Raw genomic sequence first — 144179 nt, 5'->3', positions numbered from 1 at the left:
ACCATCAGGTGGCCCATATGCTCGTCCGCCAACCAATGCCATAAAATAAAAAATAAATAAATAAAATAAAATAATTTATTTACTTGTATCGGTAACTTTTAAAACAGTAATAAGTAACATTACTATAATTTTACTATATCTAGATATTTGTTATCTCGTCGGAATCTCTGTTGTGGCCCCTCTCATGAGGAGGCCCCAGGACAGTTACCCCGGTTGCCCTCCCCCAAATCCGGCCCTGGGAGTCAGGATCAACGTTCTGTTGTTTTTACTATTACCATTTCATAATCGTTTGGTTCTTCGATTATCTGTGGAGAGAATATATTATATTGGAAACCATAGGATAAACTTTCACGTAAATAAAAAAAAGGTTAAGTTAAAATAGTTTTTATATATAATTTAATTTTTTATTTCATAAAAAATAAATGGTGTAAGTAGAATAGAATTAAATAAGTACTTATGTGTAGGCCGACGGGCAAATGGGTCACCTGATGGTATGTGATCACCACTATCACAAAATAAGAATTACTAACCATTCCTTACCACCAATGCGCCACCAACCTTGGGAGCCAAGATGTTATCTCCCTTGTGCCTGTAGTAACACTGTCACGCTTATGCACATAAAAAAATATGACATAAAAAACGACTACTGGCTTAAAAAAGAAAATTCAGACCTGAGAAAAACCTGCAACCAATTTTTAATACGAGAAAGAGAGAAATAGTTAGTCTATCTCTCTCTTTCTCTCTTTACGATAATATGTACAATTTATTACCTCAATAGATTTCATCGTAGGCCAGCAGTAGGACAAGTGTTACAGCGTTATATTTTTAAGAAAATAATATGTCCGCCGTACGTAAATACAATCACATTTTTGTATTTTATATTTTATGACCAAAGTGCCATTATTTTGTAACTGTTCACGATTATTAAGAAATAGCAGAAAACTAAAAATAAATAACATTTTTTATATTATAATTCAATTCATATTTTCTAATATAAAATGTTATGATGATATTATTTACATGTACATAGTATGATTCGAAGCTGAAGAGTTTATTTGTTTGATAACTATAGAGTCATTCAGCCTATTTTTTGACAAAGGTGTGGTCTATTAAATATTTTTATGCTATTTTTTTAATATGTAAAATAAAATGATTAACTTAATTTTACCAAATTCTTTTGGTGAAACATCTATCCATCGTAGTATTTTTAAAAGAAATATAATATCAATGTCTTTTTTATAATTGATTTTGATCTTTTTAAACTGGATAAGAGTATTTAAAGAAGTGCATACCAAAAATCAAAATCAAAATATACTTTATTCAAGTAGGCTTTTACAAGCAATCAAATTAATGGCACGATAAAAACAATTCGTAACTGTGTTTCTGACTTGTATAATACAACCAACTCTAAAGCCTCTATAGTAAAGTACAAAACATAAACAGCTTAAAGGTCATTTTATGTACCACTGACTTAAGCTGTTATGGTTTTATTCTCTAAAATAATACATACAAACTACGTTAATGTATATACTTACGAAAATTCCAAAAAAGTGATCCCATCAATTTCAATGTGTGCCTTAATATCTTGTTTTCCAATGTTACAACTTTTAAAATGAACCCAGCAATGCTGAGAGCAATTGTTATTAAATTGAAAATAAATGCATACCACACGAACATATTTATGATAATGGTGTTCGACTGCAAAAGAAAGTACATATAAATATGTATGAGTGTGTGCGTGCATGCGTGCGTTTTTACGTGTGTGTGCGTGTGTGGGTGTAAATACTCTGACTAACCTATTAAAAAGTTGTCGTATTGTAAAGTATAGCCTATTCCAAACAAACACTTAACTACTTATTTAAAATTTAATATTACTTTCAAAGTTTGGACAGAAGTCTTATCTAGCTGGCGACCAATGATATATCGTCAATTTGCTGTCAAATATTGTTTATTTGGCTTTTGTCCTCTTGCTGTTAATGAAAAGAGTTTTCTAAGTTCTGCATTTACTTGTTATAGTAAATTGTGGAGCAAAACCCATACAGCACCTTTACCACATGACAATCATTGCCAACCCTATTTGAAACCCGTTGACGCCACATTTTGACAGATGATACATGACATGACATGACACATAACATGACACATGACATGACATGACATATGATATATGAGACATTTGTATATGGCCTTTTGGCTTAAAAATATATGTATACTGAACGGTGAATGATAGGGCTTGTGTCATTCTTAAAATCAAATCTATTAACTTCATCAAAATCCTTACCTACATATAATAAATTATAGTTCTATAAACACGTTGGTCCAGTGACTTAGCTTATATCGTTGCAGATTCTAAGGTCTAAACTCTTGAAGATTCAAACCTCATGATGTTGGTTCTAGACCTGAATTATTTCCAGTGGTGACGGATTGTTTATCCTATCAGATTTTAGGAATGTCAGAATTTGTGTAGTTGAGTAATCTCATCCTCATTCAAAGTTATCATCATATATGTCATCGTGGTCATCATCAACTTACCATCAGCACACCTATCAATAGGATGCCACAGGCTAGCATCAGAAAAGCAGCACTACATGCATAAATCAACTTGCTGTAGTAGAAAATTGAACTATCTTTATCAGTAAATATATCCCCTATCATTTTATCCGCCATCTGTAATTGTAGAGCAGCCCAGATCTAAAATTAAGAGTATAATGTTATCAATACTAAAATGAAAAAAAGATTAATAAACTATTTTAAATTCAAGTAAACGTAACAAGGTGTAAACGTCATTTCTCACTGGCTTGTAAAAAGTCGTAACACAATCTAAAGATTTACCTAAATCAATTTGAATTTTGAATTATATTTACTTGATATAAAATGTCTTGACTTTATTCCAAATTTAGACCAAGATGATTCTCACCAAAGTGATCATTGCTATAACAATGGCAGCAGTCTTCAACGGCACACAGCCACAGCACTTTGCCTTGTATCCGATACCGTCAAGAGGCGAACGACCTATCTTCTTCATATCAAGAGAACCTTCTATCGAATACGGGCATTGGCAAATGTTCAAGCTTATATAATAGATATAATAGATTAATTAATCTTTGATTAAAATGCATTAGTAAATAAGTCATATTTTACACATGATTATAAAGATGATTCAAAAGTTGGAGTTGATAAGTGGATTTTATGACAGGATTTATATAAATTAATTTTAATTAATTAAGATGACTGTCATATCAGTTTCGTATAGGCTTTTCTTGGTATTCATTACAAGATAGTCATCTTATAATATTTACATTTAAATTAATCCTGTGAATCATACTTGAATAAGAACATATATTGATTGAGAGATAAAATTAGCGAAATGGGACTTTTTATAGCGTTGATTAGCAAATGGGCCACCTTATGATAAGTAGTTGCCACAAACCAGAGACATTGACACCGTAAAAAAAAACACTCGTTACTTCGATAATGCGCCACCTATCTGGGGAACTGAGATGTTATGACCCTTGTGCCTGTAGTTACACTGGTTGCTTGGTTTTGGTTTATTGCTTGAAGGAAGAATATAGGTAGCCAATGTGTTTGATTACAGGATCAGATTATTGTGATACGTGATCGATTCTAGTTTCTGGTAATGTGTGCACTTTGTTGTATGGCAGGGATTGGGATACTCTACTAACTAGTTTTTAAAATATATTCAATATTTAAAAAAATAAAACCGTTCGTTAATGTTATAACAAAAAACTAACATTTTTAAAATACACATTTCTTTTTATGGTTTGACATGAAACCAACATGTCTTGCAAACACTCAATTCACGATTATCAGTAAAAGTTTCGCATTTTTAAGACGGCGACAGCAATATATAAAACTTGTTATTATTTTGTATGAATATCAAATGTCAAATCTAACAGATTTGATATTAAAGTACAAGGCGTTAAAGGTTCTTCTAAAGAAGGTTTTAATGTTTTAATTTATTGTGGACTCTTAAAATTAATAATCTGTTTTAAAAAAGTATTCATGGTTGCAACAACTTCTCTCAAGAACTAGAACTGCCAGTCCTATTTGAATAGTTTATTCAGAGACTTTATAGGCTGTATAACTTTACGCTACGACCATATGGGGTGGAGCAGTAACCATAAATGTCATCTAATCTTGCAAACTTTAATTATTTATTTGTTCAGACAGAGCTCTGCGTTGCGAAATGCTTGTGTGCATAATTATATAATATATATAAAGATACACATTTATACGATATTTCTATTTTTTTACATCCGTATGGACTAAGGAAACTACAACACTAATTGAAATTTTCATCTCTTAATTGACTCCCACCTTAGCCTATGTATTTGACAATGATAATATTGACATTTGGCTCACGTGGTGATCTTTTCAGCCAATTTGGTAGGTAATTTTAGTAACGTTTATGATATCGGACACTGTATGGAGACAAATAAATATTCAAATATGGTAACTATAAAAAAAAGGAATGACTTTATGCCAGTCTGGGTAGGTACCACCCACTCATCATATAAACTAATACCAAATAGTAATTTATACTATTGTTGTGTTTCGGTTTGAAGGATGAGGGATCCAGTGTAACTACAGGCTCAAGGGACATAACATCTCAGTTCCCAAGGTTGGTGGAGCAATGGTTAAGTAAGAAATGTCAAATTTCATCCAGTACCAATGATTGGGCTTTGGTGACCAATAATATTAGATGGTCCAGTTGCTAGTCTGTAACTCTATGCTATAGAAAAATAAAAAAAATGAGGTGAAGTCGCGAGGCAACACCACTAGTCTTATAAGTAGGTAAGTTTTGGCAAGACGATGATAATACTGAAACAGTTCATATTACAAAGGAATCTTCATAATTATTCAAAAACCAATTTAACTTTTCCTCGAGCTGATTTTCACCAATTTATATTTAATCTCATTTTCTTAAAGAAATTATTAATTTTATTTCTTGTATTTGTTATAAGATTTTATTTTCAAGTTATCCTTCATTATTTTTTCTGAACAAGATTCAAGCCTGTTACTTGTAATCTCCCCTGACTTGCTGGCAGGAATATGTCATGAAAAATAAAACACTCAAGTAGAAGCGGTACTATAATACCGATACTTACATATTATGAAAAGGAAAAAATTGTTTTTATTTTTATGTCAAAAGTTGGCAAACGAGCAGGAGGCTCACCTGATGGAAAGTGACTACCACCGCCCATGGACATCTGCAACACCGGGGGTCTTGCAGGTGCGTTGCCGGCCTTTCAGGAAAGAGTACGCTCTTTTCGTGAAGATGTAAGCTGTTGAGTGTTGAGAGGATGGCTGGTTTGTAAGAGTGGTTGTGCGAGGCAGAAAATGTCTTAAAATCGCGCTGTTATGGATTTTCGGACATCTAGACATTAGACATCTATGTTTTTGTATTTAAGGCATAAACTCAGGAACCACTTACGAATTCTAAAAAAAAAAATACTTTTAGAAAGGTACATTATTCCTGAGTACTATATAGAACATGGATTATATTTATACCATTCCATTTTCTTTATCAATATATCGCACCTGTGCAAAGGGTCGCTGGTATATTATAAAAAGGTCAACAACACAAATTAATTCTCATTTTTATTGACTTTTTTTCGATTATTTAAATGCTTCTGATTTAATTTGTATATACATTATACGAGATTTAGTATAGTCGTGTTTCAGTTTGAAGGGAAAGTGAGCCAGGATTACTATACATACAAAATATAATATCCTAGTTATCCTTAGTTCCCAAAGTTGCCTTGCCTATGTAGTAGCTGTGCTGACCACTTACCATTAGGTGGCACATTTGTCCGTCTACCTATTCTGTAAAAAATAAGTCATAAGCTCCTAATAAAACTGAAACTATAATGAGGTATTTTAAGCTTGTAGTATTTTAAAGTAGTTGTTAAACGCCTAGAGTTCTCATAAAAGTGTAGTGTTCGCTAAACATGGGTGTTTAAATATGCCGGAAGCGCGAATGCTACGTATTAGCGGTATAGAAAGATGTCATACACTGACGCCACTTGATGTGAGAGCACACTTGACCTGCATATGATAGGGCTGGTTACGAATTTTGATGGAATTTTCACTCAGTAACTCACTATTAAGAAAAAAAAATTAGAAATATTAAAAGAATATTTAATTAATCAAACGCAGTAAGTTATATTTGAATAAGATACTTTCGAAACGGTGGTGTGAACTGTATCATGACGATTCAAAATTGCTTCTACGAGGACTTTTATAATATTTGAATAAAGTATATTTGATTTACATTTTGACTGATCACATGGTCATCTCAACCCGGTTTTAAGGATGAGTAAGACTAACTACGAGGCGCAAGGGACATAACCTCTTAGGTATCAAGGTTGGCGGCGAGATCTTGCATAATCCATGGTATTAGTTATGGATTCGTGGAATAATGCCGTTTTGAATGTCGTCGAAGTTGTTATATACCAAGAACAGTTTATAAAGCATAATATAGTAGAAGTTTAAGCTTTACAAATCCTTACTTCTTCATTGATTGGAATAGGGTATGATTACACTCCAATGCAAAAGCACACACACTCAAGGAGCGAACACACACAATAGTCAAGCCTGTACACACTACCAACATCTAACAGTACATACATATCTACTAAGAAATGTTTATATATCATTATCTTTTATAGAACAGCATGTAAATATCTCACTGATGGGCTAAGACCTCCTTTTTTAGCAGAAGGGTTGGAATCTATTCTACAAAGCTGTTCTAATGCGGGTTGGTGGATACGCATATGACAGAATTTCAAATAAGTTCATGAAAATTTAGTGGTGCTTGCTTGGATTTGAGCCCGCCGTCACCGGTTAAGATGCTCCATGTACCCTGCCTCCGCATCCGGCTCTGCTACCATCTTCAGGTTACCGGTCCACCTAGCAGAAGGGCGATTGCCTAAGCGGTCTCCACTTTAGGACTCGCTCCAACGGCCAACGGCCATCGGTCCTTTGATATATGTGACCAGCTGGTTGCCGCTTCAGTTTTGCTAATCCTGCAAGCTATGTTGGGAAGTGTCCATGCTTGAGTTTATTTCGAGCCTTACTTTTTTTTAGAATACCTTCTTGTTAAGATTTTTTGGGAGATTTGCCAAGTTCCTAAATAAATATGTAATGAAGATTTACCCCAACCAGATCTTGTCATCGCTGCTTTGGTAAATATCGAATCCCAATCCTCTAGGTCGTGGAATAATCAGGAGAATCAGATCAGATTTATCTCAGGTAAATCACGAATCTCTTAAGATTATATCCAATAATCCTACGGCTTATAGATATGTCAAATTTAAATCTACATTTATAATTAGTAAGATTATAACTTAAAACCGACACGATTGGATCTTATTACGGTAATAAATTAAAATTCATGCCTCTGAAGCGATTGTTGGACGATTTCCAGGACGATAAAAGAACATTCGGATAATTTAGAGGGCATTGTAATGTCGTAGGGTATTCATGGCATATCAGATATGAACTTTAACTTTTCTCTATCACTCTGTTTTCTTTCTCCCTCTGGTATTCACTGAGGTTTCCAGTTGAGTGTATTAATACACTTTTTATTAAACGTTTGATAATATAATTGTTGTTTGGAAATACAATTTCATAGTACGTTATTAAAATGTGAGGTTAATAAAAATGTAAAAATGTTTAATACAAAATATTTAATACCTATAATTATTTTGTGTGAAAATATTTGTATAAATATACGGAACTATATCTTAAATAATGAGCATATTTTTAAAGCATAGCAGATTTCTAAATAAATGGTTGTAGTCTTTAACTTAAACTTTGCCAAATCAAACATTTGTTTTTTGTCCTAAGAGATGTTTGGGATTGTTACATTAACCGCTCTGAAGTTACAATCGATTTTGCGCTTTGGAAACGTCAAATCCGTATTATTTCTAACAATATAATAATAATAATAATAATCCTTTACAAGCAAGTAAATAAATTCATTTGTCATAATAAATAATATCACATATTAAAAGTAACATTAAATATTAATAAAATAAATTAACTAATTTAAATGAAGGAATTAAGCGTATGCAAGTTTATGGTATTAAAGGTACATGTTTTCTTATAAATAATAGAACTGTTACGTGGTTATAAATAAACTAATTGATATTTCTTAAAACAATTTGTAATTAATTGAACTTTACCCGAGTATCGCTGTGTGTATAAAAATAACATCAATATTTTTAACGTTACAAGATTGCCTTTTAAGTTATATTTTGAAGGCTTTATCACACTTAAGTATTAATAATATATACTCGTCTACATACAATATATAGGTTCTTTATAAACCTAAGCTCAAATTGGGTATTACAACTTACGATATATTTTCACTGCGCGGAAATTGAGAATGCGCTTGTGGGATATTTTACGTGGAAATAAAAATAAACGTTCTGTATAAAATTGTATACATGGAATATCGTATGAAAGTAATTGTTAAATTTTCTACGAAAGCCATTAAAAAAATACAGCTTATTTAACGGTTAGGTCTAAATTAAGGCTGTATGATAAAATACCGTTATCTATTCCAACGAGAAAAAAAAAATTTTTAAAATCACGGGCTTTAGAATTTCTCATGCTTTGTGGTTGTGGCAGCCCTGCTGTTTTGTATCGAGAAGTATTGACGAGACGCTTTGTTTTCTTAAGCTTATCAGCCCTTAAAATAGATCAACGATCTATCCTCTTGAAAAACATATAGGCACCTAGTGTAAAATATCGGGATATGAGAATCAATAGGATAACTTATTTGATGTGATAGATATGCTGACTTGCAAAGGCGTCACCCGATAAGTGCTAACGAGATGTTAACTATTCCTTACATTACACCAATACGCCACCAGTCTTGAGAGCTAAGATGTTATGTCCCTTGTGCCTGTAGTTACTCTGCCTCATTCGACTTTCAAATCGGAACACAACTATACTGAGTATTGTTGATTGGCGGTGTAATATCAAAGTAATTTAATCAAGTTAAAGTTCTTTATTTGAAAAAGTATTTACAGTGCATAAAATTTGGAGTCTAAGCTGTTGGCTGTTCGGGAATTCCTTGGTCTGAAGCCAATACACGCTGTAAAATCACCCTTACAATAAAAATGCATTGTCGTTAGAACTGAACTAACACGTAAAATTTCAACTCCGTAGGAAGTGGTTTTAATACAGCTTGCAAGATTTGATATAAATAAACTAACACTGCAAGTTACATTAAAGTAAAAATGAATTAACCTAACAGCAGTAATTAGTACTGTTATGTTCCGGTTTGAAGGGTGAGTGAGCCAGTATAATCACAGGCCCAAGGGTTATAACGTCTTAGTTCCCGAGGTTGGTGGCGTATATATGATGTGAGGAATAGTTAATATTTCTTACAGCGCCTTATTCTATGGGCTGTGATGACCACTTACCATCAATGGGCCCGTATGCTCGTCCGCCAACCAATGTAATAAAAAAACAAAAAAATATATATATTAAAAATAAGCTTAAATCATTTTATATCATCATATATCATCGTGAATAACAGAAAGATACAGAGAGGAAGATAATGAGATGGACAGTTCTGGAAGTTTGGAGGACATAACGCTTTTTCTTTACGTGAGGATTTTCAGTTTACTCTACTGTAAGGCATATAAAAGAACTTCGTTACAGAATGTTTTGTTTTATAAATATATAACTTGACTAAACAAAAAAACATCGCAAGTTGAATAAAAAGTATCAAATATATTATATTTTTTACCCAAATATTGAACTAGAACGAAATGTTCCGCAGATGCGAACCACGGATACCCCATTATATCGACGAATCGGAGTGCACTCGACAAATTCGAGCGTTCGATAAAATATTCGAAGTGCCGACTCTCATAACGCTGCTGTTAAACCAGATGTATATTAAAATTAAATTGGGAATATTATTACGTTGCTCCTGTGATTTCTGTATAAATAAGTCAAGGGTCAACGGCCTCTAAAAAATAAAAAATAAATCTTGACAATTCGTCTTTAACATTCTAGACCAATGAGAAGACGAAGTGGCTTACAATTTGAAATCAATTGACCGCCATTTGTCTTCTCATTGGTCCATTGATTCATGTCTCAATAAGAGGCCGATAAAGGTTTTAAGATAAAAAATAAAACGTCATACTACACACTTGGATCTATTGATATTAGTGTTAGGGCTTTGTGCAAGTTTGGGTGTGCAAATTGATATTAGTGTTTCAAGAAAATGATGTGTATCCTACACATCATTTTCTACCGCTAAATAATATTAATTAGTACTGTCGTGTCGGCTTGAAGGGTGACTGAGGCTATGTAACTACAAGCAAAAGGGACCTAACATCTTAGTTCCCAAAATTGGTGGTTTGATTTGAGGTACAATTAATATTTCATATAGTACCAATCAATGAGCTGTCGTGACCACATCAATTATATGAAAAACATAAAATAAATAAATAAAACACACGCATTAGAAACAATTGCTGTTTTAATGCTTACACTATTGCACTAAAGTCCACCTGTGAAGGAAATGTATTCCTGACGATGTCACCTGAAATAGCGAACAATTTACCATAAAAAATAATCTTCTATCACCCTTTAATATACCATCTATTTTTCTCCTGTTACCTAATAAATACATACTAAAAATCTGTTCAGTTGAAATAACATTTTAAAGGTGCATTTAAATATAATGGCAACTGTATATTTTTTAGCTTATCACTCATAATAGCCTAGATGTCCGAAAATCCACAACAGAGCGATTTTTATGACATTTTCTGCCTGGCCAAACCACTCTGTGGAAACAGCATTCGCCGGCGGTTTTTCTGAACCGATACGACTTGGGAACCTTCAAGAAAATAGCGTACTCCTTCCTGAAAGGCCGGCAACGCACCTGCAAGCCCCCCCGGTGTTGCAGATGTCCATGGGCGGTGGTAGTTACTTTCCATCAGGTGAGCCTCCTGCTCGTTTGCCACCTATAGATAAAAAAAAATAGCCTACAAGGTATATAAGGATAAAACCTGTTTATTTTTGTACTGTAACTTATAATAGCTGTGACCAACACAAGGAACGCATCTTTATCAGCCGAAATTCAATAAGAAGTTAATCTGTATGCAATGTGAGTGTTTGTCGTGGTGTGAGTAAAACGCCACGAGGCGATACATTTATCTTCCGAGCGCTCTGGGCGAAACCCTCGGGCACTTTTATTTACATATGCCCTACAAGAACGATCGCTTTATCGTATTCTAAGTACTTAGAAGGTACTTAGAAGATAAAAAGGGCTCCTTTAAGAGTATTGTACTGAGCGTTTCGTTTTCGCACATTACGATTTTTTGATAGTTGTTTAAAACCGAATAATTATTATGGAAAGAGCGATTAAAATAAAATAAAATTCGATTATTTATTTTAAATTATAAAGCAATGACTTTCGAAGGACTTGAATATTTTTTTAAAACGATTTATCATTGCATATCATTGTTATATTAATTTTATTTACTAATATGTAATATATTATTTGTTCATTTACGAAATAAAGCGGTAAGTGTGACTCGGACTCGCGCAAACAGGGTTCCGTACCACTTGACAGATTGACACTAATGTTACCACTAATTCACAGTTTCGTTTGTTTTTTTCTATACTTGTAGTACAAGATTAATTATTCTAAATGCGACATAAACGGTCATAATATATTTTGATTACGTAGACTTAGAGATTTGATTTGACAGATAGACAGATAGACGGAAAATGAAGTGATCTTATAACGGTTCCTGTTTCCCTATCGAGGCATGGAACCCTAATAAATACGAAAAGAGTTAGTTAGCACAGTTTGATACATTAGCAGCCTGTAAATTTCCCACTGCTGGGCTCCTCTCCCTTTGAGGAGAATGTTTGGAGCATATTCCACCACGTTGCTCCAATGCGGGTTGGTGGAATACACATGTGGCAGAATTTCGTTGAAATTAGACACATGCAGGTTTCCTCACGACGTTTTCCTTCGTTTGATACACTATTTAGTTCGATACATTATTATAAAATATGTAACTAATTGTATTAACAATAAAATTACACTTAAATAGTTTTTTTTTTTAAATATTATTTGTTAACATAAGAATTATTAACATTAAGTGCTTAAATATATACAAATATGATTTAAAAACAGTTACTGTATAAATCTTGACCACTTAAATTATATTAAATAGGTAAGAAGAACTGATATAAAAAAGGAAAACAAAATTCAAAAGTAACAGTGCTAGTAGTTACATGACTAATCAGTAGGATTATTCTGAAGGAACAAATTTAAATGAACCGGAGATCATGATCACACGATCGTGGAATGTCTAGAAGGTGCGAGTGTATTAAGGACATTGACTACGAGAATTATACATTCTGCATTTGTTTAATTTGTTTGTATGTAATTTTATGTAGATTGGTGTGTGTGAGGAGTCCATATGAGTAGGAACCATAAACTTATCAGATTTTCTCGCATACCAATACTTAGTAACATTGTGTTCTGGTTTGAAGGTTATGTGAGCCAGTGTAATTACAGGCACAAGTGACATAACATCTTAGTTCCCAAGGTTGACGGCGCATTGTCGTTGTCGTAACTTGTAGTAACTTTATTATTTTTAACAGCGGCCATGTCTATTTTATGGATGGTGATGATCACTTACCATCAGGTGGCCCATTTGCTCGTCAGCAATCTATTTTACGAAAACATACAATAGAGTTGGCTAATTAGTTCTAAATCTACTTTTTACAACACAACCATTTTATTAGCTCCCAACAATTTTCAATATTACATGTAGCGGGATACAATAAAGTGTACTATATTACACTAATATAATAAAGACGAAATTAATCTGTCTGTCTGTTTGTTGCTCTTTCATGGCCAAGCAACAAAGCCGAATTTAATGAAATTTGGTATGACGGAAGCTTGAACTCCTTAGAGTATCCTTCCTTAGAAAGACTTTAGAAGAGAAGGAAAGATAGGCTTTTAATGCCTAACACCTGAATACCAACCCCTAAAACACAAAACCACGGGCGTCAACTAGTATTAAATAATCGCTACTAGCGTAGCCTACTACGTCATCTGCCATTAAATATAATGTATGTTAGCCGCAACTAGGGTTACATTTATTATATTAAATTTCGGATACCTTAAATAAAGGCTGAGCATGAGTAAATTATGAAACTTGAATGAATTAGTCAAACTTCGTATCAAAATTGTAATCATATTAAAATATAAGCTTTTGTTTGGTATCAAAATGTTCTCAATCATATTATAAAAACTTTTTGAATTAGAACTCTTTTGGTAAATTTTTGTTGAAAAGTACAACGTTTTGTTTTAAAGCGAAACGCTTTCAAAGGTTCAGCTTTTGTCGTGTATAATTATTGCAAGCGATATTTAGAACGCATACTTCCTAAACGCACCCGTAAACGTCAAACGTGGCCGCCCGTTGAACTATCATGTCATTGAATTTCATGGATTTAATATCGAAATATCACGATTATACGTATTTTGTCGACTGAAATATCATTCTTTTTTAACGATCTATAATTGTAGACTTGCAAGAAGTAGTTAATATAGATATAAATACTACATACATATGACACGGCAAAAAATATACTGAATAAAAATAATAAATGGTTTTATGTTCCAATATGTTTGATACAATTTGTCTCATCTGTCTTTGTATGTTCTGTTACAAGGAATTTTGACAGTTTCTTTTTCTTAATAGACTGGTACACTGGCAAATGAGCCACCTGATGGCAATTGGTAATCACTAACCTAAACAATGGGAACTTTAAAAGTAAGACAGTGTGATTACAGGCACCAGGGACATAGCATCTCAATTACCAAGGTTGCTGACGCATTGGTTACGTACGAAATGGTTACAATTTCTTACCACGCCACTTACCATAACGTGACCCATTTGCAGAATCTAAGAAACCCATAAAAATATTTTTAAACCCAAATTTACCCGAACGAATGAATCACCCACTCCTCAATTTAATCGGACTTACAACCAAACATCAACGATACTTCCAAAAGTCGAAATAGTAACGTTTAGTTAAAATATAATTTTAGATATGAAAGTGTAAACGTGGCTTCATATCGTGACCCCATAACGTGTGCAAAACACATGTTTCAATAGTTTGTTGAGCTTTCAAACTTTATGAAATGGATTTTAATCCAATCACCGTATACAAACCGCTGCGGTCCAACCGGGGCTTATTATGTAACTACGATGAAATATTACTTCATACTTTACCTACTTTAATATATTACTCGTTTATATGTCGCTGTATATATTTGAGTTCCGCCGGAGCGACTTCGCAAACTACACTGACGTAATTTGGTCATAAAATATATTAAAGAACTAGAGCTGCCCGTCTCGACGTCCTAAGTGTGAAATTAGAATATTATCACGGACTATTTTTTAAACTATGAGACATAACGATTTTCCAATTGATGAATTCGTCCGTACCGTAATGCATTGTAACACGCCCTTCGTATTTTTTTTTTTATGGCATAGGTTGGCGGACGAGCACATGGGCCACCTGATGGTAAGTGGTCACCACCGCCCATAGACAAAGGCGCTGTAAGAAGTATTAACCATTCCTTACATCACCTATGCGCCACCAACCTTGGGAACCAAGATGTTAGGTCCCTTGTGCCTGTGATTACACTGGCTCACTCACCCTTCTAACCGGAACACAACAATACAGTGTACTGTTATTTGGCGGTAGAATATCTGATGAGTGGTGAGATATGGAACATATTAAAATTCTAATTGTTAATATTTCTAAAAATAAAGTTCACATTAATAACTTATAATGAAATGAATTACGATGAAATTTATTTACATAAGTTTTATTAAAATTACGGTCTTAACTATGTACAAATTAAAATTAAAACTAGTTAGTGTACAAATCATGGAAACTAAAACTTTTAACTAAAATAATGTGATATTTTTATATAGGTAAGTGTTGGTGATGTTTTTATTTACCCTTCCAATTAAGCGTAAAGCTTGAGCTAAGAATGGGGATGAAATTAGCACAAGGGTTCGATTTTCATTACATTAAAATAGATTTTACTGAAGAGGTAACGGATACACGGATAGAGTCGGGAGAAACTATTAGTTCTAAATAAATAATTATTAAATATATATGTAGATATATAGCAAGATACTATATCTACGACATCGTATTCGCCTATATACATCGGGTTCACCCGTACGGAGTCGGATTTCAATACGAATTATATATTTCTTGTATTAAAAATAAACTTGAAAACCGATCGCTTTGCCACCTAGTCAATCCAACTTATAACATAATTTCATAAATACACAAAACACCACTGGTTCAATTAGACCCTGACCCACTGCTTCTGCTACCGTTGAGGACAAAACCGGGCACGGAGGGAGACCTCGAGGCCAGTACCCAGCTTGACCTTCGCCAAGAAGGAAGAACACACACACACAAAAAATTTCATCAAAATTGATCTAGCTGGTAGCAGCACGTCTTCACTTTGTCTGGGCGAATTGAGAATTTTATTTACTTTCCAATCTTAGTACCACCTACCGTGTCCAATCTAAACCCTACATACACAAAAAAAAAGCTATTGATATCATTCAAGAGGGTAACTACTGAGTTTATTACATGTAGCTGGTTTTCATTTAATTTAATACTAACATGACGACTCAAAAGTGTTTTTATGAGCCTACTGAAATAGTATTTTGATTTTTATTCCAACTCGTTTAGGCGGAAATCTGTTGCATGAACACGTACAGAGAATATGTCCTTATATAAATATAAATAAATAAATATTGGACAACATCATATACATTACTCTGATCCCAATGTAAGTAGATAAAGCATATATGATAAGGATAGGTGTAGAGGACCTCTATTGAAAAGGTCTATTGAGTGACCAATTGTTATTAGTAGTAGAATTTTCATGTAACCATGTAAATATTAGTTTTTTTTAATGCTTTAGGTGATGGAAAGTAACTCTGAGTTGACATCTGCACCAGATGACTAGAAGATGAGGTAGTGCCTCAGAATTAAATTATTTATTGCAAACATTACATTACTTACATGTTAATGTAAATTTCCCACTGCTGGGCTAAGGCCTCCTCTCCCTTCGAGGAGAAGGTATGAAGCATATTCCATCACGCTGCTCTAATGAGGGTTGGTGGAATACACATGTGGCAGAATTTCGTTGAAATTAGACACATGCAGGTTTTCTTACGATGTTTTCCTTCACCGCCGAGCACGAGATGAATTATAAGCACAAATTAAGCACATGAAAATTCAGTGGTGCTCGCCTAGGCTTGAACCCGAAATCATCGCTTAAGATGCTCGTGTTCTAACCACTGGGCCATCTCGACTCTTTTTTATTATCAAAATATATCAAAAGGCCACTAATATGCTATCAAGACATTATATAAAACAATTAACTTCACTGAAATTTTATATTTAATTATAATTGGTAATTAGATGTTATATTTAAACTTTGGTTGTAATGAAAGCTTATTTTTTAATTAGAATTTCTTTGAAATTTTAAAAGGATCCTCATATAACTAGACTATGTTTTATTACTGAATTAATAGAAGCGGTTTATTTTAAAGATTCATTTCACTTCAATTACAATTTTCTTGATAACATTTTTAATTAAGTTACATGAAACGGCAAGTCATCTGTTACTCTTTTTTTTTTAATTAATGCTTATCTCTTTTTCTATCTATCTCTATCTTTTGATTTATCTCTGTATTTCTAGATATCATGATAATTAATAATTTTATTTGTACTCTAATTATGTAACATCACGTGAATCTTCAGCGATGATTCTGAGTTCAAACCCGGGGCAAACGCCATTCATTTGCTAAATTTAAACGGAAACATTGTAGGAACCCTGCATGGGTTGGATAAATGTACCACGTGTATGAATGTAACCAACCAGCATCGGATCGTGGTGGAGCGTGCTGGAGGAAGCTTCAACCTTTTCCTCAAAAGGGAAAAGAGGCCTATGCCCAGCTGTGGGACGTTAACAGGCAACTACTTTACATTGAACATTTCGTTCCCTTATAATGTTATTCTTTATATTTATGACTTAGTAATTTGTGATTAGTGCTTTTATATTCTTTATAATATTAAAAAAATTGAATTATGGAATGATGTCCTCGTGGCCGATTTCTACAAGGGCGGCCGATTTCAAGAAAACTGGCCAAATCAGAGAACATATTACAGTGCACAAATATGTGCGTAAACACAGGCGCACTCTCTATTCCCTAACTCTCATAATCAGATGGGAGAGCCATTCCGACACGACCGGTAAGATTGGAATTGGGAATAATAATAGGGAATAATAAATGAAGATAAATTAATGGAAATGGAGTTGAAATTTTAAAAACATCTCGTAGTTACATAAGCATACAAACATTTAAACATACACAGTTACAAAGAGATAATTTGCTAAAACTGTAAACAGTCCTTGCCTTTGCCAGAGTCGGATAGTAATACTTCAGTTTGCCAATTTTCGATAACCTTTATTAAACTGTATTAAATTTTTATACTGAAAATTTGTATGAATGGCCTGGTTTCTGAATCGCGCTATTGTTTGGTTCGACCAAAAACATATATAGTCTCTAAAACTTTGTGTGTTGTTGCAATTACGACGTAGTGGTAGTAAGAATGCCAGAACTACGTAAGTGGATTTTTGAATCGTGCGTGTACAAATTTTGACAAGTTCCATCCTTATAAATCAAAAATCAAAATATACTTTATTCAAGTAAGCTTTTACAAACACTTTTGAATCGTAATTTTTGAAACTATACGGAATGAAGATTCTACCGAGAAGAACCGGCAAGAAACTCAATAGTTACTCTTTTTCAACATTTCTTATACAAAGTTAAGTTAGTTAAATACAATTATATACGTATATAATACATATATCCTGCCTGGAAGTCAACAAGTATTAGCTCCACGCTTTTTTATCATCTACATAATCTTGTATAGAATAGTATGCTTTTTTATTAATGTATTTTTTTACAAATGATTTGAATTTATGATTCGGCAAAGTTAAATATATCTGCGGATTTTTATTATAGAAACGGATACCTTGCCTTAAGAAGGATTTATTGACTTTGCGGAGTCAGCAGCTTGGCGTTATACGCCAAGTCCTTACGTCACGTGCACATACAATGATTATCACTGATTTTATCAAAGTGCAGTATAGTGCAGATTATACCATTAAAGCGTAGTTAATTTGTCTTCGTAGTATCAATCGGTATTCTCGCCTGTATCGCAGTTGATTGATAGGAAAAAGTAGTTCAAAGTTACGTAACAGCCTCTCGATAAGTTTGCGTCGCGCTGCAGTGCAACCATTAGATAATTACTTAGAGTTTTAACCGCAGTCGTTTATACAGTTTAGACGTTGATTGTACAAAGCCAGACCAATAAGCTGTTTGTCAAATGTAATTGCAACTTTGTACAAATTGAAAATGCGAGTAGGAGTAAATACGTCTGTGAAGTGTATTTTCAGTTCACGTTGTAATTGGGGAACTGCCTCGTTACTCTAGTGACTTGGTTTTAAGTCTGTGAATTTCTGGGAGCTGAGTTTTATCCCCGAGTTGGGTCAATCGTTTTCGATATTTTCAGTCAAAAAATTCTCAGTAGCGGTTCGGTATTTTGCATTTAATGGTGCTTATCTCGTTAATTGGGAATGATATAAAGTCTGTACCTAAATGTTGACCCTGCACATTACTCTAACTGAAAAGCATGAGATAATGAGGTGTTTTAAAGTAAAATTAAAACAAAAAAATAATAATAGTAAGTAAGTCTGTAAATGTGCAAGTGCTGGGCAAACATTTTTTGAGGAGGTGGGTTGGAGCTTATTACATCACGCTGGTTCGATGCAGCACCGCGCGCGTAAATTTCCTGTCGATGTTTTCCTTCACCGTTGGTTGAATGAATTATAATACAACGTAAAGACATAAAAAAATTGTGGTACTTACCCGGAATGGAACTCTGAATCATCGGTTAAATTTAAATTCTTGTAAACACTAAAATTAGTACAAATTAAGTACATTAGGCCTCAAAGGTGTTGTGGTGCTTGTTTTGGATTTAAATTCTAGAATCTTAGTTATTAAAGATTTAAAAAAGTATAGCTGAAATTATTGTTTTTTGTACTCAGTAAATCGTTTAGACATTTTTACAACCACATCCAGTGAGATTGCAGAGACCTGGATGTTTGCTAATGGATTTTCTTAGTCTTTAGAAAGATTTTTTCAATCACCTTTGAGGCAGACAAGAACAAATGGTTTCGTACCCTTTTTTTACAAAACAGTAAAAACTAATTTAATCCCAATCGATACGTTTTAATCTGAGCTTTTTTCCCTATTGATGTTAAACACTAGCAAATTATGGATATTTTATGATTGTCACTTGTACGTTATAAGAATTCGTTTTGTTTTTCGTTTCTTGGTCATGTATGTCAATACAGCGTGACTTGTTTTTTTATTTGTGTGAAATAATGATTTCCTTCATATTCCCCAATTATCATTACACATCGATCGTCTCGTGTTCCTCAAGTTTGTAAAAAGCGCTTAATTTTTTTTTTTTTTTAATTTTCATTAAGATTAATTATATTATCAAAAGGAAAGATTCGACGATATTTTTGATACCCAGTAAAAATTTTAAAAATATTTTTACTGTATATTTTTGCGGAATTAACAAATACCTTTTTTTCACATTTTACGCACACAAGCAAGCCAGCACGTAGGCATGTAGGCACGTATGACACCCACCCATGCACGCACGTACGTCATGCAGCATGGACGCTTTTTATTTTGTTTGATTGCAATGAAAAGCTTCAAAAGAATCTCAATTTGATTTTAAAAGAAAACATCAGATTTAGTTTAAATTAATACAATTGTGATTTTAGTGTATTCGACAAATTTGTGTGACGTGTGTAACGACCGCTTCATGCAGTATCAATTAGTGTAATTAATTTTGTTTTGTTTCAGGTTTAACTACATTAATTGAATCTCATGATCACAATCATGTATTTTATTTAAATATACTCTTACTATTTTACAAGATTAAGTTAAACTTATATTTTGACGACCTCCGTGGTCGAGGTCACGGATTCGATTCCCGGCCGAGTCGATTTAGAAAAAGTTCATAAGTCTTCTCGAATTATTATTTATCTGTAGCATGGAAATCATTGAAATCTAACTCCACGATAGTGTTCCACTATTGATTAATTTTATCTTAGTTGATATAATGTTAGCGTTTTTTTATGTATATAGTAGGACACCAACGTCCAGAGACATTGGCGCTGATTAAAATATTGACCATTTCTTACATCGCCAATGAGCCGCCAACTGCATTGGTGCATTGGCTAATTGGCCATTTGTTCGTCCAACTATTTTCTTTATGAAACATAAAAAACATCTTGAAGAACAAAGCGGTAATGTCTCTTGTGCCTTCTTTGGGTCACTAATCATTGAAACCAGATGACAGTATTGCTTTTTGTATTGCTGTTTGATTTGATGAGAGATTTTACCTACCCTAACAGACTTGCATAGCTTATAAGGTAATTAAGTTTTATGTAATATAGTTTTCTTCGTCTCCTAAGTGTACTTTTACGGTCTTTATTTTTACTGGTGGTGGTAGATTTTTGACAATCAATAAGCAAGTGTAAACATTTCTATATTGAATAAAGATTTTTGACTTTGACTTTGACTGTTATACTACAAAAACACATTATGGTAAACTAAATAAGCCTGCACGAGTTTTGTTCGATAAATTTTAATTTTTAACTTTATCATAAGATTACATAAATTAAATTGTTTGTTAAAAAAAAAACTTTAATTAATAAAGCACATAATAATAATAAATAAATATTGGACAACATCACATACATTCCTCTGATCCCAATGTAAGTAGCTAAAGCACTTGTGTTTTGGAAAATCAGTAGTAACGACGGTACCACCAACAACCAGACCCAAGACAACATAGAAAACTAATGATCTTTTTCTAAATCGACTCGGCCGGGAATCGGACCCGGGACCTCGGAGTGGCGTACCCATGTAAACCGGTGTACATACTAATCGACCACGGAGGATTATTCATAACAAGATTATATACAAAAGTTAGAAAATAGTAACTTCTGTTTTTTTGCATAATAAAATAATTTATTTCTGTTCAAAATGAATTAGTTACTTCTGAATCAAATTATAATACGAATCGGCAAGATAAGAAATAATATTCTTGATAAGATATTAATAATTGAAATTACTTTATTAGGAATATTATATTAATAATTATGAAATATTGGATCGAAGGTTTTTTTTTATATATATATCTTAGATTAAAAAACAAAAGGCAGATAGGAGCATACGAAACATTAAAGTGAAGCAACAAAAGTGAATACAAAAATCAAAAGCGAATATGAATGGATCATGCCAAAACGGTTAAACGGATCTGAATGGCATTGGCACAGAGATAGATTATAATCTGGAATAGCAGATAGGTTACTTTTTGTCCCCAAAAGAATAAAAGAAGTCTCCTCATCTATTTAAAAAAAAGATTTAGAGCGTATTCCTCCAAAAACCAAACTGGTTATGGGCAGAATTTCACCCGACCCAGGTTGATTTATCGGATAACAAACAGTGATTCGTTTATAATTTTTGCTTTTATATGAAGCATGTATCTATAGACTATTAAAATGACTCCCTGATGAATAGTAGTCACCAACCTCTACAGACACTTTAATAAATATTAACCATTCCTTACATCACCAATACGGCATCAACGTTGGGAAACATATTGCCCTTGTTTCTGTATAAAAGAGCCAGGATGGTCCAGTGGTTAGAATGATTTCGGGCTCAAACCCAGGCAAGCACCACTAAATTTTCATATGCTTAATTTGTGTTTATAATTTATCTCGTACTCGGCGGCGAAGACACATCGCGAGAAAACCTGCATGTGTCTAATTTCAATGAAATTCTGCCCTATGTGTACCGGCCACCAACCCGCAATGGAGCAGCGAGGTGGAATGTGCTCCACACCTTCTCCTCAAAGGGAGAGAAGTCCTTCAGTGGGATATTTACAGGCTGCTTCTGTATCACACTGGCTTACCAACACTCCTAAGAGGAACACAAAATAAACATAAATTAAATATATTTGAATTAATTCACTGTTGTTATATATAATAACTTTGTCTTTTGTGAGGTAAAAAATACAGAATTACAATAGATATATTTGTAATTATTGTAAAATTATATAAGTTTTTTTTTATTTATGAGTTGAGATTCTTTTGAGTTCTTTCAATATTCTACTTCTCCATATAGACTTTAACCACAGCGAATATCACATTCATCCAAGCCTACTATATGTTCAAACGGGTACAAATATTAAGAAGATATAAATATAATAAAATACGTGAATACTATATCTCCATGGCTACAAATTAAACGGTCCTGTAATAAAATTAATAATGTAGTAACAAGTTAAAATATTTATTTATTTATAAAACTCGCCAATAACGCATAAAATAGCTGGTTTCATTCCGAAACATGAATAAAAAAATATGTTTAGTTAATAAAGTTATGTTTCATTTAATATTTCGGCGAAAATATTTTTTTTTTTTTTTTTTTTTTTTTTATGTCATAAGGTGGCAAACGAGCAGGAGGCTCACCTGATGGAAAGTGACTACCACCGCCCATGGACATCTGCAACACCGGGGGGCTTGCAGGTGCGTTGCCGGCCTTTCAGGAAAGAGTACGCTCTTTTCTTGAAGGTTCCCAAGTCGTATCGGTTCGGAAAAACCGCCGGCGAAAGCTGGTTCCACAGAGTGGTTGTGCGAGGCAGAAAATGTCTTAAAAATCGCGCTGTTGTGGATTTTCGGACATCTAGGTGGTGCGGGTGATATTTGGAATTTTGACGAGATGTCCGAAGGTGAAATTCAGCAGCCGGGATTAATTCGAACAATTCCTCGGAACATTCCCCGTGATAAATTCTGTAGAAGATGCAGAGCGATCCAACATCTCTACGCAAAGCCAAAGGATCAAGCAGATCGGAAAGGGCTTGATCGTCGATAATTCGAGCCGCTCTACGTTGGATACGGTCAAATGGAAGGAGCTGGTACTGGGGAGCACCCGCCCAGAGGTGAGAGCAGTATTCCATGTGAGGCCGAATTTGCGCCTTGTATAGTCTTAGACGATGGGCCGACGTGAAATACTGTCTTGCCTTGCTGAGCACACCAAGCTTTTTTGATGCCAATTTGGCTTTGCCTTCCAATTGACCGCGGAACTGAACGAGACTCGAAATATCAACGCCAAGTATTCCGATACTAGCTGTAGCGGCTAACGGAATGTTCTCGAATCGTGGAGATACGACAAATGGTGTTTTTTTAGCAGTTAACGCGCAAACTTGCGTCTTTTTGGGGTTGAAGTGAACTAGGTTTAGCCGACCCCAGTTCGAGACTTTGTTTAACGAAGACTCGATTTCAGATACAAGTTTGTTCCGGTTTTCTTCGACGTTTTCCCGAGAAATATTAGCACGGCCGGTGTATGAGGTGTCTACGGTGCTGTCGTCTGCATAGCAATGAATGTTACTGATTTGCAACAAGTCATTGATATGCAGAAGAAACAGAGTGGGTGATAGAACGCAGCCTTGTGGAACACCAGCATTGACGAATTTTAAGTCAGAGCATGCACCGTCGACAACGACCTTGATGCTCCGATCTGCCAAAAAACTGGTAATCCAATTGCATAATTTTCCGGGAAGCCCATAGGAAGGAAGCTTCGAAAGAAGCGCTTTGTGCCACACGCGATCGAAGGCCTTCGCTATGTCCAGACTGGCTGCTAATGCCTCCCCTTTGCTCTCAACTGCTTCCGCCCATCTATGAGTAAGGTAAACTAGAAGATCACCGGCTGAGCGACCCCGACGGAAACCGTACTGGCGGTCGCTAATCAGCTGGTACTCCTCTAGGTACCGCAGGAGCTGGCAGTTTATAATGGACTCCATTACCTTGGAGAACAAGGAGGTGATGGCTATAGGCCTATAATTGGACGGGTCTGAGCGGTTGCCCTTTTTAGGGATCGGATGCACCAAAGCAGTCTTCCAGGAGTTCGGGACGACGCCGAATGCATAGGATTGCCGGAAAAGACGCGTTAAGACCGGCGCCAACTCGGGAGCACAAGTCCGTAGCACGATTGGAGGGATGCCATCGGGTCCACTCGACTTATGAATATCCAAGGAAAGAAGTGCTTTACGAACTGCACTTTGCCGGAATTTAACCTCCGGCATCGTGGTATCACACCGCGGGATTGTTGGTGGTGACTTTCCTCGGTCATCCAGAGTCGAGTTCGCTGCGAAGAGAGAGCCTAAAAGATCAGCCTTCTCCTTCGCTGTATGGGCCAATGACTCACCGTCCTTGTGCAGAGATGGTAAGGAAGGCTGACAGAAATTCCCTAAGACAGCCTTGGCGAGAGACCAGAACGCACGTGTTCCTGAAGGGAGGCGCACCAGTCTCTCGCCAATTCTGCCAATGTACTCCGTCTTCGCCTTAGCAATCACGTTTTTGAAGGACCTAGAGGCAGAGTTATATTCCTTTCTGATTGCGCTGGTATTTACATCACGAGACGCTGATGCGTTAGCCCAGTCTTGGTAGCGTTCCCATTTTCTGCGTGAAGCCGTTTTGCAGAAACGACCAAACCAGGGCTGGGACTTGCCACCGATGGGGACCGCAGAATACGGAATGAATAGTTCCATACCCTGAAGTACCACATCGGCAACAGAGTCAGCAACAACACTCGGATCATCCGGCGAGAAACAAACCTGCCCCCATGGGTAGGATGCAAAGAAGGACCGCATCCCATCCCAATCTGCTGACCTGTAGTGCCACACTCGGCGGCAGCCCACGAAACGAGGTCGTGAGTAACGCGCAACCGGCACTGTACTTCGGACGAGACAGTGGTCCGACGAGCCCAGAGGGGGTTCGACGATAACCTGGTAGCCATCCGGATGGGAAGTCAGCAGAAGGTCCAACAGGGAAGGTGTATGATCCTCCACGTCTGGTATTCGCGTTGGCGAGGGGACTAGTTGTGTCAAATCATATGCTAAAGCGAAGTCGAGAACAGATCTACCCGCATGATCGGTAGTGCGCGATCCAAGCCATTCGGCATGGTGGGCATTAAAATCGCCAAGAATAACGATCTCTGCGGATGGGATCTGCTGCAGTACGGAATCTGTAGCCATTTGGACGTGCTCAACCAGTCGGTCGGTTTCGGCATTACCGCTATGGGACCTATAAAGGCAAGCGTAGATTCGCGGATGGTCGTCACAATCTACACGCAGCCAGATAATTGATAGGTCCTGTCCTTCAAGGCTGCCGAGGCGTCGAGAGCAGATATCATCTCTGACGTAAACGCACACCCCAGCTCGTGGTACAAAGGAATGTTCCAATTTATACCCGGGGTAGGAAAGAAAAGTCGTATCGGCAGGAGAAGATATCTGAGTCTCGGTAAGAAAGAGCAAGGCCGGCTTCGCCGTCTCAAGGTGAAAGTGGACGGCGTTCAAGTTCGAGTTGAGTCCCCTTATGTTGCAGAAGTCCACAGTGAGGGTGGTAGGGGTTGCCTTATGATGCCTGCTCCGCTTGCCCCGAACAGTGGCGAGCGCAAAATTGCCCCCCCCAGAATTCGGAGGGCAGCCTGGGCATCCCTGCTCAGGTGGTGTATGTCCTGAGCATGGATGCCCAGAGAGGGATTCTCCACCGCAGTCGCTGATGGTACCCTCCTGGGGTAATGTAACCAAATTCTGCACAACCATCATGTTTAAGGGGGGGGGGGGGGGGTAGCGGGCCTCCGGGACTCTCACATACCAGACGAAACGCGGTAACATAGCTACCACTTCACGCCGATTTTAAGTGAGAGAGTGGTACTTCCCCGGGCGTGCCGGCCCATTCGGCTGCAACCCGAAGGTATGCAGTGTGGCACTACCACTTACAAATGCCAGTATTTTATTCCGGACGAAAGATACACATTCCATATTTAAAAAAATATATATCAGAAATTTAAAAACTACAGATACAAATGTGATTTTGTTCAGAATTCCGATAGAACGCTACTTTTGATGCGAGAGTCTATCATCAAAAACGAATACAGTGAACGATCTAGCATAATAAACTTTTTTTTTTTTTAATTAGACAAAAGTAGACGTTTTTTATTGACGGTATGTCATTGTGTCCATCTAAGTAGCATCAATTTTAAATTAAAAAAAAAATACTTTATTCAAGTAGGCTCTTGTGAGCACTTTAAATACATTTTACATGGTTAAATTTAATTTAAAGCTTCCATCGGCTCGGATTGTAGTTTTTTTTATAGCATTGGTTGGCGGACGAGCATATACGGACACTCATTGACAAAGCCGCTGTAAGAAGTATTAACCATTCCTTACATCACCTATGCGCCACCAACCTTGGGAACTAAGATGTTATGTCCCTTGTGCATTTGACTACACTGGCTCACTCACCCTTCTAGCCGGAACACAACAATACAGAGTACTGTTATTTGGCGGTAGAATATCTGATGAGCGTGTGTGTCCTTACGTCTGTGGGGCTATTACGGTTAGAGCAACTGTTGCTATCAAGTATTTGTTGCGGATTGCCCCACTGGTATAATGTTTTTCACTGTTTCCATCAAAATAATAAATATCATTAGGGATATAAATAATATTGTTTTAAAACATCCCAAATAGAGTCTCGTGCTCTCGAGATTGTAAATCGCCTGAACCGCTCTTTGGATCAACGAATATAGTTTATATGTCAGCAGCATTACCCCTAAGCCAGAGTCGAGATGGCCCAGTGGTTAGAACGCGTGCATCTTAACCGATGATTTCTACTTACTCTTAAAGTGACTTTATGCGTTACATCAATACGTACGTTTTTATGACGTCAGAATAGTTAAAAACAATTTATTTCTGACGTTTAAACATGGGTTAAGACGAATTCAATACGTAGTTTATTTACAAGCTTTATTTAATAGATATATTATAACAAGTATGTATCAATGTAACCCTGTAACGCATGCTTCGTCTGCACTGTGACCTCCAATATGTAGTGAATTGTATTTAGGATGGGAATCATTAGCCAATCATTGTCAATACGTAAAACACGTGGATGGAAGCTTACTGAAATTTTAATGACATGCGAATGTGAATGTGAGGCAATTGATCCAATTTCAATGAGTTGTCAATTGAAAAACAAATAAAGTTTTTTTTTTATAGAATGGATAAATAAACTAGCCAGGTATGTTTATCAATTGGTATTTCTTTTCACCTCACAATTTTTACGGTAATTATAGTATTGTTTATAATTTTTTAATTAAAGCAGATTTTTTTACTTTTTTAAATTTTTTCAAACTTACTGCACCATAAGGCTCGTGCAGGCTTGCAGCGCACAGAACCTGCGCCGAACAAACTTACCGCAACCAGCCAGTCCCGTAGCAAGTCCTGTGGAGTGCGCACGTCTGTACTCGCCTTAACCCGCCATTACGAATTACAGATATTTAAAAAAGTACTTTTCGCGCGAACTGGAAAGTGAAAAATTAGTTACAGTGTCAGTTGGATTGATTTTAATGTGTTTTGGGTTTTATTTAGAAGGAACTTTGTATCATCTTCTTAACGTAAGTAACTATTAATGTTAATTTAAAATTATATTTTTATAAATTTAATTTTGATATTTTTGGAATTGTTTAGTGAAATATTTTTACTTTTAATTATTAATAAAATTAAATATTTTAAAGTTTATTTTTTTAATAAAATCCCATGACAGGTACAGTTGTTGCTCGTAAAACATAAAAAAAAAACATCATTAGTCAATGATGTTTTTTTTTTACAATTACATTTAAAAAATATATATATTTTATAAAATAATAATTATTTATTATTTAAAATAATAAGAACGAATGTAATATTTTTATTTGAAAAAAAAACGTCGTCGACTTCAAATTCTATATTATTGATTCTATTCAAATGTAACATTCCAAATTTAAAATTTTCATAATATATTATTTATATTATATTTATAACATAATTTTTATAAAAGAAGGTTAGTATTTAATAGTAATAATAATATTTCTTTTCACGCACGCTACGTCTTCATAAAACGTTAATAAAGATTTACAACCACTAACGATGTTATTATTAGGCTGTTTATGGTCATTTATGATACTTTATTACGTTGCTAATATGTACTGCAATTTCAGGTAACATACAAAGAAAGTGTTAATAGGAATAATGATGAAAAATGTTGCTCGTTTATTTTAATTTAACGCAAAGGTTCTCCTTTGTTCTTCCTTTCGAAGAAAATAAATCTATTTAAAAATATACATATTAAAGGGGGTGTTTGATCAAAACGAAGTTCATTATTTATTAAATTTACGATTTAGATTTTTTTTGACGTCATCGTTGAATAATTTTTTTTTTTATATATGTATTTTGGCAGCCTAGCAAAGCGCCTATTGAGAAGTGGTCACCACTGGCCATAGCAATTGGGACTGTAAGAAATACTAACCATCCTTTATATCGCGATCATCCCTTAGGAATAATTATGTTATATCCCTTGTGCCTTTAATTACACTGGCAGAGTTAATATTTTTTTTTAAATGTCGTTTCCTAATTTTTTGCCTTTAGTGTTGTAACATTAGACAAAATAAAAGGATTTAAAAGATGTATATTTAATGAGCTGTTAAAGACTCAATAAGAAATTCTAACTATACATAACTTCCCCGTTTAACAATGGATTAAATCATCTTTATTTTAATAGTAAAATAACAAACGACACAGGACATCACGATAGTTGAATGGATTTATTATTACAATGTTTATTTAAGATAAAAGTTGAATGTAAATTTGTATTATCAACGGCGTAAGGTAAACTCCGTCATGTTATTTAAGACTTTCTTAGAACATAAACAAACTATCTCGATTTTATATATATCATTGGTGCATTGTTAGGAAATACACAAAACTAAAAAAAAATAAGTTAAATAATAGGATCATTTAACAATATAATAATCGTACTATATTTCTATAATAATAGATATATGGCTTATATAATATAGTGTATAAAGAACAAGGTTGAAAAAATGTACAAGAAATAAACGGATCGATTAAGGAGTCGTATGTGTAAAATGTTACTGTCAAAATCACAATTTAAATGTCACTCGTACCTTCACGAACTTCAAAGGCATGTGTTTTTTTAGTATTCGTTAGAAACGGATGCTCGTAAATCAAATCCCATGGGACGAACGAAGGTGGATTCGATTTGAGTGGATTGTTCTTTCAGAGTAACTATAACGTCTTCAAACATGAAATTCGACAGGTTGATTTTTTATCTGTGGGAGTTCGTATTCTTCTTACACCTTTAGAAATAAATTTTGATAAAGTTACTCCCACGAGGGCGAAATAGGTTGATATTTGGCTTCAGGATTAAATTAGGTTTAATAAAAATATTTGGTAGAATGACAAAACAAAAATAAATGATTTTATTTCATGTCAAACATAATATATTTGCACGTTTTTGGGATAAGACCGACTCGTAAGCCGTCATAACCCCTCTCCATGAGTGCGTATGTGCGTAACATATATATTACGTTGCTATATGTTATAAAAATAATATAAGCAATAATCAAACTTTCAATACTTATCATCGACTTTGTTGCTTCGTAACTGTTGGGCGTTTGACGCCTCAGTTTTTTTACAATATTTTAGTTTCGTATTTTCTCATAAATTGTTTCATTATTGTTTAGGAATAAAAAAATATGCCATTTAACGATTTATACCTTGAATTGACACGAAATACATTGATATATTATATTATATAACAGTTAATTCTAGAAGAGTTTTTAGTGTGTTTTTTGTAATTAAATTATTCAGCGTTAATTAATTTATTGATCGAGCATAAACAAAAATCGCTTAATATTTTATTAGGGAGGGTTATGTCAATAGAGATAAAAGAGATAATAGATAACAGTAAAGTTTCAGAGACTATAAATTACAACGCTTGATTTTGAATTTTCACTATATGCTATTGAGTACACCTAAAATTTTTAATGTTACCTTAGCCATTAAGGCAGCCTAGCTCAAAGAGTAAGCCTCGCTATTCGAGAGCAATGGCGTCTTAAATACAATGTTTCAGGACAAACTGTATGTACGAAATTATACGCTTACTTTTCATACACGGTTTCCCATTTTAAAATTTTACCAAAAGTTGTGAAGTTATATTAAAGAGGCGCTTTGTGGCAAAAATTACACTAGGAAATTAGTTGGAAAAGAGAGCTAAATGTATTACTTATATATGTGTTGACTAGTCAAAGATTGGTTGTATTTATTGTATTTTGTATTTAAGGTAAATTTATTTTATTAAATTTATTTAATTTATTTTTTACTATTAAACTCGTATTACGCGGAAGTATAACTTTTATCGCGTGTTCATCGTATACCCAAAGTATATTGGATTATCTTTGGACAATGTCTGTGATGATGTATCCGCATCGGAACACGACGGAAATCAGTCAGCAGTGGTACATTTAAAGGCTGTTATTTTCTGCTTGACATCCATATAGTTTTAATTTGGTAATTGATTATTAGCTCCCTGCAGAGTTGAATTTTTGAACAGAACTCAGTATTGGATATATGTTCTGTATGTGTTTGCGTTACGTTTGTTTGGTGGCGCAGCGAACTATTTTCACCCGACAATTATTATTTCACTCTGACGAATTCGAGACGGGCAGTTCGTATTAATATATTTTTTTAATTATTTAAAAATATTATTTAAAAATATTCTATACATATAATATAGTATATGACTAAACACATTACAATGATTCTAATTCATATAATTTAGTGTTCATAGAGTATAGTTATCAAGGAGATTTTATGAGAAGACGAATTAAGATGCAAATGACTTTACACGCTATTCAAGAGTTTTGGGGAGTTTATTATAGACTTTTACTGGGGTATAGGGGCTTAGGCAAACCTGTCCGGATAGGTACCACTCATCGTATATTCTACCGCCAAACAGCAGTACTTAGTATTTTAGTGTTCCTGTTCGAAGTGTAATTACAGACATAAGAGACATAACATCTCTGTTGTCAATGTTATGAGCACATTGGCGATTTAAGGTATGCTTGTTTTTTTTTTTGTTTTTTTATGGCATTGGTTGGCGAACGAGCATATGGGCCACCTGATGGTAAGTGGTCACCACCGCCCATAGACAAAGGCGCTGTAAGAAATATTAACCATTACTTACATCACCTATGCGCCACCAACCATGGGGATTAAGATGTTATGTCCCTTGTGCCTGTGATTACACTGGCTCACTCACCCTTCTAACCGGAACACAACAATACAGTGTACTGTTATTTGGCGGTAGAATATCTGATGAGTGGGTGGTGGTTGTGGTGCTTAAAATTTCGTAGTGGTGACTACTTACCAGCATTTTCACAGGTGTAGAATTTAAACCTTGTACTTCGAGATCTATAGTCTTATAACCTAGACAACAGAGACAGTAACAACGAAGTAGTAACAGATATATATTGAACGATATAAATATATCTGGTGTTATTGCGGTATCATATAAAACTCTTTACTGCCTCATTTGTCTAGCTTTCCTATACGGCCGCAAATAAAAATCCATTAAAAAAAAAACGGTTTTTCCGTCAGATAATTCTCAGTAACAGCTCGGAATTTGGAAGTTGGAAGTGTCAGTTCCATCACGTCCCTTCATGTTGGTACTGAGCCTGGCACCATTGCAGTCGTCTCGGATTTGCCGTTGGATTATGAGCGGGAAGATAATAGTAAATTTGTAGACTATTTGAGTGCTCTATAATACGTTTGACTTGGTTGCCTAGTCTCTTAAGAATGGACGCCGGGGCTGAAATCGGACAGGAGGTCATCATCTTTACCAATTATAAGATATTATATTGTTTAAATCCAATTACGTGCGATTTATATTCTTTAAAAAGTAAAACGAAACTCACCAGATAACACGAAAGTGAAAAATCTGAATGTGATATGCACGTATCAAAATGGCGTATCATTATAAGTCGGTTGTCAAGATTTTCTCTTACAAAATATTAAGAAATTTTACAGAATCGCACTGTTGGTAATAATACAAATATTTCTTGATTAAACTTTAGTTGTAAATGCAATCACAGTATTTTCTTAAACTTTATATCACTTCATTAACAGCGGAAAAAAATTAATCAAGAGAATAAAACTTTTACGATTTAATCTCATTTTGTTACTTTTATGATTTCATTTCACGATGATTATTTTTACTGCTAAGTTATTTGATACTGATTTGTTATCTAAATAAGAACGGAGACTACTCGACGGTCTTTAAGTAACAATGCTCTAATTGAAATAAATCATGAAATATCTGTTGATATTCTATCCAAGTTTAATAATTATGTTAAAAAATACTGTATTGAGTGTACTGCTACACTGTTTATGTTTAAGACAGCGTTGCAATACTATCGATAGCTTGACTATAGTTTGACTATCGATAGTTGACTTCGAAAACTATTCAGGATATCGATAGTAATATCGATATTATCGTTTTGATCAATACTATTGATACTATCGATAGTATCGATAGCTCTTCGTAAGCAATACTATTGGTAGCAACGATACTATTTATACTATCGATAGTATCGATAGCTCTTCGTAAGCAATACTATTGGTAGCAACGATACTATTTATACTATCGATAGTATCGATAGTTTTGGACTATCGATAGTTTAGGTTAAAAGTAATGATTTTTGCAATACTATTGATAGACTATCAATACTATCGCTAGCACCTTAACTATCGATAGTATATCGATAGTGGACTATCGATATAAAACACTAGCTTAAGACTATTTAATTATACACATACAAACACACGAATAAAGCATCTCGATAGTGCTTTCTCTTCTAGCTTGCATTTTATAAACTAGGTACTATTTTTTGGGTGAAATCTTAATACAACGGAAATGAAATAAACCTTTCCTCGTTATACTATAATGTATTATTTTATGATATATTTATAATCCGTTTAATAAAACAGCTTCCCGGTATCTTTTTAGAACCTTTTGATCGGGTTTTCTGAAAGAATTAGCTAATTAGTCACAAGAACGCCTCTCGTACAGATAAATATCTAAACATACTTTAATATAAAAAATACAAATTAAAGATAAGACACAACAAAGGCACGGACAAACGTCTTTGGATATATCTACAAAAATAACAATAAAAAGAAAAAAAATTTATACCCTTTTTCTTGTGTGTGTTTTTTTATGATATACGTAGGCGCCAGTTGATGGTAAGTGATCACCACAGTCCATAGACAATGTCGCTGTAAGAAATATTAACCATTCTTTACATCACCAATGCGCCACCAACCTTGGAAACTAAGATGTTATGTCCTTTGTGTCTGTAGTTAGGCTCACTCACCCTTCAAACCGGAACACAACAATACTGAGTACTTTAATGCTTGGCGGTAGAATATTTCTTGAGTGGGTTGTACCTACCCAGACGGGCTTGCACCAAGCCCGAAGTAAAGTGTTATACAATAAATTAAACATAGATAACAATAACTAGGTACTACACTATTTAATGTATTTACAAATACCAAGTGCGACTGGTAAGTGATAGACGGATGTAGTCGCGAGGGCTTAACGGGTTAATTTACTAAATTCAAGGTCACGGCGTCTCTCATATTAGATATACTCGTACAAACGCGATAGATAAGATTATTACGGTTGGAATTGTATTAAAACATCGTAGTTATCGTAACTTGTAGGTTTACACGAGTAAATTATACTCGTAGTTGAACATTTGTTGGTTAAAAATTAGTTTAAAACGAATATGAATGTACACGTTTTGACGGTTCAATTAAAATTGGTTATTTTTGTCGTTTTGTATAAAAACATCGGGTTTCGGTGTGTGTTCAGCGTGGGAGGTAGGGGCCGCAGGGCTAATGTGAAAACATTCTAAATGTAATAATATGTATATATAAGAGTATATACGAAGATATATACATTTTCTGACCAAAAAAAAAAATCCCGCTGAATCCCATTTTTTTTCGACGGTTCTTTTCAAATCTGATGTGTTTTTATCCGAACTGTACATATTAGATCCGAACATATACTATTATACATATATGTCACCCAATAGAAATTTATGGAACAATAATTGTTTTTGCCAGGAGTATAATATTTACTAAACTTAAACAAAGAACTACCAGTAAAATAAATATATTCAACTTTATCACGTGACGATGACGTCATTACGTAAAGTGTAATTGTTATGACGTAGTGTAACGATGACTGAAAAATAAATATTAAAACGCGACGCCGCTGAGCGCGGCTTATGAATGAATGTTAACAGAATCGTATACAATAAAACCGAGTGCGGGGATAATGGTTTTGGACGTCGGTTAAAACCGGGTTACGTATGGGTAGCTGCCTCAACTAGAATCTCGTTCATACAGATCCCAAAGACTTGAATTCAAATTCTGGGTTAGACCACTAAAAGGCTACTTAGATTTTCGGTTTTCGTTCACAATCGAGATAAGTACGTCAAGATTGAACTGTTAAAGTTTTCCCCTAGTTTGATTGTAAGGGTAAGGGAATGGGGAGGTAACCTGTGCTTGAAAATACCTTTTGCACTGTAATGTTCTGCGAGAATCGGTAGTACTTAAGGTTAGACTTGGAACGCCTGGAAAATATTCAGAAAGATACCGAGGTGACCCAGCGCTTTGATTGTTTCCAAATGGCACGCACCACTGAATTATTAGGTGCTTACTTTGTGTTTATAATTCATCTCGTGCTTGGTAACAAAGGAAAATATCATGAGAAAATCTCTACGTGTGGAATGAAAATCTGCTAATGTGTATCTGCGAACAGTATTAAAGCAGAACAGTGGACTACAGTCGATCTTCTCAAAAGGAGAGAAGAGCTTAGCCAGCAGTGCGGTATTTGGAGGATATTATGTCTACAAACTCAACTTAGGGCATGTCCAGCCAAGTGGGTCGATGACCCGAAGGACAAGGTGGTCGCGTAAACGCGAGAAGCTTAAGGTTGTGGTTTCTGATTACGATTGGCTAAATTATAAAACGTCAATTTTTAAGCGACAATATATAATACTATTATACTGATTTAATTTTTTTTTAATCTATTTTAAAAATTAAATTAAAATAGATAGTAGAAGCAACTCCATATATTTCTAACACAAAGATCAAACAATAATAGAACCACGAGAAAGTCATTAATAAATTAGAAGTGCTCTACATGTAAATATAAAATAAACAAAGTTTGTTTTGTCACAGGAAGTGACTTACTAAAATAATGTTGGGCTTCGATACAACACGTGCTTGGCATTTAGAAGGGTTGTTCTAGTTCTATAATATAAACAATGCATATTTTTATTTGAAGTTATTATGTGATTTATTTAACTGAACATTGGGTTAAATGCTATGATATTCTATCTGACTGTCATCAATGGCTCTCAAATTATTGTGAAAGAAGATACGAGTTGTACGGGAGTAAGAGAGATAGCTATCTTAAGCACAACTGGGCTTCAAATGATTGGTTGGCAAACGTTTGAAGATGAATGACAGTACAGACTTTAAGGTATCTTTGGGTTTAGACTGTACGCTTCATGTCGTATCTCCCTCTACAATGTATATAACGGAGATAAGTGAGGATCTCGTTATCAGATTCGTAATTAGATGGATGAGACATAGTAACAAACTCAAATAATATTTTACTCTTTTAAAATCGTTTATACTGATTTTATATTTTTGATAATTTATTTATTTTTCAATGACGGCAGTCAACATGACTGACGCCAATGTCATGGTGATATTTATCTAATTCGGAAAAAAAACAATGTATTCAGAGAGTTTCGTAGCATTGTATGAATGGATAAATTTATATGAAAAACTAGCTGACATAATATTTGCACGCGAAATTTATAAAACACTAATTTCCAACCTCCGTTTTAACCCCTTGATTGTAGTTTCGTAAACTCCGTTCTTAGGGGATTTCTACACCCTAATAGAAATCTACCGGCCAAATTTCAAAGGTTTTATAGTTTCTGAGAATTCGTGATTGGTTAGTGAGTGGTATTTCGCTTTTATTACGTTTAATCTAACTGTTCCTCTAGATTCGTTCTAAAGAAAATTCCGCAGATCTTAACTTAGTGCTAGTTTATAGGTGTGTCTAATAAATCAAGTCGGACGTCTGGCAGGAACGCCAGAACATTAAAATATCATCGGGATGGTACGCTGACTAGACAAAATTTTCACTGCGCAAGCAACTAATATAAATTGTCGTCATAACAGTCTATCCACAGTACTATCTCACAAAAGGGTCGGTGTACTCAAACATCTGCATAGTAACTCGTGTAAAGCAAATATTTGAACATATAGATATCATTTGTTTCCTAGGCGTTATGGATATTTATCTTTCATGATGGACTGAGATGGCCTAGTGGTTAGAACGCGTGCATCTTAACCGATTATTGCGGGTTCTAAATCAGGCAAGTATTACTGAATGTTTCTGTTTTTAATTTATCTCGTGCTCGGCGATAAGGGACAGTATCGTGAAAAAACTTGCATGCGTCTAATTTCAACGAAATGAATGTGATGTGTAAGTAGCGTGTTGGAATAAGCTCTAAAACTTATCCTCAAAGGGAGGGCAGGCCTTAGTCCAGCAATGGAAAATTTACAGGCTGTTACTCTACTTTAGCGGGTATGGAATTTAAACCAAGTACCAACAAAACCAAGCTTTTCATTCAAGGAATACTTTGTAGAAGCTGGGAGTTTGAATGTTAACGACTACACTACACTACAATACTACACACTGCGCCACTGGTAGTTACAACGTATGCGTGTCTAAAATTATTATAAATTTGTTCAAAGTAACATCAAGTTAATTTCCCACAGCTGGGCAGAGGCTTAAGAAGAAGATTTAGAGGTTAGTTCTACTCGCTGCATACTACGTATAAGTAAAACTTGATATGAACAGTAATAAATTATAAAGTAAGCACCTTAGTAATAATGGATTTATGGGGCGTCGTGTGATCGGCAAGAATCGGCGGCTTTGATCAGGCGATCGTTCAATCTTCTTCGGAATATGTATGAAACTTTATTTTATAGAAATAAAGAAGCAAAACACACAAAGCTAGTCTTGCCATTAATGGTTTCTTCTGTACACGTGTGACTGAACTCTGACTGACTTATTGACTTTTTACTTGGTGGTAGGGCTTTGTACAGCCCGCCTGGCTAGGTACCACAAATTCATCAGATATTCTACCGCTAAACAACAGTATTAAGTATTGTTGTGTTCCGGTTTGCAGGGTGAGTGAGCCAGTGCAACTACAGGCACAAGGGACACCAACCTTGGGAACTGAGATGTTATTCCTTGGGATTGTAGTTTTACTGGCTCACTCACCCTTCAAACCGGAACATAACAATACTTAGTATTACTGTTTGGCGGTCTGCCTAACCGGCTGGACCGCCTTTGATTTTTATTTGTGTTTGTTTGAGTGGGTCCATTGGTGGTTTAGATTACACACAGTATCAGGCGCTGCTATCAGATACGAGCGCTTTTTTTTATTATTCGATGTATATTTTTGCATCAATCAGAACTACTGACACTTGATATGGAAATTCGATGGTTGTTCAATAGTTTCAGAACATATTTGTTACAAATTTATAGCCAATATTATCTCAACATTGGCGAGAAAGGGATTTGTAGATCTCCAAGATGTCCCCGAATCCTTTATGTACACATACACAAACATATTATAATATCTCCGGGAAAGCTTAAATGAACCCAGTAGGGCAACGAAAAAACTTACTACGTTATCAGAGGCAAAAAAAGTACACGGGCACATCCGCCCTTCCTTCTTACACGCAGAAGAAACCGCAGGCGAAAACTAGTATTAAATATCTTAATATATGTTTATATCAACTATTAGAAGCAGTTTACGAATTAACTTTACACGTCTCTTTAGACAATTCTAAATTCAAAAAAATAAAGAATAAAAATTGTTTTTCGTTTCTTCACACTTTTTTTTTTATTTCACGCAAGTCACAGGCAAAGATCACGAAGATATCAAATTAATTTATTAATATGTGAAGGCGCTTTTCTCGTATCAGAGAATCATGTTGAACGTACGATAGCTATTAATCACGCCACGATTCTAGAACGAAAGCAAAAAGTAAATGATATAAATGATTAACGGATAATGTTTCTTTAACGTGATATTATGTCTGGAGATAACTCTTACAATTTACAGATTGAATTATGTAACAATAAATACGCCAGTATATATAACATTATGAATAGAACTTAATTCAAGTCCGAATAAAAAAATGTCCACACCTTTGTTTCGTACATTTTATATAGTTGTCCCCTGCGATTTCACTCTAGTTTTATCGGTTTTTATCGGTTGGTTGTCAGGTGTTAGACTTAAAATTTAAAGTAATTATTAAATTTGATTCAGTGGTTCGGGGTCATAGATCGACAGACAGTTATTTTCGCATTCATAATGTTACTATAGGCCAACAGTTTTTGTACCTTTTCATTTTGTGTTTAAATTTAAATATACATAGTTTCGTTTCTAGTGGCTAAATTTAGGACCGCTAAGGATCCTGAGGTTCTGGGTTCAAATCCGATTAAAAAGTTAAAAGGTTACCGTTGAAAATTTCTCTGCAACAGCCCGGAGCCTGGAAGATAAAAGTGTATACTCGGAAAACACGCAAATCCCTTGTCATGCGCCTGAACTCTTTTCGGTCCCATCGGATTATGAGAGCGAGGGTATACCAAACATACCTTTTAGACACATGCAGGTTTTCTCAGGATGTTCTCTTTCACCACCGAGCACGAGATGAATTCTAAACATATTAAGCACATTAAATTTCTGTGGAGGGCTTGAATCCGCAATCATCGGTTAAGATGAACACGTTCTAAGCACTAAGCCATCTCGGCTCAAGCAATCAAACTTACTATTTTTATTAGGTAGTATGACAAGATTATAGTATTATTATATTATTTTTAAACAATAGTAATTTTAAATGCGAAATAATTCTGTACATAAATGTAAATTGAAAATCATCTCAGTAAAATTCATTTTTAAACGCGTGCCAAGAAGTTCTTGTACTATATGTTAGAATCTCAAGGGATCATCCTTAGAACTAAATAAGTTTTCAAGTTCCCAAACAGATCGATTACCTAACAGAGCATCAATCATGTAATGGTAAATTATGCGATACTTCGGAGCCAACATTACATCACATAACGCCTACGGTTTTTCTTACTAACGTCACTCATCATATTAACATTTTTTTTAATATAATTGATGATAAAATATACACAACATGAGATGCAACAGACGGTCTTATTAATAAAGCAGTTGTCTCTGTCTAACTAATCTAATTATAAATCAAAAATTAAAAACAGTTTTTTTTTTCTCAATTGCGCTCTTTCAGCAACTTCTGAATCGTTATGATACAAAATTTAAATGGACACATAAACAATAAATATAAATACCTACCGAACGTAGATTTATGTAGGAAAAATAAGCAAAAAACGTTACTCTGTTTCATCAACTAACATAAGTTTTTTTTCTAGTATAGTCTAGTAGGTAGGTAGGTGGAAGAGCAAATGGGCCCCCTGATGGTAAGTAATCACCACCGCCCATAGATCTTATATCCCTTTGCCTCTAGTTAGACTGGTTCACTAACACTACAAAACCACAACAGTACTAAGTATTGCTATTTTGCGGTAGAATACAATATAAGTGGGCAGTACCTACCGAGGTTTGCACGAAGCCCTACCAAGTGAAAGTATGTTCATGTGTCATCTCTATAATCTTGTATTTGGTAGCGTGCCTTGTTTAGTAATGAGATTTAAATTGAATAATTGGCAAATCAAAAGGAATAATAACGAACACTGGTCGTTGATAAAATTATATAGCCGCACGTGTAGTGGCGACATAAGCCGAGGATATTTTTTAATATATTTTTTACATTTTCAAACTCAAAAACCCAATACGCATGTTCGGCTTGTTGGTAGAACAGAGAACTAAAAAGTATTTGTGTCTACACTGGATTAGCTCAGCAGTATTAGAAAACTCCTGTATAATAAGGTCTATAGCAATATTTGTAATAATATATATATATATATATATATATATATATATATATATTATTGCAAATGTTTACGGAACCCTTCGAGATAGAGCAAAATAATGTACCACAGTATTGTACACCTTAAAATGGTCTTCAAAAAAGCAATGTATATGTCTATCTCTCTCTTAGGGATAACCCACCGCAACCATTTTTTATCCTCTACTTTATACGGAAATAACGGTTTATTTTCGAAGCGATTTTTTTCAATACAGCATTAATCCTTAACCAAATAAGTAACCTAAACTCACTGTGCACTTAATATAGATCAATATGGCCTTTTACAGCATGTAATTTAAATGAATATTTTCGAAGATATTACAGGTTTAAAACGCAGGGACATAGCGGTTTGTATTGTCTAAAGACTAATTTTTTTTTTGTATCAGCATTGTAGACGTGCGAAGTGGGGCTAGTCGCTAGTTTTTAATAATAGACAAAACATATTTCATAGATATACTTAAGAGGTTTTTAATTTATCATAAAATAAAAGTACTCCAAATATTACGCCCGAATATTAGTAGTTTTAATAGCGGAATCACAAAGCGTGGTTCTGCGTTTAGAATGTTAGCATTATTGCCAACGGATATTACAGTTATAACGAACATTAGGTTACCTGATGATATAGTTGGAGAAATTGGAATGTCAGCGAAAAAACCGACAAATTTTCAATTTCTAACGGGATGAAATTTTACTAATAATTCACCTAATAGCCGGTTCACTGGGATCATTGACATTTATCAAAAATAATACCATCCATTTCACGTCACGTCAACAAATATAAGATATATTTTTATAATATGTTTTAACGATTAGAATAAATTGTGGATGTCTCAATATGTTGTATGTATTTTATAGATATATCTGTAAGTATGTATAGTATTTTGTTTTGTAGATACTTTTTCTATTTTTGGAAATATCCGTACAATAAAGTTAAGTATCCTTTCCTGAATAAAAATTGTAACTGTGTAGTTCTACCTGATTGACATTAATATCATCCAGCACTCTATGAGCGAGTGTTGAAGCAGATATCTCTTAGCGACTAGCCCGCATTTGTTTGCATATAATTTAAAAGGACATTAAGCTCTTAAAAATAATAAACAAACTAGAATGACATTAGCTCCAAATTCCTCCAACATATGTCACGCCGACATCAGTCAAATCCCAAGAGATAAATTACACGTAGGTATATTAAATTATCTTTATCCTTGCTGCCGCTTGCAATTTATTCATATATATGCTCTCAGAGAAAATCAGTTTTAGTAGCGAGTTCTGGAATATTCATCTACGTTATTATTCAGGTGAGCATCAGCTATGACTGTTAGAATTATTAAGTTCCAATTAAGTTAACAGCGGTTAATGTATCTGTTTTTATAGAAAATATAAATATTGTAGCTTAATCATTGTATCGTTGAAAAGTTATTAATAATAATATAAAATTTTAAACGGAAAAATGGGCTGCAAAAAACAATACTACTGAAGAGGTTCTGAGGTTACAAATATAAAAAATACAACCCAATTGATAAATTTTCGCATTTTGAATATGAGGTATCTATTAAATTACAAGCACAGAGTATAATAATAAATAAACAATGTAAAATAAACGGGCCGTCTTAATCGATGATTTCGGGTTCAAACCCAGGCAAGCACCACTAAATTTTCATGTGCTTAATTTGTGTTTATAATAAATCTTGTACTCGGCGGTGAAGGAAAAGATCGTGAGGAAACCTGCACGTGTCTAATTTCAACGAAATTCTGAAATATGTGTATTCCACCTTCTCAAAGGAGAGGAGGCCTTAGCCCAGCGGTGATATTTACAGGCTGCTAATGTAAAAAATGTAACAATGTTTTAAGTATATTTTATTAAACAATATAGTTTCATATAAAGGTAGGTACGAAAATTATCTATTCGATCTTTGTAATCAAATATATTTATAAAAAAATATTGCAATGAAAACATGCCTACTTTATTTTTATAACGTTTAATTTGATCAAAGTAAGTAAAATAAAAAGCAATTTCTATGGTAACAAGCAAGATATTCATATAACCATCAATAAAATACCTCTAGTTGCACATTTGTGTTCAATCCTTAAATGGACCATGACACAAAGTTATTGTTTGAAGAAGCTGGTGGACTTATACAATACTGGTTGTCGCCCGCGGCTTCGCTCGCGATTTATGGGGTTGGTTGTCATGTGTTTGGCATAAAGTAGCCTATGTCCTTCCTTGTAGTTCAAGTTTGCTTCATACCAAATTTCATCGAATTCGGTTCATTGGTAGTGAAAGAGCGACAGACAGAAAGACAGAGTTACTTTAATATTTATAAATATATTATAATATTAGTATAGATATATAGTACGTAAAGTTTCAAATGTTAATAGTTTTTATACTCGCATTCAAATCATTTTGAAATTATAAATTTTGATAGAAATCATTTGGAATCAAGTTATTATGTTATGGTTTATTTAAAATGTATCGTCTTATTTAAAGCGGACTTAACACCTTTTAAGCAATCTCTGCCGATCAGCTAAACTAAATTTATTTATAAATAAATTTTGAAATCAAATGCATATAAAGTTATTTTTTTAAAAATAAAAAGAGTAATCGGACAAAATTATAAATCTCGTTTTATATGATGCATGGAGTTCAGTAAAATTCACAATGAACTCTTAAAAATCACGAATACATTAACACTATGACCTATAAAAGCCACGTGATAATAGCGAAAAGAGATACCCTTCTAACCTACCGTACCTATCTTAGATTCCTTTAGACACCCTCGGGGGGTGTCTAAAGGAATTTCTGTAAAGCATACTTCCGTCGAGCATCTAAGCACCTCAACCAATTGTATAGGCGGTGAACCTACTAGCAAAAGTATTCTATACTAAAAGGAAATACGGTAATAACGACAATCTGGTATAGTAAAAGTTTTTATCAAATAATTTGCCTTATTTATCACAGTAATTTTAACACAATGTATAAAGTTATGCCTTGGTAAATTTAAAAACACTAAATAACACTATTTAATCAATGAAAATGCCTATTTTGAAACATCATCATATTTTTTTTGTATTTCTATCAATTCACTCATTGTTAAAATGTATGAGGTAACAACAGCAAACAATAAACACAAATACTTTTAACGTAGACAATTGATTGATTAATTCAGATGATCAATTATAAAGTCCAAAAATAAAAAGGGACCTAAAATTGAACCTCAAAATAAAGCAAGTCTAAATTAAATTATATTTTTTTATTTATGACTTGTAAAACGTTGAAGTTAATGTAATCCAAGATAAGCGAAATAAAGAGCAATTTATATGGTGATGTGAACCGTGTGCCTTTTCACAAAAACCGGTTCAGCAAAAGAATGAATTGACGTAAACTGATGAAAGAGTTTAACCAGAACAATTCGAATTGTCCATTTATTTTATCTGATATTTTAACAAAAAAGCTTGTAACTTATTTGAATCTAAATGATAAAATGCCGTAAATATTTTCACTATACTAGAAATAGCATTTTGAAATTGTCAAAAAATAACCTTGTCTAATGAGGTTTACTGAAGTTGTTAATATTCGTAATAAATATTACGAGTAAAACACTCTTAGACCACGCTCATTCTTTACACGTTCACACTTAAATAGAATAAAATTGGTGGTTTATAAATGACCACACTACAGTTTGAAATTCTTCAAGGACTTGGCACCGACTTCAGACAGTTTTGAAGTTCATATAAAACCTATTCTATAAAAAAATCAATTGCGTTTTTTACCTTAAGTGCTGTTTCTGAAATTTTTGAGAGTCATATATTATTTTTTACTTTATTCTTAAAACTTTGAAATATGCAAATACTTTGTAACAAAGCTATTCGTAACAAAAAGTCTGACCAATAACTAGACCATCTTCATCTGAGTCCCTGAGAAATCGGTTGCATTTTATTTGCAGAAACCTTTAAAATTAAAATGTTATTTTTTTGGTTGTTTGTTTCACGTGGATTATAATCTCCTACTTATACAATAACTTATTCTCCTCCATCCATAATTTTATCATCTTTCTTACCTGTTTCGACCACGGCTCACTCTTGAACTCAACAATGACACGACCAGAATATGTTTAAGCTGGCTTTACGTAATTTCCGAGGCAAAGGACTTACTATACTGCCAACTTCCAAATTTGAACAATTTTCGACGGAAAAACCCCATATTTTTATTGGTCTAACCTGGGGATTTAATTCTTTGAATTTTCGTTGTATAAAATAGCTTCCATCGAGAGCAATATACATTCCCATTGCAGGAATGTAAATCATCTTTGATTCACAATATAAAATGTAACTCATCTTCCAAACTGGTACTGTACAATATGGTTAATCTCAATACCGAAGCTACAGGTGATCAAACAATTTAGACCTTTTCCTTTATTATTTTCAGTTTACTTTTAAAATATCACACAAACATTTAAATACTTCCAACGAAATGAAAATTTTAATGTGAATTTTTACATAAATGTCTATAATTCGCAAGATTATTGTATCACAATATATATAAAATACTAATATGTAATGTTATAAAATTTACTAATGTTAAATATTGTTGTATCAGATGTTTGTCTTAAGCTGACAATGATAAGCCAGATTCCTCAGTAATTAAAGCAAGGACTGCTTTTATACATACGAGATTAGATAGATTTTGTGATAGTGAGATTTCTTTATTCACCAAGTCAAACGTGTAGACTTAACAAAATATGTCCAAAATAAAACTCCGTGAATATCACAATCACTTTCTTTATTTTTTTTCTTGACTTTCATTTTTCTCTTTTTTCATTTGTCTTGTTTTTCCTTCTACGCTCAAAACCGAATGAATCAAATTACCGTATCCTCCTTCCCGGAAGATATAATTATACGACAATTATAAGACAAGATATAATTACCGGCAATAGTCAATAATCTTTTATTGTTAATAAAAATATAAAAATAATTTGAAAAATAATAATTTAAAACATTAAATAAAAGTCGGTTTTTAAACGAAACAATAATATAACGAAGAAAACATATTAAAATATAGTGGTCGATCTAATTTTGCTATGAAACCTTATACAATCCAATGTGTCGCTAATCTATTTAAATAGCTAACTTACTAAAAAAATAAATGTTTTATTTCACTAGTGTTGTAATTTTTTCGGTCAATTATCAATTTTTTTTAGACAAACCAACATTTATTTCTCTTTATAAATATTTTGTTATGTTTTTCGTTCAATGTTAATGTATTTATTTGTTAGTATGAACATTGTACTTCATAATTTATAGTGATTATTGTAATATCGGAAGAGGGTAAACCAATCATAATTGTGATTGTTATAGCGTCGGTGTAAAGGTTAGCTGAAATATAATAAGGTTAATAATCGATTAAAGTGGAGTAATATCTATTTTATTATTATGTTTTATTTGGAGTTCATAACAGTAGGAAGTATTAAATAGCATTTTACATTAACATTAACAGCCTGTAAATTTCCCACTGCTGGACTAAGGCCTCCTCTCCCTTTGAGGAGTACGCTGCTCCAATGCGGGTTGGTGGAATACACATGAGGCAGAATTTCGTTGAAATTAGATACAGGTTTCCTCACGATGTTTGCCTTCACCGCCGAGCACGAGATAAATTAAAAACACAAATTAAGCACTCATTCGTCACTAGTCAGTAAGAGTCATAAAGTATTATTACTTCTGAGGTTCTTATTACATCACTTGCACTAAGTATTGCTGTTTGTCGGTAGAATATATGATGAGTGGCATCTACCCACTAAAATCATTTCATTCATTTCATTGCATTTGTAAAATCAACCTTGCACGTTTAAACTTTGCAAACATAGTTCCACATCTGCCAAGATCAGATTCAAATCAGATAGTCAAAAATGTCCACCGACTCTAAAATATATTAGAACCTACGAAGACTAGTCTATTAAACAAAAGTAGACGAAGAATTACTAGGCCATGACATGACATGTCAACATGTTACGTACAAAATTTAATCATATCACGATCGAGTTCTACCTCGGGACCCAAGTTTGTTCCCTACCGGCTCAACGTAATACCGGTTTTATTTTAAGAATATCTTCACTTAGATTATAATTATAAGTTCTCAATACCATTAACCTTCTTTTTTTCTAGTCGGTAAGAGTCATAAAGTATTATTACAAGTTCTGAGTTTCTTATTATTGTTGACAATACCCCTATTATACGAAAGGTCAGGGAGTTAAGTGGGCGACCTATTATTTCATGACCACTCTTACTTAACGTTATAATATTTATAATACACACACATACATATATGTTTCGCAACACACATAGAGTACGCAAATACTATGTATTTCTATATATATCGTACCATTCTCACATAGTTATTCAATATACATATATGAAGCTCTGTTCAAGCTGTCCGATTGAGAAACATATTAGAGAAGCCACCTCTAAATTAACTTTTAAGATTCGTCTACGTGAGCACATATTTTAAGAAGTTAGTCCTAGTTCTCATGACATCTATAATGCACTATTACTTATGTACTTAAAGCTTTATACTAAAAAGTATTTTAACTGATGATGACTTTGACGACCTCCGTGGTCGAGTAATGTGTACATCGGTTTTCATGGGTACGTTACTCTGAGGTCCCGGGTTCGATTCCCCGCCGAGTCGATGTAGATAAAGTTCATTAATTTCCTATGTTGTCTTGGGTCTGGATATTTGTCGTACCGTCGTTATTTCTGATTTTCCATAACACAAGTGCTTTAGCTACTTACATTGGGATCAGAGTAATGTTTGTCGTTGTCCAATATTTATTTATTTATTTATAACTGATTAATACGATTATATTTTAGCCAACCTTGTATTTTCGACTGTAAGGGGTAAAGAGCTGACGATCCTAAGTACAGTTTACTTGGCAACCGAGTAAAGACATCACTATTCATTTATTTTATGTTGGTTAAGCTTTTTTCTCAGATTTTTAAACAAAAGATGGAATTGATGGAAAATAGACCAAATGCACTCATATAATATATAATAAGTAACTGAATATATAATCGATTTTAACTGTACATTGTTATAAGTTTTGTTTTTTTTTTTTATTTTATGTTTCTACGTGTAAGTTGTCTATTTGTGTTATTACTCCTTCTTTTTTGGTTGTGTTCGGAGAAATCTATTCAAGATATAAAATAGATAGGGCTTGCCTTTTGTACTAACTCATTGACATTGATATGCTCGTCCACCTGCCAATGTCATAAAAAAAACATCCAAGTACTTCTAAATTTCTTACTAATGAAAAAAATTTTAAGTATATACGAATGACAGTTTATTTTATTTTGGTACAATCAAGCTGACATAATTAGCCAGAAGATTGATACAACAAGCGTGGGCTCATTTTTTGGACAAGTACTCTCCTTTACACTGAGAGATTTTCATTTATTTATTTTTTAATAATCATTTATTAAATTAAAAAATAAGCTTTCAGTTCGAGATATTGTTATAGAATCATATACCATGCTCAAGGGATTGTGTATTGACTTTGCGGAGTCAGAAACTTGGTGTACTAAGTTTATCTCGACCCCTTGGGTCGTATCTACTTTTAGCATTTGTGTAACGCTTTGTTGAGGAAGATAGGAATACTATTAATAATTTTCTCGTTTCAACAATAATATAAAGAATGTATGATACTAATAAAAATAAGAGAAGCGGGAGCATTTTGCGGACTTATCTATAAACTTATGATATGGAATAAGGGATATAAATCATAAGAAATATTTAAAATTTCCATGGACGTGGCCACTACACTCCATTACTCGTACCTACCAACCAAACTTACTATTACTAGTACCTATTTTATAGAACATATATATATGTTACTGTAAAAGCTCGAACTACGGTAAATCTTAAGATTTTCCAGTATAACCTAAGATTTACCGATTATGAATGGTAAATGTCCATAAAACTTTGGGATTCGAACTTTTACCATCATTCACTTGGTAAATCTTAGGATTTACATGTTAGTTTAGGTTAGGTTGGAGTGGTGAAAGTCCGAAAAAGTCGTCCCTTTATAATAAATACTTACATTTACCAACTCATTTCGATAAATCTTAGGTTTTACCGGGAAATCTTAAGATTTACCTTAGTTCAAGCTTTTACAGTAACATATAAATATCCGTAATGGGTGGTACAATAAGCTCCATTTTCTGTTTGTAAAGGATAAAAAATTATAATATTCCTGTATCGCTTATAACTGCCTCGGACTCCGAAGTGTAGAGGAACCATATTATGAATAAAGTTGAAAACAAAAAACTGTTACGAAGAACATGAAATGAAGAGAGAAATTCTTTTAAAAGACGTACGGCGCTGTTGCTCAACGAACTTTGTAATGAAATTTATATTGGAATACTTCATTAAGCATTTCGATGGGCGCAATAAATCATTAACAAAGTTTCGATCTTTTTGATTATTTTAACATTACTTTGGTTATGTCTGAATTTTAATCGAAATAATTCAGAAAAAATATTTTTAGATTTTTTGCATAATTCTTAACAAGTAGCTCGCGTGGTAATTTGGCAACGATGAAAAACATACATTTTAACGGCTTTTAAATATTTAACTGACATTTGTTTTGTAAAAGTTTGGTTGGCATCATCCCTGAATTCATTATTTTACCCACGAACTTAAACACTCTTTAATGTCACGTTACGGTTAGAAACGGTGTAAATTATACGCACAACGGATAACAACTTAGACCCTGGTTAGCATTATTTTGTATTATGTATTTGCATAAAGGATATCCGAAAAACGTCCTCAAGTTAGAATATCGATTCATAGCTTAGATAAACATTATTTCATTATTTCACTGAATATATTTTACTTTTAGTATATTGCCATCGTTCTTCACCGCATCCCAAATACGTTTCGTTAGTTACTGATGCTAGAACCATTCTTATCAAAACTGTGTAGATACTATATCGTTGAAGATGAGGTATCAGATTTAGGACATGCTCGTATATGTCTTAGCACGTGAAATCGTTATTAATTAAATTTAAAGCCATTAGCGTGCTTCCTCCTGACGAATTTCCAATTTGATAGACGATATCTTGTGAGGGCGAATACATATAACCGCGACTCTCCTTTGAGTGTCAGCATCCGATCTGGTGTTGGTGTCAAGGCGATTATGGTATATATTTTTTTACGTTGCTATTAATGACAAAGATTGTTATTTATGGCAAGTTTTGGACGAAATTCTGTCTCATGTAGATCCGGTCCACGAATCGGATCCAAAATCTCTCTTTAATGAAAAGAAGAACTTTGTCCAGTAGCATAATGATAACATTGTCGTGACTAACAGTTAATTTCTTCAGGTCTTTGTGACTTGTTACCAATTCATCAAAATTCAAATTTTAAAGGGAATTTAATTTAATTTTATAAGAAACAACTGAAAACTTTGCGAATATAATGTATACATCTTATTTAATATTATTTATACAAAAAATTGTTTCAATGCATGTAAATGGAACGCATCTAAATCGAATTTGGAACAGAGATAGATTACAGTCCGGAATAGCTTAAAGGTTACTTTTTTCCACTAAGACCTGCAATACCCCTCCCCCCTCCCCCTTTACATGCGGATGAAGCCATAGTAAACTAGTTATGCTATATAATTATGTAAATGTCAGTATTATTTCTGATACAGACAGGTTCGTTTACCTTCAAGCACGAGTTGTCTTTTTACTAACAACATATATCTGAATTTTGTACATACATTTGTGATCAGTGCCTCAATTTAATCACCTATTTCATTCACGAAGCCTAAGCCTATTATTTTATTTATATTTTACGTTGTATTTTACTTATTAGGTTATTTTTAAAATAATTAGTTAACGAAGCGTTCACATTGGGGTGCCGTTCACTGAGAGGATTTGTTTGATTTTACGCTAAAAAAACCACTTGTTGATCTATTTATAATTAGCTGTAATGCAATCATTGAACTCATAATGAAAATTTCATATTTTTAATAATATTTTTTATTAATTCCTTCTTCTGGAAATTAAAATAAAAAATTACAAAATAATAAGAAGATAACACAGAAACCAATCAAGTTTTTACTAATTCAAACAAAGAAGAGGAAAAGAAGCAGAATGGCAATGAAATAAAATTTAAATTTAGAACGATTAATTGCAAAATTAAAAATAATTATAATACATTAAATAGTTCGTAGAACCATTAAGTATGTAAATAATAATTTAATTAATAAAGTTAATTAATATTTAGTAGATTTTGAATCGACTGCAACTAAAACAAAAATATCTGAATAAATTAATAAGAAATTTTGTTAATATATTATAGATATGCGTATAATCTGAATCACGCTATCAATATTTTCTGCAACAGTTGCTATAAATACAACAAAGTACTGAACTGGAAAATATCGTGGCATACACAAATACTCGTTATAGGAGATCAGACTTGCATTTGGATGCAGCGAAGCGGAGTATTTTAGGAATTGGTGCTATAGAAATTCAGATGTTTTTTTTTAGTATTGACTATCACATATTTCTCAAACACTTTTTTAAGAGAAGTTTTTTTTTTCGAGGAGAAAATGTATTTACGCATTCCGCCCGGTCGGGGGACCGGGGTGGGTATGTACCGGTCCCCCGACTCAGCCAGGACTCAACCGGGGCCACGAGGGCTCCGCGCCAAGGCCTGATGTCCTGTCCTACCCACTAAAACCATCCTCTGGCTTCCACCATGCCGCCGAGTGGTGAGGCAACGGGATCGCCCATGGCATGCAACCGAGATTTTTAAGAGAAGCTCCAATATCATCCTTTTTTTTTAAATGTACTTCAATTTTGAAGATTATATTTAATACATATGTATAATTAATTACTATTTTTCAACGCCTTACTGTTTAGTATTATGGTGTATTTAATATAATTGTAACGGCTTCGTCGTTCTAGTTACGGGTCAGGTCAATTACTATTATAATTTTAGTCAAGTGTGGTCTGCAATTAGAATATAATGAGTTTAAGATTTGTAATTTGCACTTTGTAAATAACAGCCTGTTAGTCATCTCGCTTGGAGAACGTTTGGATATTATTCAGCAACGTTGTTCCAAGCGTAACGTTTGGATGCAACATTTTTAACGCAAACGGTTGTCTCTTTTACGTTTCAACTTCCTTTGTATTTTAAACCTCCTCAATTGAACTAACGTTCTAAGTTGCGTTTGAATAAAAAATTCATAACTTAACAAAGGAAAATTTATATGGTATAATGCATTAAAATATAACTTCTGACGTTTCAACTTTTTTTTTCTAGGTAGGCCCTGTGATTGTTCGTTAATATTTAAAAAAAGAACGATTTGATAAAAATGTCCTAAGAGTTAATTTATGGTGTATATGTGTGTGTTTTCTGGTTTCCACATACATGTGAAGCATTGGGTAGTAACCTATGCCCTATTCTATGAAAGCGTAACAGAGAACCCACGTTTGCATTTTTAATATTAGTTTGCTTTGTTTAAGATATAGTGTTACATTTTAATTTTCACTTTGCAAACTCAGGTAAACTTATTTTCATATTGAATCTTAGTTTCGCTTTAATAACCAGGAGCTCGGTATAAATATTCTTAGAACAACACAGCAAGAATTGCAAATTTATTATACAAAATAATAAAAATATATGTTAAAGAAAAAATGGGTTAACTATGACTTAAGTACGTAAGTAAGTAAGTAATTGGGGTTAGCGGTTACTCTTAATCCGAGACTCATTGTTTTAATAAAAGTTTCTAATATTTTGGACAATAAGTATTATCTAACCAAAAAATACACCATAAGGTTACACATCACTCAATGTTGTAGCCTTCATTTTTTTTTAGTTGTATTATATCTGAATCGATTTAGTAACAAGCTTGAAAGACCACTGTGTACACGAAATACAGGTTTTATATCATATGTTTCACGAATGAACCGCCGGTTACATATTCAAATGATTGAGTCACTTTCAGTGCGATCGAACCATAGGAATTGATCAAAAATGCACCATTAATTTACGTCTACGTGAAATCATATCTAAGATCATAGATCACAAATGTAACTAAGTGAGTAACTTCGGTTTTATTTTCATAGTTTAGTTGGGTTACTATATGGAGAGTGGTCACACCGCCCATAGAGCGCTGTGAGAAATATTAAACATTCCATATACATATACTTGGGTCCTAAGATTTTATATACCTTGTGCCTGTAATTAATAACTAAGCAAGCGTAGTGAAGGAAGCCCTGCGGCAAGGTGGAGCGACGATGTACGGGGAGTGGCCGGTAGAACATGGATGAGAAGGGCCAAAGATCGGGCTCAGTGGCGCCCCTGGGGAAGGCCTACGTCCTGCAGTGGAATAATCCACGCTGATCATGATGATGATGAAGATGATGAATCATCAAACCGGAACACTACTAATACTAGGTATTGTACTGTTTGGTGGTAGATTATCTGATGAATACTATATAAAACTATAACAAAAGTGAAATAATCCTTTTATAACTTTGCTTCGGCTTCGCTTAGCTTTTAAAGTGTGTTCGGTCCTTATTTTGAATTGTATAATTATACGGGAGTCACTTAAGCAGTATGGTATAAATTTTATTTTATTTTATATAAGCAGTTTATATAAATTCACGCACGTGTACCTCTGCCCTATTTTTATGAAGGCTTAAAGACTTAGTAAAATACGTGGTTTTAATATTGCTAGTAGACACGGAAGAGCTCTCGAATATATAGAATCAGACTTTTTCGAAAGCTTCGAAAAGTTACTTGTAATTTTTATACATTTGGTCGAAGCGTCCTTGTCTTGCACTTTAGGGTATAAACTGTTATTTCGTACTCATTATATTTGAATGCTAAATTAACAAGAGTTTAATTAAACATAATGAGGAGGCATTAGCATTAGCAGCCTGTAAATTTCCAACTGCTGGGCTGAAGGCCTCCTCTCCCTTTGAGGAGAAGGTTTGGACACATGCAGGTTTCCTCACGATGTTTTCCTTCACCGCCTAGCTCGAGATGAATTATAAACACAAATTAAGCACATGAAATTTCAGTGGTGCCTGCCTGGGTTTGAACCCAAATCGTCGGTTAAGATGCACGCGTTCTAACAACTGGGCCATCTCGGCTCTCAATGAGGAGGATACGAAAATAAATTTACACAGTTAAAAGGAATGCGGGTTTTTGCATAATTAAACAATACTTGTTGCGTATTCAAGTAGATACAAAGAAAAGCGCAATGGACGCTTACTTTACCTACGTTATGGAAGATTATGCAGCCAGAAGAGCCGAGAGTAGCCTTAGTTCGAATCCATTGAGACAGTAACAAGATCGGTATTTGGCGACATTAACTCATAACGATGAAGTATTTACAGAAACAAGTCCTACATAACATTTAAGTGTGCGTGCATGAGTTTATGTGTGTGTGTTGATGTTTGCGAAAAGGTATGCTGTTATTGCTACACTTTTTTTTTTTAGTTTATTACTTCTGGCTCTTCATTTTCTTTTCCAACTAAGTGTAGTAATTCTTACTTAAGTAAATGTAACTTGAACAGACCTCTGTTCAGAAAACATTCGACGGTTGATGAAGAGATGAAATTTATATATATATATATATTTTATGGCATTGGTTGGCGGACGAGCATATGGGCCACCTGATGGTAAGTGGTCACCACTGCCCATAGACAAAGGCGCTGTAAGTAATATTAACCATTCTTTATATCACCTATGCGCCACCAACCTTGGGAACTAAGATGTTATGTCCCTTGTGCCTGTGATTACACTGGCTCATTCACCCTTCTAACCGGAACACAACAATACAGAGTACTGTTATTTTGCGGTAGAATATCTACCGCCAAATAACTTATACTTATATATAGATAAACTTATACTTGTCACCTGTATGAGAATTCATATTTGAGATACGAACGTCGAAATGTAGGAAGCGGTAGAGAAATCAAATGTTTGGTCAAAATTCAATAACGATGCAATCATTGCGCCGAAAATTATATTTGACCGATTCCACGAGCTATCGGTCGAAAATTTTAAGCGACATAATTTTATAGTTCAAATATCACACGCTGTGATATGTTGTGTCATGATATACGCAATTTAGTCGGTTATCATAAATGTGTCGTTCAAATTAATTAATCCTTATATTTCAGCGTCATTTATTAATGTTACCGGTAATTAGATAGTCATGTGTCAATTTTAGTTGAATACAATCTATTTTCGTCATAAATATCTTGTGCCAATCAGAATGCAGTGCTTGACATGGGCCTCTCCCAATGTGCGCCAAACCTCCTATTTCTCCCATTTTTTACCCTTAACAGGCTAGCGTTTGACCGTTGCCTTGACTGATATTGAGCATCGATACGATCTACGATGTAGCACGATTGCCTAGAAGATACCTGTTAACTCTAGATTTAAAGACAAAGAAGGTTGTACAAAGGTTATATACAGACTCAGGCAAAGTATTCCTTAGATTGGCGGTGCGAATTCCGCATCCAGTCGTGTTCCGCCACCTTGTGCAGATCATCGGTCCACCCGGCTAATATATTTTAAATAAAATATAATATTAAAATATGGTCGTTTTTAAAAAGCCTTTGCTAACTTATACTACTCCTAGATACGGTGTCGTAAACGAGTTAAATATCATTTTATCTAGTTTATTGAACTTATGTACTATGCTATCAGGTATAGTGGTACCCTTATTTATTATTTGGTCTCTCAGACGTACCGTTCCATTTATAATTTGGTAAGATATTCTACCGCCACATAGCACAGTACTTAGTATTTTTGTTTTTCGGTTTGAAGAGTGAATGAGCAAATGTCTTAGTTCTCACGGTTAGTGAATAATTGTGTATTTTACAATCCGGTAGCGATAGATGGCGCTGATTGAAAACGTCACTTTCCTGAAACGCACTGTCTACATAATCGCTACAGAGTTTTAATAAGGAACGCAGTGATAGCCAGAGATCTGCATATGAAGAGCTTCGATGACCACGTTCGCCGCCTGAGTATCTCTATGTTCGCGAGCGCCGACGAAGCGCGATCCCAGCATCTGCAGGGTATTGCGCCATACCATCTACCACCACCATCTACCATCTACGACCACCGGACCTAAGAGTATTACCACGCGACCTCGCCCAGCCATGACCGCTTCCTCGTCGCGGGCTGACGGGCGCTCGCCGAGATCCTCGACTCGACTCGGTGAACTCGACCGGGGCTACGGTTGAATCAGCCGCAGCTCGCGCATCGCTGAGGCTCGATCGCTCTGTGACGTGAACCCGATTCGGATCAGACACCACGGATAATGACCACCCAGTGACCCGTCTGTAGTTGCGGACAGCAATGCCACCACTGTAGGGGGGCTAATGCCTCGACCAGTTACCCCGGGGCCCATGCGGGACTGCATGGACATCTCAGTAAGTTAGGAGTCAATAACCCTTAACCGTCCCATATAGATAGGCCCATCCCTTGGCGCAAAGAAGCCAAATACCCAGGCGTCACGCTAGATCGGAAGCTATCTTTCAGTCCGTATATTAATAACAAGGAACAAAACATTATTTATTCCAAGTAGACAATATCCGATGCTATCCAAGCTTAGTATATTGTAATGTAAATGATATAAGGTGACACTATACAAAGCATGCATCCGTCCTATTCTCACATACGCTTGTGTCGCAATCACACACTCTAGCGATCACAACATAGCCCGAATACAGCCTATACAGAATCGATGCTTACGCATTATAACTGGTTATCCGTATTTCATACGTAACATACATCTCCATAGAGCCTCAAGAGTCGACTCCATCACGAAAGTGATAAAACAAATATTTATTAGATAAATTTGATAAAGCGTTGAGTCACTTGAATCCCCTTTTATCAAATACGAGCAAGTATAGCTCTCAGTGGGTATCTAACTCGATTCATAGATGTCCCAAGGACGTTTCAATGCTTCCCGTCGATGTAATTACATCAGGGAACGCTACCTCGCTAGAATATATCAAACATACACATCGACCACCGACGGGGTCGAGGTGTGTGTCCTTGCTTTATTACCACCCATCCGCGCTTAGGCGTGACGAGGTTTTGAGAATATATGAGTACTCCAGTCGTCGACTGCGTCCTAAGCCGAGGTCCGGCCTCACGAGAGGCGCCCTTACGACGCGACTCTGAGTCCTTTGGTGGGCTCTCAACATTCGGCAGAGTCTTCTTCAACTCGCCCACCCGCCCGGGGACACTGTGTAGGCCATTGTGACCAACAGCTACTTTCCATTTAAAAAAAAATTGATCAAATAAAAATTTTGACGTAAATAGTGGAAATCACATCCCTAGTTTCTATTACCATTTGATCCCCGATAATTTTTCGGCGTTGAGAGTTAGTATCGAATTGTAAGAGGTTTTTTTTATAGTTTTACTGTGAGTATGTGCGATGGCGGCCACTTGTCTGTTAACCTATCTATGTTAAATAATTAAAGAAAAAGAAAATCATGAGGTCTAATTAATTGAGCCTTTCTACGTCAATTAGGGGTATATTAGATTGATGGCTAATTTTCTTTCGTTTCGTAGGTATTATAGTTGATTTATATCTAACTCCTAATCAGACCGGAATATTTTCCCTCCCAGCCGTTCCCTAAGGGACTATTTTTCTAGTAAAGTAGTCTAGATAATAATTCAAGGCAAATAATATCCGTCCGATATTTCATCTAAATCCATTCATATATTTAGGGCGTATTCATATATATTACTCGCAAATATCAGAACTTTCGTTTGTCTCGAGAGACTTTATGGTTATGAATACTTCTTTCACGAAAAAATATGAGTTTTTGTTCAATTGTTTCTCGATACCGATGATAATATTAATCAGACAATTAATTAAATAGTTTATTCTTTATGCAAGCCCGCCTAGGTAGGTACCACCCACTGCTTATATATTCTAATGCTAAACAACAATACTTATTGTTGTGTTCCGGTTTGATGGTTGAGTCAGTGTAAGTGCAGGCACAAGAAACATAACATCTTGGTGCAAACCTTGGTCTTAAAATTGGTGGCCCATTGGCGATGTAAGGAATGGTTAGTATTTCTTACAGTGCCCATGTCAGGTGGCTTATTTGCTGCTCTCATCATCATCATCATAATCAGCCTTTATTAGTCCACTGCTGGACATAGGCCTTCCCTAAGGCGCGCCACTGAGCCCGATCTTCGGCCCTTCTCATCGAATTAGCTAGTCAATTTGAAATATAAAATATATATTTTTGAAGATTTATGTTTTAATATTAGCTTAAAATTTTAACCACTAGCCACTTAGCTGTTTACGTGTACGCGTTACGGTGTCACTCGGGAGTCAGGGGACATACTGAAATTTGGCATTTGTAATTTTCAAGTTACATTGATTCTTGTGTATTGATTTTGTATACTGAATTATGTAGATGTTCTATTTTTAAAACGATTATCTATCTATACTTATAAATAGAGATATAAGCGTGGATACATACTTTTTGGAACAAAGCTCTTTAACGCGGCTTACTGTTATAACATACTGTTTTTAAAATGTAAAAGAGTTAGTACGTTCCTAAATCATTGCCTTGTCCCAGAAAACGCATAAATAAAGAGCTAGTCGCGGAGCTAGTCGGCCGCGTGCGTTGATACGGTTCCGTACTAATTTTTCGCGTTTCCTGTATGCTTGATTATCGGGATTATATTTTTGATTTTATTTTCAGACATTTGTTATGTTATATTATAATAGAAAAAAAAAATTGTTTTATTTCAAATTCCTAAATTGAAAATGAACCAAAATCAGAATATGTAATAGCGAGAAACAAATATCCGTGGCAAACAGACAGACGGACATAACGGTTTTTAATAGAATGTATTTGAGGACTTCTGCAAGATCTGAAAATATGTTTCTATAATCTGAAAAATCTGGATTTTATTTTTTCAATAAAAATAAGTAGATAAATTAGACAAGAAAATTGATGTGAACTGGTCAATGGACCGTGATTTAAGCCCAGGACTTCAGAATCTGCAGTCATATAAGCAAGCTACTAGACTAAAAATACATTAAAGTTATTTTAGTTAGTCAAGCTATTATAACATTAACAGCCTGTAAATTTCCAACTGCTGGGCTAAGCTCTCGTCTCCATTTGAGGAGAGCATATTACAAGCTGCTCCAATGCGGGTTGGTGGATACACATGTGGCAGAATTTCGTTGAAATTAGACACATGCAGATTTCCACTCGATGTTTTCCTTCACCGCCGAGCAAGAAATGAATTATAAAGAAATATTAAGCACATGAAAATTCAGTGGTGCTTGCCTCTGTTTGAACTCGCAATAATCGGATAAGATGCACGCTTTCCAACCACTGAGCCATCCCAAGCTGAAGCCATTAGTTCTGGTATAAGCAGATACTCTATCCCAAATTGATAGTGTGAAGACAATAATTTCACATGTAAACAGGAGCTTGAATAATTAATTTTATCTGAAAACCATTACGTGGATTTACTACATCAATAATGTCAAGCGTAACGAGCGCTCACTCGAGCACCTGTCGGTGGTGACCGAATGTTCTGGGCGAAGAACATTGATTTAATGAGATCGATGAGGTTAAGTTTGCGTATGGATTTATTAATGAGGCAATATCCACTACGATTCGTTAACTTGAACTTTAGACATTGAATGAATTCTATATTAAATGGGATCATTTTCATGAAACAATTCAAACGTTACGCTTACGTTCGACTTTTGAAACTTGACCCTCATTGCGCTCGCAGAATCAACGTTTATAAATTTTCATCACAAAGGTGTGTCATTTTTATTACCTGCATATATGTACATAAGAGTGTATGCCCTGTTTGATTTACTTACTTTCAAATGATTCTTTCAGTTAAGGCCAATTGAAAACGTGACCATGATCAGCTGTCAAACGGGCCACTTATTAAATTCTGAGAAGATCTTCGAATGATACTCAAGCCCTGGAGGGAACCAGGTTATGAATAATCATACAATCTTACTTACTAAAACTCTTCCTATGATAGTCTTCTATACAGATCACAGAGACTGAGTTCGTTTCCATATACGCATCTATTGATCCACCAGGTCCAAGTCTTCTCGTGGCTCAGCAGACCATCGCCAATGAGAAGAGCTTCACACGACGTCTCCGCACTACGTTGTTTTGATAGCGTTAACTTAACAACTACAACAACAGTAAATAAAGTAGAGTTACTTTTCCGCAGAAGAACGGGTAACCCAGTAATGGGTGATTAACCGAGACACGGGGAATTTATTGGCTCATTTAATTCCTACCTTAAAATATTTCTTCATCGAAATGTATGGTTTAAATACTATTTGTTCAGGTAAAACATAATACTTTTACGCAAATTACTGTTATTTTTCGACGCGTCCCACTCAATTATATGTTCTCGTAATTAATGTTACTCGCCGGCTAATTAGCGAAGACGGGGTTCACGTAATTTTATATTGAGTTACTTAGCGTCTTCTAGTTAATGTATTTTCCGTGCACTTTAAATTGTTAACAATTTTAACGATATTGACATACATTATTTATTATGTATTTACTGGTTCCCCGTGCCTGGTTTCGCTCATTATGTAGACCCACATAAAATCTTTATATCGATAATTTTATATACATAATACGTACAACTCTACCATTGGTAGAGTCTTCGATCGCATGATTTTTTTCTAACATCTTCAATAGTAATCGTTATATTACAACAAAGTTACGCAATATAATATATTTAATAATATTTATGCAATATATTAGTAGCAGGCTGTAACTGTTCTACTCCAGGGCTAAGCTCCAAAGCTTATCCTCAAAGGAAGAGGTGCTTTGGAGAGTAGGTGTGGAGCTAATGCGAGTTAGTACACACAGTTTGTCTTACCTGATTGGTGAATAAACATGGACATTTTCCTGCGCCATTGTTTAAGATTAACATATTCTAACCACTGGGCCACCTCGACTCAATAATATTAAGTTTTAAAATATGAATAAGAATTAATTTATTTAATTATTAGCATTGTAATTGCGACTTTCAAAATCAACAGCTCCGTTCAATAAAACATTCTCGTGTCAAAATCAGTGATGTATTGTATCGATAATGTTCACGATTTAATTTATTTCCTGGTGTTTTCGATTAAGTTTATTTTATAATTATTCAAATATCGTATTATTATTTTATGATTTATTTTACTGTATTCAAAATTAAATATATTTTTAACATGTTAATAGGAGTATATAGTAATTTTTAAATGCTATCTAAGCATCTTTTATTTTAGTTATTATTATAATAAAGATTGGATATATGATTACCACAATAAAAAAAGAAACACAAAGTTAAAAAAACATAATAAGACAATTTACGTATTCTTTTTTTTTTCTTAAAAGCAATGAACGATAATAAACTTCGCAGTACTGCCGATAAAATATTATAATGCTTTTATAAAAAGAAAAACAAACATTTAAAAAAATAACCTTTCTTTTGTACTTTTTACGGGTTAATACAAGAAAAACAAAATACGATTCGCTTATCTAACGGCTAAGGGGAAGGATCTCAAGTGACTTTCCCTCGGGAATTGCTTTTATCTAAAATAAATTTTGGCTCATTGCAAGGGTTGTAACCTTCGATGAGGCGTCAGGTGGGAACTCTACAGATTTTTTAACGTGGTATGTAAAAATGTATCTTATACTATAGTCATTAATAAAAATACGTAAACTTTAATACGTTCCATTATTATTTTAAGTACTGTACGTCGTGAATTTACCTACCGTTATCCTCCTGCCCTTATCCCAATTTTATTTACGGTCGGCGCAGCATGTCTCCTTCTTCCATACTTCTCTGTCTGACGTCATCTCACAAGTGACATTCTTTCTAGCCATATCGTCTTTCACACAATCCATCCATCGGTTTTTTTTCCATCCAAATCTATGCTCAAGACAATCCTTACAACATGGTCCTCATTCCTCCGCATAACATGTCTATACCATGACAGCCGGTTTCCACATAGTTTCTTAGTTACCGGCACCATTCGTCGTGACTTTACACGGTTTTAAAAAACGTGTACTTTTAGGCCCCTCTTAAAATTTACAATATTGCAAACTTATAGAGCGATATTAACAAGCAATTATCTCTATCAAATTTTAAAATAAATTACCATGTCACTATTTCATATATCACACGATATACAAAGTTAATCTCTACATAGTATAACATAAAGTCACTACTCGCCGTCTGTACACTTCGATCTTTAAAACTACGCAACAGATTTTTATGTGGTTTTCATAAATAAATATAAATTCATAAGAAAGGTTTATTTGGTCAATACATGCATTTTATAGTAGAGAAAAGCTTTTTCTTTTTATATTTGCTATTCAGTCTAAAACTTTTTTTTGTAGTATAGTTAGGCGGATGAGCATATGGGCTACCTGATGGTAAGTGGTCACCAACGCCCATGGACAATGGCGTTGTAAAAAATGTCAATTTACATTGCCAAGGTTAGTGGTAAACTCTTGAACTAAGATGTTATGTCCGTTGTGCCTGTAGTTAACCTGGCTCACTCACCCTTCAATCAGGAACACAGCAATATAGAATAATGCTATTTGGCGGTAGAATATCAGATGAGTGGGTGGTACCTAACTAGACGGACTTACACAAAGCCCTACCACCAAGTAAAGTATATTTTTTTAAATATGATGAAATAAAAATAAAAAAAATTCTTACAATTCAAATTATACACAATAAACATAAATAACACTATTTTATATTACACGTCAGGTCAGGTTGATGTTTTATCCGTTACGCCATGGAATAATTAACAAGTATAAACACGCGATTTAAAATACACAAAATTGCTGATCTACACAAAATTTGGCTACGAAGGACCAAATTGTACGCGCGAGAGATAAGTGGACTGTATTAAGATGAAAAAAGGGGAGCTGTTACCTCAAAATCCGGGCTCTTATTCTCGATGGCACTTTCTTCCTAGGAGAGCCCTCGGTCTTCACACACTTGAAGAACACGATCCAAGGGATGGATGATATTATTTGTAAGAGAATAAGGATAGTAGTTCGTTACACTAGTTAACTTTTGAGCGCGGCACACTAACGATACACATGTTGCCGCGGCCTACACGAGAAGGGAGGTACGTCGTACGTCAAAATCATACCACGGACTTGGTGGCAGGGCTTTGTGTAATCCAGTCTGGGTAGGTACCACCTAGGTTCATTTGCTCGTCCGCCTACAGATATCATAAAAAAAAATACGGACAACTATCAACGTTCCAATATATGCATTATTCATAAAACGCAGACGCTTATAATTTTTCTAGTTTCTAACTATTCATAGTTTCATTTGCGTCAGCTAGTTTATAAGGTGTATTAAAAAGGATTATACTTGTATTATATTTAGTTTATATATAACGTTCGTAAACAAAGCTAGCATAGTAGGAAGACGTATAATTTTAGAAAACTAGAATATTAAACTATATTATTTAGTATGATAAAGGAATATCGTGTACATATTAAATTAAATTATAAGCGTGTTATTTTGCCCGAGTAGTAACGCGTTTTCACTTATAACATAAAAAAATTTCTTCCTATAAAAGGAGTATTTATTTCTGAATTAATTAAAATATAATTTATTCGAGGCTCTCATGAACAAACTCCAATCTTTGAAATGTATGCAATACATAATATGACAGCCATAAACAGTACAACATAGTAAGTAATTCAAGAAAAATGTACAAAATCGTATTTTTACAATATTATGTGAAATGTAAACCTACTGCCGTTCGTAATGTAGATTTTACTACTTAAATAGCATTAATGATACTGAAATACGAATTGAGATCCAGAAGTCATTTCTTCAAAGGCTGAACAACTGCAGTCACTTTGCTATATCGCCCAAATTAATCACACCAGGTCTTTCACACGGATTATTTAATATAGTTTACATGAAATTCTAAAAAATTTAAAAAATCGTTTTATCTTTTAAACTTCACAGATTATAAAACAAAAGGCAGATGGAGCGCGTAAACATATTGGTAAAGCTACAAAAGCGAATATAAAATTTTAATCGTGACGATGAATTTTAATTAATCAACAACGTAGAAGTATACTTCGTAAATTTCCTGGTGGTACCTTGTTAGCGTTATATGTTTGCAACATTGTAGTAGAAATAAAGACTACCAGGACGAATGATATTCGTGCAAGTGACGTCAGAGGAAGCTTAGAGCTCTCAGCCAGTTTGTGATCAAAGCAAGAGCAACTCTGTTGAAACAATAATAACATAGGTAAGTAAGGTATGATCGCGATTTAAGTCGGAATATCTGTATATAAAATAGCCACTCTCCCCGACTTCTTAGGGGTCAAATTAAAAAAGATTTATTTCAAAATCCTTTCTTAGTGAGCGTCTACATCACAAAAGTAACTGTAAAAACTCCAAGTCAATCGAACCGATAGTTTCGGAGATCTCGTGAGGAAAAGGACTAAAAAATACTAATTTTTCTTACCCTAAGAATTTTTCCTCAAAGGAGAGGAGGCCTTTATCCCAGCAGTGGGACATTTACAGGCTGCTAATGCTAAGAATTTTTTGTAAAGTATGAGAAAACTTAAAAAAAAAGATAAATGAATAGTCGTTTTCATGTTATGGCGTGACCGAGGAAATATGGATTCATTTTTTTCATATAGTAGTATTATATGTCAACGATAAAACTGTTAATAACTTTTTCACCTCTGTTTGTCAAATTTCATATTTTGTTATTTGGTAGCTACTGATGACCTTTAAATCTACAATTGAAAAAAAAATACAACTGAGCTGCAATCGCTCGTAAAGAACCATGTTCATGTCGATAGTTTCGTTTTCAGAAAAAAGACATAAGTACCGTGCTTCTTACTGTTAATGAATACTAGGCCGAATTATATTCGATCAATGCAGGTTTTTTCTCACGCTGTTTACTTTTAACTGGCGAACGTTCGTTTTTGGTGGTAGGGCTAAGGCAAGCCTATCTAGGTAGGTACCACCCACTCATCAAATATTCTACCGCCAAACAGCCCTACTCAGTATTGTTGTGTTCCAGTCTGAAGGGTGAGTGAGTCAGTGTAACTACAGGCACAAGGGACGTAACATCTCAGTTCCCAAGGTTGGTGGCGCAATGGTGATGTAATGAATGGATAATATTTCTTACAACGCCATTGTCTATGGGCGGTGGTGACCACTTACTATCAGGTGGCCCATTTGCTCGTCCGCCTACCGATATCATAAAAAAAAGAACGTACAGTATTCTAAATTGAGCAGAAAAACTATTGTATGTTGTCCGCAAAATTTTAGTGATAAACATATGCTAATTTGCATTTTGATATTTATCTCTACTAAGTTGAATTATTTTAAATCTCAAATCAAGTACATGGAAACTTAGTAGCTTCTACCCACTACCCACTGGGCGCTAGTGTATATTTATATCAAATATAAATTATTAATTATAATCTTTGTTGCTTAGAAGTAGTTTGTACGGATTAAATTTATCAACGAAGGGATCCTAAATGTACACACATTGTACTCAAATTTTAATGAAGTATTGTTTAGCGAAGTTAAATAATATTAAAGCTTTTCGTATAAATATAACGTTATATTATATTTGACATATGATATTTCTATTGATAATGAAATTTATTATTTCTTTATAATGGGTCAGCTGACTGGCAAATATATCTGGCCATCTAGGAAAGTAGTTATGACTTTAAAAACTGTAAGAAATGGAACTATAGCTTAACTTTGGAACTAAGATGTTCCATGTGCCTGTACTCATAATGGCTCATACATCCTTTTAACTGGAACGTAAAAAAAACAAGTATTGTTCCAAAGCGGTAGAATATACGATGACTAGTGGTGGATGGGCTTACATAAAACCCAACCACTGAGTACTCAAACCCAATAGTTCCAAAAGAACTCACACTGTGTATTTCCTGAATAATTACAGATGTACAAAAAACGTTCACCCTTCGCCCAGATAATCGGAATTACGATTTAATGGGAAAATGTTATTCGCATTTTTGTTACGATTCCACGTGATTTTTTACAGTAATCGACTTCGTTGTACAGAATTCGATTTGAATGTACATATATATGGGTAAGCTCTCGATGTTCAATTAACATTGTTTATATATAATCGGACTTTTCCTCGTAATATTCGTATATACTTTAATCCCAAATAATCCTCCATAACGTGACACATCTATAAATACTATAGAGCTCTATATTGAAATGAAAAACCAGCATTTATTCTTTTACCTTTTATATACGTATCGGTTTTGTGTGGGTGTTTAATATATTTGTATTATTACAGTGAGCTTTGTTATATGAGCGTCTGAAGTCTGAACCTATTCTAAATGTATACTTTAGTATGCATGACCTCGAATTAGATTTTTTTCGAACAAATCTTAAAGTAAACTAGAAAAAACAACTTTCGATTCGGTGAGGTTTATTATTTTGAGATGAGGTCAGTCTTTACGGGTTAAGGCAAGTCTTAAACATACATTTATTTTTTATCCGACTTAAAAAAAGCCGGTTAATTGTATTAGGTTGGAAATGAGTATTTCTATAATTCCATGCACCTTGTTTATCTATGATATTTTTATCAGTGTATCTGTCTATATAGATAAGATATTAAATAAAAAGAAGTAAAATATAAACATATAGTATGTTTACCAGGTAATTAGTAGCTAATGAATTATTAATGCAATTTATTTACTGCAGTTAATAACTTTTATTTTCTTTAAATACTTATTTGATATTATTACATTTTAAATTATATTTTTAAGTGAAACAAAGGTAATGGCAACGTTTAAAAAAAACTACATACGTGATTGATTGACAAATTGCTATGTATGTTGCATGCGCTACTCGTAAGCTACGAACTGCTACACAATCGCTACGGGCTTGACATACATGCTGCGTTAGACATTTTTTACGCAAATAAAATTACTTTTGAAGGAACGTATTCAGTCAACTTAATTTAATATATTATAAAAATTAAGTTTTTTATTCTACGCAACAGACCTCCTCTTCCACCCCGTACCTGTCACATGCTGACAAAGCCAAAACTGAAATTTTACTGGAATAACCACGTTTATTAAATAATAACAACTTAAAAAATGTCTTAAGCATGACAAATGAGTTTCAATAGCGTTCACAAACTTTATAAAAACTATCCTATATTAAAACAAACAAATTTGTGTATACTACATTTTATTGTCACCTGCTTCAGAACTGCAGAAAATTTCAGCAAAATCGCTCGAGTGGAACTAGTTTAAAATTCAATTGCAAGTTATGACTCACACATATGATTTGAAGATAAATGAACGCTTGCAAAATCGTAAAACAAAACAGAGTGCACGGCAAAATATACATATTATTTTATCGTAAATAAAATTTGCTTTTATCGGTGATGAGTTTGGGTTGTATTCCAAATAAAAAAAAAATAGAAGGATATAAATACTAATTACTATTTGACTACCTCGTTAGTCTAGTGACTAGATGTAAGGCCGTATATCCTTGAGGTCCTTGCCTTGTGGTCATGGATTCAATTCCCAGGTCGGACCGATATAATTGAGGGGTTTTCATCGAAAAATTCTCCACAGCAGCCTGGAGTCTTGCAGTTGAAAGTACGTACACTTGCTTCCATTCGGCAACATTTTTTTGTACGAAATTTCAATTTCGAAGTATACATATACCTTCTAAAATGTTGACGTTTAATGATAGTTCTATTCTATAAAACTCGAATTTTACCGCAAAACATAACATGACTATCATTGTAATATTTAAATGATACATGTATCAAAATTGAATAAATCTAGACTAGGGAAATTTTGAATTTGATCTAACCATTTGTTAAGAGGTCTGTGTAATTACATAAAACATATTTTTATTTTATATTTACAAACATATACATAAATCGAGATTTCAATATCGCTGTGAAAACTAATTATATAATTAGTAAAGTACTTCAAAGACGATAAAGTAGTTTGAGATGATTATTCTAATTTAAAATGTAATAATTTGACCGAATCTTTTTACGACCATGAGCCTTTCTCATTATTTTCAATTTCACACGGAACCCTTATTTCGTTTCTATTCCGGATATATCTGGATTTATGCAATTAAAAACGATGTTACTTATAATCCCTCTCGATTGGACAAGTACCAGGTAAGCTATAAATAACGATATCGTACTAATTAAAATATGTTTTTAATATTTTAAAAATAGAATTCATTACTGTCTATTAATAAGGATATTTTATAAAATATAAATACCAACCCACGTTATGAAATAAGCTTAAAAAAATTCGCCTCACATTCGGAGAACTTAGCTCAGCAGTCGTACATTTATAATATCTTACTATTTTATAAATGTACACACAGATACAATATATTATACAGAGAGCAGAAATATTATCTTTTATGTCATTTAGGTAGGTTAGAGTACCTAATTACACAGCCTTACTTTTCAAACCGGAATAAAAAATACTAAGTATTGCTGTTTGGTGGTAGAATAAGCTTGGACAAAGCCCTACCACCAAGTCGAACAACCTACAACCCGACCCTAGAAGATGCTGGATAAAAAGTGCCCAATCACTTGACTTCGGCACAATACTATTACAAAAATTTAACCTAAACGCAAAAACACCAACAATCAAATTAAATATATAAACCATTGAGATATATTAACGAATACGTGATGTTATACGTTACGTCAATTTATGCGTTCATGTACGAGTACTGATAGGTTTTAAATTTGATTATAAATTTGAGTTATCCCGATATCAGCTCTCCTTCCGTTTCCGTTTTACGTACTCATTGATACAATTATATTCTACCAGCAAACATTAAAACTTTGAATTACTGTAAAAGAGGGTAAATTAACGTCAGATATATGTCCCACTACAGGGCATTAGCGTCCCAACCCCATGAGGAGAAAGCCTATAACTTATACTCAACGCTGCAATGCGGTTTGCTATATAAATATGTGGTAGACTTTCACCCGATACATTCGGATTTCTCAAAGATTTTTCACTTAAGACTGTCATACAAAAAAAATAAATACACGGTTGTCTTTGCTTTGGCAACTTTTCAAATCATAGACATCGACATCAAGTTAATTTATTTGAATACAAGATAGCGTCACGTCTTATTTATTTTTTAAATAATTATGTAACTTCTTCATATTTTTACATAAATAAATTTGACCTATAGATATCTATATATAAAATTTGAGTGTCTGTTTGTAATATTAAAATAACCGCTTTTTACTAAATGCATACATATGTATGTACATATACCAAAATTACATTAATTAGTCTCTGGACCGATTTTTACGGGACATTCACTGGAAGATAGCTGATGTAATAAGGAATAACTCAGGCTACAACAATAACTTTTTCGATAAAAATTCAAACGGGCACGAAGTCGCGGGCACAGCTAGTAAATAAATAATATGAATAAAAAATTAAGTTACATTGCTTTAAGCAAATCTTACTTCATACTAGTCTGGCACAAGTCCAACATTGCATAATTTATTTACCTACGCAGAATTCTTTTCGGTGTCAGAGAATCTGGATATCTGATAAAAAATTTACAATTCCCACATCCCGGGCTCCAAATCAGACATTTTATACGAAAGCTTTGTATTAAACAACAACGAAAATAAATTGAATTAAATCTCGAAATTACGAACAATCTTCAACAAAAAATAGTCTTATTGTTGTGATAGTTAACTTACTGACCTTTCTATTTTAGCAGTTATTCGAATGGGTTCGATTTTAGACAAAATCCAAACTTTAATTTTTAACGTTTTAAATTCACTAGAGACTTATTTGTTATCATAAAATACATCTATATTAATAATTTCCTACAACCTATCTACAATTAAAGATATTTAAAAAATAATTACTTTTTTTTTATTCGACGACATGTATCCGCAAAATTTGATTTGACATGACAGTTCAACGGGCGGCCATGTTTGACGTCACCATCCGCCAACCTATACCATAAAAAACGATACTCAACCGCCTGGTAGCAATATTTAGTATTGTTGTAGCACTATTCGAAGGTTGAGTAAGCCGGTGCAGCTACGGCCACTAAGGAAATAACATCTTTTTTTTAAATTTGCATGTCCGCCAACCTTTACCATAAAACAAGGAAGTTGCTAATTCAGTTACATATGTGATCATAGCCTTACAGACGATTTTACGTAGCCGTCAATTAATTTCGCATATCTGTTGAATGCTTACGATTCGATCTCACTGAAACTGTCTCAAGCCGTCGAATATGAGACTGGCTGCTTAGTTGTTAAACATGTGCTATATACGAAACCCTTTATTTTCATATTCACCGTGCTCTGTCTAGCGCTTGTAAGCAAATCTAACCACATGATATGACACAACTAAATAAAAAGTAAGGCTGCAATATTAAGCAACGTGTAATTGTATGGTGTTTTTTTTTTTGGTTAGGTAATATTTTACTATATAAAATATAAAAACTAAAGTTTAGCAATGATTCCTGGATTGAAATCACCGCCCGATTAACCTCATTAGCCGTTTCTTAAGCCATGGTTAACCAGTTCTTTTAGATAAGACATATTATCGTATGTAAACGGTTGATTAAACATATCTTTCATAAACAAACACAAAAACCTACTTTGTTCAACACCAATGATAGAAATACTTATTTATACATTTATATTATAATTTTATTTTTATTAAACTCATATAACTCATAAAACTCATATTTTGTTATATCCCATTTCATAAAAGTGTAATCGATTACACGCCTATAAAAATATATGTATGCCTTTAGAATTAATACAAGATGTATTATTATTACCTTAGACGGTCACCGATTAAATGTAAAAAGTATATTTTTTGATAATTCTTATTGTATTTTAACCTCAGCATTATGAGATTTATAATATAAAAAAAAAAAAACAAAATAATATTCTGTGTAATATGTCTGTGTACTGGTGTATTTATTACCAATTAAATATATATTTAATCTACACGGTTAGTTGTAAACATCACGAGGTAATAAAGCGTGGATGAATATCTAAGGCACACAATTTTCATCTTAATGGAACGCATTTATTCATGCGTGGAACGTTAATGAGCTGTTCTTCTATAAATATCAAGAAGGCACAACAATTGAACCCCACCGATTACGTTCTGAGCCGTGGTGCGATCTCATAGGAGACACCCTCGGGACGAACGTCACTCTCAAGCCCAAAAGAGTTCATTCTAAGGCAGAGTCTTAACACTCGCCCCAACGTTCGGTGACGCTGTAAAGGCCAGTAGGGCCAACAGCAATAATCAATCAAGATAAAAAAAAACAATTAAACTTACGCTAAGGCACTACGAAGTAATTGCAACGACTTTACAAAAAAATTAATGACCAATACAAAGTAAAAAGTGTACCTAACACCTCTAATGTGGTAGAAATTAGATGTGTTTTAAAAAAATAGCTTAGTATTTTCACTTTAGTAAACCTGTTTTAATATATAATAATAAATGAGGAGAGTCTCTTAAATGAAAATACTTCTACACGAATATATGTATATATATGAAACTTATACTTGAATATGCATCGCGTTTCGGAGAAGGTTTTAGTATATAATATCATTATATAAGTAAGTACATTTTACAATTTCATTCGCTTTAAAATTAGATAATTAACGTAAGAAGTTTTCATGTTCTTATATTAAAGTAAAATACATACATACATACACAAACATTGTGTGTCTAATTTCATCGAAATTCTGCCACACCACCAACACAATTCCAAACCAATCTGTATTCCGCCAACCCGCATTGGAGCAGCGTGTTGGAATATACTCCGAAATCTTCTCCTCAAAGGGAGATCAGGCCTAAGCCCAGCAATGGGAAACTTACAGGCTGCCAAGTGCTCGCTTACTAATATCATGTTTTTGATATTGTTATTTATCTCTAGTAGTCCAACTCTACTTTATTTAATTGTGTCGAGCTACGAAACTAAAGAAAGTTTTACGGTCATCTGTCGTCTGTGTCTGAATCACACGTTAATTATTAAGAAGGTTTCAATAAATTTTGCCAAGTCTATCTTCAAGATAGTTCATATCTCAGATCAAGATATATAGTACTCTTTGTAAGAATTTGGACATACTTAGGTTGTAATTAAAAGACTTATCTCCCTGCTTACAGATACTGCATAAGACGGACAAATGGTCCATCTGACGGTCACCACCACCCATAGACATTACTGTTCTAAGAATTAATAACCATTCCTCACATCACATCAATGTGCCATCAACCTTGGGAGCTAAGATGTTATGTCGCTTGTGCCTGTAGTTACACTGGCTCACTCACCCTTCAAACTGAAACACAGCAATACTAAGTATTATAGCTGTTGAGTATGTGGTACCTATCCTTGAGTATGGGCTTGCACACACCCTACCATCAATGTCATATTAGTATAATTGATGTCCCAATTTCTTTTCGACATTTGGAAGTTATTGTCATTAATGATTTTCACGCTCTGATAAAACAAGAGTTGATCGTGTATTTATTGGATGTACATGTGTGCGTGTGTGTATGTATGTAGATGCTCAATGGTCATATTTGTATAGTAATTTGTTTTATAAAGCCAAAGATCCTGGATCTAAATCCGACCAGACCAGTTGTCAAGAATTTTTCATTATCGTATTGAAAATTGTAAGTACTTACAGCCTAGATTTGTGTTTGGACTCAAAACCTATGGCCACTGACCAACAAAACAGACATCTATACTAATATTATAACGAGGTAAAATTTGTTTATTTGTGTAATATATGTAAATTTGGGGGTAATCTCTGAAACTAATGATTAAAAAAAAACAATTCCACTGGAACGCTACATCCTCTCTGAGCTGAGCGCTTTAAATTATGTACCATATTTATATAATACAATTTTCTTTATTAATAATTAACATCCGTACAAAGCTGGGTCGGTTGCTAGTATATCTTAATTGGTATTATAAAACAAGCTTAAAATCTTAGCATCAACATTGAACTAAAACCAATAAGGGAAATGTAGCACAAGTCAGCAGTAATACTGTTTCTGATTGCTCGCTCGTCACTTGTAAACTAAACTTCAGAATTTAACAGCTTCTGATAACATTAAAACAGCTCTCTAGTTTAAAACTCAACCAATCGCGTTAACGAGGCATTTAAAAAGTTTTTATTACTTAACAAAGACATCGTTAAATGACCTTGATTTAATACATTGTTTCTGTATACCTATTCTGTGATAACGAACTCGAAACTCACCGTAGAAAAACAAGTCGTCAGGAAAATATCAAATGAAATCAAAATATTTTTATTGTATAGTAATAAACACATACATAAATCATCGCTAAAACAGCGATCTCTTCCAGACAACCTTAAAAGGTCTAGGATAAACTGAGATAAAATGGCGAGGTATCGACTGGTTGCTCTTGTTGCTCTTGTTTACAGGCGTGAATGAGAGGCCCAGCCACGTGATGGTAAGTGGTGACCACCGCCTATAAGCATTGCTTGTGAGATATATAAAACATTCCTTACATCGCCAATGCGTCACTCACCTTAGGCACTAAGCTGTTTAGTCCCTTATGTCTTAGTTACACGACTCACAGACTCTTCAAACCAGAACAAGCAATATTCGGTATTGCTTTTTGGCGGTAGAATATCTGATGCATAGGTGGTACCTATCCACATAAACGGGTTTACAAATATCTCTATCATCATATGGATTGATTAAAATTCCTTACAATGTTTATAATGTATATGTATATTGGCGATGGTGTAAACCACTATCTAGGTGGTCCAATTAACAATTAACTGTTAATTATAAATACAAAAAATCCTTACAATTATTATTACCTCTGATTACTAATGACTTACTTATATTCACGTATCGTATTTGTTAAACCTTTGTTTCGATACTCGCTCTCTATCTAATTATCATTCAAACACATAGTAAGTAACTCTGTCCAGTAATGTAACCGTGTAAGCACTTTCGTAGAAAACTTACCCGCCTTTAATAAAAAATACGAATATAGATTCCTTGCTTTTTCTCTGTATTTTGTTTATCTGTGAATTACTTTATAATAAACTCGAGCGGTCGAAGCTAAAGTCTTTTGGTCATTTTTATTAAATATTGGATTCAAGTGGGGGTCTTCTAACCTTTTTGGCACAGTTGATTGTCTTTGTACAACATTAACTCAACCAAGTTTTTTGTCGACTAAACAAATAAGATTTTAATTTTAAATAAATTTTTATTGTCTCATTTTAAGAGGTTTTCAATTTAACTTATACGATTTTGGGGGAAGGCTGACCCCCACCTCTTACATCTATCTGCTAGTGTTAAAATCGACAATGAATTATTCATAAAAGTAAACATCTACCAAATCCAGTCATGTCGTTCAACTCTAACTTTGTTTTATGGTCACGAGCGGCAATTTTTTATCCATCCCTTCCGGACCCTTCACAAGAACCACTGGCGCGTTTGGGTTCGTTTATCTGAGCGTAAATACGGAACCCAACATGAAAAACCCTTTTGATTTTCTTAATCATTTCTCTATATTATATATTAATTATCATTTCACATGAAATGGAACTTATGTGAAAATTTGTTGGAAATATAAATTTATAATATGATCATTTTATTCTTAGAACAGTAAATAAGGTACATTACACACTTTAATCATTACATTATAGATATATTATATGTTCCTTTGTTTAAATGTATTTTAATAATTGATAAGATGTATCATTATCATTCTTGGTAGACCCATTAGATGTTCTACTGCCAAGCAGAGATACTTAGTTTTGTTGCATTCTGGATTTAATTGGTTGGTTCGGTTGGTGGAGCATTGTTGATGTAAGGAATCGTTAATATTTCTAACAGCGCCAATCTCTTCTCTATTTTTTCTTCTACTTTATACAAGCTTTAGATAAATAAAGTTAGTCTATAAGAACAAATGTAAACGAAGTGATACGTGACATTGCCTATCATAGTCAGAATAACTTCAAAAGTTGTGTAAAATTAATATTCGTAAGGTAAAATAAAAATGAAAGTAAACATTGTGCTAAGATCTCCTCCACCTCGCTGTTCCAATAATTTAAAAAAAAAACACGCTTTTTTTAAAATATTTTTATTAGTAATAAAAATACGCCTTAATTTCAGGAGAAGGTTTGGAGTCTATTCCACTACGAATACGGGTGAATGGATTGCCATATAATCCCACGTAAATAAACGGCTTTATAATACGTGTATCAAAACTGTAAAAGTTGAAAACCCTATTCAAACTCTTTTCGACGGTTAGAACTTTGACATTGATGTATTTTTCTATTTAGTCTCGATGAAATGTGAGTTCAATCCATTTTAACGGAGCAACCTTATGTATTTTTATAACACCGTTTTTATTTAATACAAAAATGTTTATATAGTTCGTATATGTTTACGGTATTTTTTTTTAATATTAAATACTAAATAATTATTCTATAGAGTAATGAAAACTAAGAAGGTGCGGCTAGACCCGGAAAATTAAAATAAAGGTAGCGGAATCAAGTCTGGTTAAGCAAGATTTTTTAGATAGGATGCAGAATAACAAATGGGTATTGATAGAAACTGGTCACCTATGAACACATAAATTGGTGCACTGAAACTTATTAATCATTGACAGTGCTACCAACCTTGAAATGTTTCACGAATAATTTTGGTAGTCAGCACTGCCGAATCATCAGTAAGAACTCATGTCGTATCTCACTAGTAAAATGTTTAAAGCCGACTTTCAGTGGTACTGGTTTCCATAAACTCAAACTCAAATTCCTTTATTCAATATTATTAGAGCATTACACTTACTTATTGATAGTCAAATTAAACACTACCACCGGTTCGGCGTACCCTGACCCGAGGAGAACCGGCGAAAGAAACTCAGCGGGTCTTTTTTTGTCAAACTAATTAAAAACATATATTGAATATGAATATAATAGCATAATCTTGATGGGATGAAGTTACATATATAAATTTAGATGAGGTCTAATATTTTTTTTTGTATCCTTTAATTACTTCAGTTTTAATTATATATTTTTCTATATTTATTTATTAAGCAAAAAAAGTTAAGGTCCTTGGGGATGACTGATTAAGGTCGTTTCGTACAAAGGTTGAACAAGCCACAAACAAAGTCGCAGACATAACAACCCTCGGCTACCAATAATTAAATAAGCGTACCTTACCTACCTGTTCATACTGATATTCTTTTCCATCCCTTTTAGATAACATTACTTAAATTGAATAAAAATACTCGGATATTGATTCGATTTTTATGCTTTTTGGTTTCCGTTGATAAGTTGGGGTGCTGTTGAGGTTTAGTGTTTATTGTGGTCAATATGACGTTCTTGAGTTATATCATTAATAATAACACAACATACTATTATTACAGCAGACTTCTCCGGGATTGTCTCTAGTACAGTCTTCTAGTGTACTACTAATTGAATATATATGATTTAAAATAAAAATAATAAATAAATATTGGACAACATCACATACATATCTCTGATCCTAATGTAAGTAGCTAAAGCACTTGTGTTATGGAAAATCAGAAGTAACGACGGTACCACAAACACCCAGACAACAGAAAACTAATGAATTCTACATCGTCTTGGCCCATGAACCCGGTTTACACAGTACTCGACTACGGAGGTCGTCAATCGTGATTTAGAAATATTATTTTTTATTGCTATTAGTGATTATTATATTGATAATACAATGGACATAAGTCATTCTTACAAAATACTAAGATCTAAGTTACCGCATCCTTTGTACTAATATAATGTTTTTTCACCATTTAAACCGGAACACCGGAACCGGAACTCAATGATTTTGGGCAGACAGCCCAAAATTTAATGTGGCAGATTCAATAACAACATTATATAATAAGTGTAAGTACCAGCCAGTCCCACTGCTGGACAAATACACATTCCTCTGGGAGATAGATAGGAACTCTTATTAAAGTGAGATGGAATTTCGAAAGTTTGTGAACATACATGTGATCGAACCATTAATTAAGCACTTATTGGTGTTTGCCCAGATTTTCCCGCAATTTTTGTTGAAGATTGACGTCTTCTAACTTCTGAATCCTTAACTACACCCTACACAGAATTTCGCTGTAACTGATTCAACTTTGTACGGCGCTTATAACGTTTTAATATCGGTATAATATGAAAAGATTATTTACCAACGATCATATATTATACGAATTATTTTATCAACGGCCATGTACGTCTGTGTGATTCCAGATACGTCTTTTTACATTCACTAAACAAAATGTATCCCCAAAGAAATCTAATAATCCTAACTTTGCGTAAAAAATGTGTTCGAAAGGATTATCATGTCGAGGTCCTCGTTAAATCCAAAAGCAGGTATAATGTCCAGAACTTCGAACATTAACAATAAAATGTCAGCGGTCTTTATCCATGGATTATTTTTGCGTGTGGTATAAGACGGCAAAGTTTGGCCTTTATATATATTACATATATTTAAAATAGGCGGCTCAACAAGAGGCTTGATGCTGAATTCAATGCGCCACCAATTTTAGGAACTGAGATGTTATACCTGTTCCTGGTTCCCTGTTCAAGGTCTTCCGCCAAGCACCTTTTTAATTCTTCTAACATAATGAATGGGTCCGAAATAAAAATTTAGGACACCTCTCAGTTTAAATGGTGGTGTTTTCATTCATTTTGAGGTGATGGTAAGTATCGTGGTGACTTCCGGCATATATTTACTATTCCACGGCGAAACAGCGGTGACATTAGGACATTAAACTAAATTGTATTTATTTATATTATAATATTTGGAATTGGCATTAGTTTTAATATAGCGATTTCCTAGTGTAATAACTACCCGTTCTGGTTTCAGATAATAAGGGCCCATTTTTAGAGTAAACATAAAAATAAGATGTTTTTTTTTTCCGGTTAAGAAACTTGAAAATGTCGAGGGTTATAAAAGACCCACTTGAATCTCTCTGTTTATTAATGAAAACCGCATTAAGACCCGTTGGGTAGTTTAAAAGATCGAAGCGTACAGACAGCGAAAATACTTTATTTTGCACCTTTTATGTTTTTTTAGGCATAGACCGAAGAATCGTGTCTCACTTTTTCATCAATTTAAAACTAAAATGTCCATTTGCAAACGTGCTAAAAAAGATACGTAGTATTTAATAATGTATGCTCTTGGACCACACGTGGAGGGGAAAGCTTACTTTGCGGCGAAACCTTTTATTATTTTAATCAAGGTATGCCGCGTCATTATGTAACGAAAATATTTTTGCGTCAGATTAAAAGACCCGGCTGTTCACTTCGCTTCCGTGTTTTACGAAGTGATTTGAAAACGGGATAACCATGTTTCCTCATTTTTATGTACAAATAATACAAATGCAAATCATTTATTGATAAAAGAACACGAATCAAAACCTGTATACCTACATCACACGTTTTAGAGTGACAATACAATTATACAGGATATAATTGTATTTAAGTTCAGCTTGATCTTTTTAACAGACAGGCTAGTGATAGGAATCAAAAAATATAACATATATAACAGTCGATGGAACGATAGAATGCATAATTCAAATTAAAAATTCAATTTTTTTTTTTAATTTTTTTTCTATAAAGTGTTATGCCAGCTTAAGAGACCCCCTACCACTAGCCATAGAAACCCCAACGAAAAGAATCCCCGTTCGTAACAATAATTTAACAATTATTTTTGTAATCGATATTTGTAGCAGTTACTGCCTGTTATTCGCGTCCCTACCGTCCGACCGATGTAACATTGTACAAGCGTCTATTATTTTCAGTGTTTGTATTTAAATTTTACTTTGAAGCAATAATATATAATAGAAAAAGTCTTAAAAAATTCGGATAACGCTTAAATCTTTAGGAACTTTTGTATTATATGTAATTTTTTAAATATTTTTACACTTTTTAAAATCATTAAATTAAGAAAATCTTCTTTTTATCTATCTATCTTTTTTTTTTTTAGTTTTGGCTTTTATTTGTGCCAAGAGGGCACAGATTATTTCGCCAATGTCACAACAAAGTTTTTGTTCGCCCTCGGCATCGACCACATATTAAAACTGTCCAACAGCGGCCAGTGTATCGTAGAAAAATAAATGTTAAGCATAAGTCGTGCCCATCAAGGGTCATTATAGCGTATGTGGTAGCGCCGATTGTAAGCGCATATTACATTATATATTATCCACTAAAACTATGAATTAACATTATTTTACAAATATTATTTTATTTGTTGATAGTTTTATTTAATAATATCAGTTGTTGTTATTAATTGTTGTTGTCTTCGACATATAATGAAGACCATATAGATGACAAATGAAAGTCAATATAATTCCGAGGAATAGTCTCTCTTAGTTTTCATCCAGAACAACGCAATTTCTAAGGCTTTTTCAGTGGAACAGATACAACTTGGTAACTTTCAAGAAAAAGAGCGTACACATTCTTAAAAAACGGACCTGCAAGATTCCCGTTGATGGATATGTCCATGAGCGTTGGTAGTCACTTTTCATCAGGCGATCGTCCTGATAGTTTACTACCCATGACATGAAATGAAAAGGTTATATCAATTACTGAAATATTGACACTAAGTCCTTAAATATATACATGCTTCATATTAATGTATTTTGGTGAACTCTTTCTTCACCTGAAACAGCTCAAGCACTGGATCTTCTTGCTGGATCTCCATTCCGATGGACATTATACATTGCCAAAGTTATATAAATATGTACACAATTTATATACTTACCGACCTTGCTAAGTGAAACCACAATTGAAAATTAATTCGTGAAATTAAGACGATTAACAAAATTCCATAGAATTTTAATGTATTGTTAAAATTAACTCTGCGATATATTAAAATTGTACGTCTACAAAGGAAACACGCAGATAACGTTCATAAGGGCCGGACAATTAAGATTGGTAAAGTGATTTTGACGATCTCCGTGGTCGAATAGTGTGTACACCGGTTTTCATGGGTACGCTAATCCGAGGTCCCGGGTTCGATTCCCTGCCGATTCAATGTAGAAAAAGTCCATTAGTTTTCTATGTTATCTTGGGTCTTGATGTTTGAGGTATCGTCGTTACTTTTGAGCTAGCTACTTACATTGGGATCAGAGTAATGTATGTGATGTTGTTCAATATATATATATTTTTACAATACTTTGTAATCTTACTCAAATATGAGTGCCAATTCCACTAACAAATCGACAGTCTATCGCAATCGAATCGAAACATAGTCGTTGCTGTTCAACCGTTTTTCTAGTCTACATATGCGAACGATCCAGTTGCAGTTCGGTCAAAGTTGATCGGGATATGATCGGGATCGTATCGTGGCCGATTAAATGAGTACAAATTGTCCTCGACTTACAATCAAACTGAGGTTCAATTTTGTAAGGAATAGTCGAAGTTGAGAACGAATATCGGGAACGCAACATTTCCGTTTTGTTAGAGCAATTCACCCTCAGTTCACGTACAAAGGGGCGCTCTAACACGATAAATTATCGGCGAATATAATCTTATTTGTATTTTTTGCGGTTTTATTCTTATATACGTCATCTCTCACACACTAAGACATCATGTCACGAGCGTCACTCACTCAAGCCGATAACTTAACGAGGAGATTCGTGCCTTCATGAGATCTATATTGTATTTTTTTTTTATGATATTTGTAGGCGGTATGCTATGTCCCTTGTGTCTGTAGTTACACCATTACACACCATTTAAACCGGAACAAAACAATACTAATTATTATTAATTATCTGATTAGTCGGTGGTACCTACACAGATGCACAAAGTCCTACCACCAAGTGTTAAAGTGTTACTATTAAGGCGATCGACGTTAACAATTCAATTATCTAATATCGTTTTCTAGTTTTTAATTAATTGATGGCTTCAAGCAATCTATACTTTGGTTGTAACGAGATTCGTTATTACTTAGAGTAGGAGACACTACAGCGCTATCCAAATGTTGATCTAATATGATGAAAGGACGTTGCGATCAACTGTCAAAGCTAGCCATTGTTGATCGAATCTCTTTGTTAAATAGTTAAATGCTAGTTCTTTTGATGTTCCCACATACATTTACGGTAACAATGCTTTTGTGTCAATATCATGCTTCAATTATATCAATTAACATAACATACATAACATAAGCAGCCCGTAAATGTCCCACTGCTGGGATAAAGGCCTCCTCTCCCTTTGAGGAGAAGGTTTGGAGCATATTCCACCACGCTGCTCCAATGCGGGTTGGCGGATGATGGCTGAATTTCGTTGAAATTAGACACATGCAGGTTTCCTCACGATGTTTTCCTTCACCGCCGAGCACGAGATGAATTATAAACACAAATTAAGCACATGAAATTTCAGTGGTGCCTGCCTGGGTTTGAACCCGAAATCATCGGTTAAGATGCACGCGTTCTAACCACTGGGCCATTTCGGCTCTTATCAATCGATTAACAATATTGGAATCAATTAGTAGCTATTAATTGTTAATAATCTAAAATCTGATATTATTTGTTAAATAGCTCCGAGTGTACACGTATCATAGAATATTACAGATCGTATTTATGATATTCCTTTATCATACAATACAGACAATAAAATAGACGTTTGCCAAAATGACTGGAATTGAAAATTGAACGAATGAATCGAATTTGAAAAATTTTGCCATAAAACAAATTAGAACCCAAAGAAAGGACGTAGGCTACTTTTTTATACGGCGATTTGTTCATATAAATTCCAATATATTCTGAGATATGACTTATTTCGTAATATCTATTCTTTGTATTTCTGTGTTCCATAATTGAAGGGTGTATGAGTCATTGTAATTACAGGCACATAGTACCTTATGGCACGGCGAGCATTTACGATGTAAACTAAACATCAATATAAATACATTATTTAAATAAGCTCTAACGCGCATTTTTGAGTCTTGATTAAATTGAATGTAGATTCTACCGAGAAAATCAGCTATAATGATTGCGTTTTTCCGAAAATCAAATTATATACTCGTAAGGTTATCCTACATGACCGACGAATACAGTAAGCCTTATTTAACAATATTTTTTCAAACGAGACTTTATTTATTAGTACTCAGTAGTCGTGATTAAGGGGTTGGTCGTCATTAGGTATAAAAAATTGTTCATTTCAAAATAGTTAAATAATTTGATTATAATAAAAATGGTTATTATTTATTTAAATGGAAATATCTCAAGACCGAGAAGAGCGCTTTACAAATATTTTATGATGAAAGTTCAGATCAGATTAATCAGAGCGATCCCACTACCATCTTGCCTAAATCCCAACAGGAAACTCACGTCCTACGGATTTATAAAATGGATAATGCTCGTCCATGTCCTCCATGGACGAGCAGATATAGCCAAGTGGTTAGAATGCATGCATCTTAACCGATAATTACGGGTTCAAACCCAGGCAAGCACCATAGAATTTCTATGTGCTTAATTGTGTTTATAATTCATCTCGTGCTCAGCAGTGAAGAACATCTTGAGAATACCTGGATGTGTCTAATTTCAACGAAAATCTGCCACATGTGGAATAAGCTCCAAAACTTCTCCTCAAAGGGAGAGGAAGCCTTAGCCCAGCAGCGGGAAATATACAGCCTGTTACTGTGTAACGAATTTATAAAAATTTAAAATCCAAATTTATATTCATTTATTAATTGACAAAAATTTCAACAAATTTCATAAGAGACATACACATATATTAGATCTAAGAACCGGTAGAGAGGCTCAGGCTCATAATATCAGAGTACGTGGCACTTGCCCAGATGGGCTTGCATATAGCCCTACCACTAAGTAAATATATATTCTTACTAGCTGACCCGGCAGACTTTGTACTGCCATAATCGATAAATAAAAAAGCTAAACTTTCGTATAAAATAAATTTTCAAACAAACAATAGGAATTCGTAATTAATAAAAAAAATGCTTGATATAAATGAGGTTTTATTATTATTATTTTCAATTAATTACATGTGTAATTATATATTACACAGGTAATTAATATATAATTTATTATTATATTTTATTTTTGGGCTACTGTATTTGTCTTTTATGGATCACAAATGAAAAGATACGCCAAATTGCTTCGTTGCTACTTACATAGTGACCCATCTGGTACTGTGATACTTCATAATTTGCATCGGTTATAGCGAAGACGGCCATATCGCTACCTTTGCTAACATATTTACATATGTACTTTAGACTTCACAGAGTTACAATGTTCTACATTAATGTGAGTTTCAAAAGCTTTGGACAATATTGGCGAGTATGGCACAATCCAACGATTATCTACATCAATATTTTGTCCTTTTACCCGCACAACTACCCATCGACCATTGTCCGTAACTGATCGCCGACGATACAATGAGTATCCATCATTTCCCGTGATGGTTTCAGCAATCAGGTCTCTTGGGAATCGCTTGGAACACTTGCCGTCGACCATACAGTTGAAAACTCTGCAAGATATAGAGCTTTAGATACAGATAGATACACGGGTATCATGTGTTTGGTAACTACTGCATGCAATTTTGGGTCAACTGTTTCATAGCATTTATAATTAATGTATTTTTCTGATCGAAGCTGTCTTTGGTTCAAAACGGATGTATGTCAATCGTTAAGTCTCGATTTTGACATGCATATCAACTTCAAACTGATGGATAAGCACCTCAGAATATGATAGTAATAAGATTAACTTCACCTTCACGGATAAAAAGAAAATTATAACAATAACATTTTGTGGGCACCTGTATCCATCTTCCTCCTCCCAGACGATCAAAGGAGATTGTTCATTATTCCGACGATGAAGCACAATATCTCTAGATTGTAAATTTTCTCCTACAATGACATCTTCATTGACACTTCGTCAATGGTGAGCGAATTAAACCTCCTTGTGTGTCATCGGCCTCATCGGCATCGGCTCATCGGCAGGTGTTTTGTCAGCTCGACCGACAATATTAAGGCTTTCAGATGGCATTCGATCCAATGCTATTTTGAACATGTTTACTAAATTGTTGTTCCGATGAAGAAAATATTGTAATTCATGGTTCTCTTCACTGTTGGATTGTGAGCACAACGCTTACCAACTTCCGCATCTGAATTGCCCATAAAATAAATTTGTAAAAATAGATGATCTGCATCTGGTAGTGGTAATAGTGCCCCCAAAAAGTGGTAAACTTGTCCTTGTAATTTTTAAAGATTTGTATATAATTATTTCTGATACATATTCCAATACAATTCCAACTTAAATATTATAAAAAAACTAATATAGTATAATACCTTGAAAGTGGGCATGATGTCATCTGTAAACACCTGTTATATTTTTGAATGTTGGCCAAGAAGTGCTTAGAATCATTTCTCATCCCAGAAACTAAAGAGCGTAAGGGATCTGGTGGTGCGACCAATTGTGGCTATTTTACTTTGCCTCCAGCACAACATAATCCAGTAGATTCACCACTGTATTGTAACATCTTACAATATTTTCCAATTATTGTAATTTCCCCAATTTTTACCGATTTGTCGGCACAATAATCTATTGCTGGATCACAGTGGAATGCAGGATCGTTTCAGGATCACAGGAGCACTGAGTCTGCGAGATCTCTCAATTTCATTATGTTACTAACATTACATTTAATTTTATACGACTATTTTCTCGATCTGTGTCTTTCTGGTCATTAGTACGGTTAACACGTGAAGTGGCTCTTCACATATTTGATTGACTGCGACGACCTAAGTCAGCTCATGTTCTCCTTTCCGTTCGGCATCGTAAACAAAGTAAGAAAAATTCTCGCGCACTTTGCGGTAAAGTGTCATTACCACAAAATTTAAAAAAGAGCACATTGCTAAGAATCACCGAAGTAAAGAAAGTTATCGGGCACGTAGTAGTAACCGTCACTCACAAAGATAGAAGCTAAGAGTATAATAATATATAGAGGGATAGAAGGATGCAGAATGCACTATTTGTCATAAGAGGAATCGATCGACAATAAACATCGATGTTAATTGATGACATCGGTGTTTTTTTGTAAACTTGCGTCGTCCTAAAGGGAAGAAATTATTAAATTTGAGAAATAGATGTTTTAAATAAAGCAAAATCAATTTTAAAACATCTATGTTTTATTGTCTAACATCGTTGATCATCGAAAATCAATGATGATCGACCATCCCTATTTCTAAGGAAAAACAAAGTTGTTTTTATTAAATTCCTAGCATTATTATCATACTTACTCACCTTCTAAACCTTCCCTGGACTTCCACAAATAATTCAAGACCAAAATTAGCCAAATCGGTCCAGCAGGTCTCGAGTTTTAGCGAGACTAACGAACAGCAATTCATTTTTATATATATAGATTAAAAAATACGTATATGAGCTATATACAATATATATGTATTCGTTTTATTGAAAAAATAAAGGCTATTTAATTATTATTTTTCGATGTACATCTCTTTTCTCGTTTTCCTGCAATCTGTGTTCGACTAATGTAAATGCTTTTTTAAATTTCATTATTTTATGATAAGAATATTAAACCTCTTTCAGTCTTTTAATTAAGCTGAACATCATTTATTACATCTCAATTCTTATAGTCAATATTTGGCCATTAAGCATCATCAGAAACGTGAACCTTTTTAATTTTAAAACCGTTCAATTAATATCAAATATCAACGATTTCGATTTAATTATAATTAAACAAAAGCGAAACGAAAAGAAAGATTACGAATATTTGAAAAATGAAGATTGATATTTATATTTTATATCGAAAACGCTTATTTTGTTTTGGATAAAAGAATTATGATTGAAAATAAACACCAATTACAATTAATCTAAAAATAGAAGCCCCGCCTCTCGCTCCGCGATGTTTACGACCGGACTAAAGGATCACAATATAAAATATCTTTTTTTTTATACATTTGTAACATTGGTAGGGGGACGGATAAATATGCCACCTGATAAGTGGACAGCACCATCCATAGTGCATTGATGCTTTTCAATAATAATATTTACACCAAGATGTGCCCATAGTAACACTGCCTCACTCATCCTTCAATTTTGAACACATTTTTTATCTATCCATTACCCTTCTCTACTCCCTTGCATATATATTCATATGCACGTTGTGTATGTGTCTGTTACTCATTTTAGAAAAAAAAAATATTTATTTTATTAATAAAACTGTATTAATTTAATTTATTTGACGACCACAGTGGACGAGTAGTGTGTACACCGGCTTTCATAGGTACGCCACTCCGAGATCCCGGGGTTCGATTCCCGGCCGAGTAGAAAAAGATGTAGAAAAAGTTCATTACTTTTCTATGTTGTCTTGGGTCTGGGTGTTTGTGGTACCGTCGTTACATCTGATTTTCATATCAGAGTAATGGATGTGATGTTGTCCAATATTTGTTTATTATTATTTATTTAATAAAGAAATATTCTTTCAATGACCGTCAATTTAGATGTTTCACACCCGCCGAGGGTCTGGTGACGACCTTATTTTTTAATACTTTATAAAACAGATACAAATAATGTCTCAATAAAACTAATTGTAAACGAGATCCTTAAATACGTTTCTTCTGACACACTTGACAGTAAGAAAAAGTATTAAGACTAATTATAAAAAAAAAGAAAATACGTACGAATTATTTAAAATATAAATTACAACGTACGTAACGTATATACACTTTTTTATGATATCGGTAGGCGGACGAGCAAATAGATCACCTGATAGTAAAGGGCGGTAGTGACTACCACTGCCCATAGACAATGGCGCTGTAAGAAATATTAACCATTCCTTACATCACCAATGCGCCACCAACCTTGGAAACTAAGATGTTACGCCCCTTTTGCCTGTAGTTACACTGGCTCATTCACCCTTCAAACCGGAACACAACAATACTGAGTACTGCTGTTTGGCGGTAGAATATCTGATGAGTGGGTGGTACCTATCCAGACGGGCTTGCATAAAGCCCTACCACCAAGTAAATATACTCTATATTTTATTTTATAGTATAGTAAATATACACCATATATTTTATAATAATATATATGTATTCTGTGCAGTTATTATTACAGTAATGAGCCGTGGGTGACGTTTGGCTAGGAAGACATTAGTTGTCTTATCATATCAAAAGTCAAAGTCAAATCAAAAATGTTTATTTAATAAGTGTTAAACTTGATTATAATATAATATTTATTGCTGCTCAAAAAACTACCAACGCAAGACTTATAACGTACGTTTGAAGCCTTTTCGTACTACGTTTAGTGACTGTGTGAAAAATTAGTCTGTAAAACATTCCATTCGCGATATTCAACCGAATTATCATTTTGCGTTACAGAAAAATATAACTTTTCGAAAATATTCGTTTCGTTCCGAAATATTTCACCTCGAAAAGTTTTTTATAACTTTTGTCCATTAACGACGTCTCTCGGGGTTGATTGTTTTTTGTGGATTAAATTTTTTTATTCGGTTTTGTACGATTTGATTTCGGGTAAACTTTGAATTTGGATGATAATATTTCCAAAACGTCATTTAAATTAGGTAAATACAAACAAAGTATAACTTTTCGTTTGCGCGTACGTGACTACATTTTTACCGTATATTGATAGCTCCCTGGAGGGTTATGCGCGAGACCGTTACTATACCCACACATTTAGGAATCATTCTCAACATCAATATTCTGAATTTCTATGGCATATGGTATATGGCATATGGTATATGGTATATGGCATATGGCATATGGTATATGGTAAATGGCATATGGTATATGGTATATGGCATATGGCATATGGTATATGGTAAATGGCATATGGCATATGGTATATGGTATATGGCATATGGTATATGGTATATGGTATATGGCATATGGTATATGGCATATGGTATATGGCATATGGTATATGGCATATGGCATATGGTATATGGTATATGGTATATGGTATATGGTATATGGTATATGGTATATGGTATATGGTATATGGTATATGGTATATGGTATATGGTATATGGTATATGGTATATGGCATATGGTATATGGTATATGGTATATGGTATATGGCATATGGTATATGGCATATGGTATATGGTATATGGTATATGGAATATGGTATATGGCATATGGCATATGGCATATGGCATATGGCATATGGCATATGGTATATGGTATATAGCATATGACATATGGCATAGGCAGTGTTTATATTTTCGATATAATAATGATGAAGTCTATCTGAAATGGCGATTTATCTCCAGGTATGCTCGTAACCCTACCTTCAATTTAACATTATATTAAATGGAATCATCATTGTTGTGAGCACTTAATGCCTGAATAACTTTTACGTCAACAGAAAACCAATCCACGAACAAAAGCATTCCACGAGAGTCGGCGAACAATAAAATTCTGCCAAAGGTTATTTCAAAGTGTAGTATGACGATCCCAAAATATAATTGTAAAAGTCTACTCAAATCAAGATTATTCCACAAAGTCAGTCAGATAAGGCTGAAAACTCTTAAATGAATGATCTTAGAGTCAGTCAAAATTACATGACTTAACTTTTCTGTCTAAGATCCTCAATAACACTATCGATTGTTCTCATTACTCAGTTTTATCAATTTCAACGTTCATATAAGAATTTCTAGGTATACTCCTCCATTATTTCGTATTATATTATTCAAACACTAACCCAGGAAACCATACACCAATAACTAGTCTTATGTATACTTACAAGGAAATTTCGCGCTCAGATAATAATTTTGACATCTTGATTAACATTATTAATATATTTAAGAATTTTTTTTAATTGATAATATTACATTATTATATTAAATCAAGTAACAGTTTGAATCACAATAATAATATAATTTTTATCTATTTATTTGTTCAAAACTTATTTTTAACACGCTTATATTAGCTTCACTTGTAACTATGTATGTAAGAAAATCTTGGAGTTAATTTGACCCGGTCTTCAATTAGGATGAATTTTTGCACACGCTCTGAGTTCTTATTATGTACATGACTAGCCAAGAAACGTCATTACAAATCCAATATGGCATCTTAACCGATGGTTTCGGGTTCAAACCCAGGCAGGCACCACTGAATTTTCATGTGCTTAATTTGTGTTTATAATTCATCTCGTGCTCGGCAGTGAAGGAAAACATCGTGAGAAAACCTGCATGTGTCTAATTTCAACGAAATTCTGCCACATGTGTATTCCACCAACCCGCATTGGAGCAGTGTGGTTGAATATGCTCCAAACCTTCTTCTCAAAAGGCCTTAGCCCAGCAGTGGGAAATTTACAGGCAGCTAATGTAATAATGTAATTAATTATAGAATTTAGATGTTGAACGTATAGTTATACCTTTGACGTTTAAGTAGCTGATTACATTTTTAGAGCTATCTGTTGTCGAATATAATTGAAAGTGCAATTACCACAGAATTAAGTGTAGGGAATTTATTCGAGTTTTATTGTTATTTTTGTAGGATAATCTCATATAAATAAATATAAGTATAACTCAAACGATACATTTAGTTATGTCACGCTTTCAATCTACGAGTAAGTACACATCGTCAGTGTTAAGAAAGAAACGCCTTAATGGCACCTTTGGGAAATGAACTTTGCTAACATCACTTTAAACATCATTTCCCAAATGTACCATTTTGACGCTTAAGGCTTTCTTCTTTTCTATTGACGATAAAGGTAATGTCACGGCTGACTATCGCACCCCGATAAGCTGAGACTCAACTATAACAAAGAGTGACTTAAAATTGAATGAAAGCTTCGTTTCGTCTGTCTGCTTCGTGGGTCGGTTTGATCGTGTTGAGGTACATACCGCGTGTGATAATTAATTGCGTGTTAAATGTATGGATTATTTTCTTTTCGCATGCGACTTAAAATATAAATGAATGTATATAACACTTTTCGAAAATATATATTTTTTAATTAAAATTAATTGTAATATTAATTAATTAATTAATTCAATGAATTTTTTATCAATAACTGCTGTATTTAAAATTCCATTTGCATTTCGTCAGGGTTTCAAGCGTAAGTTGAAAGTGCATGACGTGATCTAAATCTTGTTTTTATTTACGACGCGTCACGGACAAACAGACTGCATTTAAATGTAAATTATAGTCTGACTCGTAAAGTGCTTGAATTCACTTAAAAATGACTGATCATTACGAATGCGACTGCCTCCTATTTTATCAATTAGTACTCGTACTGTGCCCAGCGATTTTACTCGCGTTAAATAATTATACAAAGATGATAAATTAATCTTTAAAGCGTGCACAATTGACGGAAAAAAATAATAAAACAAATATTTTTATGATATCTCAAAAGTAATTTCGAACAATTTTAAAATTAATTTATTTTGTAATAACAATACTGATATGCCTATTTTTAGACATAAAATCTTTGTTTCCAAGGTTGGTGGCGTATTGGCGAACATGGATGGGTAGTATTTCTTAGAGTGGCCATGAGGTCTATGGTGGTGTCTATGGGTTGTGTATAACCTACAATAAGATGGCCCATTTGCTAGTATGCCTAATAAAGCTTGGAGATAATACTTGTTGTCTTCAAGGCAGGATACACATATGTATTTAACTAACATAACTTTTTGTATTTTTAATGTTGGATAAGAGTAACTACTGAGTTTCTTGTCGGTTCTTCGACATTCCGAACCGGTGGTAGCTTCAATCAATATAGTTTCATAAAATGACGATTCGAAAGCCTATTTGAATAAATTTTATAAACTAACTAACTTTAGCTTATCTATTGACAACAATTTATTTTCCTCAGATCGGGATGTTGCAACTGTTTTTGAAAATTTTTTTGCTGACATTCCATTTTCGACAACTAACTCATTAAATTCCTCTCCTACCGTTGCTGAATCATTATTAAAAAACCATGTGGAAGAATGTAATATTAGCTTTAAATTTAATACAGTAAGTGTAAGTGATGTAATAAGTTCCTTCAGATCACTAGATATTAAGAAAACGGCCGATCTGTGGGGGATCTCTGTCAAGGTAGTCAATTCAATAATTGATGTAATCGCACCCTACCTTGTCACTATATTTAATAAATGTGTCCTTAGTGGCGTGTTTCCTGACCTCATGAAACATAGTAGAGTATTACCAATATTTAAATCAGGTAGTACATCAGACCCCAACAACTATAGGCCCATCTCTGTACTACCAACTCTTAGCAAGATCTTTGAAAAGTTATTACTAAATCAAATGCTAGTACATTTTAACAATAACAAGTTGCTACACAAGAAACAATTTGGATTTACAAGGGGTCGCTCGACAACTGACGCTGGTGTTGAGCTCGTTAAAAATATTTACAGGGCCTGGGAGGAGTCACAGGATGCCTTAGGGATATTTTGTGATTTATCTAAGGCCTTTGATTGTGTGCAACACGAAACTTTGGTCAGGAAGCTACGTCATTATGGAATTAGGGACACTGCACTCAGTCTTCTGATTTCGTATCTGAGCAATCGCATTCAGAGGGTTGATGTAAATGGAAAGAGATCTCCCGGGTCTCCAGTTACTGTGGGGGTCCCTCAAGGATCAATTCTTGGACCATTTCTCTTCCTTGTTTATATAAATGACCTGCCACATCTCCTAGGTGATAAACTCGAGATAGTATTGTTTGCTGATGATACTTCTTTAATTTTTAAAATAAAAAGACGTCTTTCAATATATGACGATGTGAACAATACTCTCTCTGAAATAGTAAATTGGTTTAGTGTTAATAATTTAATGTTAAATAGTAAAAAGACTAAATGTATTAAATTCACTACTCCCAATGTAAGATGTGTCAAAACGAGTGTACGTTTAAACGGGAAAGCATTAGATGTTTTAGAATCAACAGAGTTCCTTGGTATGACAATAGACTCTAAGCTCCAATGGGGCCCCCATATAAATAAATTGGCGAATAGACTTAGCTCTGCAGCCTATGCGGTAAAAAAAATTAGACTTTTGACTGATGTGGATACGGCACGCCTTGTGTACTTCAGTTATTTCCATAGTATAATGTCGTATGGCATCCTACTCTGGGGTAATGCAGCTGACATTAATACTATTTTTGTACTGCAGAAGAGGGCTATTCGTGCAATTTATAACCTGGTCCCAAAAGATTCGTTAAGAGGTAAATTTAAAGAAATTAAAATAATGACTGTCGCTTCTCAATTTGTTTTTGATAATGTTATGTATGTACGCAAAAACATAAATGATTTTCCCAGAAATTGTGACGTACATTCTATTAACACTAGGAACAAGAATAAACTTGTTACTCCAAGTACCCGATTACACAGGGTTAGTAACTCTTTTTTGGGGCAATGTATACGTTTTTACAACAGGATCCCAGAAAACGTTCAAAATTATTCAATTATAAAATTCAAAAGAGTCGTTAAAGAGCGTTTGTGTGCTAAAGGATATTACAACACTAATGACTTTTTAGTTGACTGCACACCTTGGGAATGAAATGATCGCCTCCAGGCTGTTTCAAACAACTAATATATACTTATCATTGTACCTACATGGAAAATGGTTAAAAAAAATGAAAAAAAAATATATCCCGCTGAGTTTCTTTCGCCGGTTCTTCTCAGGTCCGAGGTGCTAAATTCCGAACCGGTGGTAGATTTTTGACAATCAATAAGCAAGTGCAAACACTTCTATATTGAATAAAGATTTTTGACTTTGACTTTGACTAACGATTATTATTTGTACATGTACATTGAAATTATTAATTATAATATATTCAACATTTACAATATTTCAAACTTTGTATTCTTTTTTACAGTTTTTAAATAATTTCCGAATTAAAAGAAAAAATAATATTTATGATTGTTTTTTATAACTACCAAATGACAAAATTAATTTAAAAGAGCAGTTACTTTTTAAACAATATACATAGACAGACACATAAATATTTTTTTTAACTGTTTATTTACTAAATAAAAATATCTTACAAGGATTTTCCTAGATTTTACATTTCACTCGCTTTACTGACTTAAATGAAAAAAAATAATTTAACGAATATTTAAAGGTGTCGATTGAGATTCGAGTCTTTTTAATGGTTGCATAACGCTTATTATACATACACTAATGAATTAAATATCCACGTAACTTTTCAATCTATATATTATGTAATAATATAATAAATAAATGAATATTGGACAACATCACATACATTACTCTGATCCCAATGTAAGTAGATAAAGCACTTGTGTTATGGAAAGTCAGAAGTAACGACGGTACCACAAACACCCAGACCCAAGACAACATAGAAAACTAATGAACTTTTTCTACCCATGAAAACCGGTGCACCGATGTACACACGACCATAGAGGTGATATGTATGTATATATATATATATATATATATACATAAATAATTTAATCAACTTTGAAATATTGATAACAAAAAAGAACCTTAATTAATTGAAAAAAAGCTCAACAAACAGAAATAAAGCTCAAGACTTTTTCCTTCGTCCCGGTTAATGCGGAAACGTCACGACACTTGCATCAGAATAAATTGAAACATCTGACACGGCCATTAGTTTTAATAAGAATCTTACTTAAAGCCGTACTTTTTATAATAAAATAAAGCAGCTGGGTTTATTTGCTACGAGGCGAGGAATATAAGCACAGTTCTGGTTGGTAAATTTAAATTGAATCAACCGTTGTCAAAAATGATGTCATTGAATTACGATTTATTTTCAAATATTATAAACGAGAGCCGAGATGGCCCAGTGGTTAGAACGCGTGCATCTTAAACGATGATTTAGGGTTCAAACCCAGGCAGGCACCACTGAATTTTCATGTGCTTAATTTGTGTTTATTATTCCCACTGCTGGGATAAAGAAGAAGGAAGAAGAAGGTTTTGGAGCATATTCCACCACGCTGCTCCAATGCGGGTTGGCGGAATACACATGTGGCAGAATTTCGTTGAAATTAGACACATGCAGGTTTCCTCACGATGTTTTCCTTCACCGGCGAGCACGAGATGATGACAATTTACATTATGAACACAAATTAAGCACATGAAAATTCAGTAGTGCTTGCCTGGGTTTGAACCCGCAACGTCGGTTATGATGTACATGTTCTAACCAGTAGGCCACCTCGCCTCGCTCGTAGGGAAGAAAAATTTTTTCTAAAGGATATATATAGTAGCGTTATAATAATTTTCCCATAATGTTATGTTATTTAACTTAATATTGATAAAATTTTGAATCAATGATAATCATTGTATAATCACGAGAAGTTAGAAGCTTATAAAAAGGGTTGAATGTTTGACCTGATTACGGTGGTTTTTTGGTACGTGCTTGAATGGTTCTCTGGGTGTTTAAATTAGACCCTATATATGATACTGCGCTTGGGTTTCTTATTTCACCCGTATGAAGTTAGAACGGCCAGCTCGAGTGTAAACAAATACCTATAATATTTCCTCCTCTGGTAACAAAATATATCGCCCGGTATATCGGAATTGCGATACAACAGGGAAAATATGCTGCGAGCATTCCTTCCAGCATATATTATGCCGTCATACTATATATCGTGTACCTATTTTTATTTTTCTGGATGCACTGAACTGCTCTACATACCTATGTATGTTCTTATAATTCATATTTATTAGTTCTATAAAGTGTTTATGAGTTTTTTTTTCAGATTTAGTAAACTATATTTCGTTGTTTTTTTGCCTAAGAATTATTATATTATTTGCAATGCTACATTGAGTTATATACGTTATTTTAATAAAATAAAATATTTGTTATTATATTTTTTTAGAAGCACTATTATATATATATGTATGTATGTAGTACAATAGAACACAAATTAAGTAGATGAAAATTCAGCCTCAACTTTAGATATTCTAACCTCACGGCCGTTTTTGATACATCGTGAAATATATACGAAAGTATAAAATGCAATTTACATTAGCAAATAACGTTAGCAATTAAGGTATTTGAATCGCAATTAAAAAAGTTACAGCGTAGAATATAAAACAAGCGTGGTCAGCACGAAGTAAAACCGTGGAGGGACCCTTAGAGTCAAGTTTTTCACTTCATTAGACTAATGACGTAGGGAAAAATATTACCCCATACTTCGATATGCCTGAATAGCTCCTGTGATAGTTCTCGATGCAGATAACACACGTTCTTAATTGTTTATAATCATAAAATAGCAAAAGCATGACGGTAAAATTAACTGAGTATTTATTTATTTCCGTCACACGATCGACGATGAATAACGTAGTTCGTATTACATTACGTAAATTACATTACATTAACAGCCTGTTAATTTCCCACTGCTGGGCTAAGGCTTCCTCTCCCTTTGAGGAGAAGGCATGTGAAAATATTGGTGGCGAAAGCCGCATGTTGTGCGAACCGGTGGGCTATTCAGACCTGAAAGGTTTTGTATATCAATTCAAAAATCAGTGCAAAATTACAATTTTTTATTCGAAATTCATTTGTTTCTGTCATTTTTATGTCGCGCACGTTACTCACGGACTATCCACCGATCGGCGTGGCTGTCTCCGTTAACGTCGTCATGACTTTTCTTCGCGGACTTATTGTTTAGAACGGTCTCTCATCAATCAGCTGTAGTGTAACAATCTAGGGATTCGATTTTGAGCATTCTCCAACTGTCGAGCCAGTTGGTTTTACAAATATCGGACGACGATTGAGGGTGACATTTTTTCGATTATGTTATTTACGTAACAAATATGAATTCTGAGGCCTTGCCCCAGGTTTGAACTCTGAATCCTCGGTTAAGATACTTCTTATAACCACTGGGCCACACGGCACGACTAACTAATGCAACGTTATAAATCATTACAGGTTACGAACTGTATTCATCAGCTCGTCTTACTAACTTATATAAAGCCCGAATGGAACTGTTCCATTTCCCTCGAATGCGCACAGTGAGGTACTGCCCTTATGGTTAATATGCTTGACAGCCATAATATCATATCTCTAGATAGACAAACTTTGATCAATCTGAAAAACTTTTTAACTACTTTAGATCTCAGCGGTCAACCTCAATAGTGTTAACCAATTAGGCAGAGAATATTTATAGTACTCGAGTACAGATATTCTCATAATTGTATAGTTTACCGACACGGCCGGAGAGTTAAAGCGTAGCACCAATGGCTTTACTTGCGGTCTGAGGTTCATACCTCAGACCGCAAGTAAAGCCTCATGGTATGTTAACATTGCCTACTGGCCACTTGGTGGAAGAGTTGTACAAACATGCTTGGGTAACTTGGACATAAAATCTTTGCTCCCAAGGTTGGTGGTGCATTGGTGATGTAAGTGATGGTTCATATTTCCCACAGTGTCAATGTCTATGGACAGTGGTGATCACTTATCATTAAGTAGCCCTCTTACCCTATCCTCCTACCCAAACATGATAAAGAAAAACTTCATGTTGGGATGGTTCTGTCAGCTATTGAGAATTTCTTGAAAAAAACAAAGGTCAACTGTTTGAATCCAGGTCATCCAAAGCAGCTTAAGAATTAGCTACTAAACCAACGAGGAAACATTTTTATTAGCATAATCCAGAGTGTAAATGGACGACTCGTAATAATTTGATCTTCCACACCCAAGCGACAAAAATTTTATGACATTTTTTACACAAATGAATGTTCCCGAAGTTTTAATTATATTACGCTTTCAATTTTTTTTTCATAAATGAAACTTCCTTTTAATACCTCTTTTAAGCAAAATCTCCAAATCAACATAAATTTATACTAATGTTAAAAAGGTGAAAGTAACTCTGTCTATTTATCTTTCACGATTAAACTACGGTACAGAATTTGATGATGTCTCTTTATTCCTGACCGCCTAGCCTGTAAATTAATCACAGCTATGCTAAAGCCACCTCTCAAAAAGGGTTTTGGGGATAAGTTTAGGAGCATATTCCACCACGTTGCTCCAATGCGGGTTAGTGGATTCACATGGATTGAAAGGTCAGTCTTAGTAGTCACCAGCAGTGTAAGGTTGTTTTCCGATTTGCTACACAGTCCAATTCAGAAAATGTGGTCAATAGCTTAGATTTCACTTCTTACTATTACTTGCCACTCCTTTGTTGCTCCAGGTATTCATCCTATTTGTGGTAAAAAGCGATGGAGATCTTTCATGCTCTAATCAGCGATATTGCAGCAATTCGTGAAGCAAAATAGTGACATTCTTTACCATTTTGTATATTAATGTACTGTGGATTATAAAAGTTAATTTTTATTTTATTTTATTAAGAAAATATTCAATGTATCTTTAAATAAGGAGTTATTTTTCCTGGGTTTAAATTGAAGGTAATAAACTTTTATTCAAAAGAAAGATCAATCTAGCAAAGTTTAAGCATTACGGTTTTGTAAAAAGAAAAATCAGTGTGGGATTTTACCAATAATTTGTGAAAACTTAGTAATTCGATTGAATAATACGATAAATAATCAAAGATAACATCTTTGTTCGTACAATCTCGAACTCCGAACGATGACGATCCGATGGGAATTACATTTCGCTTACCGAACTTATTTTCTTCATAACTTTTGGATAAATATTATTTATGAACCTGATTATTTATAATACTATCAAGTCAGTCCAATTTCGCGCGGCAAGTGCAAAGTTTTTGGATAAAATATTTTTACGAATTCCTACGCATGTCAATTTTCTAAATAGGTAATATTAACGGAATTAGTGGATAATGTTCTTCTTCATTACTTGGATTTGGTGAGGCTTATTTATCTATCCAGTATATTTATTTCACATTCGCTTTCTGAGTTTGGTTTGTTTCAGAATTCACGTAAAGCTGTCCGTCCTATGCCTGAACAGATATCTCAATTGTCATTGCTTATATTCTTGATAGGATTAATGTTGGTGATGAACTCGACATGACTTGATGTAAACTAAAGAACGAATAGACAGCCCTCTGGCTACGTAACAGAAATTCGGTTTCAGTTACTCCACAGATTTTTAAATGAGTTTTAAATTTAAATATAATTATTCTAAATAAACGTCCTTCGTTAAGATAAAAGCACGAGTTATAATTATCTTTAATCGTGCACGATTTGATAAATTACGCAAATCATGAGGTTTTGCGACGTGGTTTGTGGCTAATGAACGAAGTGGGGATTCGTTTGACAGACTCGTGTTTTACATGAATAATCATTTGGAGAATTTAAGGGATGAAATATACTTTACAATTATTATCACTAAATATTATGAAACAAAGTACCCTCGCTGTGGTTGTCTGCCTGAACTCAAAAACTATCAAACGGCTTTATCACTAATGGACATCATCACTCAGGAAGGTTTAGATGTATAATTTATTAATTAATTCGAAAGTAATGACGCCCACTGGGAGCTTTACTACGTGACGTAAACCAATGGTTTTAATATGGATTATGATCTAATGAGAATCCTGTACGGGTGGGTAATACCGTTGTAATTATAAAACTTCCACCCACCAACCCACGATGAAGCAATGTGGTATAAGATCCAAATCGTCTCCTTGAGAAATGGGGATGTTATTTTATATTATGTTTATAGAAATACGAACTTAAAACTTGGCAAGAGTTTCCAGTGCTTTGAATAAATGTTTACTGAGAACGGATTTAACGGAAATCAACTCCCAAGGCAGGGGGTAGGTAAGGGGTGCTGTTTGTCTTTGAACTGATAAGATAAACTTAAACACAAAATTATGTCACTGAAGTACTCGCTCACCCTCCTCATATATTGATTCAATAAATTAATTAATCTTTTTGGAATAATGTTTAATCGACTTAATTACTTTTTTGGCTTTAGTTAAGCCGCGTCTTCGAAACAACAAACAGTTTGCAGACAGTGATTTTAAACAACAATCAACTAGAAACATATCATGTAAAGGTTCCTACTATATATGAAGTTCTTCAAGTTAATTTTAGACCCAACAGTCAATCACAGAGGCGGGCTACATGTGCAAGAGATAAATATAACACTATAATACTAACTCATAAATAAATTGAATTCAATCATAATAATTTAATTTAAATAGACTTTTACTAGTAGTATTGAATCGCGAATCAATAAAGTATTGAAGAAAGCGAAGAAATATCTGGTAAATCTTTGAAATGTCTCATAATCCGGGCATAATGTAAAAAAATAATTATTTTATTGTCTCTGAGATACGTATGAATAAATAAAGTTATAATTTAACAACGTCTATTATATTATTTTATGCACAATTTTAAATATTTGCAATATATTTGACATTTAATTTTAACATAGTATGGTAATATGGCCGAGATATTATGATGAATATGTCGTTTCGGTCTTGATATAAATTTCGGGCCATCAAAACCACAGATGTCGGCCAACGAAGACAAATAGCGAAGGTAACTAGTGACACCATGTTTGATATTATCTATGGACAAATTGATTTTCATACGTGACGATTTCTGCTAGCTGTCTATAATGTGAGCTGCTTAAAATAACTTAGGACCAAAAATGTTATATATGTTTCTAAAATTATATTAAGAAATAAAAGATATAAAACTCTGATTACAAAGTGCGCCAGTATAATTAAGGGCACATGGCATATATCGTATTAGATCCTTTGATCATCGTTACAATGATTAGAGCAAGCTGTGCCAGTGTATTTAGGTAAAGATATCCACAAACCATTTCTTTAGTTTGTAGTTGACAAACTAACTAATCTATAAAATATAGTATATATCTATAATAGTATATAGAAAATATCTATAAAAAAATCGACAAAATTAAAATCAAATAATTATTCCTAATTTTAAATCGGACGTGGTCGCCCTACAAAGTGAAGCTCAGAACACACCTGTACCCTTATTGATCTACGTAATTACTTGGCTTAGTCAACTGCCACAGGCTATTGTATGAGCAGCGCAGACATACATAGAGCGATAAAGACATTCCTGAATGCTTTTCAGAAACCGCTGAAATATATAAGCTGACCGAAATTCCCTAATTAATTATAGGGTATTATAAAATCAACATGACTTGGTGGTAGGGGGTTGTGAAAGCCGGTTTGAAAAGTGAGTAAACTAGTGTAGCTACAGGCACTAAGGACATATTATCTTAGTTCCCACGTTTAACCAGGGTAGTAATGGTAGTTATATTTTATTACGGCGCCAAAGTCTGGGCAGTGGATATCACTTACCATTAGGTACAATGGCTCATTTGCCATACCACGTTATGTAAAAAAGTAGGTCAAAATTTTTAGTATCAAGTATTATTAATTACTTGTCATTTCTTTATTAGGAAAGAGCAACTAGCTACTGAGTTTCTTGCCGGTTCTGGTTACATTTAGATGTTCGGTTTACATTGAGATGGTCTAGGACTTATATAAGTATAAAGCATTTGCGGGAAAGACGCATTTGACTTGGATAATCTTAGGTTATAATAACTGCAATAAAACTACGGGTCCATTTGTCGTATCGCCTCCACTGGTGATAAGGAAGCTAAATTTGTTTTTTATTTTAATTTTTGGTCAGAGAATCGGAGTTGCGATTCAACGGGAAAATGCTGCTAGCATTCTCTCCACCGTTCATGCTTTGTAAAGTAACTATTTTAAATTTTTAGTGTGCACAGTTAAAGCCTATATAAATATTGACATAATGTCAATATTTTTTATGTAATAAAAATAAATAAATAATAATAACTACGACAATAATAATATTTTTTACAAGATACACTTATTGGACTGTAGTTGTTTGTCGGTTACTCAAAATCAAAACTAAAATCTGTACTAAATAAAGCATTATACAAGCTTATTGTTAATATAGCATGAATCGAATTAGAAAAAAATACTTCAGACCAAAGGGCCGAAAGAAACTCAACATTATATTTATTCTACTTGGTGGTAGGGCTTTGAGCAAGCCCGTCTGGATAGGTAGCACCCACTTATCAGATATTCTACCGCCTAACAGCAGTACTCACTATTGTTGTGTTCCGGTTTGAAGAGTGAGTGAGCCAGTGTAACGACAGGCACAAGGAACGTAACATCTTGGTTCCCAAGGTTGGTGGCGCATTGGTGATGTAAGGAATGGTTAATATTTCTTACAACGCCATTATCTATGGGCGGTGGCCACTTACCAACAGGTGGACCATTTGCTCGTCCGCCTACTAATATCATTAAAAAAAAAAATCGACCTAAAATTGGTCCCATACTCTAAATCAACCGTTCAAGTTGTATTGTTGTAATTATTGGTGTGTGTGTTCAGATAGATGTTCCATATCGTTTGTCTTACTGTCTTGTCTAATATCTAGATTGACCTGAATTGTTTGTTTTAGAAGTAAGGAATTCGTACTGAGTGGATTTAATCGTTATTCGTATTGGAAAAGTTTCAAACGCCGAGTAAGCTGATCCGACATATAACATAACATAACATAAGCAGCCCGTAAATGTCCCACTGTTGGGATAAAGGCCTCCTCTCCCTTTGAGGAGAAGGTTTGGAGCATATTCCACCACGCTGCTCCAATGCGGGTTGGCGGAATACACATGTGTCTGAATTTCGTTGAAATTAGACACATGCAGGTTTCCTCACGATGTTTTCCTTCACCGCCGAGCACGAGATGAATTATAAACACAAATTAAGCACATGAAATTTCAGTGGTGCCTGCCTGGGTTTGAACCCGAAATCATCGGTTAAGATGCACGCGTTCTAACCACTGGGCCATCTCGGCTCTCATCCGACATATATCAATAGATTTTGTTAGCTTCTAACTTCTTAAATAGCAATTAAGTAATGTGTACCTTACACGTAAAGTGTGTTTTTGATGTATTACGACGCCATTTTCTGTTACCGTTATTACCTCAATGGTTTAGTGGTTACTTTGGATACTCAAATTTTGGTTCCGAACAGTACAAGTTACTGTGTTTTTCCGTCAAATAAATTCTCAGAAATAACATATTCTAATGCTTAGAAAGCAGGTAAATCCGCGTTCTGAAACTAATATCTCCCTGGTCATGTAAAACATCCATTGGTCAACCGGTTCTTATGTACTACATACTACAGTATACTAGTATATAAGTAATCATTGAACTGAAATATCTATTGAGAAGTTGGAGAATATCCGTTCAGTCTCCGTTATAGCCGATATTATCCCAGAAGACATATAATCAAACTTGCGACATTGATATGCGATTGACGCTATCATTAAATCTAACATTTAACGGATGGAGATAATGAGATACCTTTGTTTAGAGCCAAACCCGTGGCTAGGACATGGGAATCTTAATTGGAGATCGTGGGTTTAAATCAGAGCAAACACCACTGAATTTCCTTGTACTTCATTAGTGTTTACTTCATCTCGTGCTCATGGGGTGAAGGAAAACAATTTGATCATGTCTGTATGTGGCATGTGTTGAATGTAATTCTGCTTGTTTTTTATCCATATCACTCAATGGAGTAGCCTGTTTGAATACGCTTTAAACCTTCTTAAAGTAGAGGAGGCCTTACGCTTTAGGTCAAGCAATGGGGCACTTAAAGGCTGTCACTTTATTTTATTTTAAGCCTACCTACACTCTTTTGCAAAAACAAAAAGCACTCATCACTACGGAGATGTTTATAAATTTTAGTAGCTCACCCCTGCAGTCGAATAAGTCCAATTTAATAGAATCTGTATGTTATGAGATACATTTATTATTATTTTATAAAACAATTCATATATTTTTTTATAAGAAAAATAATGTTAAATTTAGATAACTCCAAGTCTGTTTGTCGGGAATTTGATATTGTAGCTAGACGAAACTGCACTCGAATTAATCTTCAAACGTCAAAATAAATAATATTTTTGGCATTGTAATCTGAAAAGAGCGTCAAAAAAATTAAAAAAGTAAAATATTGATTTTAAATTGTTTACGACGGTAAAAACCTTCCACCCCATCATTTTAACTCAATTAGGTTTTTTTTTATATTTCGAATAATCTGCATAAGCAAAGGTAAAATATTATTCGGTCCAAAATTAAATTTATCAAAGCTTTATTGATGCTATTTTTACACTGTCGAGAATATATTGATACTCAAGGTCAGATAATAAGTTTAGAGGCAGTATTAACTAGTTTACCTGTTGCCCGAGGCACGGTAGCAACAACCTGTCAAGTTCCAGGCGCTGCCGAGAATTTCAGGACAATACCTCAATAACTATTATTGGATTTGAAGTAACTTTGGATATGTAACCTCATAAACATATTAAACGATCAATCTATAAATCTATACATATAATAAAAAATTGGAGTGTCATTTTGTTATATTAAAATAAACGCTTTTTACTAAATGCATATGTATGTATACACGGTACATATACCAAAATATATATTTTTTTATTATTGTCTGTCTGTCTGTTGGTTCCGGCATCTCTGGAAATCATCTCTGGAATGGCAGACTTCGACTTTCACTGGAAGATAGCTGATTACATCAGCTCAAGGAGTAGGTTGGGCTACAACAATATATATATATATATATATATTTTTATTTAAACATATATATATTTATATTTTTTTATGACATATAGGTGCAATACCGAATGACCACCAGATGGTAATTGATCACCATCGTCCATGGTCATTCGCACAGGAAATTTTAACCTTTCCTTACGTCATCGATGCGCCACCAACCCTGGGAACTAAGATGTTATGTCCCTTGTGCCTGTAGTTGCACTGTCTTATTCACCCTTCAAACCAGAACACAAACAGTACTAACTATTGCCACTTGGTACTTAACCAGACATACTTGTATAAAGCCCTGCCACCAAGTTAAAATGGTTTCAATAGTAGTTTAGTTTCTATAAAAAGCTGATTTTAAACACATTATAAAAGAAATTGGAAAGGTTTCATGTTTATTTGAAATAAAAAACTTCGTTATTTAAATCCGCTATGACAAGTCATTTCGAATAATTTTATAAGTCTATTACTAATTCTACGTGAAGCCTTATCGTTCGTCTGCTCGTGCCTTTTATAAAATCCCGATAAGCTACGACACGATAGAGAACTTTTGAAGTGTAGACTTCTATAGCCGCGGTGGGCACTTTTTTTAATTAAATCTACTATGTCTTAGTTTACGTGCCTTTTTCCTTTTATTAATTTGACTGAGTTTACTTTTGACGAGAATCTTAAAATAAATAAATAAAGCTATTCACGAGTATCTTGTTCAATTTCAAGCTCGCGTTTTGCAGATTTAATATTATTTAGAATTATATGCTACGTAAAGTTACTCTCATTTCGTAAAATTGCCATAAGCCATATTCATATCAAACTGACCCCATGGACTTTATATACAAAATTCTTCTATACGTGTATACTTGTATATTTCACTGAGCTCGTCCTAAATGGCTGGAGGGACTTTGATGGTTTTTTTTTACTGTGTATTTGGGTTCCTAAGTGGTATTGATGAAACTCTGCACGGTCCCAGGAATTTCAAAAAATAAATAAATTGTAAAATTATTATTGCAACCGTACGGCCGGCGTACGGCTTAGCGGCAGTTAATATTTAATAATTTGTAACAAAATCGGACTCTAATAATATACAATGTCTCAGACCGATCAGTTTTAACTAAATAATAATATCTGCAAATCTATATGAGTCTACATATAGATACTACAGTATGTCTTTATATACAACGTTCAGAGTTTTTCAGTCATTAGACAATACAAACCGCTATGTCCCTGTTTTTTAAATCTGTAATATCTTCGAAAATATTCATTTAAATCACACGCTGTAAAGAACTATATTGATCTATATTAAATATAAAATGCATTTAAGGTAATTAATTGGATAAGATAAGATTAAGCAATACAGCATTTATATGCTAGGTAATTAATTAGATAACGATTGATGCTGTATTCCTTCAAACCGCTTCGAAAATAAGCCATTATTTCTCGTAAAAATAAAAAATTGTTATTGTGGGTTATCCCTAAGAAATAGACACATATGTTTTCTATTGCGGACTTTTTGGAAGACGTTTTAAGATGTACAATACTGTAGTACATTATTTTGATCTATCTCGTACGGTTCAACCAGCGTTGCAATGTAAGCGCAATAAAATGCTTATCATCACTTTAGAAACCTCTAAAATTATCAGTGTTTGTCTATATTGTGCGTGTATTATACATATAAACCTTCCTTTTGAATCAATCTATATATTAAAAAAAACTGCATCAAAATCTGTTGCGTAATATTAAAGATTTAAGTATACACAGAGACAGACAGACAGCGGTAAGCGACTTTGTTTTATACTATGTAATAATAATGAAGTCTAAAAATATTTTTATGAATTTAAAATTTAATTTAATTTAATTTAATTTAATTTTTACACAGCTAAGTTTCAAAAAAAGGTTTCAAAATATTTAAATATATAGTAGTTTATCAACAAATACATATTATTTGGGATGAAATATCAATTATATCGAACAGCATCGTATACGATCTAGTCATTGTTCCTCAAACCTTTTTTTTTTTTCTTAAATATTTTTTGACTAAGTTTATGTCTACTTTGTCTATTTATTGTCAGATATCTATATGTTTATTTTTTTATTGTAAAATATTTGTGCACTCACGACCAAAAATAAACATCCGTAGTGGTTGACATTTATTACCATTACTTTGGTAACTGCAATTATACACAAAGATCCAAAAATGCCAACATCATATTTTCACTGTCGAGACCCTTTATGTATTGGAGCGAATCAAACGAAAGCGTGATTCAGAAACCAGCCCCTTCATACAAATTACTTAAATTCAAATCAGTACATAATTTTCTTCCAATCTCCACTATGAATTTATCTATGGAAAATTCCGCGATACCATGTTATCTATCTTTTATTAAACAGATACATCAAACAATCTTACATTGACAGAAGTAAGAACAAAATGATTGCGAGGAAATATCTAAATCTCTGAGCTTTAAGGGATGTCGAACCCAATAGGACGACAGGCCTTTCAATACAAGCGGTATAACATTTGTAGATTCTGTTACACGTGAATCTTAAATGAAGATTGTGTCAATTTACACGTGCTTAATTTACATTTATTGAAAATATGAAAATCTGCCACATGTGAGTGAGCAGTGAGCAGCATGTTGGTAGCTCAAAACTTTTTCCTCAATAGGAGAGTAGCTCTGCAGCTTAACATTTACAGGCTTCCTTCACCTTCCCTTCTCCTTATTTCTCTTCCAAAAGAGAGAAAGTCTTTGCCCAGCAGTGGGACCTTTACAGACTGTTACTTTTTTCCTTTACATAATATTTCTTAAATGTATAGCTTAAAGTGATTGATAAATAAAGGTATAAAATAAAAACAAGTCTAAACGATACATTTTTATATTAAAGGGGGAATTCCGTATGCGAAATCAGATACGAAACTATGAAATATATACTCGTAGTATAATCAAAACCCGCTAGAGGTTCTTCTGCCTGTATATATATATATAAATTGTGATAGTGATCGGTTGAACCGTATTTAGTTTAACATAAAGTTGATAGTAACTAGGAAAAGTACTAAATCTAAAAATAACTTTCATTGTGGTGATTGTCCAAACGACGACATAGACCTTTGTACAGAGTGACAGAATTTGAATTTAGCGAATGAAATGTTACCTGAAATGTTAAATGTTAGTCGTAAATTAACAAATTGTACAGATTGTCTAAATCATAAAATTCTTCGGAAAAACCTCAAGGACTTTCGCGGGATATCCGGCAGTCGTAATGAATCGGAAAAAGATGATGGAATAGAATTTGAGGTCGTCTCAGATTTTCTTTCATCTACTCGTTTGAAATTGAGCCGCTCCAATAAAATTTAATCTGCGGACAATCTCGGTGGATGATTTGATTTATATTTTAATTTATGCTTCCGAATGTTGAAATAAAAATTATATTCGCTTTACTTGTACAATAAGTGTGTCTTTATATTTTTGAAATTGGAAGGCTACAAATGGAATAAAATATAATGTATTTTTTTAAATTATTAAACCTCTCATTCTTGTTTTATTCATTTTTATCGCAATAACATAAGGTGTGCGGGCGGAAAAAGAACCACTTAATAGCATCGCATTGTCCAAACATTGACGTAAGAAATTCAAACCAATCCTTAAATCACCAATGAGAACAAGCTAGACATCTTTTATGCCTATAGTTTCACGGGCTCATCCATTAAACCGGAATACAACAGTAATAATTGTGAATGAGCCAGTTGCCAAGGTTGGTGGCGGATTGGTGATGTAAGGAAAGGTTAATATTTATTTCAACGCTGTTGTCTGTAAGCGTTAGTGACTTTACCATAAGGTCGTCCATTTGCTTGTCTGCCTACCTATATCATTAAATCTACCCAAACAGTTCCTTACGAATATTTTACATGTAAAATTTATTTAAAATTTAATACTATACAATGTATTTAAATGAAACAAATGCACATTATTGGCTGAATATTCAGTAATGACACAAAACAGAACGACAAAATTATTCTTACAACGACAGAAGTTCTTATTTTGAGTCACCTCTTGAAGAATTATTTTATGTTTAAAATTAAATATAGTCTTGATGTTATGTTTCTTGTATCTCATCATATTTAATAATTATTTTATTAATGTAGAACAAGAATATCGAATTGATGTCAGTCACAAATAACGTAATAACGAATTGGAGGGCCATAGACATAACTTTACTCATAAAGAATATTCGTTCGATATAATTATGGGAAAATTGATAAAGTTTCATAGCAGACAATTACCTTCCAAAATACCTTAAGATCTTATCAAAAAATATAAAATAAACTTTTTCCAATGAGCCGTCAACAACTCTAAATTGAGCACGTACAAAGAAATCACTTCTCAAACAAGTTTCCCTTTTGCAGGTAACGAGCGAGGCACAATGGGAGGGAGAATTAAGGCGGGTCCGTACACAGTGGCCCCTTTTACCTTAACAAAAGAGATAAACATAACTTAAAGGATCAAAATTGAACAAAATGTGAAAACATGAGAGTTGATATCGACATCGTATTAAGCGATACGCCACAGAACCTGACCCTCGACTTCAGAGATCTATCAACATCAATGTATCTAACGGATTCTTACGTCAACAAGAGTCTCGAGATAAACGAGACGATCAACGATTTGGTCTACTCGAATCAATTCGAGGATGACCCGATCATCGTGTTCTTTATCATTCTGAAGTGTATCACAATGCTCTTCATAATACTGGCTGCGATATTTGGTAATTTGCTCGTGATTGTATCAGTCATGAGACACAGGAAATTGAGAGTGATCACCAACTATTTTGTCGTATCGCTCGCGTTGGCGGATATGTTGGTTGCAATATGGGCTATGTGCTTCAACTTTAGCGTCGAAATCACAAATGGACAATGGCTTTTTGGATACTTTATGTGCGACGTCTGGAACTCTCTGGACGTTTATTTTTCATCAGCATCAATATTGCATTTATGTTGCATAAGCGTTGACAGATACTACGCCATTGTTCAACCTTTGGACTACCCATTGATTATGACGACCAGCAAGTTGGGCATCATGTTGGCGGTGGTGTGGTGCAGCCCCGCGTTGGTTTCGTTTCTACCTATATTTATGGGATGGTACACGACGCTTGAACATCTGGACTTTCGGAAAAGACACCCAAAAGTGTGCAGTTTCACGGTGAATAGAGTGTACGCAGTGATATCCAGCAGTGTCAGTTTTTGGATCCCGGGTGTGATAATGCTCTACATGTACTATCGGATTTATGTAGAGGCAGATCGTCAAGAACGGATGCTTTACAGGTGAGAATAAATTTAAGCAAAGTTAGCATATCTACGCGATTATCCTGTATATTAATTAAAAAAATTTCGAAAGAAAATATTATTTGGCAAAACTATTAACGTTCACATATGTTTTATATATCGTACATGATACTATTATGATACTTTGCATAAACCAACCCCATGGAATAAATTTAAAATCTCTCATTATTGTCACATTTTTCTTCTTCCATATCGACAGTTTTCTCCACTAGTCACTGAATACAACATTCATGGATTTTCTCAACTCAGGCATAAAACTTAATATTGATAAGGAAAATTGAGCAGATTACGGCTAACTCCAAATGGAATGGGAAGGGATTTGTTGTTGTGTTACGATTGAAACTGTATAAGCAATTACCATGATTTTGTGAACAAGTTTGTTGTAGAATTTCAATAGGGAATCGGATAGTCAGTGATTTATTGACTTTACGATGTGCAAATTTTTTCGAACTGTAAATATTTATAATGGCAAATGTTACGTAATATATATAACACCTCTAATTTTAATATAGTCTACGTAATATATATATACGTAATAATATATACTTTACAGGTGAGAATAAATTTAAGCAAAGTTAGCATATCTACGCGATTATCCTGTATATTAATTAAAAAAATTTCGAAAGAAAATATTATTTGGCAAAACTATTAACGTTCACATATGTTTTATATATCGTACATGATACTATTATGATACTTTGCATAAACCAACCCCATGGAATAAATTTAAAATCTCTCATTATTGTCACATTTTTCTTCTTCCATATCGACAGTTTTCTCCACTAGTCACTGAAAACAACATTCATGGATTTTCTCAACTCAGGCATAAAACTTAATATTGATAAGGAAAATTGAGCAGATTACGGCTAACTCCAAATGGAATGGGAAGGGATTTGTTGTTGTGTTACGATTGAAACTGTATAAGCAATTACCATGATTTTGTGAACAAGTTTGTTGTAGAATTTCAATAGGGAATCGGATAGTCAGTGATTTATTGGCTTTACGATGTGCAAATTTTTTCGAACTGTAAATATTTAGAATGGCAAATGTTACGTAATATATATAACACCTCTAATTTTAATATAGTCTACGTAATATATATATACGTAATAATATATATATATATATATATTACGTAGACTATATTAAAATTAGAGGTGTTAAAAATTGCTACTCCAAAGAGCAAGTAAAAGTGTTGTTAAAAATAAAGGTAATAGTACTTTTTTAAATTCGAATATTGTTCTAACTTTGGACATAGTTTTGGATATATTTAGTAGAAGATGTTTAAGAGAAATAATTTGAAAAGACGATAAGCGTGCGTTCGTTTCGCTTTTAGATTTTCCTGTTTGTCAGCTTACCTTCGAAATACGTATATTTATTCAAATAAATCCCATTACTTTAGCGAATTCTGAATATATCTGATAAAGGAATAAATAAATGCTTTGAATAAATAATTCAGTAGAACGAATATCTTTTTTTTTTTAATTTCATTTTATATTCTATTAAAAGGATTTATCTATATTTAACGCACAACACGCAAAAACCGTTTTTCCATTAAATTCTGCATGTGTCAGAAGTTTTTGGCTTAACATTATCATACAGTATAAATCAACGTATAACGTAGCCACAGTCTACTTATATACAAATATCAAGATAATAGTCCTATAAAATATATTTCAAATTTATTGTCTTTGTAATAAAATGTTTTTATTAAAAATAGGTAGAAAGACTGTCAAATGGGCTACCCGTTGGTAAGTGTTAACCATCACTCATATACATTAGCACTGCGTAAAATATTAATCATACCTTACATCGCCAATGCAACGCCAATATTGAGAACTAAGATGTTATGTCCCTTATAACTGTAGTTACTTTTAGTTCTCAATCACAAAAAATAATACGTGTGCGTCTCGGGATGCCCGGCAGAAGTTACAACTTAACGTGACAAAAATACAGCTAGCGCTGTGGGTTAGAGTTAGAGAACACGAGCCTGCCTACCACTGCCATATACGTAAGAGAAAGGGAAGCCAGATAGACTGGCGTCGTAACGCGTTACGTAACGAAGCGGTTTACCCTCCTATAAGGAGATATCACTTCTAAACTGAACGTAACAACTAAGTCAACATAGTTTGTAGCGCATATATTGTGATATTTCCAATCAGCGTTGCAGAACTATCGATAGTTTGACTATCGATAGCTCACCTCGAAAACTATTCAGGATATCCATATTACTATCGATAGTATCGTTTTGATCAATACTATTGATACTATCAATACTATTAATAGTATCGCTAGCACTCTGTAAGCAATACTATTGGGAGCAGTGATACTATTGATACTATCGATAGTATCGATAGTTTTGTACTATCCATTAGTTTTGGTTAAGTGACAATACTATCGATAGACTATCGATACTATCGCTAACATCTTAACAATCGATAGTCTATCGATAGTGGACTATCTATAATGTCTATATGTGGATGTTATCACTGATACCATGAGTATGCCTATTTGCGTAAGGCTTATGGAATTTTCTATATCAAATTAAAAAAAAAAGTCGTTGCTTAATCAGCGTATTGCTGACAGTGTGACAGCGACATTAAATTGATTAACTCGCACTTGCTTATCATTCAACAACCTACCCTATCACCTGCCAAAGCAGGCTTATTTTCACACCCAATTTACACATGAGGAATTTCAATATTTGAATGTAAATGTCATACAAATAAATGTAATAATTATCTGTGGTTTCAACACATATCAAAGTAATTTAAGCAACGATTCATATTTTTATATTGTGATATTTTGAGGTATTTTCGATAATTAAATTGAAATATATGGGATCTCTTTGATGTTTTGTGATACTGTGAAGCTGACGCGTGTGGTTACTGATGTTGGAATGTTGGTATGTTGTTTGAATGATTTTATCGGTTTCCTGTCAAAGCCTTGTAGAATGTTTGGTCAAATAATTGTACGTAATTTATCTTGTTTATAGATAAATCAATAGTTACAATAGTTACTTGTGAGATGACGTCCGACAGAGAAGTATGGAAGAAGAAGATATCCCGCTGAGTTTCTTTCACCGGTTCTTCTCAGGTCCGAGGTGCTAAATTCCGAACCGGTGGTAGATTTTTGACTATCAATAAGCAAGTGTAAACACTTCTATATTGAATAAAGATTTTTGACTTTGACTTTGAATTAAATATTAAAATTGACATATAAAATATATAGGTGATAAATGATGATATTTAATTTAAACCAATTATATCCAAAGCCCAACAGCCTAACTGTTAAATATATTATACAGCAAAATTTACAATAAAAATTATATTGATACCGATCCTGAACTCCAACATTGCTATCTCTTTCTGGCATGTGGTATATCTACCGCACCTAGACCACTATCTCTATTAAATCTTAGCTTGACTCAAGACTAAAAAGTCAAAAATTTAAAAATATATTAGTAGTTTTCTGACAATGTTAAGCACTTACTCCTATTTTATCCGGACAAATAATAAATGGACATTCAGAGATACGATAATGTACCTCAGTTATAAACCCAGAACTTTATTACGATTCTTACCGATATCTACGACGAGATTTTTTTTAGTTTAAGAGCAAATTATATAATAATATAAAAAAAGAGCACTTGACCGCTAATTTTGGTATGTTAGAAAAAAGGCCTTTAGTTAGAAGGAGGAGGAAACTTTTGACATAATTATGATTATAGAAATGATTATTATATTATGTTTTTCTACGAAAACATTCTATTCCATATTAAAAAGTTAGATCATGATAGTTCCTTTATAAATAATTCTGACACTTAGAATATAATTTTTCTTTTCTTAATTTTTTTTTATCAGTGTACATATTGTCGAAGAACCACACGCGAACTGAAAAAGTTTTACATATTATTTTACAGTAAGACGTGTCTTTTTGTGGGAAGATAATATAGCCTGCTTTTATTTTATCTGTAATAAATTAATGTTAGAGTGTTAAAATATAAATACAATATAAGAAGTTAACTGAACTGATTCGCTAGTGTAGCTACTGCCCTAAAGCTAGGATTTAGGACCCGGGTCGAACCAATTAAAATGATTGCCAAAAAGAATACCAACGCAATCCTTCCGAACTCACTTGTAAAATGTTAAAAACTGACATGCATGTATCCTAACTATACAAATATTATAAGTACGAAAGTAACCCTGTCTGTTAGCTCTTGAGGCTCAGACCGATAAACCAATTTAATTGAAATTTGGTGTGGACATAGTTTGAGTCCTGGGAAGAGCATAGGCTTCTTTTTTTAATTCACCCCCATGCGTGACAGTTTGTTTGGTGGAGGTAAAGTTTTATAAATATCGCGCGAGTAAAGCCGCAAGTTTAGTCCGTTATTATTGACAAATCACTTTCTATGCCACGATCATAAGTGAGTTTCGAGATTATTCTTACAGAATAGTTATTGTAATTACAAGTGATGTAAGTCAGCTGCCGAATTATATTTAAAAAATCTTCCTTTTCTTAGCTAGCTTACATAAGTATTGTGAATTTAGAAATATAAGTAGGCCAACGGTAGTAGGAAAGAAAAATTTAGTTCCAAGCGCTTTTGTGGCAAACGCAAGCAAGGCTATAAAATATACCTAAAAATAGTAAAATATAGTTTAAGATCTTCATAACATCATATATTTTAAATGTATATTTTGTTTATACAACTTTATTGACTTACCAAAATGTGTAGTTGGAACTAAAGATGGACTTATTGACAGCAGACGTTTACAAGACAACGTTTAGGGAATACAAAAAAGCGGTTTTACAACCATTACGAAGGTTTACCAATTTTCCAATATTCAAGTCATAATTATTTATTTATAATGGAAGCTTTACATATTGTCTGTCAAGAAAAAAATCTACCACCAGTTCGGAAAGAAACAAATAAGACTTGAGAAGAACCGGCGAAAGAAATTCAGCGGGGCTTTTTTTAAATCATTATCTATTTAATGTAAACAGTAAACATCTCGAATCTTATTTATTTTATTTAATAGGGAGATCGAACAATATTCCACTTGACGGTGAGTTGTCATCACCGATAGATATTAGAGCTGGAAGAAATATTAAACGTTCCCCATGTTAGAAATAAAGGTTATTTTTTTATAATATAGGCAGGCAGAAATTGGCCGGCAAATTGGCCATCTGACGTTAAGTGGTCACCACCGCTCATTGACATTGTCGCTATAAGAAATCTTCGCCATTCCTTACATCGCCAATGCACCAGCAACCTTGAGAACTAATATGTTATGTCTCTTGTGGCTTACTAACCCTTCAAAACAGAACACAACAATACTGAGTAATGCTCATACAAAGCCTTCACAGAGCCTTACCACCAAGTAATTAATTATACAATTGTATCCACGCTATAAACATTCTTGGACAAACCAATTTGAATACCAATAAAATAAAATATAGACAGGAAGATCGTTTGTCAATATCATTTGTTTTAGTTTTTTTTTTATAGGTTCGCTATATTCTCAATTATGCTAGAAACTTTTTGGAGGATTTCCAAACACGAACCGCGCTCGCAAATAACTCCAATACGTCAAAATATTTGTTGCAAAATCAAAATATATTCTTTTCAACAAGGCTCTTCTCGTACAAGTAATTTTGAATCGTCATTGTACAAGATTCAAATAAACTAACGTTATTGTTTTAATTATTGTCAAACACAGTTAATTCATTTCATTGCGTCTAATATTTAATAGATCAATAGCGAAATTAACCTTTTCAACCGGGTGTCTCGCGACAGCTCTCGTTTTGTTTTTCGTAATGTCTCACGGAAAAATCACGAATCCAATACACATAAAACTTATATCAGAATAACGTGAATTAAAGGAGGTTTCTTTGTATAATTATATAGTTGTCAAGTTAAATTTTATCTATCGGCGTATCAGGTGTGAATTATATACCTATATACAGTTTTATTAATATATTGTATGTATTCATGCGAACAAACAATACCCAGTAACTTAAATCCGACAAGTGGGCGGAAGCACTCATTTGTCTGTTTGCAATTTTCCAATATAATCAAATAAGTGAGTAGTCGTAGCGCACACGGATACGCTATGCAAATACGCGAACACGTCGAGTGAAGTTCCGCCACAACTGACAATATCACGTATGATATATCCGTTATCACGTGCACGTTTAAAAATAATCGATACATTCATGTACATATTATTTAATTATCTTACTGAAGCCTTTTCGTCTCTCGTCACAGTCACAAAGGATACCATTAAAAAACTATCTTCTAAGACCCAAGAACCAACTTGGAAAACGAATTTTATATAAGTACATGTTACAACAGTTACAACATTGCATTGTCAATGTAATAATTTTTATTACATTTCTTATTTATGTTAAGCAAAAATTTTGACTTCCTCTGTGGTCAAGTGGCCGCTGCTCCTGAGGTCCTGGGTTCAAACCCCAAGCCAAGCCGATAAAAAGTTGTTGAGTTTTTCTATCGAAAAATTCTCAGTAACAGCCCGGAGTCTAGATTTTGGAAGTGTATACATTCCCGTGCCTCGGAAAGCATGAAATACGTCGGTCCATAGAGAATAGAGAGTGCACCTGTGTTTCAGCACACACTTGTGCACTATCATATGTCCTGTGTAGTTGGAGATATGGATATAGATTGGTTTTCTTTGAGATAACTGCCGTAAGCGAAACCGTCCAAAATGACATCATCAAAATTTATTTTTTCTTTTTATTAGATGCAAATTTTTTTTTTTTAATTGTAAAATATATTTTCATTTGATCACATTAATTACAATTCCCTCCATAATATTATGTCCCAATGAGTTTATAAGTCAAATATTTAAGAGCAGAGAAGTTCATTCAATATAATTACTCGGTACCACTCATCAGATATTTTAAAGCCAAGCAGCAATACTTGGTATTTTTGTGTTGCGGTTTGAAGGGTGAGATAGCCAGTGTTAATACAAGCACAAGGGACGTAACATCTTAGTTCCCAAGGTTGGCGCATTGTCGATGTAAGGAATGGTTAATATTTCTAACAGCACCAATGTCAATGAGCATTGGTGACCACTTACTGGCATGTGGCCAATTAAACCTACTTATTGTATAAAAAATATATATAATACACGTATTATTTATTTTATATCAACTATAAACTAAGTTTTATACAACGGCAGCTTGAAATCACCTGACATTGCTAGAACCCCATTAACCTTGAGAATTTAAAATGAAGTTTGTACTTGGCAGATCACCAATATTCGGTATCGAATGGTGCATTGCTTCAAAGGTATAACCGGTATAGTTATTTTACCAGTTTAGTTAATGTTCGTATTTCATATAGTAATTATAGAGAGAGCCGTGATGGCCCAGTGGTTAGAACGCGTGCACCTTAACCGATGATTGCAGGTTTAAACCCTGGCAAGCACCACTGATTTTTTATGTGGTTAATTTGTGTATAATTCATCTCGTGCTTGGCAGTGAAGACATTTGTGTGTGGGAAAGTTACCTGCTGTTATGGTGATTAAAGAGTTATGAGTTAATATTTAGTTAATTGATTTATATACTTTCATTGTATATCATTATTACATGCGTATGATACGTTAATTAATAACAGTATCTTATGAGTTTCATGCCGATTCTTCTGGGTAGGATCTACATTCCAAACTGGAAGTCGTTGTAAATTTAATTTAATCTTTTAAAATGTGTTAATGGTGCTTGTTAATAAACGTAGTATATTTTTCTGTCCTACAATAAAATGAGTTTAAATTAAATAAAATTCGGACGCTTTTCTCGATATTTCACATTCGAACGTATATTCGTTTTATGTTGAAATATCATTGACAGTTAAAGTAATTCAATTAAAATTCAACTTTTGTATAGTAATTGTTCAAATAATACGTCTTAGTTCACAAGACTAGATTTGAGGGTAATATTTGTGCTTAACATTGACAAATTAGATAATGCTATCAAATAAAAAAGATACCTAATTGTTCCCTATTTTTCAATTATGATTAACTTTTGTATAAAGACGTATTATAAGGATTTCATAATGTCGTTATGGTTTTTGTATAAAGTTTAATGCCCGCAAACCTTTTACGTCCGTGATATTTACTTGCAAGTTCACGAGTGATGACGTATGTACGATCTTTTTGGTTGTGTCATGTGTTAAATTTGTGTTTGTAATTGTTTACTCGTTCATTGTGGAAATTTGCACGTGTCGGATTAAAATCTGTGATATGTGTATTGTGTATCCCAGGCGTCATTGATGGTCTGTCACCCCTACACGTAGCCATTGTCACTGTAAGAAATATTAATATTCCTTTACATCGTCAATACGTCATCAACCTTGGGAACTAAGATGTATGTAGTCACACACTCTCTAGAGTCCCGGACACTTACACAAATCGATCTTTATAGATTAAGATCAATATCACTTCGGTATGACTTAACTCCTTTAAGACATACTTTTATATAAAATGTATGATCGCATTTAATAATAATAAATAAAATAAATAAATATTGGACAACATCATATACATTACTCTGATCCCAATGTAAGTAGCTAAAGCACTTGTGGTATGGAAAGTCAGAAGTAGGGACCATATCTTTTTATTGGTTGGACCATATCTTGTCATATCGTAGATATATATGCAAAGGGTCATATGCATAAAATAAAGTCCGTAAGTACTGTAATATTATTACATCATAATTAATAAAATTCGTGGAAAACCTGTGTATGCTGTATAAGCTTGTCGGCGAAGTCACCGCCTCAATCAACTTAATATGAGAAAAATATATTTTAAGAAAAAAAAACAAACAACTAATTCTAACAATTTGAATGTTTTTTTTTTTTAAATTATTGTATAGTTTAAGTCTATGTTGACAACGAACACCGATGTACGGAAAATACATTAGAACATAAAATAAAGTGTATATTTAAATAAATAAAATAAATGTAAGGACACTTTATAAATTAGATTAAATAGATATATAATTAAATATAACCTCGCTGTCACCGTCTTCACCGGGCGTCAATTTATATCTTTCATTTTCCCGCGCTTACGTGATATGTGTCACTTCAGATGACAGATGCATAAATACACAGATAAAATACATACATATATGTTTATTATCTGTATATTTATGCATGTAGATAAAATAATAATCTAATATTAACTAATATGTTATTATAAATCTGTGTACACTTCAAGTACGTTGAAAATAAAGTATTTACCATATTTTACCATCACTGTGAAACCAAGTTTTGCCTTTATTCCAAAACGATATGACTTAGAAACCTTCTCGAAAAACAATCTTTCCTTAAAGGCTGGTAACGCACCTGCAAGCACCCTGGTATTGCAGATGTCCATGGGTGGTGGTAGTCACCCTTCCCTCAGATGTACCTCTTGCATTTGCTTACAACAATAATAATAACTAGTGTGCCTCCCGCGAAACTTCGCGTTTATTCTAAAGATTTTTTAGGAAGTTGGAAACCTATTTTTGTTTTGATTTAATTTCATTATAAGCTAAGGTCTATTCGCAAGTTTTACATTTGTTTTTTTTTTTTTTTGATACAGCCATACCGCCGCTCTCCATCCGGCCAGTAACATTTTTCCGCTCTCTAAAATTACTTCTTTGTTAAATCGTAACAATCGAATTAATTGCAATCAAGAATCTTCTTTAATTTTCTGCATATCACGGCTGGAGCTCTTCGAAACGAGACTATAATAGATATTTTATATGCAACCAACTTCCCATAATCACTGGAACAAAATTCCCGATACAATATTTTATAATTGTTATTTGTTGCCATGGAAACCAAAACGGAACTATAATAAAATAATAATTAATAATAATAAATTTAAACTGCCACATATAACCTATTCCTCTAAACGCAACGAAATCCGTTCTTCATGAATTTGATATTCAAATATTTTCACCGTATTTTATACAATTTACGTTTGTAAAACTTTTGTTCAAAGTCAGTTAAGTAGGAACGTCTTGTATAAAATAGCCTGTCTACAATAATAAGATCTACGCTATGATTCACAAGTAAGTTGAAAGAGGCTTAACACTCGACATGTTTTGTATAGAATTGATATTCAATTTATCAGAATTCAAAGAGAATGATAATGTTCTTATTCGTGTTATTTATTCAAATAGTATATAATGCTTATTTATTTATTAAATAACAATTTTGTAGTACGTCCTAGTTCCAAGTTTGGTGGCGTATTGGCGATGTGTTCTTCATATGCCAATGTCGATGAGCGATGACCGTCAGGTGGCCTGTCTTTTTTTTTTGTGTGACAAGGTAATAGTCTTAAAATCAACGTTGTAAGTTTTTTTTAAATAATCATTTCATCTATTATTGTAGTACCAAATATATATTGAGAACCGAAAAATAATATTTGACTTTTTCCGTAGAGCAATATGTTCGGTATACGTTTTAAGTTTTAGCGAAAGGCAATTAATAGTTTTTTTTTTTCAATCAAAGTCGAGCAGTATTTGTTATATTTGTATGTTCACAGTAGTGTTTTCGGTTATTTTAGTTCACCTTAAAATTTTAAGGAATTAAGATTGACGGTGACAATTCTGTCATATAGTATAGCTGGTATAACTCTTTTTAGAAAAATAAGTTTAAAAAAAAATTTTTAATCTAATTTGAATTACGCATTCCATCGTTCCATCGACTGTTATATACTATAACAATAGTTCTGTTTCTCATCACTAGCCCCTCTGTCAAAAAGATCAAGCTAACTTGAACGGGGTATAATATATGAGATGACGCATCTGTCATGCTCACAAACACATTAAAGTCAGCTCATTTGTTGTAGTTCTTTCGTAGTGCGACACTATCTATATAAACATATAACATAAGTGTGAACTACGATAAAACGTCACCGATAATCTATGCAAGTTTTTGACGAGCTTGAAATTTAAAACCTCAGCACGCTTAGCCTAGATTTGACTTGGCTTTCAGCCTATGACCGACGAGAACGTCGTGGAAATCTGACACTTTTACTTTTAAGAGAGTTTTGTTACGTATATATCTTTCGTAGAATTTATCTGATCGCTTTACACAAATAAACAAGCTCATTTATATTTCTGAGAATATACAAATGAACATTAATTTAATCCTATAACGGAAAAGAGTTTGAATTCGCGCAGCGCGTACTTGTCGACTTTCAGACAGGATATATTATATAAACGTTTCATGAGACAACCTGGTAACAGACGGACAGACAGACGGATGGAGAACGGAGTCTTTGTAATAAAGTCCCGTTTTACCCTCTGGGTGCGGAACCCTAAAAATGGATGTTTTTGATATTAGTAGAATCGGTAATGACTGATTACCCAAAACAAAACTTTGTTGTAAATTTGACGCTGAGGCATATAAACTTCAATCGATCGAAATGATGATTATTGACATATACTTTGTAAATATACAAGCAAGACGTTTTCCAGATTTTCAGAATTTCAGAAGAAATTCTGAAAATTCTGAAAATATTTTTCTTGTATGCACATTTTTTCATTTTTTACTTTTCAACAAATTCGATTTAGTGAATAGTGAGTGCTGGTAAATGTGGTTTTTGAATTATCAACTAAAAACAATTACAGATAATTTACGATTTTACATAAACACTTACTGGCGTGTATATAATTTATTAAATTTTTGTAATTTGTAAAAATTTAATAAATGTAATTTATTAAATTTTTATTCATTTTATAATTCTAATTTAAAGTAATCTAATACCGATAACTTTGTGTAATTCAAATGTAATTTATTAAATTTTTATTCATTATATACCTAATACTAATTTAAAGTAATCGATGGTTGTGATGTATTCTTTAATTTGTTATTGCTTAATATCGGAGAACCTTAGTACTCAATTGAATATATGATTTGAATTGTTTTATATTTCATTTTATTGGATATTGTAATTCGTTATTTTAATATTTATTAATGATATTAACGTACAAAATTATAAATATTTTAAATTTAATTTAATTTTTTACAATACACTATTTTTTATTTTAATGTTTATGTTGATGATTATTAGTATTTTCTTTTTCTAATTTTCCTTTTTAAAATGTAATTTTATTTGCATGTTACGTGTCTATTTTTTCTTTGTAATGTGTGTAACACCTATAATTAAGACAACTTTTAGATTTTAAGATTACTTGTTCAATAATGTATTTTTCGCTTTTATTAATGTATGTCTTGTTGGTGTTAATAAATAAATAAATAAATAAATAAATATACTACTAACTATAACGGCCTGTAAATGTTCTACTGCTGGACTACGGCCTCTTCTCGGTTTAAGGAGAAGGCTTGGAACTAAATCTACTACGCTGCCTCAATGCTCACGATGTTTTCCTTAACTGCCGAGAATAAAATGAATTACAAACACAAATTAAGCATATCAAAATTCAGCATTGCTTGACTGATCTTAAATTCGCAAGAATAAGTATGCACGCGTTCTAACCACTGGGCTAAAATCAAAGTTTACTTTATTCAAGTAGGCTCTCAAAATCACTTTTAAATCGTCATTTTAAGGAATTGCTCGATCGTTTTTAACTAAACGTACCAAAACAACCGACAAGAAACTCAGTAGTTACTACTCTTCTCCAACATTGTAAATACAAAACATCAGTTAAATATAACTAAATTTATATAATATATCATGCCTTAAAGTCAAGAAGTATTAATTAAGTAATTTAAACAATTCTAAATATTTTATTAACATCAGAATTAATAACATTAGGTGCTTGATTATATACAAATATGAATTAAAAATAGTTACTGTATAAATCTTGACCGCGTGACAGGAGGACTGATTCGTTTTTAGCTTAGAGGATCGGAATTGCAATTCAACGGGGAAATGCTGCTAGCAGTCTTGCCACCATTCTAGATAGATATGAGCAGTATGATAATTTGTATTAATATATAAAATATTGTTACCAGGAGCAAAGTAGCGGCGTTACTCTTGGACAAGCACTTGCAAATCAACGGGATCTCGGTAGGCGACGTGATGAGGGAACGCCAGAGTATTCAGATGCAGCCAATGGCGAGTAACAAAATGAAGAGAGAAAGGAAAGCAGCACGGACCCTCGGGATCATCATGAGCGCGTTCTTGGCTTGCTGGCTGCCGTTTTTCTTATGGTAAGCGAAAAATTAAATTTTGTATTAACGACATTTGTTTATTTTTCATTCGTGTTTTATATATAACGATGATGATGATGTCCTGACTCCATGTATATTCTGTAATGTTTTGTATGGACGGAAAAATATTAATGATTTTATGAACAAATGTGATTCTCATAGCATTGGTACAAGGAGCAAACACAAACTTGTTACTCCTGTTACTCGACTGCATATTGTCAATAACTCTTTTGTGGGGCAATGTATACGGTTCTACAATAGGATCCCAGAAAGCATCCGAAATATTTCCGTGGCCAAATTAAAAAAAAAATGTTAAGGAATGCTTGTGTGCGAAAGGTTACTATATAATTTGTGAGTTTATGATTGATAGCACACCTTGGGAATGAAACGATCGCCTCCTGGCTATTACTATTCATATTCAATATATGCATTTAATTAGTTTGACAAAAAAAAAGACCCGCTGAGTTTCTTTCGCCGGTTCTCCTCAGGTCAGGGTGTTTCCTTTTCCGAACCGGTGGTAGTGTTTAATTTGTCTATCAATAAGTAAGTGTAACGCTTTTATATAGAATAAAGAAATTTGGGTTTGAGTTTGACTGATTTCGGCTATAGAGATCAACCTTAATGCAAACTAACCAAGTCACATGATAGTTCAAGTGTGTGAACGCAAAGCCAGGTGCACTTTTTATTATTTTTCTCTTATAATTCGATGGAACGACAAATCTGACCAGACTGTATATAGTTCACGTACAGAACCAACGTATTTACGTGGTTTCTGAGACATAGAAGTGTAAACTTCCAACATCCAGACTCCAGGCTATTACTAAAACTTTTTCGACTGAAAAATCTAATATATTTTTCTTGAGGTTTCAATCCAGGATCACGACCTTATCTAGTCACTAGATCAACGAAGCACTCAATGTAATTTACCTTGACACTTCTTATAAGTTCCACAAATAATTCTTCCTTCCTACATTCCGTGGAGACAATTTCAGAAATTCGTTGCTAAGTTTTTACATTAAAATATAACTTTCATTCAACAAAGTTTCGTTCAGTGTGGAATGACAAATCTCGAAGTTAGTCAAAACCAAAATACACATTATTCAAATTAGCAATATAAAAAGTATGTTCCTTTGAATAGTTACTTTACAAAATTAAATTAAAATCAAATATACATTTAGAGTTATAAATTTTGTAATTAAAATACTGAAAAATAAAACGAGTTATTACCCGAAAGATAATATTGCCTAGAATACGGCCTGTATTTTTCCCACTGTTGGGCTAAGGCCTCCCTTTGAGGAGAAGGTTTGGAGGATATTCAACTACGCTGCTCCAATGCGGGTTGGTGGAATACACATGTGGCAGAATTTCGTTGAAATAAGACACATACAGGTTTTCTCACGATGTGCTACATCTATTTGCGCGCGTTGGGTGTAAGACCGACTCGTATGACGTCATGGCAAAGAGCATGACTTTGTCTTATACAGTCATGTCCCCTGCCATTGACCAATGCAAAAGTAACTCTGTCTGTCTGTTGCTTTATCATGGCTAAGCCACCGAACTAAATTTGATGGATATATATATATCCATCAAATGTATGTGTATAAATGACTTATTAAGCATAAAACCTGACAATCCACCCTTAAATGCTAGCGAAGCCAAGGACGACAACTAGTATTATTAAAATAATAAGAAAATGTTTTTCTTCAAATACTACACCAGATGTTGTTCCTGAATACTTATAGCGTTTTTTTGTATAAAAGTAATTTAAATAAGTATTAATTTTGATGTTCACATCTGTCGAGAGTCCTGTGCCAGCCTAATTTTTTTCAATACTGATACCAATCTTTGTCCGTCAGGTACATAATAACTGCTCTCTGTGGCGAGTCGTGTCCGTCACCACCGCCGGTTGTGGCTGCAGTCTTCTGGGTGGGATACTTCAACTCGGCTCTAAACCCATTAATTTACGCGTATTTCAACAGGGATTTCCGAGCAGCATTCAGGAAGACTTTAGACTCATGTTGCAGGTAAGATGCTTATTATTACTTTTCCAAGAAAAACGTATTACGTATGTAGAGCTTGGGAGAAATATTATGAAAACCTTTATAAATACATAATACTAAGTTTATATGGCTCGGTTAATTTTTGCCAAGGAATCAGAGTTGCGATTCAATGAGGAAATTCTGATAGCTTTCTTGCCACTGTTCATGACTTTTGCAGTAACTGTTTTCAATTTTGATTTGTATATTATTTTTAAATCCTCAATGTTTTTGTGATTTTGTGATTACATATATATATATATATATATATATATATATATATATATATATATATAGCCAAGTAAGAACATAATTAAACCCTTTCAACGCCAGAATATTTTAATATTTTTTTCCTGTATGCCGTCATACATATTATCATCTACGAGATAAATCGTACCTGGCATAGTGGAACACAGATCCTTTAGAATATGCCGACTACGAGTATACTCGTATACGAATATACTCGTAGTCGGCATAGATAAATGTATTCATTCGTAATTGTGGCGGGAAAACAGGAATCAACCTGTCGTGCTCGGGAGCTAGTCAAGAACTAACAGTGCAAATAGTTTCGACAGGTTAGGGGGCGTGACCTATGAATGAATGGTGGCGTGAGAGCGACATAATCAGTTAATCTGCGTAATGCAAAGGATGTGCTGTCGTAACAAGTAATTATTTGCATCAAATATGACTAAGCGGTTAAGTGAACAAGAAATATCTGAATTAGCAAACCGAGAAAGTAGTGCCGAGAGTGTGGACGATTTCTCATCGACAGATGAAGACGAGTTGTATGTACAACCTGATACAAACTCTTCCGATAGTTCGTTTTCGGAGCATGAAAATGCTGGGTATCGTTCAAACGTGCAAGACCGACGACAACCTCTTACGTTACAACGTGAATCGTCTTCTTTGTGAGACGGTGGCGCTCAAGATACGCGTGACTCAGAACTGCAGCCAAGATCGCCCGAAAACGAATCTTTAGTGGGAGAAAACGAGGATAATGAATGGATAGATGTATCATGCGAAATTCCTGACTTCCCATTTTTGGGTCCTGAGCCAGGTGCAGCCAGCTACCTGTAAAAGCACAGCTCCTTCTGTGTATACTGATTTATTCTTCAGCGATGAATTCTTGCAAACTTTGGTTACGGAAACTAACCGCTACGCCACCCAAGTGCTTTCAACTCGCCGCTTGCAACGTTCTTCAAGATTGAAAGAATGGAGAGAAACGAATAAAGCTGAGATGAAGGTATTTATTGCCATTGTTTTACATATGGGTATTTTGCAATTACCCCAAAAACCACTATACTGGACTACACATAAATTATATGATATTCCACTATTTAGAAGTTTGATGAGCCGAAATAGATTCCAGATACTGTTTAGATTCTTTCATTTTACAAACAACGAAGAAGTTGATGAGAATGACCGTATTTATAAAATTAGATATTTGGTTGAACATTTCAACAAATTGATGCAAGATATTTATGCCCCATCTAAAGACTTATGCATAGATGAATCCGTAATGTCATGGAAAGGAAGGCTTTTCTTTCGAGTCTACATAAAAAATAAAAAACATAGATATGGCATCAAGATATATAAACTATGTGAAAGTAACGGCATAATACTGAAGATAAAACTTTACACAGGAAAATCAGAAGGCCAGGATGGTCGCCAAACAATAAAAATTGTAACAGATTTATTAGATGATTACTTGAATAAAGGTTACAGGGTATATACAGATAACTACTATAACTCCGTTGAGCTGACAAGAAAAATGAGTGCAAACAAAACTTACTTATGTGGAACTTTGCAATCAACCCGTAAGGGTAATCCAAAAGTTGTGACATCAGCGAAACTAAAGAAGGGTGAGATGATCTGGAGAAGAAATCGGGAAGTAGCAGTTTGCAAATGGAAAGACAAACGCGATGTTCTAACCATTTCAAATATGCACAATCCTGAAATGGTAAATACGAGAAATCGCAGAAATCAAGTAAAACTAAAACCAAACATGGTTGCCGATTACAATAACGGGATGGGAGGAGTAGATCACTCCGACCAAATGATTTCGTATTATGAAAGTATGAAAAAAACCAAATACTGGTACAAAAAATTTGCAATTCATATTTTTCAAATGTTTATACACAATGCTGCAAAAATACATAATAGCCAACCTGGCTTGAATAGATCAGAAAGAATACCTCTACTGAATTTCACCGAAAATGTCATCATCTATTTGTTAGGACAAAAATATATTGACTACTCCGAAAGACCAGGACAGTCAAAAGAGGTGAATCAAAGAGCATCAATTTTGGTTCAACATTATTTGGAATATATACCACCTACAGAAAAGAAAAGTAAGCCAACTAAACCTTGTGTTGTCTGCTCAAAAAATAAGACTCGCAAAGAAACAAGATATTTTTGCCCATTGTGTACCAAAACTCCGGCGTTGTGTGTAGTTAATTGTTTTAAAGCTTATCACAGCTAAATTTTGTATTTCTACAGCAAAAAATACATAATTATGTCCTCATTTGTTTGTTTAATCAGAACAATTAGCCCTAACTTTGTCATGTCATATCTCTTTTCCATTAAAGTTGTAATCTTTGATTTTATTATGTCTTTTCTTTGCCAATGCCAAACTCTAAAAAACGATCTTACCTGTAGTGCCAAGAAATCAATTTTTGTGTAGGAGGCCCAACAAAATCTTCGAGAATACTCGTAGTCGGCACTATGTTACAGTACCGAAATACGAGTATTCTCGTAGCTGGCACGGAAAGGGTTAAAATGGTAGTAGGTTGAACAGAAAAACTGACTTAGCTTGGCTTGAGTTTTGGGATGCAACTTATGAACCATATATAAACTTATATCGTCACAGTAGTAAGCAGTAAGTAGTAAGGGACTGCCACCATTGGTTATTAGTGAGTATTTCAGCGCATAAGACATCGGTAAGTAAGTCAAGTGAGCTTTTATCCTATGTGACGTGATAGAAACACGCTTTGACGAGGTTATCTGTTTGCCCCAATGTTTTTGTTCACCCATTACTCAAAAGTTGATTTAATTAAATACTGAATTTTATATGGCTATAATAATATTACGTTTTGATTATATTGCGACCGAAAATGTAACCGACTTCAATATTTCTTTTTAATTTGGCACCGGCTGAAGGCTTAATCGAAACATCCGTCGAGTTTCACTTTTTAGTGAGTCTTCAGCTATTTGAAGTCGGTTTATTTAATGTTTTATTATATATATATATTAAAGTTCTTCCGCAATCACGTTCATATTTAGACAAGCTAGATGTATTTAAATATACTTTACAAATATTCTATATAAATAATATATGACTATTAATTATTTCATTTCCGTTGATCCTACCTCATTTTTTTATTAAATACGAAGTGGGAGATTAGCTGGTTAGCTTGCAGTCTCATATAACCAAATATCTAAATAAACTTATATTTTAAAACGTATATCTTCAAATCGAATCAAAATCAAAATGATCTTTATTGTACACCAGTAAACATAAAGTTGAATCACATTTAAGAAAGATGCACAAGAGGCGGCCTTATCGCTTAACAGCGATCTCTTCCAGGCAACCTTAGGGTAGAGGAAAGAAACAGATATAGAAAGAGGTAGGGGTGTACAAGGCAGATATAAACATAATATATGAATACATTATAGTTATATAATAATATATTTAAAATAAAAATATCTTCATTATTTATATCAGGATAATTGTAAAACTAAGAACGCGTTAAAAAAAATTGTTCAATAGTTGACCACTAAGTAGCCGCAAACTAGTAAAGTAGTATGACCTCTGGCCAGTTCCAAGTGTAGCTGACACGCACACTAAGATAATAGAGTTGTCTCGTTTGTTTAGTTCTTGTGTAGTGCGTCACCCTATATAGATACATAAATAGTTTTAAACCAAATATAATATGCTATCAAACTTAATTCAATGTCTTATTCATACAAGCATATTCTCGTTGCCACCAGGTCGATATGTGGTAACTTCGGTCGTCGCTACTGTCATCAGATGCACCGTCGCGATCACCACTCCAACGCATCATCGGACATCCACATGAACAACTGCATCAAGTCGACTTCAGCTGACGTACTCCGAGCACACCAGCCGTCATGCTCGAGACCCGAAGACATTAATATTGGAAGTTAATTTAATTGGTATAAAGAGTTGGTTGTGAGCTTTGACATCTTGTATATTTATATATTTTTGTTTTCTTATGGCATTTTCGAATGATTCACAATTTGGGTTTGTTATATTTTTTTTGTTTACGATACATTGGGTTACATATTTAGGAAGGTAGATTGATTAATGGGCCATCTGATTAGAAGTGGATATGTCTACACATAGACACGGACGTCGGACATCGTAAGACTAGCCATTCGTAGCATGACCATAAAATTCAGGCTAGTCACGTTAATGTTAAAAATTTATAAACAGCGAAACTGCGAAGCTTATTTGCTTATAAAATAATATTACATACTTACGAACTTTTCCGAAGAGTACTGAATTTTTTTGATTCGTTCTATGAATATTGGTTTAGTAGCTTTTTGTAATGGACATTGCAATAAATACGTATCCTCATTATACACCGGGCATGCCTTAACCATCTAGGCGCAACGGGGTGGACATGCATTCAGCGGCCTTTAATATTCGACCGGGGTCAGGCTAGGCTACAAGAGCCCGGGCGAAAAATCGTGGACTTCCGTTTTTCGTATGTAGCGAGCGTAAGTGCAGTGTATCGAGGATCGAATGTAACCATATGTTGTTTTATGTCATTAAGAGTCTGCTGTATGGTACGCAGGAGACTCCAGGTCTCGGCACCTCCCTAAATTTTGGGTCCTGGGATCCGCTCCATCGCACCACAACGCTGGTACTGATTACTTATAAATATTATATAGCCTTTACAAAATGTGCTTGCTTGCTTATGTTTACAAAATACGGATGTATCGCGATATAATTGCTAATGGCCTACAATGTTTTGAAGATAGTACACTTTTGAAAGCTCTTGATACTATTAATGAAATGAATGAGAAAAATGAAATTTGGTCAGGAGAACATTACGAAAACGAATCATTTATTTACTAACATCATATCATCTTACTTATGTCATTAGTCAAAAGTATTTTTAACCATGAACAAGTCGCAAGAGTTTGTATTTATTTAGCTCAAAGACTGAGCTCATTGGATCAAAGAGGTAATAGTGCTATCGTTCTAGGTACAGACTATAATTAAACAGAACAATCTTAACTTTTAGACGATGTGTTTTTCCATAATTTGTTTATGTTATTTTATCTCTTACGTAATCTTAATATAAAATACATATCTTAATGAACGAAATATGCAAATGATAATTAAACTTATGATATTGACTCAAACGAATCCTATTACCGAGTTGTTTTGAGTCAAACTCATCTAAACTTTGTATACACGAAATATGCCAAAATATATGATTTAAATTGTTGACATTTGTGACATGTGTCGGCTTATTAACTTTTAACAGGCTTTATTCTGTGGTTTTATTCCTTGCTTAGTACTGAAATTATATTTAACTTTTTTTTTTTAAATGTTGAAATAAAAATATTGCACAAATTTATGCAGCCTGAAAAATGTATATATCTTATTTCGACCTCGCCGTTTTTTTCAATGCTGACAGTATAAATGTATTGAAGAAGATAGGTATAAATTGTTTCTGCTTGTGACTAATCCACGACCGTGGACTTAAATCCCTTGTTGGGTAATTTAATGGGTTTCTATTAATAAATTATTACAACCGTAGAACGAATAGCAAAGCTATTGAGCATCTGCCTGCGGGTAATTTGTTTTGGGAGTGTCTAAGAAGTTGTCTAAGGCGGAGTTGTCTAAGGAGTTGTCTAAGAAGGGGTTGTCTTAGGAGGAGTTGTCTAAGAAGGAGTTGTCAATATTTCTTACATTGCCAATCAAATTAAAAACGAGGAAATAGAGAGTGCAGCTCTGATTGCCCACGCACACTTTTATATGGTCTGCTTAGCCAGTCTCCCTTGCAAATGTTCGTCGTGGCCGAAATCGGTCTGATATCAATATTAAATACATGGTAACGATGTTTCTTATATTTGTAATGTGATCTTATATTCAATAAAAGCTTTTGCCCGCGGCTTCGTTCACGTAGAAGTTGAAGCTATTTGTAATGTCCAAATTTATAGTGAGCCAACCTTAAGAGATAGACCAATTCTGTCATAAAATATTTTTGCGAAACTAACCGTTTACGAACTCAAGTAACGGAAGGTCTCCAAAGAATAATTTTTCCCCGTTTTTGCAATATTTTTCATTGATACTCCGCTTCTATTGGTCGTAGCGTGCTGGTAGCCTAATGCCTTCTTCCATAAACTAGCTATCTAAAGGTGAAACAATTTTTCAAATCAGACCCGTTGGATTTAACGTATTCAAATTATTGCGAGATTCCTAGTATTATTTATTTGCAACGAAATAGGATGACACAGAAAAAGCGTTTCCAAGAATAAATTGATTGCAGTCTCAATCTTTTATCTTTTGAATCGCCTGTCCTTATCGCTGTCAAGAACAATCCAAGTGTTAGACTAGTCGTCCAACAGAATGCTATGGCTAAAATATTCAATCAATACTTTTTCTACTTAAAAATAATAATATGTCATTAATGTGTCATTAATATTTTTATCCTTTATTAGAGCTTAACGTATCCTAATCCTTTATCATTAATATCCTTTATTATTAATAAACATTTTATTATTAGTATTTCACCCATTAGGACCCGTTATAAAAATTATACTTAGAGCAAAAAACTATTATTTCGTCTATAACTTAAAATCAAGTTATACGATGCAATGATTTAAAGCATCCAGTATGTATTCAACTTTATAATTAATTCTAAAAGGAGTTGAATTTAATCAATCCATTCACCAGCAAAGGAAAATATATTTTATTTCTATAGCAATAAGAGCCATTTTAGAATTATGGTTTTTCCATCAAAGGTCCAAATAATTGATTCTCGAATTGAATATTTAAATATGGGGTTTGATGAGGGTTTACAGAAAAGACGTAATCTACTGTCTGCTTTGTTGTTCTAATGGTTAGTGTCTCACAACCCGTGGTTCCGAGTTCGAACCTAAGTTCAGGCCTATTTTCTGAAAGTTTCAGTAGCAATTCGAAATTTAAAATTTGTCAATTTTATATCGTGGTTATCACTCCTGTGTCTTGCAGAGTTCGTAAAGCTCTTTCTTCGGAACCTGAACTCTTTCCGTTCGTATCAAATTTGTCACCCTTTAATATTATGAGAGGAAAAAGATACCTGTTTACGCACTAACTTGAATACTATAATATGCTCTACTATGGCTATGCTTATCTTCCTTGACTATGGCTGCTGAGGGCGGAATCAATCAGATCATTTATGACCATAGTATTCATCTCAGTTAGGTGAGCTCTGCAGTGCGTATAACCTAGGAATTATTCTACTGCTCCAAAGTAATACTTTGCATTAATTCTAATTTGAAGGTTAAGTTAGTACAAGCACAAAGGATATAATTTCTTAGGTACGTGACAGTATTAAAAGTGGTTTCACTGCCAATGTTACTAAATTTTTACATTGGCAGTTGTGTGTTATTAAATATTAAGAAAAAAAAAAATGTTTTTGGTATGCTGGAAATTTAGTATTTTTTTTTATATATAATTTATTTAACATTAAAAACTTTAGACAAATATAATGGCCGTACAAACGTACCTATCATTTTTTTAACTTTAATTTTTTTTATATGTATAATTGTATCTGTTCTTTTATATACATATCTAATTTTTAAAATGAATAAAAACCGTTAAAAAACCAGCAGTATTAAAAATAACTACAATTTCCGTCAACATTTTCATTTCATTACAGAAGTCAAAATAACTTTATAGAAGCAAGTTTTAGAGTTCGCAAAGTCATTACGTCTTTTTTTGACTGCTTCGTTCTGGTGGCAGATTGCGAGGTTCTTGGTTCAAACTTATAAATCTCAGTAACAGCCCGGAGTCTGGTAGCTAGAAGTGTGCAATCCCGTGCCAATCGCGTAAAGCTGTTGGTTCTGCGTCTGCTCTTTCTGGTCGTATCAGATTGGTCGGATTATGAGAGTATTCCCTCACTGAAAAGTTGCACAAGGCAATATAATATCCTGCGTAGTTGGTTTGTCTTGGAGATTGATCACCGTGACCGGAATCGGTCAGGACGACATCTAATAATATTAAATGAAATTAATATTAATTATTATTAATAAATTATTAATTGTATTTATTTAAGAAACTTACTGAAATTCAAACAGGTTGTTGTCAACAGAATATACATTCGAAATCAGTATTGAAAAAAAAATGGTTACACAAATCACGTGTATATGTTTTTCTTTATCGAAACAAAAATTTAAAAACTATACTCTCCGTTGGCATAACCAACGTATTATACGTTTATATATTTTTTATATTATTGGGAAACCGGTTTATATTTGTTATAAATACATTCCATTTAAATCGAAATAAAACATAACATTAACATTGTGTTTATACTTAACTAAATCAACACGCACTTAATAAAACTGTTTCTTAGTCTTTGATCTAAATCTAAAAATTATTTAAAATATTTTGAAAGTAATTTACTTTAAAAAAAATCAATCGTAATAAAATAATTAATAAAATTTTAGTTACAGTGTTTGATATATAGTTGTAGTTCGTTGTCATGTTCTTATGAGTATATATAACATAAATAATAACCTACGTGTTTAAAAGTTGCGTGCGAACTAAAACAATTTAGATAAAAAACCTATTTTGCTTATTAAAATATAAAACACGCACATTGCTCTGGCAAGAAGATATATCTGATATTATAAATTTTTTCAGTTACTTTATGAGTAGCTTGTTAGTTGAATTACATAATCACGTTGTTAAACATACCTTTTTAAAGACTACTATAACTTTTATTATTAAAAGTCTGTCAAAGCTGAGAACGCGTTAATGCTAAGAAATTCCACACTCCTTCCTAATCCAATTCTTTTGTTATTTATCGTTTTGCAACAATAAAATTCAACAACCATTCACTGACTCAACTATGAGTTTAAGTCCAGGTAAGTGAAGCAAGAAATTACGTCACAATCGATTCGAATGAATGAACGAAATGAACGATTCATTTGAAAATTATGACAGCGTGTAACTTTTTTGTCTTTACGGCTTTAAAAGAAAAATTATAATCGCTCCGAGTAATGATTAAATGTCAGATTGAGATTAAAATAAATTGCCGATTCAGGGGACGATTACGACCTTCCCCAGAGTAAAAAAATATTCGAATAAAGTAATTAGTGAAAGTAAAAAGTACGTTAGAGTATATTATATAATTACCACCTGATTAAGCTTACTTGGTTGTAGTTCTTAGTGCCTGCCTGTGTACCACCCATTCATAGCGTATCGTAACGTTAAACAGTAGTATTGTGTTCCAGTTTGAGGGTGTCGATGTGACAAGGGAAGTAATTAGTTCCCGAATTTGGTGTCGTTAATATTTCGTATTTTACCAATGTCAATAGGCGGTGGTGACCACTTACCACCAAGGTGGTCAATTTGCCAATCCTGAACTTATCAACTGAAACTCATATTGTATAAAGACATAAGCCTCTTGGATATTGACATCAAGTAAAAATGTTTTAATTGACGTCCAAAACCATTATCACGGCACTCTATTTTATTGTATACAATGTCCTTAATATTCATTCACAAACCGCGCTCTGCGGCGTCGCGTTTTAGCATTTATTTTTCAACCATCGCTACGTCATAATAATTACATTTTCCGTGATGACGTCACGCACTGATGTTGAACATATTTTTATATTTTTTATTTTACTGGGAGTTTTTTGTTGGGATTTGGATTAGTACAACCTAATTGACAACTATTCGCCTAACCTAACTCTGAATTGCTGCGAGTGACCGGTTTTAGTTCAAGATATAATAAGTTATGCATTTTTATATCACATTCAAGATAAATATATATGTACATGTAACGATTATATCGTCGCTGGAAGAATGGCAAAAACACCAAAATGGTACTTTTGGAAAATGAGGCTTATAGCTATTACTTTTAATCTCAAATTCCAAATAATCTTTGCCTGGTTATGGCAAAAGGAATATAACAACTTCTGTTTAAGTTTCTTGCAGCGCCAATGTCCACTTACCATCATTTGGTCCAAGGCCTACCAATTTTATATTTAAAAACAAATGACTCACCAGATAAACCAACGGACTTTCTTCCAATAAATAAAAACAATAAATCATAGTTGTTCTTCAAAACATAAATTGCAATTGGGGACGTCAGGAAACCTACCATAAAAGATACCTATAATATAATACTGTTAATTATGGAATTACGCTGTTCTGCATAGCGTGACTTTTCGGGTTTCAACTCATTACGTTAATTAAGAGGAGCTTTGCTCAACAGCGGGGTATTTAAATGAGTACCTTTTTAATTAGGTCCTGTATTAAAATTGAATTTTATTTTGTTTTTTATTTTACTCAGGTTAGGAAGGTAGTCGAACAAATTGGCCAAAAAAAAAACTACATGTAATTTTATGATAAGTTGGTATCTTCGCTCCTGTACATTGGCAAGGACAATTCCTCACACCATAAATGCGATGTATATTTTGCTATATCCCTTGTGTCAGCAATCCGATATTGTTATACAGGACTAGTCTCAACAAATGGTACCTGACACCTGAATGTAGGGATTTGTGCAAGCTTTACGTTCAAATACCTGGATCTAGATATCTGGTTGTCTGGTAAATTACTTAGGTATTTTATTTCATCAATTTTCAAACTTTATATATATACATACATATATATTGATAGACAGATACGTTTTAGTAGACTTACAAATTTAAATTACTTTTGGGAGTATGTAATCTACAGGATATTTATGGACAGACTAGTCTGAAGATTATCATCGTCAGGATGATGACAAAAACACATAAAGATGATCCTCAGATACACCCGCACACACATTCTGCTCCAAAGGCATTATAAACGAGCTTAGGAAAACTTACCAATAAACAGAAGAAAAGGCAGCTGCAACAGCACCCTGAACGCATTATGTGTTATATTAAACGCGAAGGTCTTCACAATCTTTTTTTTTATTGTATCTCCGCAGACGTGCTGTCCGTGCCTTTATATATGTATGTTTTTTTTTTGGAAGAATCATCTAGGAAGAATCATATTTTTTGCAAATATAACGTGCACAGACTGCAGGTACCAAAACAAAAATAATGATCTTTAGAACAATGTCCAAACTTGCATTTCTATAATACACTAGCTGCTTGAATTCATATCTTTCTCGTTTCCCATTACGTCTCCTCAAAGTTAGTAACATTCAAAAATAAAGATACTTGTGACTTGTAACCACCGATCCTTAGCTTTCTAAGCTCCCTATTTTTTTCTGTGCGTTGAAAGGACAAGGACACGATTTTACGAGTATACATTTAACCTCGGTCGTGACAGCTCTCATAGACTAGCTATAAAAGATGACAGTTCTTCCAGGGGGAGCGAAAAATTTAATATGTTCAAATGAGGAATCAAACTAATTCAAATCAAAATATACTTTATAAAAGCCTACTTAAGGCTTTTACAAGCACTTTTGATGTTGATTCTACCGATAAGAACCGGCAAGAAACTCAGTAGTTACTCTTTTTCAACATCTATAGAGTTAAAGCTGAGATCAAAGGTTCTGACGTGTTACGATCGAGATTTACGTCGAGTTTTGAGTTTGATCTTAGTGAACAGTCTGCGTATGGCCCATTGCTTCATTCCAATATTCGTCCTCGCTTGATGTTTGCCCCGCACTATTTTGATTTCCTTCTATAGAGAATGAATGTTAAATAAAAATTATTTTCGATGTAGGTCATAATGTAAAATTAATTGTATACGTAGTTGTGAAAAATAGATGTATCCTGTATGTAACTTTTATTTCGCATCGTGTACATAATAAAGTTATTAAAATTTATTGAATATTCCTTGTTTTTCAATAAAGTAAATTTGGTCAACCTCCCCTTTATTTTTTTTATAAACAAATTTGTGTATTTTTATACCTTGTATATAAAATTATGTACGGTAATAAATATAATATATCAATTTAGTAAATAGTAAATGTGACTTAAATATATGGTAGTGTCAAAAATATTATATTATATAAAAATGTATGTACAAAAATATAATATATTAAACTATTTTTAATCATAAAACGTAGTTATTAATTAAAAAAATATTCACGAAAATGTTAATTATATAAATCTTTACATATCTGTATGTTTTATTTATATTTAAAATGTAATAATAAATTTATTTACAAATAAAAAAAAATGTATGAAGCAATTAATATGTGCCATAATTTATTTTATGTGAATTGTAAATTATTTAGAATATAATAAATATTATATGTATAGAATGTTTTAAATTGAATTATGTAATAAATCTTAATAAATTAAATGTGTATTTTCTGTAAGATTCATCTTAGTTCCCAAGGTTGGTGGCACATTGGCGATGTAAGGAATGCTTAATATTTCTTACAGCGTCATTGTCTATGGGCGGTGGTGACCACTTTCGATCGGGTGGCCCATTTGCTCGTCCGCCTACCTATACCATACCATAAAAAATCTCTGTTTAATAGTTTAATAAATAAAACCATGTACATATAAATGAATTTATATTTCACTTCCATCATTATTATTAAATAATTCTCTAAATATTTTACTATGCTTAATATTAATAGTATGTGTTCACTTTAATATTTAAAAGTGCTTTATTTAAAAACTATTTGAGCCCTTGTAAAATTTTAAAATAAAAATTCATATTAATTGGACTCTGTAATTTAATGAGTAAAAAATCTAATGAGTTTCTTGCTGGTTCTTCTCGGTAGAATCTACTTTCCGAAACGGTAATAGCTTTACTCAAAATATTAACATGGCGATCTAAATGCTTTTATACATACTTAAAAAAAACTAACGAACGAATAGTTTTTTAAATTTTTAAGTTAAAAACATAAGAAAAATCAATTGCTGGTATTTTTAATCGACTTCAAGTAAAACGCATATCTCGGAACATTCTCGAACTATTTCAAATACGGAATCAAAATGAAAAAGATTTTTTTTTTCAATTGCATTCCAAGTCTCGATTGTTCTGGAATTAACGATATTGCTATTGGCTCGCGTATTAATTAATATCTACGTCTTGCTCTCGCTGACTATTAAACGTATATCCGTTTCACTCTCTCACAAGACTATGTAAGCGAATGAAATGAATGCGACATCATGCAAAATATTGTGAAACTGCGCTACGTGGCGCTATTTATGTGATGGACGATCGACTTTATGAGAATTCCGATCGTGGTAAATATTCCAATAAGTCCCGGTTCAATGATTCTTTGGAATTTCTCACGGTGGCGCTCGAATAATATCTATTTCAATTAGCAATACGTTTACAAATATAACGTCACTCTGTCATATATAAAATACATTTGACATAATGAAGTTGAATGAATGAGTTGCTCCAGAATCTAAAAAAAAAAAAGGTATTATTCCGAAGTTTTCTTTGTTATTTATTTTAATTATAATTTTATACTTCATTTTATTTATTATACATTTAACATTATCTTTAGTTTATTTTTCAATTTCTTTACAAGCAAAAGAACGCAAGAGAAAACAAGAGAGCCGAGATGGTCCAGTGGTTAGAACTCGAACATCTTAACCGATGATTTCGGGTTCAAACCTAGGCATGCACCACTGTATTTTCATGTGCTTAATTTGTGTTTATAATTCATCTCGTGCTCGGTGGTGAAGGAAAACATCGTGAGGAAACCTGCATGTGTCTAATTACAACGAAATTCTGCCACATGTGTATTCCACCAACCCGCATTGGAGCAGCGTGGTGGAATATGCTCCAAACCTTATCCTCAAAGGTAATGTTACAAGCAAAAAAAATTATAGAGTTTTTCTTTATGAAAAATACAAGCAACTGTATCTACGTCAATGAATATGAATACGAGTTTATATTACTAACGCTTACCTTTGTAGCACAAATTGCTAGAACTGAAAAATGCTGTTTCTGGGAACGTGATTTATAAATAAATAATTTTAAAAAAACAATCCCTCCCGGCTTCCTGGTACACCGCCCCTGTACTATGCTTACCACGATTGCTACTAATCTTTTATTCAAATATTTTGTATATTTTATTAATACGCTATTATGGGCACGTAAAAATATTTTTTCTTTCTTATGTTTTATTTTGTAGAAAGTCAAAAAAAAAGGTAATTTATTAAATTTTAAAGATGTGACGATGCTTACCGTAGACAAATATATATTAAAAAAAAAACAAAATCTAACATTTGATTTTAATATTTTTAATAAAGCTCTTTATTTGTGTTTACTTAAACTCGTTAAGAAAACCCAGAATTATCGTATGATTGTTCGTCGACTTCACCGACTTCAGAGATTCTATATAAAATTTTATATTATTTATTCGGTTTAGATAGGTATAAGGACATTGGTCTCTTTATGAGCGATAAATATTGCCTTTTTTTTCATTCTCGATAATATATTTTTTGAAATTATTACAAAATACCTGTGTGTTGTACTTGCGATACCAAAGATATATTAAGCATTAACCTATTTTGTTACTTAACAAATATTTATAAAATACAAATACACTCTACAAATATATATTTATATATATATCAATGTGTAAAAGTTTTATATTATTTTGTAAATAATGTATGTGCTACTTAGATAATTATTTGTTTGAAGTTATTCGCATTAAAATTAAATATTAAAAATCTACGTTGATTCGCTATTTATTACCCACTTAAAGCTCCTGCAACTTATTACACGTGCAGAGTGATATATTTTGCTATTAAAAAGTATTTTATATTTAGAAGTAAAGGGCTCACGTAGACTTTTTGACAATGCACTTAAGTTTGACATCGTAATTTAACAAAAAAAAATAAAATGACCAAAAGTTTACATTGGCTCCTTTGATTATTTATTTGTCAAAAGTAAGAACACAACGAAAAAAAATACGATTATTTGTCTAGATAGACTGTTAAAAGTACACAACGAAAAAAAAAAATACACGCACACTAGTAAAGTAGTGACGTTTGACGAGTGTCAAGCGTGGCTGTCACGCACACTAATATAACAATAAGCTTTATTCATAAAAAATGATTTACAGATAAAAATGAGTTCCCTGGTTCTTGTGATAAGCAAAAGGTTGTGCCACAACGAACCAGTCTGCTCTTCCATTATTTACTTCTTAAACCTAAATTATACATATGTGAACTTAAGCTAATTATACATAACGAAATAAAAGCAATGAAGGATGAGGAGAATGATTGTGTGTGTGTGTGTGTGTAAGTTGTATGTTTGATGTTTGTGTGGGTGTGTATATATATGTTTGCGTATAAATTGTACTAGACGTGCATACTACCACCCTTATGGTTTTAGGACCTCTTCAGTTTTTTGTAGTCTAGCGAGAACAGCCATTTGAGAACAATCACTATCATTCATATCATTCGTTCAATAAAATTGGTTCGTTTTTTTTTAGTGCGACTCTCTAGATATAGAAATAACCTCAGATTGACTCATTAAGTATTTAATCTAACATCAAAAGTTATAAAAAAATAAATCACATATTGGTAAATAGTTTTAATTGATAGCTTATTGTACGATTCCCAGTTAGGCTATGTTGTCCAATGTGCCATTTTCTAAGACATCATCAACAAGAGCTCATGTGACCTTATATGCTACTGAGGGTAATTTTTCACCTGTACTTGTACTGTTATGCCGGCCAGGATCATCGAACAGTCCAACTATTCTGTAGGTAGTTCGTGAATGTTTGACGATGTTGGATCGTGTTGGCGCGCGGTATCCAGAACAAAGGAGTTGGCCGACTCACACGAATAAACTCTCCGTAAATCAGCGTCAAGGTATAATGAAGAAGTGAATAGGGTTGGAACGTATGGGTAGGGAGTCGGTTTAGATCAATCGTGAGTTTGGACATATTGGAGCTATGTTGGAATATTGGACAGTAGTACGATCGTATTGAGCCGGAATTAAACGTGAAAATGAACTGACAATGCATTGAGAACCAATGGATTTAATGTCGTTTTGGAAAAGGCATACATTAATTTTTTTTTGTAACGTAAGAGCGGTCCATCCAAGTACCTACTAAGTACTAGTCCTTACTAGTAACGTACTAGGTTTTGGCTCCTAACCTGTTATAGATTATGTATTATATAATATATAACACAATAAATATTTTTTTTAAAAAATAATAATATAATAATTAACGAGATTATTTTAGAATTTTCACTTTGGCATTACCGAGTCATCCCTTCGATTTATTTACGTTAATGGATACTTAAGTATAATCCATAATAAACTCATTGTGGTAATTTAGTTAATAAGTTCAACAGAATTTACAAATAAATCACTGTGAAGAAAATTGAGTTCATAAATCAAGCAAATCTTGCCAAAGCTAAGTTGTAACTTTAGTCTCTCTCCTTATTCAAACAATATCCGGTACTCCAACTTTATAGAACGTAGCAAAATACGTCATTTTAAAACTTCATGCTTTTCATCAATAAGTCACAATTTTAATTAAATTATATATACTTAAACATAGTATAAAACAAAGTCGCTCACGCCGTCTGTACGCCTGGATCTTTTTAACTATGCAATGGTTTCTAATGCGGTTTTTATCAAAACACCGAGTGATTAAAGAGGTTTTGTTTAAATGTATAATATAGTAGAATAAAAAGCCAATAATTTCAACTTTCCCTGCCGGAAAAAACAAAAATATTTTATCTTCCTAAATCTAAAGGGTTGTTCTTTACGTGTAAAGCCGGGACCTGTAACTTGTAATATGATATTGTTACGTATACAATTACTTCATAGGAAAGAATACCTAGCTTATGAGGCAAATCTCGAGGCCTCAGATTCAAGTCACGAGTCGGGTCTTTAAAAAGATATATGGGTAAAAGTTTTGGCTATAATGTCGATTTCTTTCTTGGTATTCACCGTCGACAGTATGCAAGTTAAAACAACTATTTTGTACATACAGTTAACGAAGACATCCTAACTTATAGAATATTTGCACCTAAAACGTGTTACGTTCAGAAAATATGTTTTCAAATACGTATCTCTACTTTCAAGTACTTTATATATTTATTTTATAATAACGGTAGATTATATAAACATTATAAAATGAGTATTATATCTTATTCTATTATATATTGTAGAGACAAATCTATTATCTCATAAAGGAAGGCTCTTCCTGCTTGGCCGTAGGGTCAACAGTATTCTACAGCTACCGCGCCAATAATTCTGTTCCATTAGGTCACGGCTTAATCGGCCCAGTCTAGTTGTTATGTCCATTTTTGTCTAATCCGTGGGTGTCGTGTTATACAGCTGGAGCTCCATCTCACCAGCATGCACTCGCTCCCCGCTTATAATATATCCCCCCCCCACCTTAAATAATGTACACAGATGTTTTAGAGCATCGGCAGTCGATAACCTGTTGATCTTTTACAAAATGAAAAACATTATATCTTTGAAAATTAATAAAGTATTCCTATTTTTGTGCTATAAACGGTTCTATAAATAAGTTGGTTTTATCGCAGTGTTCAATTGTGATTCTAGCTACCGAATTGCGATAAATAAAACATACTCCTTGTACTACGATTTTTGGGTACTATGCCCATTTTGTCTGCTCACACTTCAACCCAAAACACAAGACCATCCTGCACAAAGCCCTACCACCAAATAAAATCTAAATTGTACTTGCTTATCGATCTTCAAAAATCTACCAGTTCGAAAAAAAAACAACTCAAGAGAACCACTGAAATAAACAGGGCGCCATTATATTTTTTGTTAGCAATTGTCGTAAACGATGAATATTTATATTTTTATTTGAAACGACCTCGAGGCAAACGTGTCATTCCCAAGGTTTAAGACAAAGTAGATTTTCCACAATAGAAAGAGGCTGTCATTAAGGTTATGTATCAGTTTGAAGTGAAAACGTTGATAACGTTATGATTAACATTACGATTGGTAATGATAATAATAATAAAGCTTTATGTATTCCATATCTATAGTAATAAAATCAAATGTAGTGTTAGTAATGTCAGTATGTTTATAAGTGTTTGATATAGATCCTTTTAAATATAAAACTTCTCCGTCTCCTGTCTCTCTGTCCTGGACATGATTTAACCAGTTTCTTCAAAGGAACAAGCAAAAAGCTCAGCAGTTATAGATTCAGTTACAGATAAAGGGGGACAAAATAAAACAAAAGAGGGTTACATACTTCTTATTGACGTTAATGTTTTTTGTTAGAACTTTTTATATTAATTCAATTACGCTAGTCCGTTATTAGTAGCCTAGTAGTCCTTATTACGCCTCGTAATAATATTCTTCAATACGAGTACGCAAGCAAAAACAATATCGTGTCTATTCGCAAAATTACGAAGAAAAAGGGACCACTGATTTAAATTTTTTCTATGATTTGAAAAAAGGAACCGCATTCCAATAAGTAGCGAATAGACGAGTTATGTAAAAATAATGTATGATTGTTTTTGTATGTATCCTTACTAACAGTGAACAAGATCGAACGTTCGACATGCCTTTGCAACAATATTTAACCGGAATTTGTACAAACTGGCAAATGATTTACCTGATGGGAAGTGGTCACCCCAACCCGTAGGTAGAGTAATAAATATTAACTACCCCTTACACCACCAATGCGCCCGCCTTGGGTACTAAGATGTAATATCCCTTGTGTTTATAGAGTATGTACAAAGTCTTACCAAGTTATTGATCGAACTTCGCGTAACGGCTTATATGAATTTGAAACTTGAATTTTATATGGTTGACTAAGTATATACCTAAATATATAATCTGTTGACAACGTATCTTATGTCTTTAAGTAAAAGATTCATAAGGGCCTTTTCGATTTGTACCTTATTATAATATCATTTGTCTCATGAAGCCAACCCGATTCGTATAACTATTTTAAATCCTTCAAGATACGTTAATACTGCACTTTCAATTGTACCATATAATAATTTGGATTGTTTGGAAGAAATGGTTAATTAACCATAACTTGTATAACACATCTAATATTTTTATTATTGGTGCTAAGAATTCTGTATCTGTGGTGTATAATTAAGTATATAAACATCAACATTAATTTGGTCCAAGTTTGACGTTGGTATACAAGTTTAATATTTTGTTTTATTCCAAGCTTGATGTTGGAAGCTGATTTGAAGCACCCAGTGAGGCGTTACTTTTTATTCGCTGATCGCGACTCCACATATCCCCCATTACGAACTTTAATAAAACATTCTTCAAAACGCCAGATGGGCAGTAAATCAACCGATTACGGAAGCCCCGACTCAAATCCTTGAGTACTTTTTGCCGTGAATTTTCCAGGAAAAATTGAAAGATGTTTGACGTACTAGCAATCTCAGTCGACTCCGCTCATCATAATTCATCATAATTATATGATAGGTGATGGTTTGTTTGTTTTTTTTTTTAAATAATGAAAAAAATATTAATTCTCTTAACAAAAACTCTTACTCTAGATTGGTTAGAAATTTGAAGTCCTATAATAAGGACCAATTGTAGTCCTCTATTGGACTATTATTTTCTATGGTTTCGTATATGTGAAATTCAGCGTTTGGAGCTAATTCGATGACGTTTTTCCAATACGAGTTGGTAGTATCTTCGTCCTCGGACACGTGCAGGTTTTGTCACGATGTCTCACTGCCAAGCACGAGATGAGTTATCGGCTTAGTCTTTCCCAAGTAATGAAATATATCCCATTGAATAAAACTTCATTCCAAGAATAAAATGGTTGTCACCTGTTTTGGTAATCTGTCAAATGGCGTAGGAGTTTATTTTAAATTTCAGGCGGGCTATATTATATACAGTTGTATTTAATTAACATGACGTATATCAAATGTTGAAACAGAGTTACTACTGAGATTCTGGCCGGTTCTACTCGGTAGAATCTATATAACAAACCGATGGTATCATTGCTTTTAATATAGTTCTGTAAAGTGACGGTTTAAAAGTTCTTGTAAAAGCCTACCTTGATTTTGATTTATCTCAATATATATACAACATACATTGTACCAACATACATTTTATAATATAGATAATTATTAGAAGACTGACTAAGACTGAACTTACGGCTTTACTTGGCATTCAGTTTGTGACGAAGATCCTTCATAATCAGCTAACGTTTCCTAAGAATTTTGGATACAGTTATTTTCTAATTATAATGTCTGATTAATTTATAGATTTATAATATTTCAATTATTAAGACGGATCATTGAATAATCGCACACGGATTATCACCTTAGCAGTACTTTTACTTCCAAAGTTGACAAAAATTCATACGATGCGTTCAGTAGTTTTCACGTAATTGACACACAAAGGAAAAAATAGACATGATATATACATACATATATAAAATATATAGATGACATTTCATTTAAAAAAAGAAACCGGACAGTTCTAAATTCATTGGCGATGGATAATATAAAATATATTACATCTTCAACCTCACCCAAATTATCTTTAAGTTAAATTTCTTACCACAATTGCTACAACCTTATAA

The 144179-nt window shown here is 33.6% G+C and overlaps 1 protein-coding gene across 1 annotated transcript; it reads left to right on the top strand.

Annotated features, from left to right (window-relative positions):
• The first annotated feature begins 27568 nt into the window (after positions 1–27568).
• LOC125073076 (octopamine receptor beta-1R-like) lies at positions 27569–127942 on the top strand. Its single transcript, XM_047683765.1, has 5 exons — positions 27569–27734; positions 107329–108243; positions 121256–121453; positions 123310–123477; positions 127480–127942. Exons 2-5 carry the CDS (start codon positions 107450–107452, stop codon positions 127655–127657), a joined length of 1338 nt encoding a protein of 445 aa, XP_047539721.1. The 5' UTR covers positions 27569–27734; positions 107329–107449; the 3' UTR covers positions 127658–127942.
• Positions 127943–144179: the final 16237 nt, after the last annotated feature.

This window comes from Vanessa atalanta, chromosome 23, assembly GCF_905147765.1.
Source record: "Vanessa atalanta chromosome 23, ilVanAtal1.2, whole genome shotgun sequence".
NCBI lineage: Eukaryota > Metazoa > Arthropoda > Insecta > Lepidoptera > Nymphalidae > Vanessa > Vanessa atalanta.
Note: the sequence above shows the minus strand (reverse complement) of the source record. Positions and strands in the feature narration are given on the sequence as shown.

Bases quoted from the DNA above. Each gene is read 5' to 3' on its own strand.
- LOC125073076 (XM_047683765.1), top strand. From the start codon at position 107,450: ATGAGAGTTGATATCGACATCGTATTAAGCGATACGCCACAGAACCTG. The intron at 121,454-123,309 runs GTAAGCGAAAAA...TTTGTCCGTCAG, and splicing joins TGGCTGCCGTTTTTCTTATG to GTACATAATAACTGCTCTCT. The intron at 123,478-127,479 runs GTAAGATGCTTA...CGTTGCCACCAG, and splicing joins ACTTTAGACTCATGTTGCAG to GTCGATATGTGGTAACTTCG.